The sequence below is a fragment of the Cucumis melo genome, chromosome 1 (genome assembly GCF_025177605.1).
Source record: "Cucumis melo cultivar AY chromosome 1, USDA_Cmelo_AY_1.0, whole genome shotgun sequence".
NCBI lineage: Eukaryota > Viridiplantae > Streptophyta > Magnoliopsida > Cucurbitales > Cucurbitaceae > Cucumis > Cucumis melo.
The window spans coordinates 2,115,690-2,256,581 of NC_066857.1; the positions used below are offsets into that span (position 1 = coordinate 2,115,690).

The 140,892-nt window shown below is 32.7% G+C and overlaps 15 protein-coding genes and 1 non-coding gene across 29 annotated transcripts; 9 read left to right on the plus strand and 7 right to left on the minus strand.

The window, feature by feature from the left end:
• The first annotated feature begins 5,088 nt into the window (after positions 1-5,088).
• LOC107991347 (mediator of RNA polymerase II transcription subunit 15a) lies at positions 5,089-6,912 on the plus strand. Its single transcript, XM_017046238.2, has 4 exons — positions 5,089-5,635; positions 6,140-6,251; positions 6,477-6,594; positions 6,680-6,912. The coding sequence occupies exons 1-4, from the start codon at positions 5,535-5,537 to the stop codon at positions 6,763-6,765; spliced, it is 417 nt and encodes a 138-aa protein (XP_016901727.2). The 5' UTR covers positions 5,089-5,534; the 3' UTR covers positions 6,766-6,912.
• A 1,912-nt stretch (positions 6,913-8,824) lies between these two features.
• LOC103495458 (mediator of RNA polymerase II transcription subunit 15a) lies at positions 8,825-24,490 on the plus strand. Its single transcript, XM_008457025.3, has 11 exons — positions 8,825-9,336; positions 9,807-9,918; positions 10,202-10,322; positions 10,561-11,895; positions 13,110-13,180; positions 18,558-18,632; positions 18,822-20,237; positions 20,336-20,677; positions 22,674-22,874; positions 22,962-23,050; positions 23,938-24,490. Exons 1-11 carry the CDS (start codon positions 9,227-9,229, stop codon positions 24,143-24,145), a joined length of 4,080 nt encoding a protein of 1,359 aa, XP_008455247.2. The 5' UTR covers positions 8,825-9,226; the 3' UTR covers positions 24,146-24,490.
• A 2,005-nt stretch (positions 24,491-26,495) lies between these two features.
• LOC103495459 (pentatricopeptide repeat-containing protein At4g18975, chloroplastic) lies at positions 26,496-41,313 on the plus strand. The gene is made up of 6 exons (XM_008457028.3): positions 26,496-26,612; positions 27,454-27,570; positions 28,097-28,216; positions 30,830-30,973; positions 38,217-38,429; positions 40,773-41,313. The coding sequence occupies exons 1-6, from the start codon at positions 26,550-26,552 to the stop codon at positions 41,022-41,024; spliced, it is 909 nt and encodes a 302-aa protein (XP_008455250.2). The 5' UTR covers positions 26,496-26,549; the 3' UTR covers positions 41,025-41,313.
• A 4,462-nt stretch (positions 41,314-45,775) lies between these two features.
• LOC103495460 (lectin-like) lies at positions 45,776-47,149 on the plus strand. The gene is made up of 3 exons (XM_008457030.3): positions 45,776-46,054; positions 46,299-46,417; positions 46,558-47,149. Exons 1-3 carry the CDS (start codon positions 45,887-45,889, stop codon positions 46,940-46,942), a joined length of 672 nt encoding a protein of 223 aa, XP_008455252.2. The 5' UTR covers positions 45,776-45,886; the 3' UTR covers positions 46,943-47,149.
• A 1,074-nt stretch (positions 47,150-48,223) lies between these two features.
• Positions 48,224-52,373, plus strand: LOC103495461 (uncharacterized). 3 transcript variants are annotated; one of them, XR_538873.3, is made up of 3 exons: positions 48,228-49,699; positions 50,243-50,415; positions 51,882-52,373. XR_538873.3 is itself a non-coding variant. In XM_008457031.3 (2 exons), exon 1 carries the CDS (start codon positions 48,291-48,293, stop codon positions 49,683-49,685), a length of 1,395 nt encoding a protein of 464 aa, XP_008455253.2. In that variant the 5' UTR covers positions 48,224-48,290; the 3' UTR covers positions 49,686-49,699; positions 51,882-52,373. The 3 variants fall into 3 exon arrangements, 1 of the variants encoding a protein (XP_008455253.2); XR_538874.3 differs by having other exon boundaries at positions 50,263-50,415; XM_008457031.3 differs by lacking the exon at positions 50,243-50,415 and having other exon boundaries at positions 48,224-49,699.
• An 852-nt stretch (positions 52,374-53,225) lies between these two features.
• On the minus strand, positions 53,226-57,175 carry LOC103495462 (actin-7). Its single transcript, XM_008457032.3, has 5 exons — positions 56,763-57,175; positions 56,165-56,244; positions 54,883-55,276; positions 53,928-54,541; positions 53,226-53,747 (listed from the first exon to the last, which is right to left on the minus strand). Exons 2-5 carry the CDS (start codon positions 56,222-56,224, stop codon positions 53,682-53,684), a joined length of 1,134 nt encoding a protein of 377 aa, XP_008455254.1. The 5' UTR covers positions 56,225-56,244; positions 56,763-57,175; the 3' UTR covers positions 53,226-53,681.
• Positions 57,176-65,477: 8,302 nt separating this feature from the next.
• Positions 65,478-67,434, plus strand: LOC103495463 (B-box zinc finger protein 21-like). 3 transcript variants are annotated; one of them, XM_008457035.2, is made up of 3 exons: positions 65,478-65,685; positions 65,909-66,304; positions 67,136-67,434. In XM_008457035.2, exons 1-3 carry the CDS (start codon positions 65,485-65,487, stop codon positions 67,142-67,144), a joined length of 606 nt encoding a protein of 201 aa, XP_008455257.2. In that variant the 5' UTR covers positions 65,478-65,484; the 3' UTR covers positions 67,145-67,434. The 3 variants fall into 3 exon arrangements, with proteins under 3 accessions (XP_008455257.2, XP_008455255.2, XP_050940274.1); XM_008457033.2 differs by having other exon boundaries at positions 65,481-65,685; positions 67,087-67,434; XM_051084317.1 differs by having other exon boundaries at positions 65,482-65,685; positions 67,145-67,434.
• Positions 67,435-67,709: 275 nt separating this feature from the next.
• On the minus strand, positions 67,710-68,726 carry LOC103495464 (uncharacterized). Its single transcript, XM_008457036.3, has one exon. The coding sequence runs from the start codon at positions 68,724-68,726 to the stop codon at positions 68,139-68,141; it is 588 nt and encodes a 195-aa protein (XP_008455258.2). The 3' UTR covers positions 67,710-68,138.
• Positions 68,727-71,976: 3,250 nt separating this feature from the next.
• Positions 71,977-72,049, plus strand: TRNAE-CUC (transfer RNA glutamic acid (anticodon CUC)). The gene has a single exon. It is a non-coding gene; the product is annotated as a tRNA-Glu (tRNA).
• Positions 72,050-74,250: 2,201 nt separating this feature from the next.
• On the minus strand, positions 74,251-75,930 carry LOC103495466 (protein EXPRESSION OF TERPENOIDS 1). Its single transcript, XM_008457037.3, has 3 exons — positions 75,771-75,930; positions 75,025-75,661; positions 74,251-74,822 (listed from the first exon to the last, which is right to left on the minus strand). Exons 2-3 carry the CDS (start codon positions 75,587-75,589, stop codon positions 74,425-74,427), a joined length of 963 nt encoding a protein of 320 aa, XP_008455259.2. The 5' UTR covers positions 75,590-75,661; positions 75,771-75,930; the 3' UTR covers positions 74,251-74,424.
• Positions 75,931-80,703: 4,773 nt separating this feature from the next.
• On the minus strand, positions 80,704-87,977 carry LOC103495467 (uncharacterized). 6 transcript variants are annotated; one of them, XM_051084348.1, is made up of 10 exons: positions 87,584-87,977; positions 85,154-86,893; positions 84,875-85,045; positions 84,727-84,781; positions 83,436-83,584; positions 82,860-82,946; positions 82,616-82,744; positions 82,098-82,279; positions 81,699-81,805; positions 80,704-81,623 (listed from the first exon to the last, which is right to left on the minus strand). In XM_051084348.1, the coding sequence occupies exons 1-8, from the start codon at positions 87,650-87,652 to the stop codon at positions 82,178-82,180; spliced, it is 2,502 nt and encodes an 833-aa protein (XP_050940305.1). In that variant the 5' UTR covers positions 87,653-87,977; the 3' UTR covers positions 80,704-81,623; positions 81,699-81,805; positions 82,098-82,177. The 6 variants fall into 6 exon arrangements, with proteins under 6 accessions (XP_050940305.1, XP_050940294.1, XP_008455261.2 ...); XM_051084337.1 differs by having other exon boundaries at positions 80,704-81,169; positions 81,543-81,623; positions 81,699-81,785; positions 84,875-86,893; positions 87,584-87,975; XM_008457039.3 differs by having other exon boundaries at positions 80,704-81,169; positions 81,543-81,623; positions 84,875-86,893; positions 87,584-87,975.
• A 4,008-nt stretch (positions 87,978-91,985) lies between these two features.
• LOC103495468 (dynamin-like protein ARC5) lies at positions 91,986-105,339 on the plus strand. 2 transcript variants are annotated; one of them, XM_051084350.1, is made up of 17 exons: positions 91,986-92,491; positions 92,571-92,735; positions 92,832-92,954; positions 93,207-93,428; positions 94,266-94,399; positions 95,616-95,696; positions 96,867-96,930; positions 98,303-98,351; positions 98,603-98,685; positions 98,882-99,039; positions 99,156-99,216; positions 100,398-100,460; positions 100,600-100,700; positions 101,988-102,045; positions 102,288-102,635; positions 104,787-104,951; positions 105,030-105,339. In XM_051084350.1, exons 1-17 carry the CDS (start codon positions 92,162-92,164, stop codon positions 105,126-105,128), a joined length of 2,304 nt encoding a protein of 767 aa, XP_050940307.1. In that variant the 5' UTR covers positions 91,986-92,161; the 3' UTR covers positions 105,129-105,339. The 2 variants fall into 2 exon arrangements, with proteins under 2 accessions (XP_050940307.1, XP_008455264.2); XM_008457042.3 differs by having other exon boundaries at positions 91,987-92,491; positions 95,604-95,696.
• A 3,070-nt stretch (positions 105,340-108,409) lies between these two features.
• LOC103495470 (nuclear transcription factor Y subunit C-2) lies at positions 108,410-110,907 on the minus strand. 3 transcript variants are annotated; one of them, XM_008457045.3, is made up of 2 exons: positions 110,599-110,907; positions 108,410-109,513 (listed from the first exon to the last, which is right to left on the minus strand). In XM_008457045.3, the coding sequence occupies exon 2, from the start codon at positions 109,477-109,479 to the stop codon at positions 108,679-108,681; it is 801 nt and encodes a 266-aa protein (XP_008455267.1). In that variant the 5' UTR covers positions 109,480-109,513; positions 110,599-110,907; the 3' UTR covers positions 108,410-108,678. The 3 variants fall into 3 exon arrangements, with proteins under 3 accessions (XP_008455267.1, XP_008455266.1, XP_016901763.1); XM_008457044.3 differs by having other exon boundaries at positions 108,410-109,510; positions 110,599-110,905; XM_017046274.2 differs by lacking the exon at positions 110,599-110,907 and adding an exon at positions 110,221-110,477 and having other exon boundaries at positions 108,410-109,510.
• A 1,504-nt stretch (positions 110,908-112,411) lies between these two features.
• Positions 112,412-115,606, minus strand: LOC103495469 (UDP-glycosyltransferase 74F2-like). The gene is made up of 2 exons (XM_051084362.1): positions 114,717-115,606; positions 112,412-113,545 (listed from the first exon to the last, which is right to left on the minus strand). Exons 1-2 carry the CDS (start codon positions 115,014-115,016, stop codon positions 112,805-112,807), a joined length of 1,041 nt encoding a protein of 346 aa, XP_050940319.1. The 5' UTR covers positions 115,017-115,606; the 3' UTR covers positions 112,412-112,804.
• Positions 115,607-117,710: 2,104 nt separating this feature from the next.
• LOC103495476 (UDP-glycosyltransferase 74F2-like) lies at positions 117,711-120,544 on the minus strand. The gene is made up of 2 exons (XM_008457051.3): positions 119,776-120,544; positions 117,711-118,665 (listed from the first exon to the last, which is right to left on the minus strand). The coding sequence occupies exons 1-2, from the start codon at positions 120,508-120,510 to the stop codon at positions 117,925-117,927; spliced, it is 1,476 nt and encodes a 491-aa protein (XP_008455273.2). The 5' UTR covers positions 120,511-120,544; the 3' UTR covers positions 117,711-117,924.
• Positions 120,545-133,254: 12,710 nt separating this feature from the next.
• Positions 133,255-138,058, plus strand: LOC103495475 (integrin-linked protein kinase 1-like). 2 transcript variants are annotated; one of them, XM_008457049.3, is made up of 12 exons: positions 133,255-133,907; positions 134,051-134,125; positions 134,219-134,323; positions 134,950-135,035; positions 135,545-135,665; positions 135,808-135,887; positions 136,176-136,238; positions 136,354-136,472; positions 136,643-136,728; positions 136,879-137,003; positions 137,442-137,573; positions 137,710-138,058. In XM_008457049.3, exons 1-12 carry the CDS (start codon positions 133,485-133,487, stop codon positions 137,714-137,716), a joined length of 1,422 nt encoding a protein of 473 aa, XP_008455271.1. In that variant the 5' UTR covers positions 133,255-133,484; the 3' UTR covers positions 137,717-138,058. The 2 variants fall into 2 exon arrangements, with proteins under 2 accessions (XP_008455271.1, XP_008455272.1); XM_008457050.3 differs by lacking the exon at positions 137,710-138,058 and having other exon boundaries at positions 133,264-133,907; positions 137,442-137,577.
• Positions 138,059-140,892: the final 2,834 nt, after the last annotated feature.

A 140,892-nucleotide genomic window follows, 5' to 3' on the forward strand; every position in this document is an offset into this window, starting at 1 on the left:
ATGGGTTCCTAAATCGTCTACGTGAGTTGCAAGCCTTCGATCATTATCTTCTGTTGTAAATCAGATACATCTCTGAATTTTACTCATTGTTTTCCTTTAACCATCTTCCCAAATTAAACAATTTCCGAATCAATTCTTCCCCATTAATTACACATCTCCGCCGCCAATTTCTGGCCTTCATTCAGCTCATCCCATTCCTTGCGAATGGATACAAATAGTTGGAGACTCCTACTCAAAGTGGAATCGAGGCCGGGGATTGGAGCTTCCAATTGCACCCCGATTTTCGACAACAAATTGTCAACGAAATGTATGGTTTTTCCTGCATCTTTTATAGCTTTTATAGCTTTGCCCCATTTTTTAGAACGGAGTCATTGAAGAGGCAACTTCTTGTGAAATGAAAATTTTGATTAAGGGACACCCAAGTTTTGGAAGGGGTGATGAGCAATATCTCCATACAGAGGTGCGAAACGTTAACTTGTTTCTGTTTTGCATTACATGTTTTGACCGGTAGGCAACTTAACCACTACGTGAGCTGACCATATCACTCCTTTCAGGCGATTTGCAACAACACTTGTTTCTGATCAAGAGGGATTGAGTGAGATACGAAAAATTGTTGCAAGGTTTAAGGAAAAGATTTATATCGTCTCTATCAATCAGGTGTTTCTGCTCACTTTGTCCTAGTTTAAGCCAAGGATTTTCATATGCGTTTGTTCCTCACACACACATTTAAAGAAACATATTTCATTGATATGTGAAATTTACAAAAAGAGGCCGAAGCACAAGCCAAAGGCGTTATGATAGCGGTCTCCAATTGGACAAAAGAGACAGATATTAGATAATGATATCAAAACCGCAATCAAAGGAGCTCCCTCCATATCGAATAGGCGATTTTTTTTCTCTCTTTCCAAGTAATCAAACACGAATCAAATGCATCCATATTACCTATCATTCTTTTATTGGTAAAGGGATGGCCAGTGAGAGTCCATCAGAGGATGCTGACAACGTTCTTAGGTAAGGCAATGTACCAACCAAAAGAGGAGAAAATTTCCTTCCAAGACCTTTCAACAAAGTGGCCTGCAGTTGATGAATAGATGGCTACTTAGAATATGTTCTAATAACAATAAGATTTCAATTGTTTGATTTACTACCTAAGATTTAGTTGTGTAATGCGTACTTCTTTTCTTTGTTGGGGTTGATTGTTTTTGTGTCCCCATGTATATTCTTTTCACTTCTTTTACTGTAATCGCAGTTTCTTACTCTCTTTCTCTCACTATGTATATATAGTGAGTTTTACATGTGGACTTACATGTATAAATCTTGTTTTATTATGCTATATCGTCTTGCACTAGCTAAACACAACATCGTTTTAGTGATCTCTTGAGTGAGTACTATATACTATTACCAATTCTATTTTTAACCTTTCATTTCAGTTTGATTACCTAAGGAAAACGTTTCTGAAGATCCTTACCGTGGAAATCATATCCCAGCCCCCTATGGGGACTTTTCATTACCATCCAATTCTATGGTGCCTAGCAATAAGTCTCTGGATTTTGGTAAGGCATCAATAGACACTTTGCCACTATGTTGTACATGATAAAAGTTTCACCAACACTTTTAAAGTCAATTTGTGAATGAATTTCTTATGGTAGAGATTTTTTTAAAAAATATATTTAAATCTGTTTATTTCTCTGTTCTTGGATATTGTAATCAGTTCTCACTTAACATGTGACGTATTTTTATTTGACTTGATGTTGTGTATGTTGTAAACAGCATTACAAAGCATGAAGTTTCAAGTTCTAAAGCCAAGGGCAATCTATTTCTGTCCCTCAGTCACAAAATGTAATGGATCAGCTTCAAGTTGGAAGTCAAGCACCAGGCTCCTTGCTTCAATCACAAAATGTAATGGATCTGCAAAAAGCAGTTGTATCATTCTCATAGAGCTCTTCCAGAGACATCTTCAAGTATGCTTTCTTGCTTTGTTATAATTTTAGAGCCTTATCATTGATTATTGAATGATCAAACCAGTAAGATGTTATTAATGTTAGCTTAATCTGGTGACCTTGTACAAAAATGAGGTGTTTGAAATGAGAAATAGGAAAAACTAGAAGGGAAAGAACAGTAGCATATGTTTGATTTTTGAGATTTGGAACAATGGAGTTTCTTGAAAATTGAATGAAATCAATGAGTTTTTATGAAATTTGTTACTCTGATGACCCTCGATTTTGTTCTTGAAGCAATAAAATTTCTCCCTTCTAAATAAAATTTTAGTCATAAGATCAATGCATGCTTCAATTTTCATAATCATGGCGAAGTTAGGCATGCAGTATTTGCTGTTATTGTGTTTCTCTTTAAGTACTTTAACTTGCGCTTCATTATATGAGTTGAATTTGTGTAGCTTATTGTTTCTTTGGGTTTCTATGCACACAAATATTGCAAACTATAGAGCCTTGCATTTTGAATTTTTTATGCTAACATCATCATTCTTTGGCCCATTCTTTATCGCGAACTGCAGCGTACCTCTTCTGTTATGTTCTTTTGGTCTACCTTCAGCATTTTTGTTATGAACATGGATGCACACACAAATACGATAAGCAATGTGATATTTCTTGAAAAATTAGGATAGACAATACGATGAACGTAGTTTTTCAAAGAATATTATGCAGCTCAGAACTGTGCACATGTTACAGAGGAATTTTCAATTTTCAGGTTTATTGTACTCTTTATTTCCATCTCTTTGCAGCTGAGAACTTACTTGTATATTGAGGAATATTTTACTATGTTTTATCCCCTTCTATTTTTGTTTTTTTCCAAAATAAGAAACTGTAAATTTAAATCACTAAAGAGAAAGCAAACTGTAGGTAAAACCTTCCGGTCTAAGATTTGATGGAAAAAAAACAGTGGTTATTACTATTTTCATTATTGTTGAGCAAGAAACAAAACTTTTCATTGATGGAATGAAAACAGTGACTGACGCTCAAAAGTTATGAACTCTTTTGATAATAAGAAAACAAAAAAGTTGACAGTAAAATTAATAGTATGCCAAACGAGACATCATGAATCTTGAATAGGATGTCCAACAAAGAGGTTGGAGAAAACACACTAGCACACAAAGAAGAGGTCTTTGAAGGAGTCTAAATGGATCAATCGTACCAAGGATATTATTATTATTATTGTATCCATGAATATATGGGCTTGCATGTGCACGCCTTGACTGCCTAGCCCTGATTTTGATTTAGAAAAAGGATATAGGTGTGGTTATTAGATAGAGATTTGTGAAGGGCACAGTAATGTGAGGCCAGACTGTGTAATGAATTATGGATGTAATCAGAAACAATCTGTTATTTTTAGATTTAATCTTATATACATAAGGAAAGACTAGAAAGCTTTTTGCTGCCGTTACTAGGAGAGTCTTTGTAAGTTAAAAGTCAGCTTTATGTGGAGTGGAATAGTTGTAGATGAAGGTAAATTACTACCACTGCTACTCGTCTCCATTGCAAGATTGAGCATCTTTCATTGCTATATCTTGGTTTTCCACTTGGTGAGTACCCGAAAAAGGTCTCTTTTTGACAGCCGGTTATGCATAGAGTACAAAAAAAGTTGGATAGGTGGAAAAGATTCAATTTTTCACATGGTGGAAGGGCTACTTTGTGCAAGTTGGTGTTGTCCAATTTACCTATTTATTATGTTTTTGTTTCTTATGCCATCAAAGGTCATCTCCATTGAGTGTTGAAGGACTTCTTTTGAGAAGGAAACAAAGGCAGTAGGATAAACCATTTGGCAAAATGGGATTTAGTTTCTAGATCTCTTATGGATGGAGGACTTGGTTTTGATGATATAAAAGTTTGAAATGTGGCACTTCTTGCTAAATGGGGTTGGAGATACTTTTACGAAGCTAATTCTCTGTGGCATATGGTGATTAATAGTATTCATGGAAAGGGAGGATTCAGTTGGCATACGTCAGGGTGTTTGGACTTGGCCTCAGAAGTCCTTAGATTAGAATTTCCAAATCTTGGTTGCAAGTTGAATCATTGGTCAGTTTTTAAACTTTGGTATTGGGACCGGAACTGATTTTTGGTGTGATGTTTGGTTTGATGTTTTGCCTTTAAAAGTGAAGTTCTTTGATTCATATAGAATTGCATTCTTACCCACAGGCACAATCTCTCTGTCATACATACTAAAAGATGATGAAATTAAATCATCGAATAACCCAAAAACTTAAGCCCGTGAGTGAAGCTAAATTTAATTATATATCTTTTTCATCGTGGGTTTGTGGATTTAAAATACTTGAAAGACTCACGAGTAGAAATGAATATTAATTACTTTGATACCATCTTAAATTACCTATCGATCCAAAAGCTTGAATTGATGGATGAAGATAAACTTAATTTTATATCATCCAACGAGATTAAGAGAATTTACTCAACCCGATGTTCGCATTTGGTCTTTGGGGAAATTTTGAGTTAAATCCCTTTCCAAACATTTGGAAGTTTCGTCTCCATGGGAAACAGTGGTTTATAAAGCTTTATAGAAGACAAAGAGCCCTCCGCGAGTTGACAATGATTCTTGGAATGTTGAATTGCTCCTCTACTCTCCAAAGGAAACTACTTCAAATTGCTTGCTGCCTCCATCTTTGCAGTTTGCAAGATGGATGGTGAAGATCTTCAACACACATTCTTTGAACGTCAATTTTCCAGATCTTACTGGAACCGTTTGCTAACCACTTTTCAATATCCAATGGGTTTCTTTGTGAGACATTCAAAGACAACGTTCTTCAGATTTTGTTTGGACTTTCTTCAAAGCCAAAGTTTGGACTGTTATGGTTAATGGCGGTCAAGGCCATCATTGCATAATCTTCCATTCTTGACGTATGGATCAACTTTTTCTAGGTAATCTTCCTAAATTTTATATAAAAATGTTGTGTAAATTTATATAATTATAAAATTGATTTAGAATCTCAAGAAAATTAGTTATGTTTTGGTATAAGATCATAGATAATAACAAGAAAAAAAAGTAGTTAAAGATAATCGAAATTGAAAAAGTGATATAAATGTCGGTTTTCAAATTCTTCATGTAATATCTACAGAGATGAACCGAGAAAAGCAGCTGTTTATAAGAGTTTCAATGACGCTGTTTGTTGCCGACAATTTCCTAAAAATTTCTGATGTTTTCCATAATCTATTTTACGAAGGAGAAATGAAAATATGGAACTTGGGGGGGGGGGGGGGACATTTTCGATAAATTGCCCGGCGGCTGGCGTTAAAGTTGGGTAGGGAAGAAAAGTAGAAAAGTTGGTTTGCATGTCATTGGCTGGTTGGGTATTGACGAATAGGGACTCTGTGTGTGGGCTTGTGTTCGACGCAAGGAGATTCTTCTCCATCCATATAAAACACACACAATTTCCAGATAGTTTTCGAGCTAAATCGTCTACAAGCCTTCGATCATCATTTTCTCTCTGAAATCTCCTTGGTTTCTCCAATTTCTCTGAATTCGACTCCTTTCCTGATCCATTGCCCAATCGCCCTCTTACCTTTTGAATGGATACAAATAATTGTAGACCTACTCAAGGTGGAATTGAGGATGGGGATTGGAGGCTTCAATTGCACCCCGATTGTCGATCATGGATTGTCGAAAAAATGTATGATTTCTTACATTTTTCTTCTACCATTATATCTTATTTCACATTTGCGTTTGACCCTTTATAGCTTTTTGTTTCATACTTCATTAATTAGGTTTGGTGAAATAAACTGTACTCATCACAGCTTTGTAAATACACGACTGTCTTCCATCTTTATCATATTTTTTCAAAACATTTTCTTAAATTTTGTGCCTCACTCACACATAGAGGCGAAACTGTTTCCAGAACATAATTTGTTCAAACTAGATTGAAGATATACTATGTAAGGTTTTTTGGGGGAGCTTTCTTTTTGTTTCTTCAGGTACTATCCATAAAATATATATTTGTGGCCGTGTGGATCTTTCTGTCTTTATCTGGATCATTCCTTCAAAGTCCATAGAGTATCTAATATTTTGAATCATGGACATACATTGCTATTGTAGCTTTCCTTTCAAGAACGACTTCTCATGCTTTTGCATTTAATGTACTAATTAGCCATTATGCTTTTATCTTTACCTTTTTTAGAATGGAGACGTTGAAGAGGCACCTTCCTGTCTCTGGTCAAGAGGGACTGAATGAATTACGAAAAATTGCTGTAAGGTTTGAGGAAAAGATTTTTACTGCTGCTACCGATCAGGTATGCTTGCTGTATTGTAGTTTAAATCAAGGATTGTCATTTATGTTTATCCCATATTCTAATAACAATAAGATAACAGTTTGATTTGCCATCTAATTTTTAGTTGTGTAATGAACTGAAATCCTGGTTTATTATGTTATGTTTTCTTGCACCAAACACAACTTTGTTTTAGCAATCTCTTGACTGAGTACTCTCAATAATTTTATTTTTAATCTCTGATTTCAGTCAGATTACCTAAGGAAAATATCTCTGAAGATGCTTACCATGGAAATGAAAACTCAGCACCCTATGGGGAATTCATTACCATCAAATCCGATCAATGATATTGAAGATCCTGAATTAGGTAATTTTTTTTCCAACGTAAGCTTTAATATATCATTGTGTATATATATTTTATAAATTATTTTGTTGTTTTTTTTTTCTTATAGAATATTTGAGTGAACTATCCACAAAGATGATCGAAGAAGAATGGAGTTGGGAAAAAGTTATGGATTTTATTGCTAATATAAAATAATTAGAACTTTGTAATGTGCAATTTAGATGAGAGATTGCGAATCCATTCATCCAATTGTATGGCTTTAAATTGGTTATAAACTATGTATGAAGTAAGAGATAAATTCAATCGAAAACTCAAAGCTTAAATGGTTTTAACTTCGAATTATTTTCCTTTTCTTTATATTTTAACCCTTATTTTTTCGGGGCATGTATGGAATAGTTCATGTTTGGTGTTTGAACATGCAGAATAATTAATATTGAAATTTAATTATACAGTAAATGGACTAGTCAAACTTTGAAACTATCTAGAAAAATTATTTATACAATTATTACATGTAATACTTCATTTTAACTAACTATGTATTTTCTGTCTAATTTTTTTTCTTTTATTTCTACCGTTGGCTTTGGTTACTGAGCATAAAAATTACATCTTCAATCAAAATTTTAATGACACCTACATTTTAAATAAAAATATATTTCATTCCCTTTGTTGTAAACAAAATAAGAGAATTTCCTATTTCCTTGACACCAAGATGTTGTAGGGTGTGTGCTATTTCGTAAGTTGAACCGGCCCGAACAATCACGGATATCAAAAGAAAACAAAATTGTAAGCTGAACCGGTCCAAACAATTACAGATATCAAAAAACAAAAGCAAAAAAAAAAGAGAATTTTTACATGAATATAAAATATCAAGCACATGTCATTTATACAAAACTTTGAATGAAAATTATACTTTTAATTCACAAAAGTCACACTCATCATTAACAACACTCATCACTAACAACTATACAAAGTGATTGAATTTTACTCTCTTCGTAATTTCCTAATACAAAAAGACTAACAAAATTAGATCAACTAAATAACTACACCCATGTAAGTGAAGCTATTAATTAAACAATATAGTCACGTTCAACCTGGCTTTGATAACTTAAATATTTGCATCACTTCCCGACAAATCTCATAAACTCGTGTCTAAAGGTAGAATCTCCAATGATAAAAATAATCAGCAAGTGTTGGTCCTTCACTATAATCCTCCAGGCTTGAACATGCTCCAGCTTCGACAAGCTATTCATAAGCCATCAATTGACATTTTCTCATCGTACAACTTTGTTTCTTTTAGCACCATTGGTTGAAGCAAATTTAGTATTTGGTGAGCTGATTCATAATATATAGATTTTATGATGTAATAGTTATAACAGTTCGCCTGTTGTTATAATAATTAGTCCGTTAGTCTATTGTTAATTCAATCTAATCAATTATAAATTGGTTAGTTATTCAAACCCCAACTCGCATCATTTTAACTCACATTGAGCCAAGTTTACAAGATGTTGCACCAAAATTTATATTTTTTTTATACGATTGAAGTGAGATAGCAATCTTTTTCCATTCATTATCACAACCATACTACAAATTTGTATGAATATGAATGGTAAATTTTCAATGTATGAAAACGAAGGCCTTTTGGCCATTAGACAACTCTACAACACACGAAAATATCAACAAAAGAAAATAACATATATTTGAAACAATTATAGTTTTAAAGATAACAACAAATGATTCATATGTACCTTAACAATGCTTTTTTCAAATTCGTGTTCCAAAATTTGTTATTTGTTCAAAATTAAAAATTATATATATTTTTCAAAAATTGGTCCATGTTACCCATCTAAAATATTTTAAAGTATATCATTCTTTATTATTAAAATTTAAGCATGAATATATCAAAAATTATTTATATATAAGAAAAACTAAACACAAATATTAATTTTATATTAATTTTTGTATTTCTTATATATCAATCTATTTTTCTATAATTTTTAAAAAATAGATCATTTGAAAAAATATACCTTTCAATATATTTTATCTTCTAGGGATTTTTATTATTATATGGACATCCAAATAAAATTAAGAAAATATTTACAATAAATAAAGGATAATTTATTCCCTCTGATTTTGGTCAAAGAAGTCAAACTCTCACATTAAAGGAAGTTTTGGTTCCAAATTTGGAACTTGAAAGGACATTTTCGTAAAATTGCTGGGTCGTGTAAGTCTTTTAGGCAGGGAACATAGCAAAGAGAGGCATAAAATAACTTTGTTTATCAATGGCTGTTGCTGCTCGCGAAGAAGACTAGAACAAACAGGTTTCTTTCTTGGTTTGTCTTCCACGCATGGAGATGCTTCTCGATCCACACAATACCCACACGCTCTCCTCTTCCATGGCTCGCTAAATCGCGCTACCTGATTAACAATCCTTCGATCATTTATATTCTCTCGTAAATTTTCTAGGTTCCCCCTATTTCCAGATAATCTCTGAATTTGACTCATCATTTCCTGTAATCAGCTCCAAACAATTGCAGAATCCATTCTGCCCGGTTACCATCTCCACCGCCAATTTCTGACCTTCATTGAGCCCACCCCACTCCTTGTTATTGGGGTTTTGGACACACCCTTTTCCTTTGGGTTGTTTGGGAATTTTTGAATGGATGCAAACAATTGGAGACCTACTCAAGGTGGAGAACCTGGAATGGAGGCCGGGGATTGGAGGTCTCAATTGCAGCCAGATTCTCGACATCGAATTGTCAACAAAATGTATGATTTCTTAAAATTTTCTTGCATCCTGCTCTACTATTATATCTTATTTAACATATGCGTTTGAGATTTTATAGCCTTTTCTTTCGTAGTTCGTTGGTTAGATTTAGTTACTCGGGAATGGTTTTTTGAATTCTGTTTATAAAACGTAATTTGTTAAAACTACACGTTATTGGCTTTCCCATCCTTGGATTGAAGATATAGTAGGTTGGGTTTTTGTGGGGAGGTTCTTTTTTGTTTCTTCAGGTATTAGCCTCTTCTTTAGAAAGAAGAAACGTAAGCTATTTGTAGAAGTGGGGATCTTGCTGAATTTGTCTGCGCCATTTTAAAGTATACTCCTCCAAAGTATCTAATATTTTGAATCATGGACATAGATTGCTATTGTAGCTTTCCTTTCAAGAACAACTTCTCATGCTTTTGCTTTTGATATACTAATTAGCCATTATGCTTTTATCTTTATCTTTTTCTAGAATGGAGACATTGAAGAGGCACCTTCCTGTCTCTGGTCAAGAGGGACTGAGTGAACTACGAAAAATTGCTGTAAGGTTTGAGGAAAAGATTTTTACTGCCGCTACCAGTCAGGTATGCTTGCTCACTGTATTGTAGTTTAAATCAAGGATTGTCATTTATGTTTATCCCATATTCTAATAACAATAAGATACCAGTTTGATTTGCTATCTAAGTTTTAGTTGTGTAATGAACGTACTCCTTTTTTTTTTTTTTGTGTGCCCATGTATATTCTTTCATTTCTCTCATTGAAATCCTGTTTTATTATGTTATGTGTTATTGCACCAAACACAACTTTGTTTTAGCAATCTCTTGAGTGAGTACTCTCACCAATTTTATTTTTAACCTATGATTTCAGTCAGATTACCTAAGGAAAATATCTCTGAAGATGCTTACCATGGAAACGAAAACTCAGCCCCCTATGGGGAATCCATTACCATCCAATCCTATGGTGCCTAGCAATAAGCCTTTGGATGCTGGTAAGTTATCAACAAACAATTTGCCACTATTTTGTACATGATGAAAATTTCACCAATAATTTATGAGTCAATTTGTGAATGAATTGCTTGTTGTAGAGTTTTATTTTATTTTTTAAAAATTATTTAATTAACTAATTTTTTATTTTAATTTTAAAATTTTTCTGTTCTTGGATATTGTAATCATTTCTCACTTGGTATTGCATTTTGTTTGACTTGATTTTGTGTATGTTGTAAACAGCATCACAAAGCATGCAGCCTCCATCAATTTCTGTTCCTCAGTCATCCAATCAGTCTCAGCAGCGCCAGCAAATAATCCCTCAGAACATCCCAAATAATATTGTTCCCCAGAGTTCATCCAGCTTATCTTCTGCAGTACCTCCTGTTGCTGGATTAGCTCCATCTTCAATGTCAAACATGGTTGGTCAGAATCCGAACATTCAAAATGTGTCTGGAGTTCCACAGAATTCTGGTGGAAATGCTATGGGTCAAGGGGTTCCTTCCAATGTATTTACCAACTCTCAGAGACCACTACAAGGAAGACAAGTAGTTCCCCAGCAACAACAGCAGCAGCCGCAAACCCAGCAGCAGCAGTATCTTTATCAGCAACAGCAGCAACAGATGCACCAGATCATGAAGCATAAGTTTCAGCAGGGAAATATGTCACACCCACTTATGCAACCTCCTCACATCCCACAACAGCAACAAAATGTAATGCAATCAAATCAAATGCAATCGTCTCAGCAATCTGTCATGCAACCTTCTATGATGCAATCTTCGCTTTCTAATCTTCAGCAAAACCAGCAATCTCCCATTCAACAGTCCACTCAATCCATGCTTCAGCAGCCTCCACAACCAGTTCTTAGGCAGCAACCACAGTCCCAACAACATGCTGTCATACATCAGCAGCCTACAATGTCACAGCAGACGAACTTGTCCTCCCAGCAGCAACAACAGCTAATCAATCAACAAACAAATTCTTCAAACATGCAGCAGAGTCCATTAATCGGGCAGCAGACCAGTGTTGGGGACATGCAGCAACAGCTGCCTCAACAATCAAGGTCGCATGGGCAGCAGAGTAATCTGTCGAACATGCAGTCTCCGCCATCACAGCAGCACATGGCTCAGCAAAGCAACCTATCAAGTTTGCAGCAGCAGCAGTTAGGACCTCAAAGTAATGTTTCTGGACTACAACAAATGCATGGAACTCAGTCAGGTAACTCAAACATGCAATCAAACCAGCACTCCATGCATTTGCTGCAACAGAACAAGGTTCAAATGCAGCAGCAACCTCCACAAAATACATCGAATTTATTGTCAACCCAAGGTCAGCAAGGTCAACTTCAGTCATCCCAACAGTTGATGTCACAGATTCCGTTGCAATCCACACAAGTCCAACAACAGGTTCCTCTACAGCAGCAGCAGCAGCAGCAGGCAACTGCCATGTCGCATGAGCTCCAACAAAGGATTCCAGTTGGAGGTCAAGCACCTGGCTCCTTGCTTCAATCACAAAACGTAATGGATCAGCAAAAGCAGTTGTATCATTCACAAAGAGCTCTTCCAGAGACATCATCGAGTATGTTTTCTTGCTTTGTTATAATTTGGGAGTCTTATCATTAACCATTGAATGATCAAACCAGTAGATATTTTGAATGATAGCTTAATCCAGTGATCTTGTTGAAAACGTGAGATGTTAAAATGAGAAATGGAAAAAACATAGAGGGAAAGAACAATTGCATATGCCCGATTTTGGGATTTGGTGCTATAGAGTTTCTTGAGAATCGAATGGAAATAATGAGTTTTCACATAATTTGTTATTTTAATGATCCTCGATTATGTTCTTACATCACCTTTTATAATTTCATATTTATAAAATTTGTCTCTTCTAAAGAAAAATTTATTCTTGGGATATAGCATGGTTCGATTTTCTTAAATTTCATGGCGAAGTTATTCATGTAGTATTTAAAGTCATTGTGTAATTTGGTTTTTTCTTAAGTTATACAGCTTCTATCTTAGTGAAATGGAATTGTATAGTTTGTTGTTTCTTCGGGTTTTTATGCAAAAAATTTGCTAATTATGGAGCCTTACCCAGCTATAAGTCTTCAATGTAACTAGGAAGGCATAAGGTTAAGTTGAATAATCCAAATGTATAAGACTAAGCTCCTTTCCAAAAAAAAAAAAAAAGTAAAAGATTAACTCTCAGCAATAAACCTACAGTAACGGAAGAGGTGGTTGATGCTTCCTTTGTCGAGAGATTAAAAATATCCCAATGAAGAAAGAGCCCCCAGCTTGAATTCTTTTTCCATAGAAGAAAAGATTGAAAAGCTTAGCTTCTTTTGCAAAAGTAATCATAAGAAAAACTTGGCTTCTTTTAGCACTTTACCTTTTGTTTCCATGTCCTTTTGTTCTTGTGGCTTTCTTTTATGAAGAGCTGGTTTCGGGGTCCCTTCATTGAGACAATCAAATTAGACTCTCTTTTCATCAGCCTTGAGTTGAGGATTCTGACCTAGCTCGATGACCCCTCTGTGAAGCTCTAGTCCTTTCTGCGTACAGTGCTGATTGGTAGTGATGGTTTTGGTGATGGTGTGTTATTCATCACCCCCTGTTTTCTGTTTAACATTTAAACTTTCTACTTGGGCCCCGATTCTCATTTTTCTTTTACTGTTCTCAATGAAGGCTGAATTTATTATTAGGGAGCATGTTATTCATCCCTATTTCTGTGCTGCAGTATAGCTATATCCCTCTGGCACACATTTTCCTGATCTGCTGACATTTGTTTAATTTATGTAGCATCTTTAGATTCCACGGCTCAGACAGGACAAGCCAATGGTGGTGATTGGCAAGAGGAGATTTATCAAAAGGTACTAAGCTAAACTCAATTTGCAATATTTTTAGAGGAGGTACAAATTGTAAATGTTGGCTTTACTATTCTTTGTTGTGGCACAATTTTACTACCAAGCAGGCTGTTTAACTTGATTTTTTTTTTGATAATATAAAAGATTCCTAATTTCCCAATGTAAGCAAAAGGTTTGACAATCAAGTAGATTAGGGGTCAATTTTGAGCATAAGCTTTGGGAAAAATCCTTTATAACTAAAACTCCAGTGATTTGAGTCTTGTTTCCATTCTAGAGGTGGTTTACATCGGTAAAGACCAGGGTCTTTAGGTTGTGTATGGAATTGACCTGGGAAAAGATGGATTTGATAAACAGATCTTTTCATATTTTAAGAGCTTCCTTATAAAAGTGGAATTCATCCTTTCCCTTTTCTGTTCTCTCTTTAATTCTTCCTGGATCATCTTAATTGGGTTCAAACGTTTACTTATTGTTTCAAGATGTTAAAGGATGCCATCATTCTTTGTATTACTCCGGTAGGAATACAAAGAATGATGACCCCTCTGTTGTGGAGGCAAAGAATTGGGCCATAAGTGGTGATCGGTTTATTGGATCACTTGGACAATGGCATAACTTGATAAGAATGTTCAAGATATATACTTTGGGATTCAAAGAGGTCGTGGCCATTTTTCAATTAGATGTGATTAAAATGTGAGTTTATGACTACCGCAGAAATTGATACTATACATGCCTCTGTCAATTGAAGTTGGTTTTTCCTGCGAAAACAGAATCTCAGACTTTTCATACACGTAAATCACTTTTCAAATGTGTTTAGGAAAAATCATTTTTGCTCTATGAAATGGAGTAGAAAAACTTTTCAAATCCCAAAATTTGTTTTAAATTCTCCAAGATATCTTTAAATTTTATAAATGAATGTCTCTTTTTATTTTATTTTTGAAAGGAAACACAACTTTTCATTTGATATAACAAAAAGAGTCCAATGCTCAACTTATAACGAAACATATAGTAAAAACAATAAACTTAACCAAATCAAATTTTGGACAATCTGAACTCAAGACCAAAACTAAACAGAGAAAGTGAAGATTTTAGTGGGGCCTCAATTGAAAGTTGTTCCTCATCTTATTTGGGTAGATGGAGTCGAAGCGGTTCTATCAATAATTTTGTTTGAAAGGAGTCAAATTTTCAGAACAAGGCCCTTCCTTGGATGGAGCGTTATGAGATTGTGCAAGTCAAAGCTTCCTCTTCCTGTTCTCTATCAAAATTATTTGTAGACTTCTCAATTCAAGATATTAACTTAAATTGGGATTTTCTTCTTTTTTTATTTGGAAACAGAAACTGAACTTCTCATTAATATAATGAAAAGAGGGTAATGCTCAAAATACAAAGAAACCAAATTACAATTAAAACTCCGTAACATAACATAAGGATAAAAGAGTGAGTAGGTGCACCATGACATTTTAACTAGGTTGACACACTGTTAGCATCTCATCATATCCAAATACAAGAATTCCAATAAGTCTTAGTACAAAAGTACATAGAGGATACAAATGCGTTCCGACTAAGACATTTATTCTAAATTGAGTAATCCAAAAAATAACCTGTGGATTGAGCACACCAAGAAGAAGCTAGGTGATGAGCGGGCCAAAACGATCTAACCGATCAGAGAGTTTATCATCAAATACTCTTTGGTTGCATTCAAACCAAATTTTCGAGATCAAAGTTTTAACAACTTTGGACAAAAGAAGGGCTTTGGAGGATAATAACGAGCCAACCAACAATTGGGAGACATTTTCCCTAATTGATTGCATGAAAACTCAAAGTAAGTTGAAAGAAGAGAATAACTTAACCAACAATTGTTGGAAAACGAACAAGTAATCATAGGTGCCACAAATCTTCTCCACTTGCTTAACAAAAGGGACAAATTGAAGGGGACAAATATTGATCTCGAAGCTTGTGTTGCAGAGTTGCCGAGCCATTGGATGGGGGATAGACCCCTCTTTTCTATGTTTCCTTGGTTGTATCATTTATCGTCCTTTAAAAATTATCTTGTGTCAGATATTTGGTTTAATGGGGGAACTCTGTTTCTTTCTTGTTTGGTTTCCGTCATTTGTTGTCCAATAGGAGGGAAACGATGAAGGTAGATTCTCTCCTTTCTTTGATTGAGGGTTTTAACTTCAGTTGTGGGGTGAAGCACTTTTGATGGCTTTTTTGAACTTATTGTCTTTCATGCTATGACTTGGTGTGAATGTACATCTTTCTGTAGTTCATACAATCTCTCCTCTTTTGACCAATTGAATGAATCTTTTGTAACTCTGTTGGATTGGGCTTTGACCACTTTTTGTAAATTTCATATATCAATGAAATTTGTTTCCTATAAAAAAACTTCAGCCTTGGGAGAGGGGATGTCTGTGTTAGCAGTCCTAGTCCTTTAGAGGGCCTCTCTTATAAGTCTTTTTTTAGGATTTTATTGGACTTGTCTCCTGTTGTTGTTGAGTTCTTTGATGTTTTATGGAGGATTTAGATTTCAAAGAAAGTCAAGTTCTTTTCTTGGCAAGTTTTGCTCGGTTGTGAGAACACAATGAATAGGCTCTCGAGAAAAATGCCTTCGTTAATAGGTCCTGTTTGTCCAAAGGTGAAGGAAAACATGGATCACCTTCTGTGGGAGTGTCAGAGTTTGCGAGATTGGTGGAAATTGTTTCTTCCTAGAGTTTGATTTTGTGCTTGCTCACAAGAGGGGCATTCACCGTTCAAAGATAAAGGTCGTCTTTTCTTGTGTTAGAGGGTGTGTGCTTTGTTGTGGGAACTTTGGGGGAATATGTGTTGAGATGAATTTTGAGTCTTTGACCATCTGCGGATGAGAACAAAATATTCCCAAGGATTTTCTTCAAAAGCACAAGTATAAACTTCTGGAAAAATAATTTACTTGGTAATGATCAAGGTCGAAGTCAGGTATTCTCAAGTCAAATAATCCTATTAGGGGGTGTTTGGTTAGCGATAAAAATAAAGAGTTGAGTTGGTAATAATTATAGGGAAGTAGTTGGGGGGCGTTGACACGAATAACGAAGTGAGAAATGTGGTTGATGCGAATAACGAGGTAAAAAACCTCTTTAATTATTGGTGAACCAAAACAGTGGGTTGACACGAATAACAAAGTGAGAAATGTGAGTTGATGCGAATAACGAGGTAAAAAACCTCTTTAATTATTGGTGAACCAAACGGTGGGTTGGTTTTTTTAACCCACCCAACCCAACTCTCCCAAATTACTCAAGTTGTCGAACACCCCCTTAATGATTTCTTTTTTATTCAAACATATTTAGGACTATCATTCCTGCAATAGAAGATTGTGACAAGCAACTGGATTATTAGTGGCATGATTTGTAATTTTAAGATTCGAGAAAGGGAAACATTGTCCAAAAATGATTATTTACTTCCACTTTTTAAGATAGTAAGATAAGATACCAATTCAACTATTTTCATAGGGTGGCCAGTGGTGGAATTAACAAAAATGTTATTTTTGATACCCTTGTTAGTATTAATGGGAGTATGTAGAGGTAAGTAGAGGAGGTACACCAATTTTTCTTATCTCTTTATAGCTCGACTATTTCTCCCAAAACTTTCCTTGAAGGGCTTGATTGGTCCCCATCTTGACTGAAGACAGGGTGGTTTCGGATTCTCTTTCTCTCTTGAGTATATTAGGTTTTTTCTTTCATGATGACGGGTTTGTATTAAATATGATCTCTTGAAAGTGTTATTTTAGCTCTATTAGAAAGAAGGGTTGAAAAGGGTCAAGGATTTTAGAGGATTTTGATTAGCTCGTTGTTATTGTTGAGTTTTATTTAGTTATTGTTTGTATATGTTTTAGTCCTTTTGCTCTCTGTATAATTCTCTTGTATTTTGAGCATTAGTCTCTCTTGTTATTGTTATTAATAAAGAAGCTTGTCTCCTTTTAAAAAAAAGGGTCAAGGGTTTTAGACCCATTCATTTGATTACTAATGTTATAAAATTGTGGCCAATGGCTTGGCAGATATACTTAAGAAAGTCCATCCTAGAACCATCTTTGACACACAAGGGGCCTCCCATTGTTGGGTGGCAAATCGCAGACCAGTCTTTTATTGCTAAATGAGGCAACAGAAGAGAATTGTGAAGGGATTATTTTAAAATTGAATTCGAAAAAGCTTAGGATCACGTGCGCTGGGATTTCGTGGATAGAGTTCTTGTGTAAAGAAAAAAAAAAGGAAAAAGAGAAGGGTGTTGAGTATTGTTGGAGTTGCATTGAGATGGTTAAGTTCTAATCCGTGGGAAAACTTGGGGCAGGAATATCGAATACAAGCCACTCGTGTCTGAGACTAGATTGTAGTTTCTTTATTGATAGCAATATACATTTCTATCTTTAGTGTTCTTTATGTTCTTGAGTACTCTTGTTAGGTGGCCTAACATCATTACTCTTTAACTTTCCTAATTTTTATGAAAAGGAAATCAGCCTCTTTATTGATAATAATAAAGTTTAAAGTACAAAAGATTTATACGAAGAGTGAAACAAAAAGGCCCATAGGATCAGTAAACGCACTTGGACATCTCAACTAGGTTGATACTTCCTTAGTGTCTTCATCATCCAACAAAAAATACATGATAAAAACTTACAAGAATACAACAATCAGGGGCTGTAAAGCAAGTAAACCAAGCAACAAGAAAAAAACAGAAGAAATGAGGCGTGAAAGGCCTGAAGAAGTGAAGACAAAAGTCTTTCAGTGATAGCTGCAAAAAACCTGAGTCATGAAGAAGGTACTAATGGTTTGGAAAAATGAGGGCCTGCTAATTAAGACTTGTTCTCTTGGATGGAGAATGCTTCAACATCTCTGTGAAGTACACCAAGCTGCAGCGTTCCTATTAGCTATCTCAAAGCGGTCTAACCAATACATCACCTTATCATGAAAGATTCTTTGGTTTCTTTCTAACCAAATTTCTGCCAACACAACCTTTGATAAGTTTGCCCAAATTAGTCTCGGTCTTTTCTTTGAAATGGGCCTCAACAAAACTTACTTTCCTAATTACTTGTTTATGTATTTGAAGCATCCGAGGGTTAAGAGGATTGGGTTTCTTAGGTACCTTTTGTCAAAAGGTATGATTTAGAATGGTGGGTCCTCTTTGATTAATTGGAAGGTTGTGTCTTATAAGGCGCTTTAGTTTTTAGTTTAATTTTGTTTGTTTGTTTCGTTTTGTTTTTCGTTTTTCTTTTTTTTTTGTGATTTGGTTTGTTTTTGTGTGGGTGGGGTGGGGGGATTCTATTTTCTTCGGGAAATGTACTTTCTTTGTAGAATTTAGCATCCTAAAAAATATTGTTTAACTGCTTTCTTCTCCTTCTCCTCCTCCTTCCTCTTTTTTGTAGATTAAAGCTATGAGGGAGTTGTACTTTAATGAATTGAAAGAGATGTACCAGAAAATTCTTCCAAAAGTGCATCAGGTATGTGATTCTACATCTATATCCTAGAGCATTTGACTTTTGATATTATTAACTGTCGTGGTAGCTGAATCTTCGTTGAGTGCGTTCATTGATCTATCACCTTTCCATATGTTTGCATGCATTGTAGTTTCTTTCATTCCCTCTGTGAGTATGCACTGATATTGTGTAATTTGGTATTTTATTGTGCAGTATGACAGTCTTCCACAACAACCAAAGTTAGAGCAGCTAAATAAGCTGAAGACATTTAAGGGCATTTTGGAACGCCTTCTGACGTTTTTACAGCTTTCAAAAAATAGTATTGCAATTGAATTGAAAGATAAGATAGGCCAGTATGAGAAGCAGATTGTTAGTTTTTTACATTCCAACAGGCCTTCAAGGAATCGAGCCCCTACACTGCAGCCAGGACAGCATCCTACCATACAACCTATACAACAGTCACAATCACAGATGACCCCGTTGCAATCTCCTGAAAATCAAATCAATCCCCAACTGCATTCTGCGAACATGCAAGGTTCTGTTGCTCCTGTGCAGCAGAATAATATGAGCAGTCTGCAGCATAATTCTCTTCCAACTTTTTCAGGATCAGCAGCACAACAAAACATGACGATCCCGATGCAGCCTGGTTCCAGTTTGGAATCAGGACAAGGTAATTCACTGAGCTCGTTGCAGCAGGTTGCTGCTGGGTCTTTGCAACAGAACCCTTCAAACAGTTCCCAACGGTCAAATAATGGTTCTTTGCCATCACAAAATGTGGTGAACACTCTGCAGCAAAACATCAATTCTCTTCAATCAAACCCTAATATGCTTCAACATCCACATCTGAAACAACAGGATCCACAACAGTTGCTGCAGTCACAACAACTGAAACAAATGCAGCAAAGACAGCTGAAGCAGCAGGTGTTGCAACACCAGCAACACCAGCAACACCAGCAACACCAGCAGCAACAGCAACAGCAACAGCAACAGCAGCCACAATTACATCAGCAACAGTCACAGCTTCATCAACAAGGAAAGCAACAGTTACCCACACAAATGCAGACACACCCAATGTCACACCTTAATCAAATGGAGATCAGTGATCTGAAAATAAGACAGGGGCTTGCTGCAAAGCCAGGGATGTTTCAACATCTCCCAGCAACTCAGCGTGCGGCTTATACCCATCAGCAGATGAAACCAGGGACTTCATTTCCTATTTCTCCCCCAATCTTTCAGGCTGCATCCCCTCAAGTTGCCCAAAATTCTTCTCCACAGGTCGATCAACAAAGCCTTCTTTCATCCATTACTAAAACTGGAACTCCTTTGCAATCTGCAAGCTCCCCTTTTGTTGTACCATCTCCTTCAACACCCATGGCTCCATCTCCAATGCCTGGTGAATCTGAAAAGCCCACTTCTGGTGTCTCAGCACATACAAATGCTGGGAATGCTGGACAACAAACTGGTGTGTCTGGGACACAAGCCCAATCTCTTGCCATTGGCACCCCTGGGATATCTGCCTCACCATTGCTAGCTGAGTGTGGTACAGATGGCGCTTATGCCAATGTGTTACCAACTGTTTCTGGCAAATCAAGTTTTACAGAGCAGCCTCTTGAACGCTTAATTAAAGCGGTTAGCAGAAACCTTGAGTGCTTCTATTTATTTGTGGATTAAATTGTTAGTATTCTTCTTGATTGTTTCTTCATTTGTAACCTTGTTATGGTTTTCAGGTTAAATCTATGTCACCTAAAGCTTTGAGTGCCTCTGTCAATGGCATTGGATCAGTTGTCAGTATGATTGATAGGATAGCAGGCTCGGCCCCTGGAAATGGGTCGAGAGCTGCAGTTGGGGAGGATCTGGTTGCCATGACAAAATGTCGGTTACAAGCAAGAAATTTTTCACACGATGGACCAAATGGAACCAAAAAGATGAGACGCCACACAAGTGCAATGCCCTTAAATGTCGTATCATCAGCTGGAAGTGTAAATGATGTTTTTAAACCACTGACTGGTGCTGAGACATCTGATCTTGAGTCAACTGCAACATCTAGTGCCAAAAGGCCCAGGGTTGAGGTATTAGCAACTTTACATATTGTATGTCGTATGAGGGTGAAATAAAATATTATTTTTTTTATAAAATAAAAGATATATATTGTTTTTTGTTTGTTTTGTTTTGTCTTTTTTCATAAAAAACAATTTCATTGATTGAATGAAATATCCCTAGAGACAAAAGAGGCCCAACCACAGGGAACAAAAAAGATGCTTCCAGTTAGCATCAACGAAATTCAAACTATGACTTTGTAGAGGTGGTAGATGTTTATCCCCCCAAAAAAACGAAACATTGAAAATAGCAAACACGAGTATCTCTCCAGCATCTTTTCCTTTGCCATGGAAAATTATGTTATTTCTTTCTTCATCCCCATATCTGATATCTTTTACAAAACAACCCTAATTAAGCAAGATGTAATATGAGCTTTAGTAGCCTTGAATCACTGATCAATAAAAAGCATCCTGATCCAATGAGTGTTTCAAGGTAGGGGACAGTAATCCAACCAGCAGATGACAGGTCAGTCCATATTTTAGCTGAAACTTGGCAATGGAAAAAGATATGGTTCTGTGATTCAATGTCTTTTTTGCAAATGTAGCACCAACATTGAGAGAGGTAGAACCAAGGGCATACCTTTTGAAGCATATCTATTACCAATTTAAGGCAACAAAAGGGCTTTCACGGGGCAGCATTATCAGAGCCACTCTTTGGAAGATTTGGAAAGAGAGGAATTTTAGGATTTTTAAAGGAAAAGAAAGATCCTCGGGATGTTCACGAGTCATCTATTTTCAATGCCTTTTTTGGTGTAGAAATATACAGCCCCTCGGTAGTTACAATTTAAATTTCCTTGTATCCAAGTGGAGGAATCTTTTGTAATCCCATTTTCTACTCTTTGGAGATTTCATTTATCGATGAAATAGTTCCTTTTGTAAAGGGAAAATAAAACAAAAAACAAAAAATGAAAAAACAAACTTGTTTTGGGCAAGTGAACTTCCAAATAGGCTTGTAAAGAACTTGTGATGATGTGATGAGTGGGGGCTAGTTTAGATAGATAGTATTAGGAGACCCAATTTAAAGAGCAGATAAGCTTCATCATTAGTTATCTAATTACGTTTAGAGGTCATACATATGCTTCCCTTTTTTTCTGTGGGCTTGGTTTTTTGTATGCCTGTGTATTCCTTCAGTTTTTTTCAATGAAGGTTGTTCATATATATGCCTCACATTTTTCTCCTTTTTCCTTGGGACATTCTTCTGTTTTATTAGATATTTTTCAATATTCAACTAATTTTTGTAACCATTTTGAACTTGATATACATATTTTACTTTGACTTTTGCTCCTTTTTATTTCTTTTCTTTAGGTGGCTGGGGGTAAGTATTAGTAACCTACATTGTTGTTAAACATCAATATGCTTACAAGAGTGTTAATGATGTAATAGTTATAACAGTTAGCCTGTTGTTATAACAATTAATTAGTTAGTCTGTTATTAATTCAAACTAATCAGTTATAAACTGATTGGTTATCCCAGCCCCAACTGTCTATCTAATTAATTGTTATAACAACAGGCTAACTGTTATAACTATTACATCAGTTAACTTTAGCCCCTCCTCAATTTGTCCCTTTTTTACTTTTTATTTGATGGTCCAATGTCTTGTAGTTGGAGAAATATAATTTCAAGACATAGTATACTTGTTTGATGTAGGAGTAGTTGTGTAGGAATAAACTGTTTAAGTCGCCGTTTTTAACAGCTTGTTTTATTCTACGACTATTAGCAAGTGGCTGTTCAGGTTGTTATCTCTGTTAGTTATCAATCAGGTTGTTTTTTCTTTTAGTTACAGTTAGTTTGTTATTTCCAGCCCTACTGTTTATAAATAGGCTTAAGGGCTTCTTGCAATTTGCTCGTCATTCTTTATGTCAGAATATCAACACAATATTATCTGTTTTGAACTTGTATTGGCTCACTTTAGTTTTATCGATGATTTCCTTTACGATTTTAGTTATACATGTATATTTACATATTGCAGGCCAATCATGTTCTTCTGGAAGAAATAAGGGAAATAAACCAGCGTCTTATCGACACTGTGGTTGTTATCAGTGACGAAGTAGTTGATCCAAGTGCTTTAGCGGCTGCTGCTGATGGGAGTGAAGGAACAGTTGTCAAGTGTTCTTTTAGTGCTGTGGCTCTCAGTCCCAGCTTAAAATCCCAGTACACTTCTGCACAAATGGTGGGGATATTTCTTATGTATCGGGTTTGGGTTCTTCATTGTCTGCATAATTATCTGTTTTCTTATATTTGCATTTTTATTTTGCAGTCTCCAATTCAGCCTCTACGGTTACTTGTTCCTACAAATTATCCAAATTGTTCTCCAATACTCTTAGACAAGTTTTCTGTTGAAGTCAGGTTTGTACATGGGTTCTGGGTTTTGTTTGTCTTTCTTAACAAATTCAGTTCTATCGTCACAAGTGCTTTATCAATCGTAACGTATAGTTTGATCAAGTCAAATTGGATTTTAGTTAATGGAAGTTTGCGACTAAAAAGAAACGGCACACTTTTGTATTTTTTATTAGAAGAGTATGTATTATTTCCTTTAAAAAAAAGAAAAAAATTGTGGAGGATATGATTAAGGTTGTAATTACAAAAGTTAAAGAAAGAAGTGACTTATCTTCGAAGACCCTTCTATTCTGTTCTCTCCAAAGAGGGCACGAGCAGTACAGCCCCATAGAATTTTAGCTTTACCTTTGAGGCCCCAACTTCTGAGAGCTTCCACCAGCCACTCATTCATCTTATTAGGAATACAGATGTTGATGCCAAAAGCCTTAAAGAGTTGCTCCCAACCTCTTCAGCAGAATTACAATTTAGGAAAAGGTGATTGTTGCAGTCCTCATCTTTGAGGCACAAAGGGCACATTGATGGAAACATACAACGACTCCTAAACTTCTTTTGCATTTTCTCATGAGTATTTAGGGTATTCTGGTCAAGACTTCAAAGATTTTAACCGGATACTAAACTTCCCCTTCCTTTTAATAAAAAGACTGTTAGGAGAGATAGAGTACTAAAGATTTTATCTACCGTTGATAATAGTTCTCCCAATTATCTACCCTTGTTTCTCTTTACTACTTGAGTCTGCTTCTTACCCTTGTTTCTCTTTTCTACTTGAGTCTGCTTCTTGCTTAAAATCCTGAAATTTTCCGTTTAATTCCATTACTATATTTTGATAATTTCGTTTCAGCTTTATTGGTCCCAAACCACCGTCCTATTATCTTAATTATCATCACTTTTTCTTGCAGCAAGGAATATGAAGACCTTTCAATAAAGGCCAAGTCAAGATTTAGCATATCCTTACGAAACCTTTCACAACCGATGTTGCTGAGGGACATAGCAAGAACATGGGATATCTGCGCACGGGCTGTTGTTTCTGAGTACGCTCAGCAGAGCGGTGGTGGCAGCTTTTGCTCAAAGTATGGTGCTTGGGAGAACTGTCTGAGCGCTGCATGATTCGAACAATCCATCTACATCACAAATTTCCGTGAACCATCCCAAATGATTTCCAGCAAGCTGACTGACCAGCCCCGCATGCTTGGGGAAGACAGGCAGTTTATTTAAATAATGTTAACATATCCCAAAGTAGGTCCCTCTTTAAGCTTAAAATCTTGTTTATTAAATGTCATATCATGGGCAGTAGGCTAATTGAGTCTTCGTACTTTGCCACGATGGATCTGTTTCGCTTGTCAAAACCGATGCCTCTTTTGGCTACCTATCTGTAAATCATAATATGGGGGACTGTAAAAGGGAAACCCCTGATGTTTAATGAATGCATAAATATATCTGTTTGATAGGAAATTTTTTCCTTCTACATTGTCTCGATTGAAAATTTCATGTGGAATAAAATGTCTCTACTGTATCATTGCCCTTCTTTTTTATGTAATATGTAGAAGTTCAAATTCTTATTTTGACAATATTTTAAGTTTTCAATTCTTGCTAGGAAGTTCTTACCTTTCTCTGGCATTTATTGCTATTGTAGACATGTTTTGAAGTATAGAATAACATATTTAGCGTAGGTTCTCTCTCTTTATTACCTATTTCAACCCCAAGAAAATAATAATTTCTTCATCGTTTCCATTTTGTGTTGATCTTCCATTTTCTTGCTGTTGTACTTTTTATTCACATTTTCTGTTTTATATGTTGGGATGCAAATTTCATTCTCTTTTTCCCCCTTTCTTTTCCCCTTCCCATCACTACTTCCCTATTGTGTTCATTTTCCTCATTCAATTTCACATATATGTTTTAATATTACGAACCTATTAATTCCTTTTCAGACCAAATTGATTATTTAATGTATAAGTTGAATAAATTATATGTAGCTTCTCTCTACACTTATTTTGACAAAGGTTGAGAAGGTTATGGTATGTTCATGAATAATGAGAGTTTACATATTTGTATATTTGTGAGAAGGGACTGGAATAGAACAACCCAAAATTTGACTCGTGGTCAATTGTCTATTTTATTTTTATGGCTTTTTTAATTTTCTAACGTAAGTTATTTCGAATTGTAATGATATTTATAACTTTCTTATCGTGGCATAATCTACCGAGAAAAGTGTTTTTGTTTAATGAAGGTTATTTATTAAGAAAAATGAGAGTTGTAATCTTTGAAATATGGTTGGTCTTTGTATTGTTTATGCAATTGTGCGAAGATAGTACAAAGATCATTATTTTTAGTGCAAATCAAGTTTCTAAAGTTTTTCTTTTGAAATTATGGTCTTTGTGTTAAAGCTTGAGCCTATAAAAAAACAAGAAAAATACAAAATTGGTTATTTTCCAAGTTTCTTGACTTCCCAAAGTAAATTATAACAGTTAGTCTAGTTAGTTTAGAAGATGCATGAAAAAATTTGGACAAAGACTATGACGAATAAACGAGTGACAAGACTTTGAACCAAGATTGACAAGAAGCTTTGCATAATCATAGATAAAAAAAAAAAAAAAGCCATTGATCATTATTCATCAAAGCCATCGATAATGCAAAATTTTTTAAGATTTTCAAAGCAACTATTGCAAGACAAATATTGTTAATTTTTTAGGATAGTTAAAAAGACATAGATTGAGTTAAGAAGGTTCACCTTCTAAAGTCGTGAGGTGATGAAGAATCATTACATATCGAGTATAATTTGGTTTCATATTATTCCTTAGCAATAGTTGATGAAATGGAGATATATGACCATAAAATAAATAATAAGCAAATAAATGAATAAATATTAGCTCATTTGATGAAACATTCAACTTTATTATCGTAACTATGGGGAATCGAAAGGCTCCCAACCCTTTTTATATTTTTAGATTCATTTATGTTGTTTAAAATTTGGATTTCTAACCCTTGTATATACATCTCTAAATTAGGTTCACGCTGATTTGGAATACATTTTTGAGTTAGTATTGTTATTTGATTAAAATACAAATATTATATTTCAAGTATGTTGATGCCAAATTTTGACCAAGCAAGATGTACCTGATCACCATAGCGTAACAACACTAAATTTGTATTTTAGGGGGAGAGCTCGCCTACAAGCTAAAAATATATCATCAATATTAGATAAAAAAACGACAAAATTCACTATACTTGAACAAATATCATCCATCACGATCCGATTAAAATTATGGTAGGTAAAGTTATGATATTTTATATTTCATATAGTTAAATGATTGAAATACCAAAAAAAAAAAAAGAAAAAGAAAAAAAGAAGCTAGAAATCAGATTTAAAATCTTGGTTATATTTACAAATTTAGAAAACATGGGTAGTTTTACAAATCTATATACATATATATATATTTAACATCTATTGCCGGTTTCGTTAAGAGCGTATTACCCAAATACTACTCGGGACTGTGGCGCCCCTCACTCCACCATGCTCATCCGGAGGTTTCATAGAGCCGCGGCATGGGCGACGCCTCTGTTGCGACACCCAACCGTAAGTCTTCGAATTCGTTTTTCTCTTCATTTGTCTCCTCGAACCTTTGAATGCTTGGATTTCCGTTAGTTCTTTTTGGTTTCAATGTTTGTTAGTTGTCTTCCTATGTTTTTCCGTTTTGCTAATTGGATTGGCAACAGGAAATGCTTAGTTTCTATTTTTTTTTCTGCCTAAATCCCTTGCATTATTGTTTATTTTTATGTTTTCAACAAATGGCTAATGAAAGGACCAAGGGGAAGAACTGGATACCTCTTCTTACAACCCTGAACTTACATTTGTTATGTATTTATTTATTTTTATTTTTTATTCGGGAATTTCTGGGCTGATTTACTTGCACTTCGATTAATCTCATGGGAGAATCTGCTTGACCTTACAATATTGAAGTGTCAACTCGTAGGATATTATCATAAGTAGATGACCACAATGTTTGAAACTGAACTTATTTGGTTGTTGTGATCTTTCCCTAATAACGTGAATCTTGCATTAGGATTTTTTGGATTGCAATCATCTATTGTTGATAAATCCTCTGTTTTGCATTACTTGGGGTATAATTAACTGTGGCTAAAGGCTCTCCCCGTCATTGATTTCTTATTGTCTATATTAGGAAATCCTTGGTTTACCCAGAACTAAGCCTTTGTTGGCCTAGTCTTATTTTGGAACCTCAAGACCTTGGTTGGATATACTTAGAGCAGAATTGCGTATTAATTTCCTGTTAATATATTAACCTATGATACCTTTCTCGACCTTTTGGCTAAGATCAAGTGTATAATATATTAACCTATGCTAACTAGTTTCAGACTGCTTTTAAGGAATCTAAATTTTTCAATAAATGAGCACACAGGTAGGGAAAACCATGGAGCTTGGAGTCAGCAGGCTGCAAGTTGGGTGCTCTTGGTACTGCACAATGATACAAGATCAAATGTATAAACAGCTTGCTGATAAAGATAGAAAAAATAAGGTATCTGAGATAAATTATATAGTCCATGCTTCGAAAGTATGACATACTTCTGAAGTCCTTCGATGCCTCGGCAGATTAAAATTAGTTTGGTTGATATTTTAAAGATTTGGCCTCTTTTTCCCTTTTGGTATAACTGTTGTAGCTCTCACTGTTAATATTGCATTATTTGGCAGCAGAAATGATATTAAGGTTGATGAAATATTGTTTATCGAAGGGTTTGAAGAAAAAAGAGAGTCCTGTCATCTTTGTATTTGGACTTAGGAGGATAAAATAGCTCATCTGGACTTGTCAAGTTTCATGTGCTTTCAAATCTTTCCTGTAGTTGTTAGTCTCTTCTCTTATTGTGCATTAATATCGGGACTTATAAAATGTACTTTATTTATTACTTTTGTTTGTTTCTGTTTTTCCGGACAAAGATTACACAAATTGATATTCCTTCACAGAGTAACAGTGAATATTGAAATTATTGTAAATTTATTTGTTGGTAAATTAGTTGACTGTTGAATTCTTTTTACCAATGATCCAGGATGTTGACAATAGTAAAGCTTTGGGGCACATTTCAGAGCAAAATATTGGAGACATTAGAAAGCACAAAATTGGGGAAAATGTTTCACGGAAAGACAAAATTAGTTTTCTTGTAAATACGGCAAGTATAAATGGGAAATATCTCCCATCTCTCTCTCTCTCATCACATATGGGTGTATTTTGATTTCATAGAAAGCTTTAGGAATAACTAATAGTCTAATTCTGAAAGGGGAAAAAAAAAGCAGAGAACGGCACTTTGAGTATTCAAATGCTAAAACTGTTTGCATCAATAAGAGTTGCATACGTCAAACAGTAATTGGCAAGACTTCTTGTTTCCTGCTAAAAGTAATAGCGATAAGCCTTTCAGATCTTCTATTTCCTTCTGTAACAAACCTAACACTTGATTGTACAGATCGGTTGGGTTCAACACAGCTTCTTGCCTCATCATGGTGTTTTTAATCAAAAGTTTTTCCTAGTTATTCCGTTCAGAACATTTGTCTGAAGTTTGAACTTGAATGCTTTCATTAATTCAGTTTAATTTATGCTTTCATTAATTCGGTTTAATTTATTTCTTTGTCTTTTTAGTCTTGGTATCTAGTATTTTGGAGCACTAGACTCTTTCATTATGTCGATGAAAAGTATTGTAAGTTGTTTCTGTTAAAAAAAATCCCTATTTTCTTCTGTCGTTACTATACATTAGTGATATATAATTAAATTTGTCTTCAATCACTAACTTAAGCATTTGGTTGAATTGGTGATTTAAGATGGTATCAAAGAAGGTGGTCTAGGGAGGTCCTGTGTTCAATCCCTTGTATTGTTGTTTTCTCCCAATTAACATTGATTTCCATTTGTTGGGTCTTTCAAATATTTTAAACCCACAAGTGAGGAGGAGTGTTAGTGATATAATTAAATTTGCCTTTAACCACCAACTTAAACTTTTGGTTGAATTGGTGATTTAAGACTATTATTTACTTCATTACATCTTTTCGCTTCTTCTTTTTCACACTGGGTAAGAATGGATCAAGAGATGGTCAACAAGCTATGGTTGTGTCTAGATTGTTTGCTCCTAATAACTGCAAGTAGATTAAAGGTGCTCAGGTAGATCATTTTACCATCTCTATTTCGCTTAATCTTTCCATGGCAGATATGGCTCTACTCAAACTTGATGATAGTAAGATTAGTGGGTTGGAAGCAGACCCCTCTGGTCGATGTTCCCTCGTCTCTTTCATCTTTTTTCCTTTAAAAAAATCATGTGGTGTTTTGGTTGAGAAGATCCTTTTCCTTTTCATTGCTCTTCATTCGATGGGGAAGCGATGGATGTCCCTTTGTCCTTTCTTTATGGGGCTGTTTTTAGACAGGGGAGAAAGGATCTTAGGGTGTGGAGTCCTAATCTTTCAAAGGAATTTCCGTGTAACTCCTTTTTTTTGTATGCTTATTAGTGCCCTCCCTTAGGCGATTTGGATTTTCTAGTTTTTTTGGAGGATTAAGATTCCTAGGAAAACTAAGTCCAATTGGTGAGTTCTACTTGGAACACTTTCCTTCTTTTTTTTCATTTTTTTAAGAAACAGAGGAATATATACATATATAAACAAGAAGAGAACAGCCAAAGACCGAGGGATTGAGGGACCCCCTAATCATGAGAAGGTTGTAATTACAAAATAACTGTGTAGTTTGTACGCCACCAAGAGGCTGCATGCTGCATAAGAGCCCCAAAAAGAACCAAAAGAACTAAACTTATCCTGAAACACCTAATATTTCTTCCGAAGATGTCACAAAAGCATGCAGGTTCCACAACTCCATAACATTCTTCCTTTTCCACTAAAGCTGCGTCCGTTCAAACCCTCCATCATTCTATCATCAATCCACAAGGGGAGACATCCATCCATCCACTCCTGTCCCTATGACGAACATAAAAGATACCAAACGTCCAGAAGAAGAACTCGCAAACTCATATCGCCAAAGCAAATGATCCAAATTTTCTTCCGCCTTTCAACCAAGAATACAACATAAAGGACCAATATCCGGACGCAGCAGGACATCTTAGTTAGGTTGGCAATTCCTCAAGGGGGGCGAGTAAAGGCATTGAATGTGTCAGCCTTCAAAGAATATACTTTTAGATAGACAAATAGAGCTGAGTACATCCCTTAATTGCTCAAAGTAATGCACCTGTTTTGGATGTAGCATAATTCAACCAAATAACTATTAGACCAAGAGGGGAATCACCTGACTGTTCTTCGCTTCTTTTACCCAAAAAAAAAGAAAAAAAGAACATTGTATTTTCAGACCAAATACAAAAATACCTTTTACAGATGCAACTCCTTGTCTTCATAATGCAAATTTACAAAATAATCTTTTCTGAATATGTTAGCAATAGAATATAGATGAAGAAGTAAACGAAATCACTGAAATCTGACACGAAAACCAAATAACTCTTCAAGGCTAAGAATGAAGGGATGGATATGGGATGGGAGGAGAGAGAAGAGAGAAGAGAGCATTTCCTTTGCTCTCATTCCAGTTGCCTTGATGCAGTCTTATGCTAAATTGCATTTTACAGGGAAGATGATTCGTGAATGATACAAGTTCAATATTTTCTTTACGAAAAGTATATTGTATATTTTGCCCATACCAGATGCTCTTGTTTCTTATGTATATTTTTATGGTCAATATCAAACTTTTATTTATTTTTAAGTAATTATACAAACTTGGAGGTTTATGAGTTCTCTAAATGTTGCAGCTGCTCGATCTGAGAGATAGTAAGGAGGCTGTTTATGGTGCTCTTGATGCCTGGGTTGCATGGGAGCAAGACTTTCCAATTGCATCCCTTAAGCATGTATTGGCTGCCCTTGAGAAGGAACAACAGTGGCATAGAATTGTACAGGTACGAGTTGTACCAGCTATTCTTTATCTACTCTCTTTGCCCTTTACCCACTCTTCCCATTTTTCTTCTGAAACTGAAAAAAAATCTCTTCATTGAAATAGATATGAAATGAAATGTAAGGAATCATCAAATGATGATGCAATGGCATAAATAGACCAATGGTATTTGTAAAACAAACAAACATAGTTAAGAGGAGATACATGCCTACCAATTTAAACTAATATTTTAAATATAGTATTCAGCAAATAATTTGGAGAAAGAGCACCAGGAAGAAGGTTTGACCCAAACAATCTCATAACGATCAAACCAAGGGAGAGACTTATTTTGAAAAGTATGCTGGTTCCTTTCAAACAGAATTTTTAAGAGAATCATTTTGACTCTGTTCACCTATAAAAGGCGAGGGATAGCTTTTAACGAAGGCCCCACTAGAAGCTGAATTATATTCTCCTTGAAAACAGTGCTTTACACCACACCTGATGCAGATTAAACATAGCAAATTTTTTTGGAGAAGCTACAATAAAAAAAATATGTGCCGGTAGTCTTCCAGATTTTCCATACCCAGTGGGCAGATTGAAAGCATTAACGAATGGCTTGGGTGCTATCTTTGAAATTAAGAGCTCCATAAATCGTTACACAAGTTATGATGTTAACTCTTCAAGGACAGTTTGATTTCCACACAGCTTTGTACAGCTTTGAATCCATGGGAGAAGAGGCCGTCAAATGCCTGGATAAAGATTTAACCAAAAACTGATTTGAAACTTCCAATTTCTATCTTTCGACCACTTTTTGACCCTCTAATACAACCAATCAATTCTTGAAATCCAGCAGCTCTTAATTCTTCAGAAACCTACAAAAGTAATAGACCGTGAAACAACATTCAAGTTCCAGTGGTCGGAAACTGATCCGTTAGGAACTGAGGCCATACGACCATGCATCCAATGTCAGGCCCTAAATGGGCTCTATTTGACCCTGCATACAATTTCAGATGCACCTTATCAAACAACTTACTAAGTAGACGTAAATTTTCAGAACTGTTTGATCCAAACCAAAATTTGGTCATTTTTTGTAGGCTAACATTGCCATTTTTCGAACGATTTGGGTTCCACCTAAGTTCACCACTAAGGAGCACCTATCATGGCCCTTAGCTCACTTTTCTGTGCTAGACCTTGCTAGAGATATGATTCCACACTTATCATCCCATAATCATTCAAATAGAGAGGTGCAGGACAAAAAAAAAAAAAAAACTATTGGAAGACTAGTTTGGACCAAAAAATAAAAACCGAGTTTGGGGCTTCATTGATCAATTTTTTCTCAAAAAAAACTTCAACATTCCTCAAAACGAGACCACTTACTAAGTAGATGTAAACTTTTAGGACTTTTTGACCCCGACCAAAATTTGATCATTTTTTTGTAGGCTAATCTTTTGATCATTTTGGGTTCCATCATAGTCCACCACTAAGGAGCACCAATTGCGACCCTTAGATTATAAGGTATTAAATTATCCACAATGTGTACTTTTTTAATTCCAAGTTATAATTAATAATTGTGAAGATTAATCATTGTTCCCCAGGTAAGTTCTCTCTCCTTTCTCCTTTATCCTTTCTCCTCTCCTTTTGTCCTCTACCTGCTTCAACATTTTCAAATATCAGTTTTCCAGCAAGTAAGTTAGAAATGGAGGTGGAAAGATGCAGAGTTCTAGACTCTCCCTATTGTATTTGGTAAGAGAAGGAGTTATTCCAAGTTGAAGATGTGGAAGCAAAAAAACTCTGCCTTTATCAGGTTCCCAACTCTGCTGGTTCCAAGAGGCTGTTGAAGTACTATGTTAACAATCAGAAAAGAAGTACATCTACTAGAAAGAAATAATAAAAATGACGTAACAGAAGTCTGAAAATTCAGAGTTGGGAAAAGTTGGGTTTTAAGATGCAACTTTTGATTTAGAACAGGAGGAAGATCTTTCATACATATCCTATCGGGCAAGGGAAACAGAGATGGCAAGCGTTTCCGGAAATGATGAAAAGCTTCAAATCCAAGCACTATTATATGACATGGTTTTCAGTCCAGAACAAGTTGAAAAGCAGTCACTCTAAAGGTTTTGGCCGATCACAAGAGAGAAGGATAGTTATGCGGACAAAATTAAGCAGAATAAGACCTTGTTTTGGCCCCGGAAAAATAGAGGAATCGCCAACATTGGATTATCAAGAATCCAAAGGTCTTTCGAGCATATTTCAACAATCTTTGGGTTGTCACATGTCTATTTGAGTTCAATAGCTGGGTCGAGATTGAAGAAACTTTACAAACTGCCTTCAAACCACTGTTATCATCAACTCGTTGTTTGCAGAGAATGTTGTTAGATACCTAGATTAGTATAGAGCAGGGGTATAAAGGTAAATTAGATATGTGGCAGTTAGATGGTTATAAATAGGAAGTTGGGGAGTGATGAGAGAGCATGGAGATTTTAGTAAAGTCAAGGGACTGCTATACTCCTTGAGAGAGAGGGGAAGCAGAAGGCCATGTGCTTTTGTTCTAGTCAATTCATATTGTAATTTCATATTAGATATCAATAAAGAGAAATATTATATTAATGTTCTATCAAATTGGTATCAGAGCAGTGAATCTTGGGAAGGAAATCAACAATGGAGCAAACACAGATCGAAGAAAAACTGGAAGCCTTTGAACAAAAAGTGATTGGGATGAAGAAATAATTAAGCAAAATTTCGGTAATCGAAGAAAATCTGAGATCCTTAACAAAGAGCCTCCGGTGGTTAAGAATTCAAGCCGAGGAAAATCAACAGTTGTTTTTACAATGCGTTGAAACCATGGTGAAGGATAAATCGACAATGAGTGAAAGAATCGCAACGAATCTACCAGTGATGAAGAGTATAGTTGAAGGAGGAAGTACATCTATGAAAAGGATCGAGAACGAAGGACAAAGGAAGGAAATAGAAACTGAAGAGAAGGTGAGCGAAGAACAAACGGAGAAAATAGAAACTGAAGAGAAGGTGAGCGAAGAACGAATGGAGAAAATAGAAATTGAAGAGAAGGCGAGCGATCGAAATAAGTTCGAATGGTCAGTGTTTAGCGTAGCTTCAGGTTGTTATCGGTCACTGGAGGAACACGATCCATTCAAGAATTGGTTGGAATTAAAACAGAGGCTGATATTTAGTTTTCGATCACTAAGGGAAGAACTTAGCCGCGAAAATTTTTTAGCAAACAAGCCGTAAATCATGGAAGATCGACAAGAATTACCGGCGAGACCCGAAACGAAAATCTGAGTGAAGAAAAAGTTGCCGTTCGGAGAAGCTGAAATTGATTGGCTGCGGTGGAGAAGGAAGACACCGGAAGTCGCCTTCTCGGACAACCACCATTTGCCGGCGTTTTCTTCCTCCTTCTCATCCACACGACTGCTGCCGTCTTCTTTTTCCGTCGAAACCAGTCAACTTCCGGCGTCTTCCTTCTCCACCGCAGCCAGTCAATTTCAGCTTCTCCGAACAACAACTTTTTCTTCACTCGGATTTTCGTTTCGGGTCTCACCGGTAGTTCTCGCCGATATTCCATGATTTCCTGCTTGTTTGCTAAAATCATCCGCTGCTAAGTTCTTCCCTTAGTGATCGGAAACTAAATATCAACCTCTGTTTTAATTCCAACCAGTTCTTGAATGAATCGTGTTCCTCCGGTGATCGATAACAACCTGAAGTTACGCTAAACACTGACCATTCAAACTTATATCGATCGCTCACCTTCTCTTCAATTTCTATTTTCTCCGTTCGTTCTTTGCTCACCTTCTCTTCAGTTTCTATTTCCTTTCTTTGTTCTTCGTTCTCGATCCTTTTCGTAGATGTACTTCCTCCTTCAACTATACTCTTCATCACTGGTAGATTCGTTGTGATTCTTTCACTCATTGTCGATTTAACCTTCCCCATGGTTTCAACGCATTGTAAAAACAATTGTTGATTTTCCTTGGCTTGAATTCTCAACCGCTAGAAGAGGCTCTTTGTTAGGGATCTCAGATTTTCTTCAATTGCCGCAATTTTGCTTAATTATTTCTTCATCCCAATCACTTCTTGTTCAAAGGCTTCCAGTTTTTCTTCAATCTGTGTTTGCTCCATTGTTGATTTCCTTCCTAAGATTCACTACTCTGGTACCAATTTGATAGAACATTGATATAATATTTCTCTTTATTGATATCTAATATGAAATTACAATATGAATTGACTAGAACAAAAGCACCTGACCTTCTGCTTCCCCTCTCTCTTAAGGAGTATAGCAGTCCCTTGACTTTACTAAAATCTTCATGCCCTCTTTGCACTCCCTAACTTCCTATTTATAACCATCTAACCGCCACATATTTAATTTACCTTTATACCCTTGTTCTATACTAATCTAGATATCTAACAAATGCTTTAATTGATATTGAGCAAAGATCATTGGATGAAGTGATAGAGCAACTCGGGAGATTGCAGGATTTTGGTGCTTTCCACTTAAAATTTGAAAAATGGGATAAGATATTACATAGTATACCACTTTATGCAAGAGGATATGGTGGATTGATTTCGATTAAGAACTTACCTCTAGACTACTGGATTAATCAAACTTTTGAAACTATTAGGGCTTACTTCGGGGGCTTATTAGATATATCCATGGAAACGTTGAAATTTGTAAATGTTTCAAAAGCTAAAATTAAAGTTAAAGAGAATCTTTGTGGGTTCATTCCGGCAACACTTGGAATCAATGTTGAGAAAATAGGTAATATTTTCTTGAACTTTGGTGATATTTCATCAGTCAATCCACCTAGTAAGGTCAGACATTTGTCTATAATTTTTCAAATCCGGTTGATGCTGTTAGATTAAATCAAGTTTTGAAGGCTGAAGGGGTTGATTTGTTAATGATCAATTTGAGTTTCTTCTACCAGCAAGGATGCTTGAACAATACACTAGAAATCCATTTATCCAGTCATAAAAATTCAACTAGTTGAAACGTTAGAAGTCGAAATCTGTTTCACTGGAGCCAGAGAAGGTGGTTGTGCGTGAGGTAAATCCAAAGGTCACTGAACTCTCTATTGGAATTTGTAAAGGTGCAATCAAATAAGAGAGAAAGTTCTTATGGGCTCTTTAGTTTTCTTGAATGGGGAAAGCCAATCAACGACTTGCAATCCAAAGGTAGTACTGGATTCTTTGGTGCAGCCACCTGAAATTACTAAGGAAGTCAATCAGTCGTTGTTTAATCAACAATCTCTTCATTTTTGGAGGGAATATTGAAGCAGAAGTCGAAGAGGTGCTTTTAAAGAAGAAAGAGAGTTTTTCAGCTGCTACTTCTTTATTGCCCACTGAGAACCCAAGAGACACTCGACCTATCTCCTTTGATTTAGTCCAATCGACTAAATTTCAGAAATTTTCCGCTTCTTGTTCTGTCGTTAGAAGGTCTCTCTCTCCTACTTCTTCAGCATCAGGTGCCTCTTCTGCGAAGGTCAGGTTAGTGCCAATAGTGCTCCTTCTAAGAAAGCCTCAAGCTTCTTCTCTTCATTTGTGCATTTATCTTCTTCATCCCATGCATCTTCGGCCATGTCTAGTCTAAGAGGTTTTTTTTGATAAGCATACAAAATCAAAGAAACCCTCGCTTCCCTTTAAGACGTTACCCAAGCATTTTGTTAGAAGGAGGCCGAAGGATCTCTTAAGAAAGGCTTTCGTAAAGACAAAGATGTCAGACCAAAATCCTGAATTTTTAAAGGTAAAAGACATCGAAGGCCAAGCTACTTCATCTTCAATAAGGTTAGACATCCAGAGTTCAGAAAAGATTGCTTCAAGGGTAGAATGGAGTTTGGATCAAAACCCTGATTCTTTGGAGGTTAGTTGCACATGGATTCAAGTTCCTTCTCTTTCAACCAGATCAAACCCTCAGAGATCCTGCCAACCACATTTTAAATACTTTGTTTTTTCCTTACCTTCTTGAAAAGTAAAAGTTTTGAGAGGCTCTCCTTGTCAAACTCTAGGCCTTCCATCCAAAAAGAATTGTGATTCAAATTGTGACTCAAATATTAGTGTGAGTTGTGTCGAAGATGATCATTTGGGGAAGCTAAATGAGTTAGAGGATCATTCTTCGAAGGACCCCTTAGAAACCAATCTCAATGATTTGTTTCAGAAGGAAGAGGAATTGAATGACGTAAAACAGGCCTCTGGAAACCCCTCTTAGTCTAGGCATTGTGAAATTCCAACCCATTTAAAGTCGATAGTAGAAAAATGCAAACTAGTTTTTGTTTGAAATTTAATTTTAGTTGCTTTTTGTTTCAATAATCGGTTTCTTTGTGAGGTTTGAAGGCTGCAGATAAAATGTTTGGGATTCAAGTCTCTTGAACATTTAATTCAGAACTAGTTCTCCCCTTAGAATCATTGAAGAAGTTGGGCTGAAGAATTGTTTCCAATCGATTGAACAGTTAGTATTTTTAGTAGTTCCTGGTTTTCATCCTAGGAAGATTCAGCAAGGATGGTTGTTATTCTCTTGGCATTCCTTTTCACTCATCTCGAAGCTTATTGTGAGCATCATAATTTAGTTTTCGACATTTCGGTTGAGTTGGTTTGTTCGTTTCATCTTTTCTCATTGGGTGCAAGAATGGCTTCTTCTTTTCAAAGAAATTAATGTTACTTTGCTGTTTGTTGGTTTGAAGATTGTTGGCAAGTCTTCTCGGGCTCAAGATCGTTTTTGTCTCCCATTGGTGTTCCATCTACATTCTTTTCGAAGCTATTAGTGTGCAATTCTTCCACAAGAATTGGCTTCTTTTTGAAAGAGCATTATTTTGCTTGGTTATTCTTTCTCCTTTTTGGCTTGGTTAACTTTATAGAGGATTTTGGCTTGTTTGTATCGTTATTTTGATTGTCCTTTTAGTCATTTTTCTCCTGATTGCTCATAGTATATTGCTCTCGTACTTTGAGCGTTAGTCTCATTTACTATCATTAATAGAGAGGTTCGTCTCTGTTTCAAAAAGAAAAAATAATAATTGTAATTGTGAAATGTAGATTAGTTAAAAACTTGTACTTGTTTAGATTACTTACCATAAACTGAAGAGTACTATGTGTCTCGGGGAATACTTTGGCCAAATAATATTATAAATATTTTGAGTTAAGCTGTGGAAACATCAAGTTCTAAAATATTTCCTCAAAGCTTGTTGCTATCGAATTTAGACAAAGTCATGTGTAATTCTATAGGTCATGATAGAGATAGATGCTGTTAGATTCATGCGAATGTCTTCCAGGTAATCAAATGGATGCTAAGCAAGGGCCAGGGAACCACAATGAATGTCTATGGGCAGTTAATTCGGGCTTTAGACATGGACCATCGAGCGGAAGAAGCACACAAATTTTGGGTTATGAAGATTGGTTCGGATCTTCATTCAGTTCCTTGGCAATTGTGCAGAAGCATGATAGCAATATACTACCGAAATAAAATGCTAGAAGACCTTGTAAAGGTATAATTTTTTTTTAGATTTATTTAGTCTATTGCGGTTCTAGTGCCTTCTGGAAATGACTTTATGTTTGGGATGTTTGTTTTTATTATTTATTTATTTTTTAACTTTCCCACTAAACTATTTGGAATAGGAAATAAATTTTTCCTCCCATTTTCAAAACAAAAATAATTTAAATGTTTCCATTAATAGAGGAAAACATTTTTTTATGAAGGAAACAAGCCTTTTCATTGATAAAATGGTAAGAGAATTGAAGCGAAATAAAACAAACTATCAAATATTTCAGCTAAAGACAACCAACATTATCTTCCTAATACTTAAAAACTTCCTTGTAATGGACCAAGTTCTAGTACAGTGGCGAACTCTCACTCTTTCCAAGCGTGTACTTATTCTACCATTCAAATTTGGTCCCCATCCTTTTGAGTGGTTGTCTAGAGAGTGTAAAGGCAATGCACCGGAACCTTTGGAAAGAAATTTCGAAAGAGCTTCCTAAATTTACTCCTTGGGTCCTTTTTGTGGTGGGGGAAGGGAAAACTACTTATTTTTGGGAGGATTTCTGGGTTGGGGATAAACCTTTTTGTGCCTCCTTTCCCACTTTGTATCTTTTCTCTTACCTGAAATATCACTTCATCGCCGACTTCTTAGTATGGTTGGGGAATTCATAATCTTTTCACTTTGGTTTTAGTTGACACCTTACTGATGGGGGAAACGATGGAGGTGGTTACCACTTTACCCTCCTTTCCTTATTGGAGGATCACCACTTTCGTCAAGGTAGAAGGGATGTTAGAATATGGAGCCCCAATCCCATGAATGTCTATTCTTGCAAATCTTTCTTTCAAACCTTGGAGGATTAAGATTTCTAGAAAGGTGAGATTCTTTTCTTGGCTGGTGCAATATGTATGACAGACTCGCTAGGGGTTATGTCCCTGTTAGTTTGGCTGGCTCTTTTTGCTCTGTTCTCTTTTACAAGTCAGCGGAAGACTTAGACCATATCCTTAGGAGCTGTGATTATGTGAGTACTGTATGGGATTACTTTGCTCGATGTTTGGTAGGGATACTGCTCGCCCAGTGCAGTAGGTATGATTGAGGAATACCTCCTCAATTCGCTTGTTGAGGAGAAAGGAAAGTTTCTTTGGAGTGCTACTGTATGCAATCTTGTGATTTGTTTGTCTGCAATCTTTTAATTGTTTGTCTGCAATCTTAGAGTTTGTTTGTCTGCAATCTTGTTTGTTTGTTATCTTCGTTTGGATCTTACTAACCTTAGCTGGGGTCCTTTTTTGTAATGTGACTTTCTTGGGGCTTGGCTATTGCCGCCCTTGTAGTTTATAAACCAATAGATTTCACAACTCTTTTTCTTCTGAATTCTTGACTAAAATACACTCCTAGACTTGATTTTGATCTGTACTGATCCGACGTGGTTCATAGTGCGTCAAGTTAATGGTTCTTTTTACTAGGCTCATGTTTTGTGGGTCTTCGCAAACATTTCAAACCTTAGTTTTGTTCTTAAGATCTGAACTAGAGTTCAATTTCTCAAGTGACAGAATGGTAAATGATTATCATATATTCCTATGGCCAGCAGGATAAAAAATCAAGAACGGGGCTATGTAGATAAAATATGGAAATAAACAAAGGAGCACTAGGATTTCAATAAACAAGAAAGAGCACCAAAAATCTTTTTAGGAATGATCCATTTGATATGGACCAGGGGTTCAGTTATCTATTGACCTTATCTTCGTTGCCAAAATAAAGCTTGAGGTTATCCATTGAAACTCTATGTTCTTATGCCCCTTTGATAGTTCCCACTTGAAGAAAGGATAAACAATGGACATTTGGAACCCAGTTGTTTTGTAATGTTAAGGGAGGACTATCACTCCAACAGCGCATCAAACAAAGGAAGAAAAACAGGAAAAAAGGTCTCCTGTTTCCTATGAATTAGAGCTCCACATGCAATTTACTTCACAACTTCGTATAAAATCTAATTCCCTTGCAGGCCATATTTCAAACTTTGATATTAATTTATAGGTAGGTATATTGTTATTGAACTCCATATTGGTAGAACCTTCACTTGGTCCGGCGGTCATCCCTCCTAGACTGAAATAAATGCCCCAAACAAGAAGAGAAATTTCCGTTTGTCTTAGAGGTAGGAATGGTCAATGAGAAAAGAGTGTGTTTGATAACCACTACACTTCAGAATGATTGATTTACACTTCACAATGATTGATTTACAGAAAGATGGTTGATGTATTGGTGCAAAATGGTTGTATTGATGAGTTTTAGATTGTTGTGGATCTGATTGCATTACCCTCAATTCTGTGTTAATCTAAACTTGTCTTCTATAATCAAAAGCTTTTTAAGGATCTCGAAGCCTTTGGACGTAAACCCCCAGACAAATCAATAGTTCAGAGGGTAGCAGATGCTTGTGAGATGCTAGGCTTGCTTGAAGAGAAAGAGAGGGTACTCGTAAAGTACAAATACCTTTTTGATGAGAAGCAAGAGTCCATGAAGAAATATAAGAGGGTTTCGTTTGAAAAATCAAAGAGAAAACGAAAATCAACAAAGGGCAGTGAAGACAATAGCAACCTTGTGAAGTCTGAATGAATGAAAGAAACAGGTAAAAATATGAAAGAAATTATGTGTTAATTAACTTATTCATTTATCTCAGCAACCCTGATTATAATGGTGACGTCTTACGGGTATCAATATTTTGCTTCGGCTTTTGTAAATAATTGTTTTTTATTGTTAGAATTTTAGTTCTCGAACTTGTAGCACTGACATGTATTTAGCCCATAAGCAATTACCCTCTTGAAATCCATATTAATTCGAGAGTATTTGTAGTGAACGATAAAATTAGCTAATTCTGGGCATAGCAAGTTGGTTTTCTTTTTCATCTAGATTTTCTTCAATAGCTTAAGCCGATATTAATGCCAACATTGCCTCCTTATCGTATGTAAGGATATGTTCCAACATTGATAAACTTTTATCTACATACTATAGACTGTTTAGGCTATTCAAGATTACATCTAACAAGCTCTTGGATTACATCTAACAATTCTCCCTACTGTTACTGTCTAGTAGTAAAAGTTCTAAAAGTTCTTGATGGGTATGTTATAAATGTATTTGATTGTGAAGACCCTCAACAAGTTTTGCTAACGAGATTCAACTATTGAATTGCATTAGGGTTGCCACTTGCTTCTAGACTAAATTATTCAATTTAGAGTACATTTTACTCCCTCTTCATTTCACGCACTTTATTTTTCTGCCCTTTAGTTTCACTATCTACACAACTCCATCTATTGCTTTAATTAGGGAATCATCTTTGCAAAACATATCTCGAGCTTCCCTATGGTTCGATTTGATTTTATTGCTAATACTACCTCATTTTAATAGTTCCAAGATCGGTAGTTCATAAATTTCATTTGGTTGGTAAGGTAAGACCTTCAACGAGTTTTCTTTGGCATGTTGCCCATTCTCACAACCTTTTTGAGGTTGTGATCCTCACCATTACCATCTTCTTCAAGTTATGAGTTCCTAGTAGCCCGCTAATTTATTTTGAATTCTCATTTGAAGGTTTTATTTAAAAATTTCTTCTCGATTCTCATTTGAAGGTTTTGTTTAAAGATTTCTTCACAAATGATGCTCGCAATTGTCGTCAAAATTCACATATGAGAAATCTTACTTAGGTCACCAGTATTCTATTAGCCACAATGCCTTAGGTCTTAGGTCACAGTATTGTCCTACCCACAATGCCTTAGGTCAATACCAGACTTTAGTTATAGCAAGAGTTACATGGATGATAGTGAACTTATTTCTTTTGTAGTCGTAATAGACTTAACCTCGAGCTAACATGGTTGGAAAATGCATTTTGCATGTCCCACACGGGAAGGCAAATTAAGTTGCCTTTGGTTTTTCTCCCCTCTCCTAGGCCCAAATGTTTTAGAGAATGCTACATTGAGTATAGTCTATTCATTAGAGGAATAATCTCGACTAGATCGAGGTGGACCAAGTCAACTGCAAACTTTTGTTCTAACCCCTTTTGCTTTTAGGCCCAAAGTCTATTGACTTCGTCAAGTTCTCTTATTCTTTAGGCAAAGTTGATTATGCTCTCTGGTCCAAATCTACTCATAACAATTACTATTGCTATTTAAATTTTATATTATTATTTTTAAATCATTAAAATGATAGATTTTAAATATTCTTTTCGGATATACAACGAGAATGGAATAGAATGTCTGACGTTTATTAAATTTATTCTCTCCCTTGATCATTCTCACATAGATTAGATTTTTATTTTAATATATATGTACATATACATGCATATATGTTTTAAAAAATAATAAAGTTTAATTGTCACATTATCTAAGATAAAACCTTCATTTATATATATGTCCCTTTTTTGCAAATTTAGCAACTAATTTTAATTAGAAAGAAAGAAAAAACAAATGTAGGTAATTAACATTTTCCGAAATGAACAATAAATTTTCAAAATAACTTTATTTAATTCACAATATCAATTAATGAATAATTTTACAAAAATTTGGAATCTTCAATAGTGTTGTGGACATATATTTTATAAATAAAAAATTTAATTCCACAAAGACTTTTGTTACTATTATACCTCTAGACTTAATAATCACTTTTTCTAAATGTTTTACTTTTTTTTTTTAAGATATCATTAAATCTTTAACTTTGTTTTTTTTTTTTTCTAAATATCCGTGAGTGTCCGGACCAATTACGCACACATCTACTAATCTAGGTGGGTAATTCATTAATTAGTTATTGAAACCATGTCTCTCTTTTTGCCACTAAATTAATGTATGATGATTTATGAAAATTTTAAATCCATACCACTATTATTGATTTAGGGTCCGTTTGGATTGCCTATGTAAAAAAATGTTTTTGTAAGAATACATTTTTGAAAAAATATTTTTTGTAAAATGAGTTTAAAATTTAAATACTCACATGTTTGGTTTGACCTCTTTATAAATGTTTATATACAAAATTGTGTTTGTTTTGGTTTATATTTATGAACAAATTTCATAAAAAATACACACATTTTGAATCTTTTTTCATAAATATATTTTAAAATTAATTGTACGGTATCTTGAAATTATTAAATTTTTAGTTACTTGAAACTAAACATTAATTTAATTTTTTGTATTAAATTTTTTTTTTGAAAAATTCAATTTTAAAAGTACAAATATCTGGAAATGCAAAAATATAATCATAAAAAAATTTGATTTCCATCAACAAAATATAAATAAGATAAATAATTTTTTTCGAGACAATATAATATCAATTAGACAAAAAAGATGTGGAATTTGATTACGTTCTTCATTCATCTTTATTTTACAAACCGAACGATCATATTTTTCATTAACGTCCTCATGATTTGTGTAAAAAATAGATAGTAAAAGGGAATAGAAAAATAAAGGAAGAAAAATAGATATTTGGAAGGGATTTCTTATTAATCATAAAGAAAAAGTTTATTATAAAATTTGGTTGCATATGTTTTCTCTAAAATGATTTATTTCATAATCTCATTTTTCAAAAAATTATTTCAAATGAATGTCAAACACCTTAGTTTATCTTAAAATAAATTATTTTAAAAATTAAACACTTCAAAAATCAATCCAAACACACCCTTAGAGTTTTAACCGATTACAATTTTCAAATTTTAAGGTTTGTGCTAAATTCCTACTTTTTTAATTATATTACAAATAAAAAAAATGAGGTAAAATCACACTAAGCATTATTGAAAATGTGGTGCATTCTTGTACTCAATTAATTGTTTCTTTCTTTATATGAATAATTGTTAATTATTCTTGAGAATGGATAGATATACTAAAATCAATTAAAAAAATTATAAAATATAACATATTTTCAAATTTTATCAATGATAGATAATATATATGAATTTCTATTGATATCTATCGATCACATTAATAGAAGTTACTGATAGAATTTGAAATTTTGTGTTTTTGTAATATTTTTAGTAATTTTTCTCGATAAGATACTTTGATAAAGTCTATTGAGTTGTAAATTAAGAATATATGTAAGATATATCTTTTAGAGAATATAAATTTGTTCTCAAAATGAAAAAAAAAAAAAGAATATAAACTTCAAATCAATAAAATTTAGGTACATGGAGGGTTCTTATTGAAGATTTTTGCCCCATTCATTCTTTTAGATTTACTTTTATCCATTTGTTCTAAATTTCAAACGAAGAAAACAAATAGACATATTTCCGTAAAATTTCTAAAAATGATATAAATTTAAAAATTTCGAGATTTCAAAAGGCTCAAAAAGTAAAAAAGAGAATATTCCGAGAATATATTTTTATTGTATTTTATTCTTTTTCATTTTGATAAAATTTTGACATTTAGAGAAATTTCGATAAAATTATAAAAATTTTATTTAGTTTCATAAGCTTAATTTAAAATTTTCAATTTATAGTCTTTATTATATACAATTATATAGTTTTGCACATTATAACGTTTTTTTATGGATAATGAAACTTTTACCACCTATTATTTTTCTAATGTTCATATTTATTTTGAACACTCAAAACTTTTATTTCTAAAGAAATTGAATTCGAAACATAAAAGAACTCCTAATTTTTTAAGTTCGCTAAAACGTTTTTTTATTAAGTTTTTAACTCACTTCACCTCAAAAATCGAATTGATAGAGTTATTTTCTTTTACCATTTAAGACTTTCATAATTTTCGCATAATTTCACTTGAAGATACATTTCTAGATTTTATATTAATTATGATATAATTATTTTTTTCATTTCTTTTTAAAACTTTTGCTCTCGCGTCAATATTTACACATACAATTATAATAATAGACATTTAAATATTACCTTACTTCATAAAAATGATTAAAAATGGTCAATTAGTTAGGATCTATTCGATGATATTTTTGTTTTTTGTTTTTCTTGTTTATGTTTCTCATTTTTTAAGAAACCGACATATATGATAACTATTCTCGTTTCTCGTTTCTAAAATTTGAGAAATATTTATAAAAACAAGGCTAAATTTGAGGAAAAGAAAAAGAAAAGAACAAAAGATTTTTAATTTTTTTTTTGAAAAAAACTTTTAAGCATGAGGTTAATATTGTTACAAACACAAATATCAATTGAACAATGCTATTTTTGAGTAGATTAATATATTTAGGATAGTCTAAAAGAGAATAATAATGTATTAATTGTAGAAATGATATAAGAGAAAAAATGAATATAGAAAAGAAAGCATACTTTTAAAAGGGTATCAAATTCCCTTAGACACGACAGGACACACAAACAAAAAAGTATATGGTAATGACTCTCATTCTCATGCATATGATACATTTTTAAGCTTCGTACTACTAAACAGAAGGACTTATAAATATTTCCTTCTCGATTCCCACATTAATTCACATCTCCACTTCTCACTAAACAGAAAAAAACAGAACTTGACAAAATGTGTGATAAAGGGTCAGTAGCAAAAGAAAAATTAGGAGCAGAAGTGAAGTATGGTCATTGCTTAGAAGTTATATGTAAAGATGCAGACGTGCAACTTCATTGGCCTTCCTTTGATGAACTTTATGCTCAAGTCTCTCATGGAATCATATTGCACGATGGATGTAAGGCAAGTGAATATATAGATATATGTATATATATATATATAGCCACATATATACACTACACATTTTGTTTATGTCTGTAAATATATATACTTTTAAGTACAATTTTAATTACCATCAATGTTGATTATGAAGGATTAAAAAGGGTTTTTAATCATTTTAAAATTACTTCCAAAGAGTTGCATATTGTAGTAAATTGAAATTTATATAAGTTAATATGGTCTCTCTTTGCATTTGCTTTGAATGCAGAAGTATAAGCTTGATAAGAATACAAACTGTAACTGGTGGCTTGTGGGTCCAAAATGCTTATCAATAGCATGGATTGACGATACTCGGTACTGGAGATGGATAACCATCAATGAATCTGGGTATTATTTTTATAACCATATACTTATAATTTCTTCTTTACAAACCATCTCTTATTTTCATTTCCAATATTATAACAACATCCCAGAAGTACGCACCTTATGGAGGTGAAAAGATAGATAATGAAATTGTTGTTATGCAGGGAAACATGGTTTGTGGCGGAGCTTCTACAAGTATCTTGGTTTGATATGCGTGCGAAAATAAGTGCAACTGCGCTGTCATCAAGAGTTGTGTATGATGCAATATTTATAATAATGTTAGCCGATAGAGCTTCAGGATGGGAAGTTCCTGTGAGCATAGAACTGAAGAGGCCAAATGGGTGCAAGATAGAAAGCAAAGTAAGTCTGCAAGGTGTGAAACGAGGAGAATGGGTGGAGATTGTGGTTGGTGATTTCATCGTCGATAATTGTAGCTGTGAGAGTGGTGGTGAGATAGAGGTTAGCATGTATCAACATGGTGGGCATTGGAAGAGGGGACTTCATTGCAAAGGTGTTGAGTTTCGACCTCGTGGATCCTGTGTTGCATGAAAATCATGATCATCTATCAAATATATGAAGATATATATAATCATATATTATGTCATAAATAATATCCCTTTTTGCTTATAAGCAACAAAGGCTGAGTTTTAAACATCCTTTTGTTTTTAGATACCATATAAATGATGAATGCATAGAACGAATTTGCTAAGTAATATTATGAAAAGAAGATAGAATTTTATATATATGTTATTATCACCCTTAAGGCCTTAACTACTGTCAAGATCAGTTTATTCTTGCAACACATGACAATCTTTAATTTGTTTAGTAAAAGTTGTCTCTACGTGATATATTCTTAATCTCAAAATAAACTAAAAACGTGTCTAAAATAATAATCCTAAAAGGTTGCTTAAGTTAAGGTTTGTTTTCTAAAATGTATTTAAATGACATTTTCCCTCGAAAAGAAACTAAGAAATGTCCCCAAGTCTCACTTTCACTCTCATATATATGCTCTTAAAAGACAGTCACCTAGCCATTGCATGCCCTCACTCTCTCAACAAAACTGAAATGTCTCACACTTTGACATCTAACAAGTTCCATAATGAAAAGGGCCTAAGTTTTCCTTTTTCAACTCTCAAAACCACTCAAAGTATTCTCTCCCTATATATTGGAAGTTTAATTTAAAGGAACATAAAAGGTAATAAGACCATGCTACAACCTAGAGAAACTTGATTGCAAACAACAACTCTTCTAATTAACCAATCAAATGGGTAAACTAACTGTCAAAGTTTAGTTGTAACCATCATTTAGAGTTTCAAAAAGCATTTAGAATGAGTAAACTACATATAAAGTATATTCATTAGTTATAAACTAGCGTACAACTGATAGAACTTGAAATGTGTTATTTTCTTCCTTCTAGTTTAACGTGCTTAATTGACTATCTTACGTATATTTAGTGTTTAAGAAGTAAACCGAAACATTTAGAACAAAAAAGTGTTAAATTGATCCAATTAATTCAAGGTGGAATCGCATGAAGTGGATTAAAAATACTATATTGTCCATGTGTTCAACGAGTTTGTCGTCTTTGCATGATTAGCTAATTTAGATAATAAAGACGATTGATTAGAGTTCTAATCAATTTGACTAAACTTAAACAAGTAATTAATTTATTAGTTTCACGATCAATCAACTATTCGGAAAACTATGAATTAACCTAAACTAGCTAGATCATCTCATCGTAGATAAAAAGATTTAGTGAATTACATTTAGTATCGTTATATGCAAACTATTGAATTAGCGTTTAGAAATTTATAAGTTAATATGTATGTGTGTGTGTGGTTCATACTTCATAGGGTCCCTAAATTTTGGAATTCGCTCATCAGTTTTTCTCATACCAAAAATGGAGTCGGAGGTCCAAAAGCCTTCATCAGAGCTCGCCGTTCTCTCGCAAAGCACCGAGGAAGACAGACCACCGCCAAGATCCAGGCCGCCCCCGAAGCGGTTTGTGAAGAATCAAATTCCCGATTCCATCCTTAACGATCCTGCCTTGAACGCCGCCATTTCTCTCCTTCCTTCCAACTACAACTTCGAGGTTCACAAGTGCGTATGGCGAATTCTCTCCTCCTCCGCCTCCCGTGTTGCGCTTCAGCTCCCCGAAGGTCTTCTCATGTACTCTCTCATCCTCTCCGATATCCTCACCACTTTCGGCAAAGCCTCCCACTGCTTCGTTCTTGGCGATGTCACTTTTGGCGCTTGTTGTGTTGATGACCTTTCAGCCTCCGCTCTCCATGCCGATCTCCTCATTCATTACGGCCATAGCTGCCTCGTCCCTATCGACTCCACTACCATTCCCTGCCTCTATGTTTTCGTAGACATTGCTATTGATGTGCCTCGTCTTGTTAATACTGTTCGTCTCAATGTTGATTGCCTTGATTCCACAAACTTGGTACTTGCTGGAACAATTCAATTCGCCTCTGCTATTAGAGCTTCGAAGATGGAGCTAGAGAGACATGGCATCAGGGTTTTAATTCCTCAGTCCAGGCCATTGTCTGCTGGGGAAGTTCTGGGCTGTACGGCTCCTAAAGTTTCTACTGCTGCGTTCGGTAATAATGGGGAGACTGTTGCGATTTTTGTGGCCGATGGGAGGTTTCATTTGGAAGCTTTCATGATTGCGAATCCTGGAATTAGGGTTTTCCGGTATGATCCATATGTTGGTAAGTTATTGCTTGAGGAGTATGATCATGAAGGAATGAAGGCGTCGAGAAAAGGCGCGATTTTGAAGGCGAAGGAAGCTACAAATTGGGGTATTGTGTTGGGAACTTTAGGAAGGCAAGGGAACCCTAAAATTTTGGAGAGATTGGAGGAGAAGATGAAGTCTAAAGGATTTGATTATACTGTTGTATTAATGTCTGAAATCAATCCTTATAGAGTGGCTTTGTTTGAGGATTCGGTGGATGCATGGATTCAGATAGCTTGTCCCCGTCTTTCAATTGACTGGGGAGATGCTTTTGCTAAGCCTCTTCTTACTCCATTTGAGGCTGAGGTAGCTCTTGGACTAATTCCTGGTTGGTGGGAGAGGTCGACCGCAGCTAAATTGAGTTGTAATGATTGTCGGGAATGTGGATGTAATAGCGATCAAACAGATAAGGCGGAAGCTGAAGGAGAATATCCTATGGATTATTATGCTCAGGATGGTGGTGAATGGAACTCTTCCTATGTAAAGAAGAAAGTTTCTCGCCCAGTTCGGAGAGATGTTGTTTCCTGTATCAGGGACAAAGCCATTTCTTTACATTAGCCTCTTCAAATAAGGTATACAAGATTGTTTAACGTTTTATAGGTTAGAACTAGAAGTTCTGCTTTCTCTGAGATTTTTTATTGTACATATAAGCATCCAACTTTATTATCTACAGCCTTATTTAAATATTGGTCTGACACTGCATTTTAATTTGAAGATTTATTGGTGGCAATGTTGCTTTCTGAAATCATTCTTATATCAATCATGCGTATGAATTTACTTTAGTATGGTTGACTGTTGGGTTGTACAATTTTATTTTGTTTGGATTTCTTTGGAAATGTAGTTTAATATTTTGGATTATTAGTTATTCCAAGTTTATTGGGCAGTTAGGTGAATTTTGGCCCATCTATAGACATGTGTTCTGTAATTCAACGTTGAGTGCAATGTAATACATGAATTGCTCTGTTCTATATGTTATTGTAGCATTTTTTGGCCTAGTACTTCATTAGAGCTACCTTTTCTCGTATTATCCTTCAACTTTTCTAAATTTGAATGTCATTTTCTTTTATGGCATCAAAAGCGTTTGGACAATATAATTCAAATGATTTGTCTGACAGAAAATCAAATTCTTCGGTAGATGAAGCTACTCCCCCTTATAGTTCGAGACATGGTTAGGCTTTACAAGTCTCGTGGAGAAAATTACTTGTCTTGGAGCTGTGGCTACTTATTATCTCTTCAATAGAAAACGAAATAGATTTCATTGATGATGATGGATACAGACATCATTCTGGTGAGTCTGATACTTTTATGCATTCATGGCTTCGGAGTGATGATATGGTGATTTCTTGGAATCTAAAATTGAATTTTTTGGCAAATTTTTCTCTTTTTTATGAATAACTAAAAGATGAAAGGGCAAAAAGTGAGTGCAGAAGAGGCAACCGACAAGTTGATCAAGAAAAATATGACCTAATGGGCAATTACAAAAATACTTTGTCATCGAAGCCCATAGAAAACACATAACCTAACAAAAGACCTTACATTGCCCGAAGATCTTGCTAGCCCTTCAAAAAATCTTTTGTTCCTTCCTCTCAGAAGTCCCCACAAGGTAGCTCACATTCCCAAGGCTAGCCTTTTTTGCAAAAGATTGGATGGAGAAACTCTTTTGCAACCCCTATGCCTAGCCAAACCAAGACCAAAGGATGCAACAGCACGACCCCCCATTATGGACACCTTCCTCATCACCCTACTCAAGTTGTTAACTCTTCCGTCGAGCTCCAACCAAACGAAGAACTTGATGTTAAATTACAAATTCGGTCTCTATGGTTGGATGAAGTTCTAATTTACTCCTTAACTAGAAAACTACTAACCTCGACACACCATAGAGGAGATTAGGAAGCATTCAAAATAAACTTACAAGTTTACAACTCAAATACTAAGACTAAAAAGATAGAAGAAGAAAATAGGTTGTGCCTGCTGAAATCCTCCCCATCTCCTCCATTCTTTTCTTGTTTTTCAAGCCCAAAGATTTGATGTGTATATATATGAAATTGGAGTGGCGTTGAGGCATCTTTTCGCAGGGATGCAAGCACCAAAAGGTGATGGCACAGTGACACTATCACAGAATAATACCTTCTATTTCTAGTGTTGCACGACAATGTGGCGCTGCACTGTGGGGCATTTTTGTCATTTGGCTCCTTTTGTTGCTATTTGTTCTAATTGAGCCCAACTTGTACCAGAACGTCCCGAGAGTCTCCTTTGCTCTATTTCCTTTCAAAGAACACATTTAAGCATTAAATTCATATGAACAAACTTGATTTAGGCAGCTCCGTTTTTTATTTATAAAACAGCTCTCTTAGGGAGCTGTCATCCACAGATGATTCCTTATCGAAGATAAATGGTATGGACAAAGAAATGCAGAGTAGAGGGGTCTTAATAATTCAAACTTATTCGACTAGCTCTCATTTAGGTAGTTTTTACAAAGTTAAAGATTGTTAGGGAAGGGATATGGACAACTAGATTGCTATTCTTGAACTGCGTATTTCGTGTAATGTGATCTTTATCTCATTTCTATCAGGCTGAATACATGATATTTTTCCCGATAGAACTAGTGTGCATATCCTTCTCTTGTGTATCCAACACTTCTCATTATCCTAGTATTTTCTGATGTTGTAAAAAACATCAGCACAATATTATAGTCGTCTACCATTGTGATTAGTCAAATTAGTGCATGAACTAATACTAGTTTCCTTGATACAGACGGAGAAGTCTTGCACATATTGTGGTGCATCTGCGCACGTGGTTGATAAGTGTTATAAAGTTTGCATGGATATCCTTCTGGTCAAAGAGTGAAACAATTCCTGAGGCATCCTTTCTCTCGCTTTAGAGTAGTCGAGATTTTCATTTCACAGTAGTTAAAATGCTTTGGAAATTCTAGCTTCTGCTGCCATGGCTGATTGGAAGAGTGTCTTCCACCGAGAGTTTTGTTCCATCTCTCTGCCAAAAGCAGTGTCAGAACTCGATCTTGATGTAATGTGGCCGTCAATCACTGCAAAATTTTACAAAACACCACAGTTCACCTAGGCAAGTTACATATCTTTTGACCTCTTCTCGATTCCTGTATTACTTTTTTTCCCCTCTTTGCCGCTTGTTCTGGATGCTTTTACTATACTGTCAAATGATGAGAACATTTTTGTTGAACAAGTTTGTGAAGCTCGAATATCATACTGAAGAGTATTCTTCTTTTGCCAAGTTTCAGCCTCCATATGTTGCTGTTTTTCAACCAAATCTTCTTTATTTGTGCACTTTTTTTACTGGCTCATGTTCTAAATCAGTTGAGTTTGGAGATGGAAAGTGGTTGGCAAGGGTAGGGAGGACGGTGCATTTAATGTTTAGAAGACTGCTTGAAATTCTATTAGGACATAATTAACTTTGGTCTTACAATTGCTTACTCGTTTGCCAAGGATTTCTGTTATGGCTCAGTTTATTTTATTTTTCTGTGTTTTCTTGTCCATAAACAATTCAAGTTAAAATTATGACATGGGACATTGCAAAACAAAGTGATAAATTGTGAACAAACATGAAAACGAGTAAATAAATATAGTTCTAAATATAACAATTTTTGAATATTGGTTTAGTTTTTACTATATTTGCAACTACCTTCAATAAACCATTATTAAATATTGGTTTAGCTTTTACTATATTTGCAATATTTTTAAATATTATTATTCTTAAATCTGTTGGCAATTGATTTTTTTGTGTTTACCCTACCAATATTTATAGTCGTAACTAAAATCATAATTCTATTTTTGCTATGTTTTTATTCCAACTTCTTCCAAGTGATTTAAACAATAACAATATTGGATGAAATAAAAGATATAGCAGTAATTATGTTTCTAAAAATTTATAGTGAAAAATATTATAGATATCAAAAGAAAAAAAAGAATAAGAGATTACTTGACATAAATAACTAACCAAAATAAAACATTTAAAAAAAATTGGTAAAATTGAATAAGACTTTAAATATACAGATAAAAATGGTATTAACTTTTATTTATTTATTTAAAAGTTAAATAATGAAACAAAATAAGCAAACATCATTCATTCCCAAAACATTAACATTTATATAACTCATAACAATTAAATTCAAAGATTCAAAAACACTCTTTAACAAAAAAATGATACAACTCACAGCTAATACCATCACAAGAAGTCCTATTACAATGTGTGTAAATGCATACAACTCATGACCTCAAAACCAACAAAATATCACTCACAAACAAAAGTCTTGTTCTTGTCCATACTTAGCCCAACTATTCCAAATACTAGTTTGGCATACAAAAAAAAAACCTACCTCTAGAAAACTCTATATATATTATTTTTGTTTTCTTTTGGAAAAATAAAACGCATTTCAAACTTACAACTTCAAGAATCCAGCTTACCGATCTTCCTTTTGAAAATATAAACAATTCTTCAAAATAAAAAACTAACCAAACTTTACTTGACATATGACACAAGATGGGAGTAGAAGAAGCTTGTTGATTTTAGCATCAACTCTTCTTAGAAGCATTTCCTGTGAACTATAGCTGGACCCGACTCGTCGTATTCAGCCTTTGTTATCCACATCTGCATCATTCAGTTATAATTGTAAGCAAGTGCAAGTTATCATTCATTCAGTTATGATTGTAAGCATGTGCAATTTATCATTCTACTAATTGTTTTTTATTTGTAAGATTTGGACAAGAGAATCTTAAAAATGCTAGAAAACTATGGAGTGATGATGAAAGTAGTGAACATTAAAGTTACCTGTTGGAAGGTACTGAGGGATGCTAGGATGGATCCTCCAATCCAAACACTGTACTTCCTTTCGGGAGGAGCAACAACCTTGATCTTCATGCTGCTGGGGGCGAGAGCTGTGATTTCTTTGCTCATTCGATCAGCAATGCCTGGGAACATTGTTGTACCGCCACTGAGGACAATGTTACCATATAAGTCCTTCCTGATATCAACATCACACTTCATGATGGAGTTATATGTGGTTTCATGAATTCCAGCAGATTCCATCCCAATCAGAGATGGTTGGAACAACACTTCTGGGCAACGGAATCTCTCAGCTCCAATCGTAATCACCTGCCCATCGGGTAGTTCATAGTTTTTCTCAATGGCCGAACTAGTCCTGGCAGTTTCCAGTTCTTGCTCATAATCAAGGGCCACATATGCAAGTTTCTCCTTCACATCACGGACAATTTCCCGTTCTGCTGTTGTTGTGAACATGTAACCTCTTTCGGTAAGGATTTTCATCAAAGCATCAGTCAAGTCACGACCAGCAAGGTCGAGACGTAGGATAGCATGAGGGAGTGAAAACCCCTCGTATATGGGCACTGTGTGACTCACTCCATCACCGGAATCCAACACAATACCTGGCGAAGTTTTAAAAGTATGGTAAGAAAATAAAACAATATTAAAAGTTCACGCAACTGCGTTTCACTCTCAATCAAAGAACTACCGTAATATATTTCCCATCGATAGCCTATTTGCAGAGAACAAAACTTTCATAATACAAAGTATGTTCTTTTCAAAAGGAAGTAAGAAACATTGCTAGATAAAATAGTTGAATCCCCATCTCATCTTCTTAAAACCACAGATGACTCCAATCATAAAAGAATACGTTGGATTAAAATTTCAATCTCATAAAAGAATACGCTGGAACCAATATACCACGTATTATCATTATGTGATAGTAAAGTTCATCCAAACGAACCTGTTGTCCGACCACTGGCATAGAGAGATAAAACGGCCTGGATTGCAACATACATGGCAGGTACATCAAAGGTTTCAAACATGATCTGAGTCATCTTCTCCCTGTTTGCCTTCGGGTTGAGTGGTGCTTCAGTAAGAAGTACCGGATGCTCTTCAGGTGCAACACGAAGCTCATTGTAGAAGGTGTGATGCCAAATCTTTTCCATGTCATCCCAGTTGCTAACAATTCCATGTTCAATTGGGTATTTCAATGTAAGAATACCTCTTTTCGACTGAGCTTCATCACCAACATAGGCATCCTTCTGGCCCATTCCAACCATCACACCAGTATGACGTGGTCTGCCAACAATACTAGGAAACACAGCCCTTGGAGCATCGTCACCAGCAAATCCAGCCTGTAATGTTTCATGAAAGGTAGTAGCGATAATCATTATCACAACAGCTCTAAATACATATAACTGTAGGGTACTAGAAATAGGCATCACAACAAAAGCTTTACAAACATATCAGTTTATCACTTACTATAGAATTAGTTGACAGTTCTAAAGCAATTTTGAAATCAAAGAGCTCAAATACTTTGATTTTTTTTTTATAGAAATATCCAGCTTATTTGAATTATGATTCTTACAAGCTAATAATTTAGTCCATTAATGTTTATGTCACTAGTTTTATTTCATCCCAATTTTTCTTTCTAAAACTTTTTTAACTTCATATAATGTTTTTCAATTAAAACTAAATGCTTGAAAAAAATATCAACATGAGAATTTAAAATGGCAATGATTTATGATGCTGTAAATTGTTTCTATGTAAACACTTGAATAGGTTAAATATCTATAGAAGTATGTAGTTACAGGTCAGATATTTAACTACATGTTTGTTCATATAAAGTGAGTAAGTTTTTCCATTTCATGGCTCCTTATGTCTATTCTACAATAGTAAATTAAAGACTCAATGAATAAAGTGCAATTTGATGCTAACATCATCATTTTGTGAATCCATTCGATTGAAAAAAGAAACAATAATTGAAAAAAGGTTCAAATATTAAAGATTAGATTATATATTTAGCCCATCTATTGCCATAAATTTGGAATAAAATTTTCAAGTTGATATTTGCCATTGCAAGGCATGATCTATGTGAACTTATGTATTGAGCAGCACATGTATCAAATTGAATACCAAATTATAAAATTATATTCCCATCTAATTCATCACGAAAAACAATAATAATAATAATAAAACAAACAGAACAAATTCTAAAGAACAAACATGTATTTGACACAAACCTTGACCATTCCAGTTCCATTATCACAGACAAGAGGTTGAATATCTTCACCATCTGCCATCTTTCAAACTCCACCAAAAACTGATACGACAGAAACCAAATATCATCATAAAAAAAAAAAAAAAAGAATGATCTTTTGAGTTTTGACTAAAGAAACAGATTATGAATAATAACCAAAAAAGGTAATTTGTTCATTCTATCATTCATATCAAGCCCAATTCCACGGCTGCATATAATTTCCCCAAAGAACATACAATATTCCAAATATCATATTCAACAGAAAATTCTCAAAATAAAACAGACCCGACTATTGATTCAGATAAAGACACAAAAGGAACGATCAAGGAAAGAAATGGAAAAAAAGAGTTAACAAATCAATAGAAAGATGATCAGATAATCAGACTCGATTAGGAAACAAGAACCCAATAAGAAGAAAAATGCAACCTGATCATAAAATCCAACGATCAAAAACAGAATACAACAAAGAGAAACTGAATTCCACATGCAAAAGTAAAAGGGAACGATGAAGTAATGAAAAGAAAAACAGAAACCCAGATGGAAAAACTGCAAAAAAAAAAAAAGTCAGCAGAGACACGAACCTTGATTGAAAGAAGAAGCAGAGAGAGAAGAAAGGGGTTGTTTGAAAATGGAAAATAGAGAAAGGGATAGAAGACAAAGGCTTATAAAGGATGAAAAGGGGAAATGCAAATGCAAATGAGACCGAAATACAACAAACCCCATTTGAAGAGAAAGAAAGAGAGAGAGAAAGGGAAAGAAAATTCCAAATTCCAACTTCCAAATTCCAAATTGGAGTGAATGGAAGAGCCGACCATGGTTTGAGTTGAAAAATATTCAAAGGCTGAGTGTTTATGGTCAGAAGAATGGAAAAAAAGGTGAAAAGAATGAAAGAAAAAAGTTTGATATTACCACATCAGCATGCCATGGGCGGCTCTAAAGCCAAAGCAAGGACGGTGCCATTTTTGGATGCCAGCTGCCGCCCCTCATGTCCCCTACCCATTTCTTAGTTGGCCCTGCCCTACTTTCTCCAACCAAAATCTTCTACATCATTTTGTTTTGTTGATATTCATATCTATTTATCAACTTTACTATTTACTTATATATATATATATATATATATATATATATATATAAGTTGAATTATCATATTTGATCTGGACAAGTATTGGACCTGACTTGTGCCGGAGAATTGCATGAATGTCAGCAAAGCTAAAGTACACTATAGGACTTAAAAGTCACTGCTATACCATATCCCCATGTAACTAAACGTTCAAAGAATTACTTAGTTCCTAAGATTGTATGTGTGGTTAGCTTATGCTTTCGGATTAATTTATAACTTAAAAATAAGGTCATTTTGTAAAAATCGCTTTTGGAATATATATATAATAAAGTTAAAATGAGTGCAACATTTGAGATTTCAACTATAAACTCATTTATGTGATTTCTTCTTTGGTGAAACTATTATTAGTTCGATTTTGGTCGATTTGATACTCAAAGTTTTGATTTTTCCTTTTGGATATCTTACATCTCTATATAAAGATCATATATAAGTAAACAAAAAAAGTTAGAATCAAACGTTCATAAACTAAACTTTGTAATTCGATATTTAAAATATATGATTATTTTTCTACGATTTTGTTTTATAGAAAGGTAAATTAACATTAAAATCTCTCCTCATTGATCTTCTTTTATTTTGCATTTTATAGTAAGAAAGTATAGTGATAGTCGATGAAGATAACATTGTTGTTTATTATATAAAATTAAGGAAACAATTAAGCCTTTACATCATGGATTGAATTACTATAATGTGTTTTGCTTGAATGTGTGAAATAATAGGGTCAAGAAGATCAAAAAAAAAAATGTGTGGCTTGTTTTCCCAATCTATTTTTTTTTTGTTTTGTTTTTTTATCTTTTTTTTTAATTAATATTTTAAAAATAGGTATATTTGGTAAGTGATTAATCAATAAAAAAAAATTTGTTTTTTTAAATTACGAAAGAAAATAAAAGGCGAAAAAAATAGAGTTTTTGTAATGTACTTTTAATTTTAATTTTGTATCTTATAAATCCATAAAAAAATTAAAATTTTTAAAATTAATTGGATCTAAACATATAAACATTTATTTTTAGGTTTATCGGTAGATCTTTAATTTTTTGAAAAAAAAAAACAAAGGACTTGAACAACTATTTTGGTTTTTAAAATTGAATAAAAGTATGAGAAAATTAATAAACAATCTTCATATTTAGAAATAGAAATTTGACGCACACATGCATTTTATTGTAACATCCTATATTCTAATGAAAGTGATTCTAAGGATATAAAAGTATGGTTAAAGGGTACACTTTTTTCAGTGTCTCAACTATAATTAAGAACTCCAAAATAAAATATGCTTATAGCTTTCTGGACGGATCAAGGGAAAAAATTTAGATTTTGAATTTTGGCCTGAATCCTTGGCATGTATAGAACGTTATAAATATTGTATCAAAGTGGAATCTCTTTGAATAAGACGACGTTATGTAATGCTTCGAGTAAGAACTTCTATCATCAGTTTGTGGAGACAAATTTCAGTATAAAAAAAAATCTACGAAACAACAAAAATTACATAACAGGATCATAGGAAAAAAGACAGAACAATTAAGAGGGTAGATTCTAAAACTTGGGAGACTTATAAGTTTTGAATTCGTTTTCGAGATCGTAGGTATATAAATAAAATAGAGGAAGATACGATTAAGAATTAGAAAATGAAGTTGACATTACTATTTGTTTTTTTTTTTTTTTTTTGTATGTATGAATACAAGTTGCAATTTGTCTACATCAATAATTGCCATAGTCCAATATCAATAAATAATAATTAAAACCAAGAAATTTTATGAATTGAAAATTTGAACATTATTATTTATGAAGAAAACCATTATTATAGAATAATTATTGGACTCCACCAACCGTTGATAATTCTTCTTACTGATTCTCTTATTATTTTCTCTCTGAGACAAAAAAGTTCACACGGTTTAGATATAAAAACACCAACAAATAAAACTTTAAATAACTATAAACTACTTTGTTAAGTTTTTGTTTTGATTTTAGATGAAAATTAAATTAACAAAATAGATATATAGATAATGATATTTTAAAATATAATTTGGTTAAAGATGAGTTCGAAAAGAATAAGTAGTTTTCATATCAAACTTTGAAACATATAATTAATTAGCTAGCTTTGAAGAGAGTCTTCTCTCCATACTTGAAGTTAAGTTGCAGTTACTTCTTTATAATTTTTATATAGTGAATTTTTGGATCATTACCTTCTTCACTTTCTTCTCCTAGCTTTTCACTATTAAGATTATTGTCTTAGATTGATCCTTCTTATTAGTGAACGAATAGATACCTGCATGCATGCATACTCAACCAAGGAACGAAATAGAAAATGAAAGAGAGAAAAAAGCATAAATTACGCTTAACACAGATATTGACAATCAATTAATGGCCATAATTGCCAACCTCTCTCCATGGTCTTCATTGATCTTAGCTTATTGGTAAAGTCATATGGGATCCTCCAATTCTGTTGAAGCTTTCTAAGAACTTAACGTGTCTTGAATTCTTTGACCACAAACCAAAATGCTACCATTGTCATTAAACTTTATGTACTTTCTATTTTGCGACGTACTGTCATTATTGCAAGATATACCCAATTTTGGTAAACTGGAATGATGACTTTACTTGTAAAAACTAAAAAATATTGTATTACATCATTAATTGCAAGATACACGAATATTGTTTTACAGTTCCTTCATTTGAAAACATGCAAACAAAGACTCGAGTTTAAGTGTGGTTCATGATCATCAAGAATGGAGGAACATTAATTCAGAGTCGTATGATAACTCAACACCCACAAACCGTTGTATTTTCTTATGCTTATAGTCTCTGAGGTAATCAAAACATGGTGTTAGCAAGAATTAAACAGAAGCAAGAAAATAAATTATGTAAGAGGTAAAATTGTAAGGAAAAAGAAAGCAAGAGAGAGAGTTGTGAAATCATTATTAAAAAGGTCCAGTTTGGGTTCATTTCAAAGTTTTTCCTAATTAACTTAATTCATTATCCAACTCTAGATTGCAATTATTTTCTATGCTCAACCAAATTGATTAGTAATACTAGCCAACTATCTTAATTAACTAATACATTTAGCCAACATGAGTAGATGAGCAAATGGTAATCACTGTATAACACAAATTGCATACATAAAGTTTTATAGGATCAAATTCTAATCGATAATGCTCGAGTATAGAAGCTTGATGTGATTTTCTTCTAGGCTTGAGTAAAACAATGTTCGTTAGTGGTCAACTCAAAATTAACAAGTTATAAATCTAACCTCTTGCTACTTAGTAATTTAGGGATTAATAAACGAAGTTTAAATCATTAGCAACTACTCATTCAATTTAGGATTGTTATTCAGACAATTCATAGATAAATTGATCGGTAATCGATTCATTCAAGAGATAAAATTTAGAAACAAGAATGGTAAAGAGTTTTCAATGAAGAGCAAATCTCACAAAATTAATCTAAAAGGGGAAAAACTTGATCCAAACAGCCATGCTGAAACTACTTACCTTAGCCAAGAAATCAACCTTCAAGTTGATGAAGAAAGATTAATACAAGTCCTGATTGAGCAACAATAGCAAGGTACAGAAGAAGGATGACAATAACATCAGGAAAAATTGGAAATTTTGGATGATATATCAATAGTGTCGTGGTTAAGATTTATTAATTCTTAATAAACGTTTGATCAAAGCCCTGCATCGCTCTTACACGAGCAACCCTATACTTCAAATTTCAGAGTGTCACGACACTCAATGCATCATAGCCTTTTCGAATTTACATCATGCCAAAGCATGTCTACTGACTTAGATAGGGTGCGCGTAACATTTGCAATGAATGTTGCACAATGCAATGTCATTCCCGCAGTGGGCCATTTTGCTAATTTTGTTTCTTCTTTGATGCACTTGAGTCCCGTTTGGCTCGCTTTAGCTTCATTATGCTTCTAACGTTTGGTTCTTCCTCTACGATGACACAAGACTTGTAAAATAACTGAATATAAACAGAAAAAAAAAAACATTTTTGGTGCTATCATCATATGATTTTTCATTGGACAATGAATATCTCTTTGGTTTTTATTTTATAAAATCATGCAAGTTAAAAATTTTCATTGTGGTATCATAGAAACGATTTTTCACTGGATGATTAATAATATAGCTTTTATGTTTCCCGTTGCAAACAAATATCTTTATCATGACACATCAAGTCTTTTATACTAAGCTTAGAACATTTAGTCAATGATATACAATTTTACATAACTTTTATTAGAAAAATAAAAAAGATATAATCGATTACCACTGTCATGTTCTCAAGAGTTTTATATGTAATTTTTAGTTTCATGAGTTTTTCATTGCTATTAAATGCTTATTTTTAATTCATATATTTCCTTAGGGTTTAGATTTAATTAATTATGTGTTATTTGCTCTATTAACGTTTCTCTCTCTGTCTCTCTCTCTCTATACAATATTTCTTCAAATAATGAAAAAAGTTAGAAACTAAACCAATACCAAAATATAAAATACAGACTAACACTAGCATATATAATTTAATATGTATAAGTTTATACCATGAGCTTCAACCTTAAAGATTGAATTCTGCTCCACCTCATGCATTACCCAAAAAAAAAACGAATAATTGAAAATATTATAATTTATTGGTATGCTGTGATTAAGAGTAATGTCAAATTCATTTCTTTTTGAAAAGTAGTTAAATTTTAAATTAATTATTCAAAGAGAATACTTTTCTTTTCAATTTTTATAATTTGTTAATTAAAAGGTTCAATCTTTATATTATAGAGAAAACGATGTCATCCTAATCAAACTTAATTATAGTTTTCATAAACACATATTCAAATGATCAACCAATCATTCCAACCACATACAACCAACTTGTCAAACAAACACCAAAGCCACCAAATTGGACCTAGTTAATTTATCGATTAGATTGTCAAGTTGATAGTTTATAATCTAATTAAAAAAATGGTAGATGATAGATTGAAATATATACACTTTATTTTAATGTTTGATCATGTTTAATATATAAATAATGTCACATTGGATGTTTACGTCTGCACCAGATGTTTCAAAAAAAATTGTTATCATTTCTAGAAAAATAAATAGCCAAAAACTCACCCAAAATCATGCCAATAAACAAATATGCATGCATACATATGTCTATATAGTATATTCAAAACATCATAAAAAACAAATATATATATATATATATACACATATATATATATAAGAAAACTCAATTTATAAAAAAAATGATAAAAGTGGTCACTGCTATGGGTAAATCCGAACTCATATATCGTATTTTGTCTTTTACTTCTTCTAAGCTCTAATTCATGTGTTAGAAAAAAGGTATTCAGACATTTAACCAATGTTTGAAGTATAATTAGCAGTTTGATTGTTAAGTGAATTATCTATAGATGGATTAATAATTTTAATCATACAACACCCCCCACATTATGTCGTCTTTCATTTGTTTTTTCTACAATCCCACTTATTCCCAAAATCCTAATCCTATTCTGCGTAGTCAGTCAATGAACAAATTTTTTAGCAAAATTTTCTAAAACAATCTTTTCCTTATTTAAATGTATAAGCTTTTTTTTTTTCCATTTAAAGTTGGTTTGTCTTAACCATGCATGCATTATAGCCATTGAAACGTTGAGATCGTTGAGGTCATATTAGACCATTGATGTGTTACGCGTTGAGGTTAGCCTATGAATTCAATCTTTAACACAGATCACATGAATACATTAGTCAAAAAAAGTTTTTTCCTATTTTAATTTTGTCTGTTTTCGAACTAAAATCAAAGTGTATTTTGATCGGTTTTGGTGCATCTCTAATTGAGTTATTGGTTGCGTTTTATCTCAAGAATATTGTGCCATTCTCAAAATTGTTTTTACTCCGAAAAAAGCCGTTTTACAACGAACTTTTATTCTACAGACTTTTAGTCCCATTTCTTAGGCGTTCAAATTCAGGCAACTAAACCGGAATGCATCTTCCTCTAGGCGTTGAGTTCTCGGCTGCTTCCTAATTACCAAGCGCTCTCGTTACCGAGCTGTTAGGCGTGTCAAAATCACAAGAAGTTCAAAATTTCAAGTTTAGGTATCCTGCCTGACATCCAGCTTTCGAAGCCTAACTCCCTTTCAAACATATATATCGTACGCTGTACTCAGTTCCAACACAAATCTACTCCAAAATCTCTAATAAAAACGTATGTGAAAATACTAACCAAACGCATGAAACATTATTGATCAAGTCCAAAGTCAAAAATGGACGAAATGCAGTCGAAAGAACTGGAGAAGAAGACGAGGATCGAATGTTTGATGGAGAGAAGAGGAAGAAAAGAAAATCTTGAATCTTTAATGCAAAGGAAAATAAAGGATATAATAGTTGGGTCCAAAAATACATTATTTTTTAGAACTGTCATTTTTTCCGATTAAAACTCAAATGAAGCAAAATATATATATATATATATATATATATATATATATATATATATATAGTAAAATCTAAAAAGTATTATATTGAGATGGACACAGAAACTAAATTTATCATCTAAATATTTTTTTTTTTTTTGGAAATATTTGATAATTTAAAAATTATTTTACCAATTTTAGCCTTTATATACATACAATAAAATAATATTAAATAAAGTTATATCTAGTAGTTTCATAGAAAACAATAAATATATAAAAGTGGAATGATTATGAAATAGACTTTATTATTATATTGGAAAAAGAAAAGTATTAATAAAGAGGGTAAGGTGACATAACTTGGTTCACAAGGTAATCAGAGATATGGATCTAAAATTTTGATATTGTTTGATAAGAATGAAAGCAGGGTTCAGATCAGAAATGATGGTGACGACTATGTGTTGTTGGATACTGGAGATGTACTCATCACTGTCCTATCCAAAGTACTGATCGATATAAGAAAAGAAGGCTTATCCATATCATTCTCAATAAACTCAAATCTTTCAGTCAGTCAATTTGATACTTTGTTATTGTCGAGAAAGAAAGGGGATGAATCTTCTTTATTTAATTTCTACGCTACGCTCCATTTTCTGACTCTTCTTTATTATTCCATTCCTGTCTTGGATTGGAAACTACTGCATGCAAACATTCATTCTCCAACTATGTTACCATATACATAATTAATAATTTACCTAATACAAACAAATGATATACAATTAGAAAAATATGAGAGGGATTTGAGTGTATATTTGTTTTTGCATGGTTGGAGAGAGATGTAATGTTAAAGTGGTCCTAGAAATTGTAATAAAAGTGATATGATGGTGTGGATATGGACGACCTAAGACTTGTGTAGATGGTAATGTAATGTGAGCTGATATGTAGCAGCAGCCTAGAATTATGGGTTTCCATACCACACTCTCTCCCCTTTCTATCTAGTTTACTTCCACCTTTTCACTTCTCCCTTCTCTCTCTCTCCATCCACCATCTTCAGCATAGTCTACTATTTTGTGTGGGGGTACAAAACCAATATACAAAAACAGAAAAAATCAATTGTATATAAATTATTCAAACATATATGATTCAAACTAATTTTAAAATTACATTTTACGTGATTAGCAAGTGAATTTTTAGATGAATGGAGGATCTAACCAAAGGACATACATTCGCACGGTTTAGAAATAAAATCTAGCTCTAAATCATTGCTGACTAAAGTTGGATAAACATCTCATTATAAGTTCATGATGCTGGTGTTAATTAGTATCACATAAGTTATACAATAAATTCAAACTATGTTTCTTAGTTGGATGTGAGAAATAGAGACATCAAAGCCTCCTAAACCCTAGCACGCACACACAACCAAAATGCAAGAGAGTGGATGGAATTAGCATAACAATAATTACAAATTAAACACAACTGCTGGTGTTTTAAATCAACGTCTGCAACAGTGAAAGAAAACAAAATTGTCTCTAAAATTAGAACCTCAAGTACAATAATTTAATGAGAGAAAATTGTTAGAATATTATTTCACAAACAAGTTGCATATAGGTTTAAATTTTCAAACTAAGCTTTTTTTATTGAAAAGGAAAATTTAAGACTAAGTTGCTGCGTTTAATTAATTATTATTTAGGACTATTTATTTTACAGTCTTTTACATTTATTGGACTTTACGTAGTAACAATGTCTCTATAACCATACACCTTCCCCTATTGGTTAGTGAGTTAGAATAATAATAATAATGAAGATTCAGTGCGACGTATGCAGCAAAGACGAGGCGATGCTTTTTTGCACCGCCGACGACGCCGCCCTCTGCTCCTCTTGCGACCACCGCCTCCACCACCAACAACAACCCGATCTCCTCTCCTCTAATCACCATCGTTTCCCTCTACTCTACCCTAACAACAACAACAGCCATTTTCCTCTTTGCGATATCTGTCAGGTCTCTTCACCTTCTCCCTTTTCTCCCATAATAATAAGTTTTGAGATGAGATAGCTCTATTTAAATCTAATGTTAGATATTATATTAAATTTGTGTTTACATATTTTGGATTGAGTTAGTGATTTATGATTAGGATGAATGGTATCAGATGATCGAGGGAAGTCTATGCTTTTGGGTACACTTTGTGTTTGTGTTCACTATCGTTCAAATATTTTGGTTGTAGGAGAGAAGAGCGTTCTTGTTCTGTCAGGAAGACAGGGCGATTCTGTGCAAGGACTGCGATGTTGCAATCCATTGGGCGAATCAAGTTACTCGGAATCACCAACGCTTTCTTCTTACTGGTGTTAAGCTTTCATCAGCTGCTTTTTCATTATCTTCTTTACCTAATTCCAATTCGCACCATGTAGGGGCTAATGTTTCTTCTACTCCTGTCTCCGATTCACCTTCCGTTGCTGAGAGTTCTACGGCCACTGCCTCCGCCGCCCACGGTTACGGGTCAATGAATGGTATGGCGGAGTATTTGATTGAACCGCTTCCCGAATGGCATTTTGAAGAATTTATTGACTCTTCCTCTACTCCTACTACTGCTCCTCCTCATCATCATCTTGCTTTCTCTAAGGTCTGCCCACTCTGCATTTACCTAACTATTCTCTTTTTCTCGACAAAGACATACAATCATCTCAACGTATCATTGTTCAACTTAATCTCGTACTCCCCATTTTTAACACAAACCAGAAATTAGAAAAAGAAAACTTTTTTTTTTTTTAAATCACAAAAGATTGTAATTTATTATTAGGTTTACAATGATCTGTGTTTGAGTGTTTATTATTTTAGTTTTGTTTAGATTAAAATATGGTAGAGTTTGAGAAGTAAATATTTCGCATTTGAACAAATTATAGAAAATATTGAATGTTATAATCTTGAATGTTATTTGCCTCAAACATTCACTAAGTTTAATTTACACTTTTAAATTTGTCTATTTTTTCATTAATTTTACTTTCAATGAATTTTAATTTTAGTCTTTGAAATACTTTTTTACCACATCTGGTTAGATAATAATAGTAATAATTTTCATTCCATGTTTTTAAAATTTATAACAAAAATGTCAATAAATAATAAATTGTTTTTTTTTCTAAAAAATTGAGAATAAATAGTAGTGTTCGATTAAGATTTATTGAAAGTATAAAAATTAAAATTGAAAAATTTTGAAATGATATTTGTTGGTTAAATCAAATTTAATTCGTATAAATATCTTTTTCAAGCCTGTCGTTGTTTTTCAACCAATTTTGCTAAAAAAAATTAAAAATAAATTGGGCTTCTAAAGTTGTTTTTGTTTGTAATGGGAGTGTGTTGAAGATAGGTGTAAAAATGTTTATTAATTGTATAAATATATAAACCCAGCTGCAGAGCGATGAGGGTGATTGGATTTTTCCATTTGTTGATACTGTAGTGGAATTAGAAAAAACCATGACAGATTCTCTATCGCCGGAACACTGGAGGATTTCAACTTCTGTCGATATCCTTCCTCTGCATGTTTTGTTTACTATTAAGTTGTGAGATCATCGTGACGGAGAAGAGAAATGGATGTAGCGGCGGCGGCAGCAGCGGCGGAGATTGTACTTTGGTTGACACACCATTAAGATGTTCTTGAAATCTCCTGCATTTCATTGCAATGGGCAGGCCTTTTGCGCCTGCTCTTATGTTTGTATGTCTACTTAACATTTTGAATAAGAAAGAAGTTTGCTATTCTATTTGCTTCTTCCTATGTTTTAACTTTTGTGTGGAATTTCTTTTCCTTTGTTATTACATATTATTAAATATTGTTTGTGTTTATTGGTGTCTTCAAATTTTTTGGCGACGTTAACAGTTAAATTTGTGCATTTGTAAAAAAAGATTCTGATAAAACAAAGAAAAAAATTGGATGCGAGATGTATGTATTGAATATAAAACATGGCACTGTGAAAATATAAAACTATCGAAACCAATCAATGAAAAAAGAAAAGCGACTTTCTCAAGGCTGATTTTGCACATTCAACTTGAGCTTAAGAAAGGAGAGAAAATCATTTCTCTGGCCAAACCAAGCAAAATGATCATTGCACTTCCACACAAACTTTGAAATCAAATTCATCACCCACACACTAAGGTTAAACAGCAAGACAAATTAAAGAGTTTCAACAATTGAAATCAAATCAAAGAGTAATTCTTAATTTTGCTGAACCCAACAATTTTAGTCAAGATCAATTAGCACTTTAGCAGTCAAATTAAAACGAGTTCTGAGTCTAAAGAATGGTTATTATAGAAGTTGTGGTAGACAATGCAAACTAAGGACGTCGATGGTGCAATCATGCTAGTATTAATGCACCGGATCTCAATAGAATTTTGTTAGTTAAGCATGCTTAAACTATAGTAGTACCAAATTAGGTAACTATTTAGAACTTTACGTGTTGTTGCACTTACGGATGTCGAGTACAGTGAGCTTTACACATGTATCGACAATCATAGAAGCAAGGTCCGCCGCAGTGGAGTGGACAATCTAATCTCATTCCTCTGCACCTTCCTTTCACCATGCATTGTGCAAATTCTCCCATTCTATAATCTTTCTCGTTGTACATTTTCTTTCTCTTCACATTTTTTCTTCGTCCGTTATCGTCGCGTCGTCCTACTCTCTCGAATTTTGGCCGTCCTCCACAACCCCATTTCCACCACCCACCTCCACCTCCTCCCCATCCCCATCCTCCACCACCACCACCACCTCCACCTCCTCCTCCTCCTCCTCCTCCTCCACCACCGCTGCCCCATCCCCATCCATAGCCACCGCCACCGCCACCTCCCCCGTTCTGCTTGCTGACCTCAACTGTACTAGTATTGCTAGAACTGTTTCTCCTCTCCCCCGCATTCCTCTGTGGCAGCTCTGAGAATGTTAAGAAAGTTACATTTATGGGCATACTTCCATTTCCTAAACCTTCAGCAGCTCTTGACCCATAAATCACTGTTGCTAAAATCACCAAAGCACTTAATTTGATTGGATTTTCCCACCCCATTTCTTGCAATTGGATCTACTGTTTGAAAGCCCATATATAAATGTAATGTAAACTCCATTGGGTGTTTGTTATTTCTTCTTTTTCTACCCCACAATCCCAACCAAATGTGGTGTACAGATAGGATGCCTTAAAGCATACTTCTTTCTTCTACCCCACTTAACCAAAAGGTACTGTTTTTTCTTTTTTCTTTTTTCCTCTCTCTCTCTTTCTTTCTTTCTTTTATTCCAATGAGATCCTAACCAAAATTGGAAGAAATAGTTGGGCCAAATGATGCAAATGTAAAAGGAATTTTGACAAGTTAGTTTGAGAAGTTGGAGGGAATTGATGAGTTTTATAGAAAGGCAGTGAAAGAAATTAAAGAATTATGCACTCAAACATCAAATTAGACAATGTTTCATTTAGAAATTTAACTTTTGTATGTCAAATAAATAGTTTCTTTTATTTGATGAATTTGTAAAGTAATTATACAGCTTAGATGCATTGACATATGGCTCCATTGTTGTTGTTATTATTATTATATATTTGGAGAGTTTTAAATTGTTAGATCTATAAAAATGATATTGAGTTGAGTTGGAAAGAAAATAACCAAGACAAGTAGTTTGATTGTATTGTTATCTCATAATAACTAGTCGATCGTTATATTCTACTTAAGATGATACTATACTCTCTTTACGTTTCATGTTGAGCTAATAACTGTTTTCAGGACAATACTTTCTAAACATGTACAGGACGATCTATTATACAATTTCTACAAAATCTTGAAGATTTTGGTTATCCAATTTATGACCCTTATTATTTCATCTAATTGACTAATTATCACCTGCAATGCCTTACATGAATATCATTTTTTTTTTTTTAATATTCAATTAAGGAGTAATCAGTTTCTTATAAGCTGTCTGGCCTACTTAGTGAGATTAACACATTAAACTTATAAGATAACAACACATATGATTCTAGTAAAGACTCTGTATTATTATATTTATATTTAAATTTTGTAAATTTATTTATCGGTAATTGTAAAAAGTAGATTGAGATGAAAAGATAAAGTGAATGTGAAAAGTAAATTATGTAAAAAAGTAAAAGGGGTTTTAAGAAATAAGTTTGGGATATAGAAGGGAATTAGTTGGAAGGGTATGGAAGTGAGGGGAGGATGATTGCAAGTGGTGGGGTTGTTTGGTTATTTTAGAAGCCAATACCAAACAAAAAGTGGCCTACACACACTTCAACTAAATATACCCTTACAAGTTTTTAACTCCAAACACATCCAACTAAAGTTTGCCTATTAATTGTCCAATATCCAAGGAACCGCCAAACCTCATATAATATATTATATATATGAAATGTTGTTTTGGTGTTTAAATACTTTGGTTTAAATTTAAAAGGTTTATATTATATGGTGTTACCTAGATGCCAAATTTTTAATAAAACATAATGTAACTTATCTCTACATGACAACAACGATAAATTTGTATTTTTAGGAGAAGAGATTGTACTACAAAATGAAAACGAAACTGCATACTGGCTTTAGTAGTTTTTAAGTTGGCTTTCAAGAAAATCAAATGTTTCTTGCAACTAAATTAAAATAGGGTTACCTTGTTCAAAATTTCTTTTCCCTCTTATTATAGAGTCTCTTTCTCTTCTTTTTTTTGTTAGGTTTTTGAGTAACTCCTTATTTCTTAAGTTTTGGATCCTTTGAAAATCAATACCCACTTTGTTTTTTGGGCTATTCATCGGGATCACCCATGACTTGGGTTGAGGTCGAACTTCAATGCTCGGGTTATGGCCCACGTGCGATATTTACTTAGCTTCCCTCTATCTTTGGCAGTTGAGGCGGTCACATACTTACCTAATTTTGTTTTTATCCGATTCTACCCTTGGTTGTAAACCTATCCACAACAAATGGTATCAGCTACTTTTTGAAAATTTTGAAGTTTATGAGATATCGATATTTAAAATTTTCAAAGATATCGATAGAAAAAAGCAACATTTATAGCATTTTTTTTACTCACAAATTAAGTTATAGATTTTATTGTCACCATTTATATGTATATTGAGGCTATTATATGCTATTTTAATGTTTTATGTTTTTTTTCGAGATTCGAAAGTTATGGGTTTTATCAACGGCATTTATAAATTTGATACTTACAAGTAACTATTTTGTATTTTGGTTTTTGGTTTTTGAAAATTAAGTTTATAAACACTTCTTCCATCTCTAAATAGCTTGCTTTGATATCTATTTTTCACTCGGGTTTTCAAAAACCAAGTCAAAATTTGAAAAAAAAAAGTAGTTTTAAAAGACCTATTTTTGTTTTTTCAATTTTACTAATAATGTAACTCTTCCACTTAAGATTGATAAAAACCATCCAATGAAAGCGAAAGAAAATATACTTAATTTTCAAAAACCAAATTAAAACCAAAATCGAGAGGAGTTACCAAACAAGACCTAAGTAAATAGACTTATGTATGACAACACTTAGTCAATTTAGGATCGAAATTTGCATTTGTTTTCGTCTGTCTAGCATTACTAGACAATTGATTAGGCTATATAATTAAATAGCATTTGTAACATTTCATATGATAAACCAATGAATTAATTCATTGATAATAGTTCCACGATCTATTAGTCATAAAAGATATTCTCACATATTGCTTTCTTCCCATCCCTCAATCTATCTTGTCTTCTACACCGTAAATCCTTGAATTTAGTTTTCCTATCAACCAAAAACCAAAACCCTCAATTTCTATTTCTTTCAGGGTGAGAATTAAACACAAGCAATCATCTGTCCATCGATCGCTTTTCATATCTCTACTGAGAAGGAGAGAAGAGGGATAGTTATTATTATTCCACCAGTGGATTCTTTCATCGTCGTTAATGAGCTCACTATGCTTGCTTTTATTAACATTAACACATATACAGAGAAATTCTATAAGAAGAAGACACAACTCCTTCAAGACTTATTTGGCTCAGAGAGATTTTATCTTAGATTTTCTATCGGTGCAACTCGATTTTACTACTGAGACTACTAATCACTTAAAAAAAATTGATCGATATTCTATAAATATCATTTGATTGGTCAAATACCCACGAAAACATTCGGCTAAACAACAATAACCACATTGGAGCTCAAGTAGAGAAACTCAATTAAAAGCAAGAGTATATCATAATAGATCCATTTACATTTCAATCAATTATGTTTATTTCGGAAAGTTTCTAAAGTTTTCAAATTTTTAAGGACTCCGAAATAATAAATCCGTTGTAGTCTAGTTGGTCAGGATACTCGGCTCTCACCCGAGAGACCCGGGTTCAAGTCCCGGCAACGGAAACCCTTTTTTTTCATAATTGTCGAATTTTAAGGTTTTTTCCTTTTTTTTTTTTAATTAATATGTTCTTTTTCCATTTTTTAATTAGTAATATTCCATAACTTTCAAATTTCTTACTTTGGTTACATTCAAAATATTAATCATTATGATAATTTTTTTGTTAAAATGTTTTTTAAATGTCTAGAAATAGGAAAAATTTATAGCAAATTATACTTTTTAGTAAATAAACTAAAAATATAGCACAATGACAAAATATATGTACAAGTGTACCGATGTATATATCATTGATACATTTAGAATATGTGGCATGTCATCATTTAATTAATTAGTGATAACACTTCTCATAATCTGTGATATATACTATATAATTGCATATTTTAATATAATTCAAGTGTGTATATATATATATACTTAGATGAAAAGCCTCTCAAAAGGCTTTGATTAGGGCCTTTATTTGCTGGGTATATATGTCTATATCAGAAAGCTTGATCGAAACCCACAAATCTATGTGGATTTTGATTTGTTTGAGGAAAACAAAAGGACTCCAGGAATAAAATTTATAGCCATTATTGGGGTTTTGATGTTATTGTAGGGTTTATTATGACACATAGTGCAGTGTGGTTAAGTTGGAAATTGGAAAAAAAAAAATATAACCTCTAATCTCTCTTTTTGTTCCTATTTCTCTACTGTCTAAAATTCCATCCAAAATGTAAGAAGACAATGAAAAAGAAGCATTTTATAGTTGTCTCATAATTAAGTCTTCATCGCCGATGTGCTTTCTCTATAAGTCACATACGTACGTTTAGTTGTGAAAATCTGTGCATCACATACCGTAAGGGTTTACATTCGTATGAGTGACTTACCGACACTTAATGTAGTACTCTTTCTTTCTTTTTTTTCTTGGTTATGGTAGAAATATGTCAAAGGTAAAAACACTTGGAAAGTGTTTTATTTACCTTTAATTTATTTAGATTTTTTATTCATTATTATTGAATTTGATGTCGTTTGCCTAGTGGGTAAGTGTTTGAACAAGAGCGTACCAGTATTGGAAGTGAATAGAGTAAGAACATATCAATTTTGCCCATTAATGACAAAAATACGCTAATTCTTCAAAATAAGGAAGAAAATAAAACAAAAATATTCAAAAGTGAAGCATCATATAGCTCTCCACGACGTTACATGTTACACCCTAACCTAATGGCACAACTCCGGACAGCGCCACAACAATGATGTGCCATTGGAGATGGCATCAACTATGCAGCCTTGCCATACTTATATATATGTGTGTGTGTGTGTGTTGGACAATAATCTCCGTACCATAGGGAGATGTGAAGGAACTAATAACTTGGTACAAAAATTCATCCAATAAATTAGAGTAATATATTGATTCAAATTCAAGCCATGTGATTGTTATTTGCACTAGTATCAACAAAAATTGCTAGTTAAACAAAATACCAAAATTCAATTAGAAAAAGAAAAAAAAAAGTGCAAACTCATGAAGTATAAACCCTAGTACGTCATAAATCAAAAAAGAAGAGAGAAGAAAATCAAAGGCATTAAATATATGGATTTATACTTAATTTAGAAGTTAACACATATAATTGAATTAAAGAAAACAAAGACCTTAATAAATAAGAATACTTCCATGGTCTTCAATTAGCATAGAAGCCAGTCCACGTGACAAGGTACGGACAATAAAAAGCAATGAAAAAGAGATATATTACTTAAATTCCACAAAATGATCTACTTAATCACCTATTAAAAAAAAGTTATTTAATCCATACACATTCGACCATAGATATAGATATAAATGAGAGGGTTGAATATTTGATCACCCAATATTTCTTTTATATAGATATATATATATATATATAAATGAAACCATGGATATATCGATATAGTTGAAATACATGTATGGATATTGTAAATTAATCTTCTAATATGCAAACTACCCTCTAAACAAATTATTTATCCAAAACCAATAACCTAATTATTATGGGAAACCCAACACATGCATAATCTATTATTTGCCCTGTTTTATGTTCCTAAGTCTAGCCTTTTGTAATTATTAATTTTTTTTTTTTAACTATAGAAGATATCAATATTCAAACTTTTAATTAGTTGGTTAAATAAGTAATTTCATGTTAATTTAGCTATACCAACATGGTAACAATTTATGATATGAGAATGCAAAAATAAATGTGGGGATGGATAGAAATTCAATCTAGTTATCATCATCATCATCGTATACTCATACATTAACTTAATTAAAATAACATCATGATCTTATTTTATTGTCTTCATGCATCCAACACACATCATTAAAATGGAGGAGTTTTTTTTTTTTTTTTTTCTAGTTTATGAATCCCCATTTTTCTTAGGCTCTTGTGGATGGAAAAAATTGCGTACCGGTGTTGTTGTTGTATGTGTTGTTGATTGGGATAGGATATAGTGAAGACTCCACAAATGGGGCAGATGATGATGATTGACTAACTCTCCCGCTGCCGTTGGATGCTCCAATCACGAGATCGAGCGGTTGACTGTCGTCTTCTCCCCCGTGGCAGTATGATGAGCTCTCGCCACCAATATCGATACTCATATTTTGACTGGTTTCGGGACCGTGGTCGTAAAGAATGCCTTTGAACATATGGCCACCAATGTTCACAGATGTTTGATAAGCTAATTTTTCTTCAACGTTGTCAATGGCACTGACTTTTACACACCGGAAATTAGCTGGGGAATTGAATTCAGCTGGAAAATGTGCAACTTCTAACCCTAATTTCAGAACCACATTGATTAGAACAAACACTCAAAGCAATCATCTCCACCAATCTAAGCCATTAATTACAACACAGAGTTCGAGGTCCAAATCATCCCCGCCCCCATCCCAACCAATGTTTGTTTAAACTTAAGAAAAATAATAATGATAAATTTTACCGTAAACCATCGGCTTAAGCTCATCGTGAGTTTAATTTACCTGAAGTAACAGTAGGAGTTGCAAGAAGTGGCTGATTTTCTCCATATCTTTTGAGAGTGGTCTGATCTGATTGATTTGCTTGAGATTGTTGTCGACGATGATTCTGAAAAATCTGATGACGTTGTTGTTGTCGTTCCCGTCGCTTAGCAGCCGGAACCCAAGTACTCTTAACATGGGTTTGGCATTGAAACCCTCGACTCTTACAACAAGTCCTACACCTCAAATGAGAACAATCTTTCTTTGCTTGATTCCCACAATCTTGACAATTCATCCCACCACCACTACCTCCTCCTCCTCCTCTCATCATCGAAAACCCTAATCTCGAAACCAACTCATGATCGGAGGCGTTGATGATCAAGTTCTTCCTAGTAGGACCCACAACTCCAAAGGAAATGTAGTTCTCCACATTTTGTTGAGGCCAAATCTCCAATCCCTTGGAGTAGATCTCTTCATTATTATGATTGTTTGTACTACTATACAAAAACAATTGTTGTTCTCTTCCTGATCTTAGAATTTCTTCTTCATCTTCCTCTTGTTTCCCACCTAAATACAACAACCCTCTCATACTTTCTTCAACTTAATTTTTCTTTATACCATTCTTAATTTGGCTAATAACTTTATATATACTTCAAAGGCCCTGCAAAAAAAAATATCTGTAGGTTAAATATTATAAATTTTTATTAATTTTGTAGGGAAAAGTGAAAGTGAAAGAAGAAATTAAGAAAGAGGGTTAGGTCATGGGTTACCAGTGGAATTTGGAAGAATATGGCCTGAACACGTCGTCGTCTTTACTACGGCCGGGATTTGCTCTGATCATTTAACGCAACTAAACCAACACACACTCACTCATACTAACTCTATAAAATACAGAGGGATTTGTGATTTGTTCTTTTTTCTTTTGCAAAGGAAAAAGAAAAAGTTTTGAGGGCTTTAGAGAGAAGAGAGAGAGGTGAGAGGGATTTAATTCACCATTATTACTTTACTAAAACAGTAGATCTAGTTTTTTACTTCAATGAATCCAATTGATCACTGTGTAAATGACCAAAGATATATCTCCTCTGCATGGGAAATGGATTTGTAAGAACGACGACACAACTGTCATTTCAATTTTGCTTTTAACAAAAGAAAATGTAGCTCGTAAATATGGGAGGAAGGTATATTTGAAGAAGGAAATTATGTATTAACACAAAAGGAATTTTGAGTTAAAGAAAAGATAAAAAAGGAAAGTTATTCGTGAATTGATAAATTATTGATAAATTATGGTTGGACAATTAAACATATATACATGATGGTCTTAAATATTCAAAATTTTACTTAACTCTAAATTTGAACATTTTAACAAGTGTATGTTGTATATTGATGAGTGAGGTCAAATCAGAAAAGAATATTTATTGTTTTGTTTGGAGTGATGAAAGTTGGAGAGTGTGTGTGTGTATTAGTGTTATATTTGTTTTTGTAATGAAAAGTTTGGAAAATATATATATTGTGAAATAGGACAGATGTGTTGAAGTGGAAAGAGAGAAGGAAGCATAGCATTAGTATATATTAATTGAGGGAAGAGGAATTAATATAATTATTAATGGTTTAAAAGAAAAGAGAATAAAGCAACATTTAATTGGGAATAATGAGAGGGGGAAAATAGTACATTATAATTTGTTACATTGTAGTTGTAGGGGAAGAAGATATAATTATTGGATTTAGATTAAAAAAGAAGAGCACTAAATTATGATCATTAACGTTGATTTTGATGTGATTAAAGATCAACAAAACCTACTTAACTGTAAATAATAATAATAATAATGAAGCTCATAATCTATTAGAAAAAATCCATATATTTCAACTTACGATGTCGCTTTAAAATATACTAACCTAATTGCGATATCTTGATGCATTCTTAAAATTCATCTCTCTCGTTTCTTAATATTTCTAATAAAAAAAATATTCGAAGAAACTAAAATGATAAGATTCAAAAATTTTCCACAATTCCTATACTTTTGATTTCACTAAATTTAATTCATAATAAGCGTAATAATTTATTTTTGCAACACTTATATTTAGAAATACTTTCAAAATATGATAAAATTTTTAGATTCATTAATAATACAAATAAACTTTATTGTATTTTGTAAATATTTTCGTTATATATTTTAAAAATTCACGAGATAATCGTGATTTTTTTAAATTATATAAAAGTGATAATAATTAAAGGAAGAGATTTGAAACTAAAAATTTATGGTTTAAAATAATTTTTATTTCTTTTTCAAAGAAAACATTATTATTTATTAGCATTTCTATAAATTCACATATTAGATAGATAGATTTCTTAAAGTAATTATTATTATTATTTTTTAAGTCAATTAAAGAAAATAACAAAAAATATACTATTAAAGAAGTAATCAAAATAGTATTTGGAGACTTTAATTTTGTCTTTTTAGTTCAACATTATGTATAAAAAAAAATTAAAAAAGTTGAATATTTATCAAGTATTGTATATATATTGGTTTAAAAGAATGAATGGAATCCTAAAAAAAGAAAAAAAAAATGGTGTATAAATTAATAGAATAAAAATGGGGAAAAGAGAAGAAAAGACAAATATTTCTTAAATGTTTTGGGGATTAATTAAATGATGAAGCGGCGGTAGTTGGACATGTGACCTCCAAACAAAGGAAAACCCATATCACATCATATCATACCATATAATATAATATAATATAATATAATATAATATATGTAACAAAATATGAATATGAATTAATTAATTAATTAATTAGTTAATTAATGGAGTTAATTAAATTAAATTAAAATAGTTTAGTTGGTCAAATAAGATGAGAAGTGTTTGCAGAATTTGCGGGTAATATTATTCATTAATTGCCTTTTTCTTTCATCTAATCATTTTCCCTTTCCTTCCTTTCGGCTTCGCTTCCCTTTCCAAAATTTCTCCATTTTTGTCTTTGACCAAATAATAATAATAATATCAAACATCATCTCATCAGAATTCTACCCTATCTATACCTTAAATCGTATTAAGTTTTCGACTTTTTCATTGCACGATCAAAAAGTTTAACAATCTATTAATATTTTAATTGATGTTATAAGAACACGACTATGTTAGAATTTTTTAAATTTGAAATGTTGTTAGTTTTTGTTTTCAATGTATATTAATCAAATTGAGCATAGTCGAACTAGTTAACGAGATGTGTTGCATTTAATTTCATTAAGAAGTTATTTGATTTTTTTTTTTCTTTCTTTCTTTCTTTCTTTCACGAGTGGTTACACAAAATATGTTTAATTTAAAATTGCTTTTGGGAAAAGTGAGTCAAAGTCTTGGTGTTGTGGTATAGCTAAAGTATTGATCATATTAGTGGATAGGTGGCTGATTAATTAGACAAAGTTTGTAGATCATCACTTCATTAATTTACAATGAAAGATATATTAAAAGAGAATTTAAAAAAAAAAAAAAGTGATATTTTTCTTTTGGCTAAAAATAAAAAGTGATAAATAAAAAATATAAAATCAAATTTGAACTGTCGGGAAACTAAAGACAAAGATGAATAATAATAATAATAATAATAATAATAATAATAATAATAATATGATCATATCACTAATAATCTCCTTTTCTAAATGAAATAAATAATAGATTAAACTTTTTTTTTCTTTTTGCTATATTGTAGAGAGATTATTTGACCAATAATTCACAAAAAAATAGTATTATAGAAGATCAAAGTAAAATTAAACTGGTTTAAAGATTAAATTAAAATTAAGATTAACCAACAATACAATTAATTAAACTTTAAATTAAAATATATGCAGAAGTAGTAAATATTTTTGAAAGCTTTTCTTTAGTTTAGTATCTATTTGTGGTTAAGTTACTTTGTAGGGTTTTTATTTTAGGGCTACTTTAGGGATATTTTTATTTAGAGAAAAAGAAAAAGATGCTTTGGTTTGTTCTCTTTCCGTTCCATGGAAAAGTTTTGATGTTTGAGTGGGGATGATTTTAAATCAAAAAGAGTTAAATGATGTAATGTCAAAAATAAGAAGAAAAAAAAGATGGAGAAGATGGTATAAATTGGACGACCAAAAGTAGTAACTTAGGACCAAGATGAGTCAAGGAGAAGCGGTTAACTTGGCCCTCGGCTCTACCCAGTGTCTGGGAGCCTCACCAATTGTTAAATAGGTGATGCCCCATGCACTGCATGGCCTAGAAAATCATTCTAGGCCCAAAATATAGCAAAGTTAAAGATGTTTGGTCTCGACGAGTCCTAGAAAGAGACTAAATGGGTCATGTCTCTCCCACGCTTCCGCCTAATAAATCAAAGGCTAAACCAAAGCAACTTGAAAAGTAACCTAAAGATTGGATTCCTAGGTCAATTACTCCTTTAAATACATATAACCCTATATTCATTTGGACTAGTACCTATTGTATATGGAGTGTGGATGTATATATACATCACGTTTATTTCTACATTTTGTTTTCAATTTTTTATGCATGGTTTTATTTCAACTTTTTAAGGGGTTTATTTTTCAAATAACATGAGGATGTCATCTATCTTAGTTTATACACATGTATAATATAACAAAGTATGTGGAATATATCTTTCAATTTCAAATATATATATGTATATACACTTGATAAAATATGTGAATTATATATCTCTATTGAAACAAAACTAAAATTAAATCCTTGTCTACACATAAAAAAAAAAAAAAAAAAAAAAAAAAAAAAAAAAAGTAAGCAAAAACAAATATTCGTAATTATAATTCTACATTGTGTGGAGACCATCCAAAATCAGAGATTTTGAATTTTGAGTATTGAAATCTATAAGAAAAATACATGAAAGGGAAAAGTTTGTGATTGAAAAAAAAAAATATATCTTTCGAAAACAAAACTTCTAAAATTAGTAATTTAGGAGAATATTACAATAACAAATCTTGCATTAAATAAATATAAACCAAATTTAATAAACGGTCATCTTGAAAAATCAAAATTCGTATGGGTGAGAATGAACCAAAAAAAAAAAAATTGTCCAAAATTATAAGTAAAATCTCTCGATAAAATAATTTAAAATTTCAAGACATTATTTAATAAGATGTGTAGAGAGAATTTTTAGTATTAAAAATCTTAACTAAAAATTGTGAAATCTATTAGACAAAAGTGACCATGTGTTTGGAATTATCATATTCAATCTCATTTCTTACGTTCAAATCCCCTCGTAGAAATTTTGATCCCTAGTGTCCCACTTTGAGAAAGGAGCTAAGTTTTGATTTTGAGACGGTCACTAATGTACTTAAAAGGCATTAGGATAGCCTCCTTTACAGAGCATTAAAACAAGCCAAATGGTCAAAACTTAGAACCTCATAGAGTACATGACATTGATTATGTTCCAAAACATTTTGTCAACCACTCATCTAATCCACTGAGTTTGAATTTGTAATAAATCTTGAAAAAGAAATAGAATGCTGTCGTATTTAAATAAGTAAATTTCATTTAAACGGTAACTTGTATCCTGTCTTTGCAACCTTCATGTCTGCATTCTCTCAATTTATTGCATCTTTTTGGAAGGGGGAGTGGGTGTGTTTTTTTTATATTCCCAGAATCCCAGTTTTGGTGTGTACATATCCTGATTCAGATCCTTGTATGAACATTTATGATACTTGTTTGTATTTCAAAAATAGATGTTTAGAAATATTCTCACTATATTCTGTTGATATTGATTGGAGAAAATTTTGTTCATAATCTCAAGGGAAGCAGACCTTTCATCAGCCAAGGTTTTGGTCAATTCTTGATACATTGAAAGCCCTATCTGCAGTAGTTTGACCTTTTCATCATGTGTTACACAATCAAAGAAACTCTCCATGTTTTTCAACCAATGTAAAAACTTCCCAACGTTCATCCTCCCGGTATGCCAATCTTCATCCAAATTCAGATTTTGGTTGACAAATCAAACCGTCTTTTGTTTCTTCTTGGGAATCTTACGTTTTTAGTTGTCTTGAACAGTTTCTTGCAGCATTTTCCATCATTTCTACATCGCCAGGCACTTGTTGATTTGTTGTGAGTTGCTCTACTTGGCAAGATAATTGAGCAAACACACGATCTTATATCAATCATTCCTTTCTTGATTTCCTTAAACGAATTCCCACCCGACTGCAAGCATCGGACCAAAACTGGGTGAGTGCCTTTTGCTTCCGTTGTAATCCAAATTAGAAAAATTCTAGTATTTAGGTCGTAGGTCGCTCCACTTTAACGCCAAACTAACAATGGCTGTAAAACATCCAAGACTCTACTACGATGATTACCAATGAGCTAAAATAGCTTGTGAATACACATTTATAAGCTGAACAGCAGCCCTTACAAAGCAATAGCAAGCCACATAATCAAATCCTAAGATCTAAATCTTAACTGTGGTTAAATAGCATTAACCAGGCCTGCAGAAGTTAAACATAGACTAGCCAAGAAACCACTGCAAAAGCCCGAGAAATACAAGAAAGTCTAAAAGAAGACTTCCAACATCAATTACCTTCAATTTGACCTCAAGCTGGCTATATCAAAAAGGATAGCAACTTCAGCTGGTGCTCATGTTTGGATCCAACTTGGATTTCTAAAGGAGTAACCAGAATGCAGGTTTGAGTCAGGTATCGTAGCCAGGTTGGGTAGAGAACGAGAATAGATTTACCTATATCTTCACAATTTGGTTGGACAGCTCCTCGCTGATGTTACCGGCCAAAATAATCTCCAGAAAAGCGTTGCTATTGCTTCCCATCTTTAGCAATCCAATGAAACCTCATTGAGAAAAAGACGTCCAATCACCAAAAGTCAAACAAAATTCCTACTGAATTAGTGAAACAAATAGAATCCGCATTTCAACTCATATACCGGATAACAGCTTAACACACTACCTTTCTTACTCCTTAGGTTATATTTTGTTAGATTAGAAGACCCTTGCTCTAGGGTGCTCCGAGTTCATTTTTGCATGTTCTTGTATTCTTTCATTTTTTTTTCCAATGAAACACAGACTTTTTACTTATATTCATAATAATTTTTTATTTATTAAAAAAAACTTAACCAGGTATACCTAAAGAACCCATGAAGTGCAGAAAAACGAGCACCTCCCAAGTGTACAACTGTTAATGCCAGCTAGGTTGTCATCTGTCATCATGATTGAAACTCCTGTTTGTGAGACATCTTGCCTATGTTATCCAAATACTGCTTCATACAAGTTTGGTTCGACTCAAATATAAATCGCATTGCCCTTATCTGCAAATGCACACAGATGAAAAGGGTAAAACATTCAGTTCTCAAGCATAGATGTACAGCCCAACACGATCAAGGTGAAAATTCGGAATTCCAACCATTCCCAGGCTCCAGGCCCACAAAGAATAGTAATTTAACAGGTAAAATCCGGAACTGCTGTATCATCTAAACATGTTTTAAGCAGTGTCTACCTTACGTATATTATTTCATCCATGGGAAGAGTGTGTTTTCTTTACATACCTTGGGTCATTTTTCTCCCATATAATGAAAATCTTGAAACAACAGTACTTCATCCCACCAGTAAATTAAGCAGTTTTCCTTACAGTAACTAGAACATACCTCAATAATGCAGCCAGAATTAAGTCGCAGGCAGTGACCAGGGGCCACATCCTTGCTATTTATGGAGATCGAGCATTTGCCAAGATTCTTCAGGGAGAAAAAACCATCTTGATCAATTTTTATAATAGCCTGGAAAGAGTATGATCCATCCATTTCCATTAGGAAACCATTTGAAAAGGAGGTAAATAAACAAGCAAAAAACTGTTTAATAATTTAATTTGAGTAAATATTGAATCAACTCTACCTGCCGTCGAGATATTTTGTTACCACTTCCCTCCCTTCCTAAGTCAATGTCCACAATGACGTCCTCCGTTGCTCTACCTAATAGAACCTACATACAAATGACACTTGATAAGCCAAGTCAGACAATATTCCTTTAACTTTCCTTTAGGAACAAACCCACTCTCATTACATTCTTTGGTTGCTTCAGGGCATTTTAACGAGTGGCTCAACATCATCCCGAAGTTTTTATATTGAACTCAACTACATCATTCTCAACCAATAGGAGGTCTGTCCAATGTCCAAGACGCTAAGGAAATCATTGAGTAGGGAATCAAAAAAGGACAGCAGGAAAATGAAGCATACGGTAGGGAATTCAAATAGCAGAAAAAACCGCCAAAGGAAAGTGACCTAATACTCAGATGTTCATTGGACAAAAGTTGTCACAAAACTGCCATATCAACATCCTCGGCAGTGGCAAACATTTTACATTCTATCCAATTCAAATCATCCAATGGCCTCGTAAACTACCCCTCAAACAAGAGCTCAGTGATTAACCATTGATAATTGGCTTACTTGAAAATATAAATCATTTAAGTACCTCTGACTTCTTAATGAAATGCCTCGAACGCCGGCCATGCAGAACTGCCAATGCCCCATGAGACGCAATAGATCTTTGCGTGCAAGCATTAGCCCCTTGCTCCAGTCTTATGATGCTCTTCCTTGTCTCCACATGTTGGTATTTTAAGACTAAATTGAACAAGAATATAAGCATGTGAGGATAAAATAAATAGAATGTTACTCAAGGTAAATAGAACTGATAGTGTACAAATAAAGAAAAGCTAAACTTGGATCGCAACCACGTGGATCTGCAATAGAGTGGTCACGTAATGTGAGATTAATGTGCAGCCACTTGTAGGCACACAATGGCTGACAGTGGAATCATCAGCAGGCTAGTTCTGGATTCAATGTATTAGGAGTATTTATAAGCTAGCTATCAAAAGCCAACTAATATTTGAAATTAAATACTGATACAAAATATGGAAACTTGACTTCTTTCAAAAACGAAGCTTGGAATATATAGGAGGTTCTGTACAGGAGGTATCAATTTGCCATACAATATTTTCAATATAGTTACAAAAACAATTATAACAAATTTGCACATTACACTAGAGCATGTGCATATTATACATGTCTAAATAGATTTCTTACGAAGCATTTAAAAGATGAGAATAAAAGCATCTTAATAATGCAATCCATTGATGGAGAGCACCGACCAAAATAGAACCAAGAAAGTACCATAAATTAATTTAATTGACAATAAACTTTCTGACATTCATTATTTTATTCCAGAGGAGATAAAATAGGAATAATGAAACTAAAAAAAATTGTTTCGAATGTTCACTAGAAGTGCTAAGAATTTGCATAGTTCATCATTATACCCTTTTAACTATCTAAAACCTGACTCCCTGAGAATGAAAATTCAAAATATGATGAATCCAATGAATAATTTGCACTCGAACTATGCAAAATCTTTTGTGATGAATCAAATTCTAACAATTTCAATATGGATAACTTCAAACCAAAAACAGAATTTAGAAACACCATTGATTTTAATCTATTTATATTATATGATTACCCAAAGAAACAAAACAAAGAGGGCACTTCGATCCTGTATTATGATATCAGCTCCAAAATTCCATGAAAGCAAATGGAACATCACATGCAAACACACAAAGATAAATAATAGTTCACGGCTATTTCATCCTCACATGACAAGGACAATAGGATTTGCAGTTAGCAAGACAGCAACATATTTAAGAACTGACTTAACCAGAAATAACATGAATAAAAATTAATAATTTAATAACTATTAGTCATCTATATGTTACCTTCTTCACTAGAATACAGATCCTGATCTTCTGGATCCAAGTCCATATCAAGTATCTGAAAGAGAGATTTAAAAACCCTTAAGGGACAAATCAAGCAAGAGTTACAGATAACCATCTGTCACTCAACTAATTATCACAAAAATTTTACCATTGCTTCAATATCTGAAAAATGTGGTATGTCGTCTTCACTGTCAATAGATAATAACTCGTCTTGATCAGATGTCGAAGATATTCCATCCTGTTCTGCACAAAAAACACCTCGGGTACCCTCTTCCTGTGATAAACGATGATCTTTCAATGTAGCCAATATATCTGGTTCCTGTTTAATGCCACAAGCAGCACTTGGTGTGTATCTTCTAACATTGTCAGAATCAAAGCCTGGCTTCTCTACATGAGCATTTAAAAAATTTTGGCCAAGATGATTTACCCGGGAAATTTCATTGTTTTCTTCCTTGAACACAACAGGTTGGATGGCATCACTATTTACATTTATTGAGCTAATATTATTCACAGGGGACAAGTGTCTGGAGTTGCCATGGGATAATTTATTCAAATTAACTGAAGCTCCACCAACCAGATGCTTTTCAACTCTTTCAGGGAAACCATGCAATGCACGGGGTTGTCCATGATTTTTCCTCTCCCTCACAAGGTATTGAGTCTCACCGGATTTCTCATTAAAAGTGAAATCCTTGGTAGATGAAAAAGTAGAATCTTGAAACTGGCTCCCCATAGGTGTTAACGGAGGTAGAAAAACATCGTCATTGCTCGGGATTTCTGGGTCTTCTGTGTTCAAGGCGCAAAAAAGAGGTTCGTTACCTTTTCCAGGGCATTGACTGCCTAAAGAAGCGGATGGTGACGGATGGGCTTCTGAACTACAATCCAAATGTCCAACACCACAGTGGGATTCTTTTTCATATAACTTTCCAGAACATGTAGTGGGGGGATCTACCAATGCATCCGTTGGCAACCCTGTTTCTGCATTGATTGCAGTAGTTGTTTGGTCATGGTTGACTTCATTTGGTGAATTCAACAAAAGTGAGCTTAAACCATCATAATATGACTTATCAATCACATCCTTTCCATCAACATCCATGAAAAGTAGCTCATCTTCATTGCTTAAGTTCAAAAGAGAATTAGACAATTCTGCAAAATCAACTTCAGCAGTGGCATTTGGACTTTTCAAATGATCGTGCTGGACTTCAATCTTCAACTTCAAGTCAGAGTGAGTGTCATAGCCTGCTAGTCTTGCATTTTGAATGTTTTTGTTCCCATCATCATCAGGTAGTTCAAAAGAGTCACCTATAGGCATATCCTTATCTGCAAAGCCATTAATAGGCAAGTCTGGTGCTGAGATATTTCTCCATATTGGCATACCAGGAAGAGGAGATGAGCACTCAACATTGTGAAATGATGCACCAGAATCAGAAACAGGAGAATTAAAGACATCATTATCCTCTAGTTCGGAGCCCATCGCTCTCTGATCATTGCTCAGTTGACCAAAAATAGAATGTCTCACCTCCAAATCATTATCAAAGAGACTATGGACTGGAAAGCCAGCTGATGGAGCCATTTCTTCTACATGAGATTCATTTCCCGAGAGAGGCAGACTCTCTCCCATAATGTGAGAAATTCCCTCCTGTCCATTCTCAAGGCTCCTAGAAAAATGCTTTTCAACTGTATGTTGGCATTCAGAATGAAAAGTGTGTTCTGCATCCTCAGTATTCATCCCATTTTGGGCAAAATTACATCGCAAGATCCCCAGCTCTGAGCCCTGAAGTCCGAAATCATCTGATGTTGGAGGGATACAATTTCCTGATATAGGTTCTTCAACACCGTAGTTACTATCACTGGGTCCAACAAGAAAACTCAGATCCATAGGGTTAAATGGTTCATTGCAAATTCTTCTACGCAAAGTATAATACCGACGACGTACAGTCCCATATTTCCTCTTCCCACCAATACCTTTAGTTTCTTTAGGATTCCCAAATTTGTTAAACTTAGACGGAATGGGAGAAGAGCGCTCAAAGTCAATCATGGACATAGATGCATCTTCAGATACAATTGGATCATAAAGTAAAGAATGCCATCGTTCTTGTAATTCTCTTACTGTGTATCTTCGAGAAAACTGCACAGCACCTTTGGCAAGGGATTCCAAGGAAGCACCTGCCTGGAAGTTTATAAAAAAATGTGTATCAAAAAAACACCAATCCACTAGTTCTCTTGACAGCAAAAAAGTGTTGAAATGCATTCCAAAACAACTAGAACATATACGAAGAACCTTAAGCATAGTAACCAAATAAGAGTTTAAAAAAAAAAAAAAAACTATGTTTTTAGTTTCCAGAACTTGGCTTGGTTTTAAAAATTGTTAGAAAGGGCAATAAAGTAAGAATGAATTTAGAGGTGGAATGGGTATTTATAGCTTTAATTTTTAAAAACTAAAAACCAAAAACAAATTGTTTATCAAGATTGGTATTTAATTTTCAAATTATAACTTCCAGATAGATAGGGCAGTTAAATGCTTTCCAGTTATAAAGAAAAAGTTCCTATCTGAATAATCCTCCCACGGATTTTCTAGCACAAACATCCCCCGCAGCATAACTTGAACTTCGTGTGAGAGTGAACATACGTCATAAACATAATCACTATGTGGGAAGAAGAAATGAAGGCATTCAACAGAAAGAAACCAAACAGCGACCAAATTTAAATCAGTTGAGCGGTAAGAAATTGAATTCCCCCCGATTGACAAAATCTAAAACAACCACAGTTGAGAGACAAACAAAACCGAGTAATCAAAAATAAAAAGCCTACGCATGAATCTCCAAAGGAGTTCAGTTCAAAAGAGAGGAAATAGTTTTACCTCAACGGCATTCTTGAGCAGAATATCGTCTTCAGGAGTCCAAGGCGCGACAGGGGCAAGAGCTCCCATCTCCCTAGAGCAACAATTCCAAAACCAGTCTCTCCTTGTAGAGTGTGTAATGTAATCACTAACCGTAGCAGCGAGAGAAGTAAAACGAAGAAGAGTATGGCTCCAAGTCCAAGATCAGAATCGCCGGTGGTTCGAGGGTCGGTGAACTGCCACAATAGCGTCGGAGAGAAGACACAGTCGGCGGAGGTGAAGAGGACGGGTGGTGCGTGTATGGCGGCTTGAGCACACGTGAGAGGGAGAAGGAAGAGGAAGTGGATGGGGCTCATGGGGCTTAGGGTTTTCTTTCTTTCCCACCCTTTCTCTTTTCTTTTTTCTTTTTCTTTTTTTCCTTTTTTTTCTTTTTTTAGAATTTATTTTTAATAAAATCGAAAGAAAAAAAAAACTTTCCATCTTATATACTAAAATTAAAATAAATTGGTCATCTGGCACAACGATTATCACTCGGTTCGGTTATTTATAACCCAACCTCTATTTCGAGAAATGTTATCATAACTCTTCTTCTTAAACCGTCACTCGGATCATACATCAACTCCCCTAATTTTATTATTTCATTTGTTTTTCAAATTTGACTCTTTTATTAAAAAATATCAATTTTTAATTAATTCAATTATCTTAAAAATTTTAATTTATTTTTTATGCAAGATTAGTTTTAATTAAATATTAATCGTAATTAGTTTTACACTGGGTCCTCATATTTAACTTTTTTTTTATTTCATGTATTTTATTTGTTTTTTACCTTCGTTTCGCCAACTTTTAAAAATATTTTATTTAAAACGTCTATCTATATCAAAACTATTTTCGATAATTTTAAGTTAAATGAATTTATAAAAAACTGAATTTTATTTAATTTATAAAAAATCAAAGCAATCAAATCAGATAATTTAATATTAAATTAAATAGTTTTGACTCCTTAAATAACCTAATAATATATAACAAATATTTTAAAAAGTATTTAAACTTTAAATGTATAAAAAATTTCTTTAAAGAAAATCCGATATTGTAGTTATATCCTTTCTTGCAGTGAATTTAATGGTGAGATTTGATTTAAGATTTATTTCAATTAAATGTTGAATCTAAAATTTTTATCCATATTTTTCCAAAACGTAGTCTTTTCTCTTTCTTCTTTCTTATTTTTATATCTATTCATTATAATATTTATTTTAAAAGGAAAAACAGTATTTTATTCAACCGATTACTTAAAAAAAATTAAAAATTCCACGTCGTATTTAAATAAATTAAGGCAATTTTTTAAAAAAAAAAACTATGACGGTTTGTTAAATTAAATATACGAAATTCGTATATTAGATTTAAAATACGAATTTAAAAAAAAAAAATTATTCTCGCGTAACAATTACTTAAAAAAAATTTGGCAAATTGTTTTTTATGAAAACTAAGACGATTTTGCAAATTAAATATACAAAATTTGTGTATTAGAGGTAGAATATGAATTAAAAAAATTAATAATTTATTCGCACATAATAATTACGTAAAAAATGTTGAAAATAGACGTTGTATTTAAAGAAATTAGTGAAAAATTGTGTTACGAAAATATGACATTTTGAAAAATTAAATATACAAAATTTGTGTAGTGGATTTAGAATACAAATTTTTTTAAAAAAAATAATAATTTATTCGCACGTAACGATCTCGTAAAAAACATTGAAAATTGACGTCGTATTTAAAGAAATTACTAAAAATTATTTTACAGAAATAAAACAATTTGGTAAACTAAATATACAAAACTTGTGAATTGGATTTAGAATACGATTTTTTAAAAAATGTATAAAAAAATAAATTTCATAACACTACCTACATAACCGTTTCACCAAACACATCTTTGTTATAACAATATATCATAACCCTACTTATATAACATTTTTCCCAAACACATCTTATCATAAAACTACCTTTTTAAACTCTTTCTCAAACACATGTTATCATAAAACTAGTTTTATCATAACACTAACCCTTCGTAATCCAATCCTTCTCCCAAATTGCCCCAAATATTTGCCTGTATGTTCGAACTTTTAATGTAGGAATGGACGCAGATTTATAAATTTCAAAAATATATATTAAATTATTTTCATGAATGATTAGATTTTAAATTTCTATCCAAATTTTATGTAAATACAAGGGATAAGTTATTGTAAATGGCAAAACAATCGTCAAAGTTAGTTGTAGAGTTAGCGGTGGAGTTTCAACGAGATATTTAGTAGAAGTGGTTTTCATCAAGTCTATTATCAAAATTGATCTTGCGAAGGTTGTTTTGTCTGAGTTCATATATTCTCGTTTGAGGTACAAAGTTTTGTTTATATGTTACGAGTATTTAGTGTAATTTTTTTAATTTTAAATAATATGTTTTTAAGCTTATTTTTTTTATCTATTTTTGTTTGAATAAAATATGAATTGCTTTTTTTTTTCTTTTAATTTTTCTTTGTAATAAACAATAATTAACTCACTACATTTATCGACATAAATAAAAAAAAATGTAAAACAAAAGAAAGAAATCAAAATTATTTATTCCTACATTTTCTTCATGAATTTCATCTACTTCTTTTTCTTTTTATTCATATTGTTGCTTTTGTATTTTTCCCCTCAAGTAATCTCTTTTAATCGAGTCTCATCCATCATCTCAATAGTCAATACAATGCCACCATTCCTCCAAATTTGTTGTAGAATTGTCAATGAAACATATCTTCATTTTCACTAATCCTTGCTATAAAATGATTTAGAAAAACAAATCTCCATTTTATGGGTTCTTTTTTTGTTATTTGATACTTTTGTTTGTTTTTTCTTCGTGTTTTTATTCCACCATTTAATTGCATACATACTTTTCCCAATTCTTAACACTTATTCGACATATAAATTTAATTAAATAAAAATATAATAATATGTACATATATAGTCAACAAAAAAAAAAACCAATTGTAAAAGAGTTGAATTGGTTGGTATGTATAATACATTTTCATTGATTTTAGTGATATTGTTCAGAAGCAATCGATCTTCTAAATGCATGTGATAAATAAGTCTTCAAGGCTATCGTGACCATCCTTAGACAACATCTCGATATCAAGTTTATTACAGAAGACAACTATAAACATTATAAACTAATAACTTCCAATTTTGTACTTCAAAGCACTTTTGTTAGTCAAATTCTTTATATACACACATATATGTCGTATATTATTTGGTCATGTTAGTCGTTGAAAATGAACAACAAAGTTGTTGGTTCGAGTTAGTTGCTCAAGACGATTATTGGAGTTGGCTGCCATATGTGATTGTTATTAAAGTACATCGTTAGAGGTGGTCTTTGACGTTCTTTGGTTGTCTAAGGTGAACATTGCATTAATTGTTAGAGGTGGTTGTCACTTGTCATTGAATTTGATTATCAAATGTGATTTTCGTTAAAGTTTATTGTAGTGGTAGTTGTTGGACCTTGAAGTTGAAGATGGTTGTCAAAGTTGATTTATCAAATGTGATTTTCACCAAAGTTTGTAGTTGTAGGTGTTGTCGGAGGCAAAAGTTGGTAGCACAAAAATGATATTGGAGTTGGTTGTACAAGAGTTTGTTGTTGGAGCCCAAAATTGATCAGGCGAAGATGATCATCAAAGTTGGTTTTTCTTGAAGTTTGCTATCGAAGGCGGTTATTATCAAAACCCCAAAATTGGTCACGGGAGGTGGTTGCCAGAGTTTGTCGTTAGAGGTGGTTTCTGAAATTCGGAATCTATTATTGTTGGAGTTGGACGTATGAAAGTGGTAGTCGAAGTTGGCTATCAAAGTTTGACAATGGTAGTTGATGGATGAACCCATTGGAAGTATATAAGGAGAAGAAGAGTTTGGGTGAGTTGGTATATCGATAGGTCAAACCATGAGTTGGTATACAACACAAGCTCAACTCAACTTCGTTAAAAGCTCTTTTCTTCCATTAAAATTAAAAAAAAAACAAGCTTCATTTATTGTCTATTTGCTCTATTCCTACAATGTCAATAAATGAAAATATCAAAGCATAAAATTAAACAGACAAAAACTAGCTAAAGATGTCATAGAGAAGCATGTTTCGAGCGATTTTCAACATGCAACCAATATGCATTTGCATCTTTCCTTTTCAACCGAGAGATGTTAAATGGCGATAATAATTTGTTGAAGATCAAGAAATCATTCTTCTCCTTCATTCAACAATCTATGAGAGGTCGTTTTAGGCAAAATAATTCAGCAACAATGGTGGCGAGTGCTAAAAATTCTGCTATAGCGAAGCTTCGTTATGCCAAGTTTGCTCATGTGGTACCCAATATATAGGGTTAGCTCCCAAGTAAATAACAAAACCAATCGTAGAATATGTAGTTCGCATTTACATAATTACCCCTTCCTCCAACTCACGTGGAACGTTCGGTTGACGATGGAAGCAATAATTTTTCTTCCTTTCCGTTTGTCAGCGGCGGAGTGGCTATTATCTCTCCTTCCCCATTGTTGGATAACTCGCGTCGCAACTTAGTTAAAAGGATAACGGAAATGGAGAGTGGAGCAGAGCCACTGGCGGTGGACCATGACAAATGGCGACTCTACGAAGCTTACAATGAGCTTCACGGACTCGCTCAGGAGTTCCACACTCCTTTCGACGCTCCGGCAGTACTCGTGGTCGGCCACCAAACCGATGGCAAAAGCGCCTTGGTTGAAGCTCTCATGGGCTTCCAATTCAACCACGTCGGTGGCGGAACCAAGACTCGCAGACCCATTACTCTTCACATGAAGTACGACCCCGACTGTGAAACTCCCGTCTGTCATCTTGTCTCCGATGACGACCCCACTGTCGCCATCCAAAAATCTCTCCACGAAATTCAGGTATTGTTGGTTGCGCTGACCAAGCTTTTGGCTGTTAAACTCCCGATTTGTAATCGTCTTCTCTCCTGGTGTTCTACAGGCATTCATTGAAGCTGAAAATATGAGGTTGGAGAGTGAAACAAGTCAATTCTCGGCCAAGGAAATAATTATTAAAGTGGAGTATAAGTATTGCCCTAATCTTACGATTATTGACACTCCTGGGCTCATTGCTCCAGCCCCAGGTCGAAAGAATCGGGTGTTGCAGGTGAATTCGATTGCTACTGATACGTTTTATTTGTTTTGGGTAATGTTTCATTCCTGAATTTGATGCTAATGAGTCAATGAGGTGCCTCTGTTCAAGGCTCAAGCTCGTGCAGTCGAGTCACTAGTACGAGCTAAAATGCAGCACAGAGAGTTCATCATATTGTGTCTTGAAGATTGTAGTGACTGGAGTAATGCGACTACCCGAAGGGTCGTAATGCAGGTACGCATACATACTTTAAACTTTTGTTCCAGTTTTTTTATTGTTTTTGCGAAGAATGTAACATTAGTTTTGCTTTTAGATTATTGGAAAAGGATGTGTTTTTGTTGGAGAGTGTTCAGCGTGTCATGTGAAACGTAACTTTAGTGACTTTGTCATCAGTTCTTTATCTTCAAGAAAACAGACCTGCTTTTGTTAGCTGAATGCTTTACTAAATAGTGGGGATGGTATGAAACAACTCAAATTTCATTGTAGATTGATCCTGAACTCTCAAGGACTGTGATTGTATCAACCAAACTTGATACCAAGATACCCCAATTTGCTCGTTCTTCAGACGTGGAAGTCTTTCTTTTGCCACCCTCTTGTGCACTTGATGGCATCATATTGGGGGACTCTCCATTTTTCACATCTGTTCCTTCAGGCAGAGTTGGTTCTGCACATGATTCAGTTTATAAATCAAATGACGAGTTCAAAGAGGTATTTCGATGCAAGTTATATTATCTTTAGACACACACACACACACACACATTTTCTCTCTCTCTAATAATCCTTGTTTATGTTAACATGTTTATATATTCCATTTTTGTAGTAGAGTTGCTATTCGTGGATGGTAGGTAGATAAATTTATTAATAACATTTGAGATTGAATGAAAATTTCAGTTGGTAATTACCGTTGGTTATATTGTTTATGAAAATGTATGTATCTCTAAACACAATTTGAACAACTTCTAGAATCACAATACATAGTCTAAAACACTGAAAACATGGAACACAATCTTTCTGTTTTTAAATAACTTTTTTACTGAATTCTTTTTGGACGGTTGCGCAACACATAACATCTTGGTGGTGTGCGAATAGCACCAAAGTCTTTTGTTATTATGGTCTTTCCATGATTTTTTTAAAAATGGAAGGTTCTTATTCAATAGTTTTTTTCAGGGGTCGTCTCAACCCCTCGCCTTTAGTTTGTTCTCTTTTGTTTTTTTGGCTGAATATACAAATTTGTTTCCTATAAAAATATAATTTTTTTTATAGACCGTCTTATTTTTAAATATATGTTTCTAGATCTCCAACCAAATGCACCTCTAGTTTCCTATCGCAAAGAAAGAAAAGGAAAAGAAATGAGATTCTATGATTAAAAATGCTTCTGGGACTGAAATCTGCTTAAGGGTATTTTATGCTTATACATTTATTGAGTGTGATGATAAACTTGATAATTTTGTGGAATTTAATCGTCTGTATATTTGTTGGTTTCAGGATTGATGAATTTTTTATGTACTTTGGGACGTTTTAGGTATAACTGTATTTATGGTGCAGGCTATAGCTTTGAGAGAGAAGGAAGACATTATCCTTTTGGAGGAAAAGTTGTGCCGACCTTTGGCTGAGAAAGAAAAAGTGAGAATTGGTGTAAGCAAATTGAGAACGTTCTTAGAAGAACTGCTACAGAAAAGGTTGTTTGTTTTTCTTAGGTTTAGTTTTCAAGAAAAGTCAGTTAAATAATCGTTGGCTGACTGTACTTCTAGAAAAATCAGCTATGAAGTCTGAAATTAGTGTTTAGTAAATTTTAGCTTGAAACCTTAAAAAGTAGGTTATGGTGTTTGATAAATAAATACAAAAAATTATTTTAGATATAATAACTAAAATAGACCTATTATTAACTTTTTTTTTTTTGTCTATTTTCAAATATAACAAAATGAACTAAAATATTTACAAAATATAACAAATTTCACTGTCTACTACTGTCTGTGTCATGATAAACATAGATAGTAGTCTATCTTTGTCTATAGTGGTCTATCAAAATAAATTGTGATATTTTGCTATATTTGAAAATATTTGAAGAAGTTTTGACATTTATAATAGTTTTTTTAATAGATTCTAATTTTAAATAATTTTTTAGAATGATATATTTTGTTTGCTCTTGATTACTTTTTCAAATATCAAGGGAAAAGGTTTTTTTTTTTTTTTTTTCATCAATAAGGTATAATTCTTTTAAAGTTGATGCATTCGACTTATGAAACTTAGAAGATAGATTTGATTACGCGAAGAATGGATAGATGTATAAAATAAATCTTAATTTTAAAGGAAATTGTTTTAAATGACAAAACTGATGAAAATATTTAAAAATATAGCAAAACATCAGTCTATCAATTATAGATTGATAGACTACTATATGAATCTACCACGAAGTAGGTAATCGTTTATCACTATCCATCATGGTTTTTCGTTAATAAAAAGTAAAATTTTGCTATATTTGTAAATATTTTGGTTGTTTTAAATGATAAAGTTGAAAATTAAATATTAATTACAAAATAAAAGCATATGATTTTAGGAGAATCTAAATGCTGATAGGATACTGCTTTTAAAGTAGGTGTGAAATGAGTGTGCTCTTAAAAGTGATTTTAACGATTTAATCCCAATCTGTTTTACCAAACACACACACACGCATACACACAAAAAAACTGTTAAGTTTTGTTTTGTTTTTATTTATTTATTTTTTGTAAACACTCTATCTCTTCCAAAGCAACCCCATACACACCCTTAATCTTGCCCTCAACTACGGTCTGGTAGCAGATGTGCATTCTTTTTGTTTGCTAATTTATCGACTAAGCTTTTAAATTATATTGCATTTATCAGAAGATCTGAATATCTTATTAGGTATATGGACAGTGTGCCCTTGATCATTTCACTTCTTGATAAGGAGTACAGGAGCACAACTCGAAAACTGAATGATATTGATCAAGAACTCAGGTCAGTGTTTTCTTTTAGATAAAGCATTTTCATGAGGAACTGCCGGTAATAGTAGCATACATGCATTTATGTTTAATTGCTGGGTCTTAATGCCTCTTCTTGGTGTTGTCTTTCTAAGGTCTGCGGACTTTTCCATCCAAGACTTTTGCCTAAATTGGAGAGAGCTTTTATTTTTACTTGTGTTGTCGGCCTCTACCTTATTTTGTTTAGTATTGTTGTTTGCCGTTAGTATCAAGATTGGTCTCTTTTATGATTGTATTTGTACTGGGCATGATATTGATGCTAAGGATCTGTCAATCTAGTTGAGATATCCGGCACATCAATGAGGTCTGGTTTCTGTTTTTCTAAAAAAGCTAAGTGGAGGTGTGATATAGTGAACTTGGCTTTGTTGACTTGAATTCCCTGTAGGAAATTCCATTTAGACTGTCCACAACAAGGCAAAGCAAGGAAGGAGAAAGAGGATTGGTACCGATTATATATCGCCACAAACGAAGTAAAAAGGTCATGACAGGAGAAGCAATTAATTAGTTACGTGGGAGTGAGGGAGTGCAATGAGAATATTGGGTGTGGGGACCATTGGTAGTGTTTCTGAAGTGTATTAGTAGGTTAACTAGGGTTATCCTTTTCTTTCATCGTTCTCATGTTATGCCTCTATTTCAGTTTGAGTTCTTCTCGAGGGAGAAAGAGGATTGTATTGTCTTAGGGCTAACTATCATCATATCGATTGATTTAATACATGGTGTGGAAGTTTCCTTACATAGACCTCTTGTGGCATACAGCCTATCTCTTGGTTTGCCGTTAAGGGTTAAATATCTCATGTTGTAATGTAGTTAAAACCATGATCTCCACTTGTTTCTGAATCTTTTCTTATTAAAAATTTTATCCAAGAAATGTTAAGCCACATGATCAATCATAAAAATAATTCCCCCTGACTTACGACTTTTAACATTAGCTACAAAAGCTTTGTCCAAGATTTTTCCAGTGGCAATAAAAGCACCCTGAGAATATGAGATTTCTTTGGGAGGACTTTCCTTAATCTGCCTGCTACAACCTCGGCAAGGACTTCTCTTAATTTTTATCACTGCATATAATTATTTAGTACCTTACATCTGTTCTCATTAAATTCTCCTTTATTGTTTTGATTTTTTAATTATTATTTTTTGCATGCAGTAATTTGGACGAAGTAACATTGAAGGAGAAAGGAAGAGCATTTCACGACTTGTTTTTGACCAAGGTCTATCTTACATGTATCTTCATATTGTGGCGATGTAATATGATTAATATAAAAAGGATAATTGACCTACTTAATTATTTAATTGTGGACATATAATTCAAATGTTCAACTTTATGAACCCATGACCAACGCAATAGCTTAAGCCAATGGATGTAGGTAAATTTAATTTTATATCATACAACACTCTCCCTCACTTATGGGCTTGAAACATGTAAAAAGAATATAGAAGACCCAACACGTGGAAGTCAATATTAGTCAAGGAGGTAATAACATTACAAGCGCTAAATATAGGACCTCCTAGACCACCAGCTTTGATATCATCTTAAATTGCCTATTGGCTTAGTTTAAGCTAATGACCATAGGGTTTAGGATTTAGGGTTCCGTCGTCATTTGTCCAATAGGAAAACGACAAAGGTTGCGTCTTTTCTTTCTTTGTTGGACGAGTGCAGTTTTAAGGTTGGAAGGAGGGATGTTCGTGTTTGGAGTCCTAACCCTAGTGAAAGCTTTTCTTGTAAATCCTTTTTTAGATTGTTGTTGGATCCCTCGGGTCGATTTTTGATGTGGTTTAGAGGATTAAGATCCCTAAGAAAATCAGGTTCTTTGTTTTTCAAGTTTTACTTGGATGAATTTTTTTTTTCTTTTTCGAAAGGAAATCAGTCTCTTTATTAATAAAGTTATAAATAATGGGACAATAGCTCATAGTACAAGAGGGTTATATAATGAGCAATATGATTGGATCAACAAGCGCATTTGAGCATCTCAACTAGGTTAACACCCCCATAATGCCATCATCTCCACAATCTACAAAAAGAACAAAATAGGCCAGGCAAAACCTAAACAGCCTTTACCACCGGATACAATTGTGTTGCTCATTACTTTAGATAGGCTCTCTAGGAAGATGACCTTGTTAATGGGGATCTTCGAGGTCTGAAGTTCTTTCCTCCACCCCGTATATTAAAAAAAAAGACTAAGAGGAAAAATAATAGTATTTAACAACTAAGAGAGTAATTTGTTCTTAAAAAAATGAAGAGAGATTGAAGATGTTTGGGAAGTTTTTATTTTTGTTTCATCTTCTTGGTATCTAAAGTTTTGGTCTTATTTTTCTTGATTATTCAATACTCATTAGCTATAATGTGTGCAAAGAGATCCTTTATTGGCTCTTCTCCACTTTGGGTAGTTTTTTTCTTTTCATATTAATCAATGAAATTGTTTCAATTATTTATTTCTTTTCTTTGGTAAATTTGGATTGGAATTCAAATTAGTATTCTTTCTTGGAAAGAATGAAATTATTTTGAATTTTAAAAAGTTCATAGAAATACTTCTATTTAATGGATTAAGATTTCTATATGACTTGGCCTTTTCCTTTATGCAGTTATCTTTGCTTTTAAAAGGAACAGTTGTTGCTCCTCCAGATAAATTTGGTAAATTTTAACGATGCTTGAAATGAAAAGTTTTGAACATGTAAACCTAGCTCTGTTTTTTATTTTTGTTTTAAAAAATATATTTTACTTCAAAATACTTTCTGTTTCTTTGTCTCTAAGTTTTCCTCTCTGACTTTATATGATTCCTCCTTTTAGGCATAGGGTCATCTTGTCCAGATGGCCTCTTCTACGTTGTTTCTTTTTTCAATTAAATTTTCTCAACTTATCAAAAAAGAAAAAATGACATGCAGGTGAAACACTTCAAGATGAAAGAATCAATGGAGGGGCTTTTGTTGGTACCGATGGTCTTCAATTTCCACAGAAACTAATCCCGGTAAATATTCTTCTTTTCAACTCAAATATCATAAAATACTTCCTTCTCAAATTGGTTGTCACATGTGGACTAGTGAACTTTTGGTTCTGCTTTATGCCTTCTTTACACACCAATGCTGAGACCTAAGGCATCAATATAAAAGAGATGTATTATTGTTCTGTTTTGTAATAAGGAATATATTGTTTTTGTGAAAAAGAATGCAGGCATGCGTTTATATGGTGGTGCACAATATCATCGTGCTATGGCTGAGTTCCGTTTTGTGGTTGGGGGAGTAAAGTGTCCTCCAATTACTAGGGAAGAAATTGTAAATGCATGTGGAGTCGAGGATATACATGATGGAGCAAACTACTCTAGGTACTATTGTTTTTGTGTATTCATGATCTCCATAATACGTTTGTTAGGTGTGAATTATTCCTATTTTTCATATTCTTGATTATCCTTTTCCTTTGCAATTTATAATGAATGGTTAGAACGGCTTGTGTGATAGCTGTGGCCAAAGCTCGAGATACCTTTGAACCATATCTTCATCAGGTGATATTTCTGTATATCTCAGTCGTTTCAACTTCCTACATTTGTTTACTTATCTTTTGAGCCATTTTGATGGAAGGTATTTTTTTTCTTTTCTTTTTTCATTTTTTCTTGTCACCTTTTTGTTTCACTCCAATATTCTTTCTCATACTTTAATTCTTGATCTAGAAAGGAGTGAAGGAATTACCTTTTTGTCACCTAATGTTGAATCGCATACTTTTTAGTGCATACCTAAAGTATCTTTTCTTATTGCCTTATTAATTTAGCCTAAAGTAGCCTCAAAGAGAGATCCTCCCAGAATCAAGATTGTAAACTTTTTATTAGAATGGATAATGTGTTTCATACAAAAGGGGAAACTCCTATTTATAGAGTTCTATTAGAAGTGGGGTCAAAATGGAATTAACCTAGAACATTACTTAATTACCCAGTTAATCCCTATTCTCTTTACATCATTCTACTCCACAAAGAAAACTCATTCTCGATATTTAAAAACAAAAAAATGAATTAACCAAGAAAGAAAATAAACTTGTTTAATGGCATATGGCCAAACCAACCTTCTACGATTTAAACAAAATTATTCCAATTAAAGAAGTAAATTGAGACAGAAAATCCAATATTCCCACCAAAAGATGAACTTCTCCATCGGCCAAGTAGATATGTTATGCCAAATCATACATATATTTTCTTATATATATGAATAAGAAAAAAATCATCATTCCTAAAAAAAAAGAAAAAGAAAAAAAGAAAAAAGAAAGAAAAAAGAACAAAAAATCATTAGGTGGAACGAAGAAGAAGAGATTATAAAAAGTTGGCCCGTTCATTCAATAAGGGATACTGTAGTGCCCAGTTATATATTTCTCAGTATGCTATCACGATTCTATATTTTGTTTCTTCGGAAAATAACTGTGCTATGCTTCATTTGGAAATGTATTTTGTCTGCCTCTGATATTTGAGAAGTAAGACTATTGTTGAAATTATACCATTGCACTTTGCAAAAGTGTGCCGAAGCAAGAGCAATAGAGGTTCCATGAAATTTTACCAAATAAATCTCAATGAAACTAGTTGTGATTTAACATTATGTTTGATTCTCGTGGGATTACTTTTTGTAAATTTCACGAATTTGTTAAGTAATTTTTTTACTGCTGCTGATTATGGAAAACTAACACGTTTTATACTTGATGTAGTTGGGTGGTAGACTATTGCACATTTTGAAGAGACTGCTTCCTATTTCTGTCTACCTTCTTCAGGTTTGAGCTTGTTCTGAAGACTTTTTGGATGACACTATCTTTTGTTATTTAATATTCTTTAGAACCCTTCAAAGTTTGAAGCAACAAACGAATTTTGACCTTTGAAAAGTCTTTTCACCTTAACTTGCAATTTTTACAGAAAGATGGGGAGTATTTAAGTGGTCACCAGGTGTTTCTCAACCGTGTTTCTTCTGCCTTCAACAACTTTGCTGAATCTACTGAGAAGGCATGCCGTGAAAAGTAAGCAATTTGGTTCTTCAAGATTACTGCGATTTTAATCTGCCTCTGTTCAAATTTCTATTATTTGTGCTCAGTATACTGAAAAAATAGGATAGTGCTAGTTTACATATTTTGTTGTAAGAAACAATTTCATTTATGAATGAAATTACAAAAAGGGGAGGGGGAATGACACCCCAAACCAAAGGAGTTACAAGTTTACGATTTAACATGTTTGCTAGGTTTTAAAAGTAAGGCTTAAGAGTGAGAAGCGTAAAAAAAATCAAAGTTTTGTGTATTTATTTATTATTTTTATACACGAAAGAAATATAATATTATAAATAATAAGATACAGATAAATATAACAAATTAAAAGGTTAGAGATTGGGAAGTTAAAGTGTGTATTTTAGAGAACTTGGTAGTTTCTTTTTAGAGCATATATTTATTTATCGTTTAAAAAGAAGGATTTTGATGCTGAGGCATGTGCTGTGCACACTTGCATTGAGGCTTGTCCTTGAAGTAAGGTGTCTTCTTGGTAGTTATTTATTTAATTATATTTATTTTGTATTTTGATTCTTTTGAACATTATGATTTTTTCTTATGAAAATCATTTTAAATAAAAACTAAATGGGACACCTTAATATTTTATGTAGGCAAGCAAATGAGCAATTTTATTGTTTTTTTCTCTTCAAGTGAAGGTTAAGCCTTGTCCAAAATAAGTATATTGATAAAAATGATGAAAATGTAAACCAAGTATTACTAAACACAACAATTTTGAATATCATTTTCAACATCGTCAACAGCGTCATGCCAACAATCTCCTCATGTCTATCGATAGTTTATTTAACTCATGTCTATTGATAGTATCTTTCTTAAATAATATTTTACATATCATTTTCAACATCCTCAACAGTGTCATGTTAGTCTTTGAACTTTTTCATCAATTTGTTCTTTAAGTTTTGGTAGCAAAAGTCGTCATGAGCTAAATTACCAATTTTTGTTGCAGTTTATTTACACCTAAATACGTAAGTGAATGTTTATGTTTTTAAAGAATTTTATAAATGGTTTTATTCTTCTAGTCATTTCAGAATGCATCGGGTGTAGACCTTAATTGTGAATATAGATGTTTCTGACAAATGTTTTCCACTATGTTTATTACAGCATTGAATAAGGAGAGAAGTATCTTAGATTTGCAAGCTTTTGAATAAGTAGGCCACATATATGTGTTAATGAATGTTTTACCACATTATGCATGATTTTTATTATGTCATGTGGTTTGTTTCATACCAAATTCTTTATTCCTTGTTGCAGATGCATGGAAGATTTAGTGAGCACTACCCGCTACGTCTCATGGTCGCTTCACAATAAGGTCTATTAATGAAAACTTTGAAATTTGTTTCTCTGAAGAGTCAATAACTTTGCGCCCTACTTTAGTGTTTCTACTCACTACTTATGCTTTTGTTTTGATAATGATTATTTTGCAAGGCATGTTTTCAAGTACAGGCTCTGATATATTTGAGCTCAGTTCTCCATGTAGCTTTAAGAAAATTTGCAGAATTGTCATTTAAGTTGCATTGTGGATCTTATCTCTCTTTCTGTGCAATGCTGTAGAATCGATCAGGGCTACGCCACTTCCTAGACTCATTTTGTGGAAATGATCAGTCCATCATGGGAGGGAATTTGGCTTCTAGTGGCCTTTCTCAAGATTCAACTTTTGGTTCTCTTAGCAATGAGCGGCAAGACAATAAACCTAGGCCAGATGTAAAGCTCAGTCAATTGGCATCAGGAATTGACTCCAGCTCTTGTATTCAGGGAACAGAAACAAGGCTAGTTGATCTCTTAGATTGCACGCTTTGGAACAGAAGACTTGCTCCTTCATCTGAAAGAATTGTTCATGCTCTAGTACAGCAGATATTCCATGGAATTAGAGAATATTTCTTGGCTTCTGCAGAACTAAAGGTTGGTCTCTCGGTCCTTTTTGAATAGATCTTATTTTAATGTGCTTCTGCACTTTACTTTGGAGTTTGGACATTAGCGTCTTTAGATCAGGCGGCCTATTATGACTTATGAAGATAATGTCTTAAATACCTGCTTGTAATTTTTTTCTGTCCAAAGTAACTCGGGATTAAACAATTCCTCTATGCTGGATGTAGTTAGTTTTTTTCTTAAAAAAAAAAATAGTTTTTTTATCATCATTATTATTTTTTAAATGTTGCATGTATTTTTATCTTTTATTTTTTTTTGTTTTTAATTAGAAAACCAAACTTTCGTTGAGATTAAAATGGAAAAAGCACAAGGAAGGCCCGACAATAAAACACACATAAAACAAAAAGTATACAGAAACAATAGTCTAAAAGGACTCATATTTGGAAACCATCATGGGCTGGCCTAGTGATAAAAAAGAGTCTCAATAAATAACTAAAAGGTCATGAGTTCAATCTACGTTGGTCACCTACTTTAGGAAGTAATTTCCTATAAGTTACCTTGTACCTAAATGTTGTAGAGTCAGACGGGTTGTCTTTTGTGAATTGAGATTAGTCGAGGTGCGCGTAAACTGGGTCGGATATTCACGTAAATAAAAAAAATAGAGCCAAATATGGACTAGTCTAATGGACAAGGTTTCATAGTTTAGAAAATCTTTTGACGTAGATGACCAAAGTGAGACATTAAGCTAAAATATCTTAACTATTTCTCCTGATCAAAATACATTATAAAACAACAAAATATTCAGCTCTCTATAAAACCCAGCCTTCTCTTGAAAACGGAACCAAATTTCCTCCGTCATCAGATGACACTCGTCACTCTGTTATAGGTCAAACTGACTCTAAAAGCTTCAAACAAACCCCTCCAAACCGAATGAGTTATCTGGCAACTCTAGAGTAGATGATCCATGTCCTTACCTAGAAGTTCTCATACAGACTACCCAATGGGAGAAAGATTCTCTTCTCTGTCCTTGTAGGTTTCTAAGGTAAGTTCAAGTCATGTAGTTCTAATATAGAGAATAGATGTGAGGCCAAGAAATTTATCTTTATGAGTATTTATTGGAAGGAAAAAAGTGGGATCGTTCCTTTTTTTCTTTTTCTTTTATTATTTTTTGTTATTATTATTATTATTATTGTTTAACTAAGCTTCCATGAATGTCTTGCAATGGTGATGGTTGCTCCTCTTCGGGGAAGTCCTTTCATTGTTTATTTATCCAAACAGAAGCATCTTGAAAATGGTTTCTTTAGGATCTAAAAAATTACAATCTGTACGGCTGGGTTGTTGGCGCAATTAACTCAGCAATTTTAAAAGTTGGTTGAATTGATTGGTGTGGTGAGGATGTTGGAGTACTTAACTCAGCAACTTCATATGCTAATACAACAGCCTCATCTAATCAATTTGTTTCTTGGCTGGTGAAGTTTTCTCCCCAATTTTAAAGGAGCCTTTCTTCTATTTTTTTAATTGTTGGATGACCCTAAATAAATCGTCTATCTCAAAGGATATTTTTGGAGGTGTGTCTTTATCTTTTGGAGTGGCTCACTCTTTGAATGAGTCTTTCCCATTGGAGGCTTTTAGACGTGTCAAATTCTCTGTTGATGGAGAAACCATAAATGAAAGTTCTTTGTGGTTTCTGGATGTCTAGGAGTTCCTTTGTTCATTTTCTGGTTTTCTTTAGCTCATGGATATTATTTGTTTTGCCTTTTTAGCCTATTTTATTTGATTGGTTTTTCCTTTCCTTCTCCTTCTAAGAGGTCATTTTCCTTGGATATCTTGTATCTTTCCATGTATTATTGAAAAATGGTTTCTTGTTAAAGAAAGAAACTCATCTAAGATTTTTCACACACAGTCGTTTATCTTTAGATTCAATCTTAAAATTCATTGTCATGATGAGTATAATAGTGCAATGAGCTTCTCCAGGAGTGAGCTCACTTATTGAAACAAAAGGTGTGAGTTCCTACTTCCTATTATTTTATATCGTATCCAGAGCTTCGATGGTTCTAGTGTTCCCGCATTGACTTGATTGCTTTGTGCTGAAAAACAAAGTGCATTTACTGCTGTCTATTTTTACCTATCCAAGGCTCAAAACCACTTCCAAGTTCTTCACTTAGCTCGCCTTTCTGTTTGCAGTTCAACTGTTTTCTTCTAATGCCAGTAGTGGACAAGTTGCCAGCACTTCTACGCGAGGACTTAGACTCTGCTTTTGAAAATGAACTGGATAATGTTTTCGATATCACGAATTTGGTACACTCCTTGAGCCAGCGAAAGCGCGATGCTGAGGTTGAACTGAGAAGGGTATGCACTCCCCTTCTCTCTTTTCTTCTCACTACTAATATTAAGTCTGTTATCTGACAAAATTGTAACTTCTCCCAGATTAAGAGGCTCAAGGAGAAGTTTAGAGTGGTACATCAGCAGCTCATACTGCAACAATCCAAGCCTGAAATGAAAACTGGAGAAGGTGATACGAAATGAAGCGAAAGGGAAAAAGGACGATCAAGAAATCATCTGTTGAGATTAACTGTGCCACTTCTGATATGTTTCTGATATGAGAGTAGCATGTATAATAGGTAATGTGTTTAAACATACTGATATCTTAGTTTTGTTGTAGCCAAGCATCATTTTATACAATAGAAAGAGTGAATATCAACAAGAGTTTTAGCAGGCTCTCTTTGATCGTTGATAATTCTTTCCTGTTAATATGTGCTGACTAATTTACTCAGTTTAAGTATTTGATTGAATTTTAAATTTTTTGTAACAACCAATTGCGACATAAATCACGAAAATGTTCAACAACTATTTTGATTTTTAGTTTTTCAATGTTTGAAAATTCTACTTCTAAGTTTTTTCATTATCAAATTTTTACCAATGTTTTCAAAACTCAAGTTAAGTTTTGAAAATCAAAGTCCGTTTCATAACCATTTCGTTTTTGTCTTTGGTTTTTAGATTAAATTTATTATTATTATTATTATTTTTATGTTTTACGACGACTTGTATATTTCTTAAATACAACGGATTAATTTTTAGCCAAATTTAAATAACAAAAACAATTTTTTGAAAGCTATTTGTTTATTTATTAATCAATTAAATTTTAATTTTAGAAACTTGGTTTGTTTTTTAAATCATTGGTAAAATGTAGATAACAAAGAAAGAAAGTTGAAGGTAGTATTTATAAGCTTAATTTTAAAAATAGAAAAAAAAACAAAAAGGACTAAAAAATGGGGTCTAAAATATTAGTTTTTTAAAAAATATTTATTTTTTAGAATTTGTTAATAATTCAATCCACGTGCTTAAGTAGAAGGGATAGTTGCGAATGTAGCAATTATATTCAAAATAATTAAGTATATAGCAACATTTTAAAAAAATTGCAAATATAGCAAAATCTGTTAAAATCTATTAATGATAGGAGTCTATCACTGATAGACCATGTAGTAAATGTTGGTCTATCGTTGATAAACCATAAGGGTCTATCAACGATAGAAGTCTATCACCGATAGACTTTGCTATATTTGTAATTTTTTTAAAATATTGCTACATACTTAATAATTATTCTAAAAATTGCTAAATTTTATAATTACCCTAAGTAGAAAGGGAATTGTTATAAATGACCCAAAAAATAAAACTATTTTACAAAATATAACAAAATGTTTAAATAGACTATAGAGAGTTCGATAATTTTACTATATTTTGTAAATAGTTTCAATATTTTGCTATTTAGAAAAATTCAAAATATTGTAAGAATCGAAGAGAAAGACTTAATGTTTAGAAAAAAAAGATAATGATTATCAAACTGGATATCAATAAATTAGTTTTAATCTATCATTCCTTAGAGTCATTTCGCAATGACAACTAGGCTAAAAGTTCATTTTACCCATATAATTACTTCTATATCCTTAAGTACTACTAATCTTATATAAACAATTTAATTTATGGTTCAACCATAAACTAAGTACTCTCGAACCAACTCCCAATTGTTCAAGTCTCGAAGTCAGCATTTCAGATAACTATTTATCTATTTATCCAATACGAGAAGGCATGAAATTCATCTTGTAAAATCATGTTCTCAACTCCCTATGCAATCAAGTCCTCGTAATGGTAGGTTTACTAATTAGTGGACGACTTACGCCACTCTCATCGATCCAAATCAAAGGACAAAATCCAATAAATAGAAGTTTATAGCTTACTAAGGATTATCCCGTAAAATATTAAATAATCTCTTCAATTAATGATGTTATAAAGTCAAATTAATTGTTTCATGATCCAATCTCATATAAACTATTTGTATAGGATATTACCTTCGCATGTCTCCATACGAATGATTTAGATAACATCGTTTGTAACACTTACAAAGTTACTAACCATATTCGTGTACTATAATACTTTTAAGTTATTACTTGAACACGGTCCGCTTATATTCCAACTATAATGAAGAACTCATTATTGCATATTTAGTAATTAAGTTAAATACTATATTAAATAACTAATTAACTTTGAGGTTAGTTTTAGCCCAAAACCGACGGATGATAAAACAAATTTGAAAAGGAAACCAATATATATATATATATATATATATATATATATATATATATATATATATATATATATATATTTCAAATGTACGTTTTAGTATTTTTATTTTATTACTATATTATGTACATTAACAGTTTTAATGGTAAAAATAAAACAATTTCGAAAATAGTTATTTAAAGAATTTTCTTTTTAAAATAGAAAAAATTGACAAACTATTTACACTAAATAGAACAAAACTACTTATAGAGAAAATTCATTACAAAAATTTTGTCAAATGTTCTATTTTTGACAAATTTCCTATTTAAAGTGTGTAAATATGATATGTTTTTCTAAATATGTTTTATCGTATTATTAGTTTATTATCTTTTAAAAAATTTATGAATTTTGTGGAGGGTAACATAGGTGTCTGGGTCATTTTCTTTTTTCTTTTTTCTTTTTTTTTTTGCAATATTTCATCTATGAGGCTATTCATGAAAAAAAAAAAACAGGGAGTGATATATATTTTTGTAATTGTACCTGTTTAATCAAGTTATATGTGTAAGAAATCCTAAAAAATTTTATATTCGATACCAAAACAAACCCGGAATTTATAATTTGGAAAAGAAAAAAAATCTGCAAAACCAAAAAAAGATGACTTAGATATCTAAGTTAGGAAGATGATAATAGAATAGAGAGAAGCCATAAGTCTGGACTTCATATGGAGGTATGTCTCAATTTCATATGGAGGTGTGATTTATCTTAATCCTACAAGGATTACGATTTTGAATTTCCTGAACTTTAGCAAAGAACAAATCTTATATTATCTTTACTTTTTGATTCAACAATCATGATATGAGTATGAAATCAATAGAAAAAGAACGTAAAGAAGTACATCACACATACCTTCACCAAATAACCAAGTCCACAGTTACAATGTCCATCTAAATTCTCTATTTGATAGGTACGTTCACCAACTTTCTTCCACCTCATAGATGTTATTTTTATACCACGAACTTGAAATATCTATGTTATTCCAAGTCATTTTCATTTAAACAATTTGAAAAATACCGAACCAAACTAAACCGTAAATTTATGTGAATTGATCCGTGCTTAATACAAACAAAGAAATAGAAAACATAAGCGAAGGAGAGCGAATGAACGCTGCCAACTTCCTGCAAGATTTTGCTCAAAAATCTTCATCCTTTCACATCTTGAACCTAAAATTACAACTAAAGAAAAACTCGACAAAATTGAAATTATAGTTTCTTTTGGGCAAAGTTGGAACCTATTCCACATACACTGTTGTACATTACAGTAATAGATAATTAAGAGTAATAAGAGATAAAACACACCCTCTCATCATACAAACTCAACTCCAACTTGTCATCATTGACAAGTTCTCTACAAGAGCTATTCTTTTATGAACTAAACTAGACAGTAGACACATTCAAAGTCACTCAGTATCGCCTCTATCAAATCATATCATGACGGTTTTGAAACCACCTACTACTTATAACTATCCATCACTTTGCTGCTGAGTTTGTTGTTGCTGCTGTGGTTGGGTATGCGGCCATGGCATGAAAGGCATCGATGGTCGGGGCTGTTGTGCAGTGGCACCATACATGTTCGCTTGATCTAATTGCTTCCCCATTATCATTCCTGTAGCACCCACCGGATGCTGGGATGGAACATAGTAATAAGGAAGATCAGCTGGGGAACCAACTACGGGAAGGGAGGCTTTTGTGATTCCAAGACCTTCCTCTTTCAGTTCATCTCTTGGAATAATATCAACCAAGAAATCAAAGACATCTGTCCTTGAAATTGCAGCTGCAATATCGTTCTTCTGTAAAGTTCTCCTTTTGTTCTCTTCTGTGTGAATCCATGATCGCAGAGTCAACTCCAAGATGAACATTTCACATGCTTTTGCAAATATAACCGGTGCTTCAGCGGAAATCATTCGGACGTCTTCATCTGCTTTCATTATTTTCTTGATTCGAGCAAGAGGGAGACTATGGTTCTTAAAGTCAGTTGTTTGTTCAATCTCTTGCATTTGGTTTGCCCAAAACATTTGGAGCTGTTGTTGTTGTTGCTGCTGCTGCTGGTGGTGGAAGTGTTGAGCCTGCTGGTAGGCAAGCTGGTGTGGAGAATTGGAGAAACTGGATGGTGGCTGAGTTGGGGGAATTGTAATAGCAGGAGTTCCGGAAGCCACCATCGGAGCTGTTTGGTAAGGATTAGAATATTGTAATTGGCCTGCACCCACACCACCTGCAGGTTGCTGTGATTGTTGCTGATGCTGAGAACGCTCCGATTGATCCATTGCTCACAATACTTGGTGTATTTTTTCCACACTGCTGATTACAACACAAAATTCTATCAACATTATGAAGAGTCTAACTCAGTTGCAAAGAACTTTACCATTCAAGATTCCCATAAGTTTCAGCAGAATCAGTAGCAAACACAGGTTCTTCTACTTGTATACAAATTCAAACAACAAAAGACTTCGCTTTCTTTCTTTCAATTTTCCATTTCTCAGAAACAGAAATAAGAATAAGATGCTTATTGTTGTTTTACTTGCAAAATGAAAAATTAAAATCTTGGAGAACAAGAAAAAAAAAAAAAAAAAAGAGTAAGTTTCTGTTCCTTCGAAAGAAAAAAGAAACACAGAACAAGAAAAGAGAATATTACCAAAAAGCCGCATCAAAAGTAAGCAGTTCAACATTTTTATTATGCTTAAAGAACCTCCAAAGTCTTGATCATCTAAGAGAATAAGGAGGATTCTATTCCCAAAGACTTACATTACACTATTAACAAAGCTATTAAAAAAAGCTGCAGGCAGCATCAATCAATTAAGTAATGAAAAAAGAGCAAAGACCTCGCTTTCAAACAGCCTTCAATAAAGCATTTAAAAAGAATTGAGAAGTGATTCCATGCCAGAAAATATAATCTACACACTGATCAAAGAACTAGTTCGAACTAAGGAAATTCATCAGAAGTGAAAGAGAGAGTAATTATCCACAAATGAAATCTATGGACACCCAATCCCTCCCTCCAACAGAACCTTTAATCGGACACATGAATTATTTTCCAAAGCTTGGATTGAATCAATCGCTTAGCTATGGATTCAAATTTGAAAATCATCCGATGGTGGGAAAAAGCAGAAAACCAAGACAAACCAAATGGTACTGGAATCGTGATCTTCCTAAATCAAAACAAGGCAGAGAGTTAAGTAGAAAGAAAGAAGAAACAACATGCAAAAATTCCATCGCTTTCATCTCATGCACCAAAGAGCAAACCAAAACCCCCATAAAAGCAGAATCAAACCAAAAGGGGAAAAGAGTTTATGAAAATCAATACCCATGTTCCAAAAACAGTTATTAAACAACAAAAATAAGAAGAAAAGGAAAAGAAAAAAAAAAAAAAAAGAGAAAAAGATCACCTCTGATCAACAAAGCAGAAAGAAGAGAGCAGCAAAGCTCATCAGTAAGCAGAGCAGAAACCCTAAGGGAGAGACAGAGAGAGAAAGAGAGAGAGAGAGAGAGAGAGAGAGAGAGAGAAGGATCAAGAGAGAGAAGGTGTTTGAGAGAGAAAGAAGGAGGAATGGTATAAAAGAGAAACGTGTCGAGGTGTGAGAGCTATGGCGGAGTACAAGTGGCGGAGAGAGAGTGGGGGAAGAAGGAGCAATGGTGAAGGGGACGTTTTTCACTAAAAAACGACACCGTACCCTACCCTTTTCTTCTCTTTTCTCTCAAAACTGGGGTTTTCCAATTACAATTACAATTACAATTACAAAAGTGTTGTTTTACAAATGGGCCTTTCCAATTCCCTTTGGTTATGAAAGTTTTCAATTTGTTTGGTCCAAATGGAGGAATTGGGCCTTTTCCTTGTTCATCATACGTCAATAACAAATAAGAGAAATGCTGACATTTACTTCATTATAAAAGGGTGGATAAGAACAATAACCTTTTTTCTTTTTTCTAAAGTTAATAAAGACCTTCATTTATTATAAAAATAATAACAATAAACTCATGGTACGAGCAACCATACGTATCGAGTAATAATGTAGTTAAAACGATCCTAAACCAAGTGTATATCATTTCTAGAGAAATTGGTTTTCGGTTCTTTTAGCTACTTAGAGATCTTTTGAATTTTATTTAGGACCCAAGTGCAATGGAGCCTTAGCTAATCTACTCCTCGAAAGTGAATAAAAGATAACAACTTGGTTTTACCGAGCAAAGACGGGTCCTAGGGTAATGACTTTGTTAGATTAATTATTTTAAACCTTAGTGGATTTTATTCTAACAATAGACCTAGGAGTCTTTTGTCTAGGTACGTACTCTCTTTCAAGCTCAACCCTCTTTAATACCTAAGATTAACTCATTTTCTTGCAATCAATTGGTTAGGTATACCGTTACAATCCTTTATTTCTAGTCTCTATATTAATCTCTCCTATCACCTTCGCATAATCAATTAACAGTTCAATACTTGCTCTCAAGCAACACATAACGTAACAATCATTCAAACGGTGGCTATGTGTTCAAAAACACTAATATCAATACATGCTAAAATAGATTGTGCATAAATCAATTCCAAGAAAGAATCAAGAAGTTTGCAAGAATCCATAACTAAGTCAAAAATCCCTCCTACCAATAGTGGCAAATCCGAATTTTATATGAGGGACACAATTTCATATAAGATTAAAAGTTGTATTTTAAAATTTGTTTAAATCATGGTCAATAGATTTTGAAATGTGTATAATTCGCCCATAAAATTTTTATTATTGACCGTTTGATAGATTTATATGGTTTCAAGTTCGTATCAAATAGGCCTTTTATACATATATTTTTGTAAATGTTAAAAACTAATCGTTATACCATATATATATATATATAACTTTTTGTCCTATATATCTCTTGTATGTTTCTTTTTTTTTTTTAAATTAACCTACTATCAATGACTTAAAAAAATTAAAATTTGAAGGCTCATTTAAATACAAAATTATTTTGTTTGTCCAATAAAAATAATTAACTTTAATATTTTTCAACATGTTGGAAGGGTTCTACAAAATTGGGAACATGTAACACATTTATTACTTAAATTAAAATTTCAGAGATTTATTAAAACACAATTTAGGAATTTTAGAGACCAAATTTATAGTTTGAACATTTATAAAATTTAAAATTTATTGATCCAAGCAACTAAGTTAAGTAATATGGTCGGTAGTTATGGAAAGAGAGGATAAATGCAAGAGATAATTCTAAATTTTCATTATAATTCGATAATGAATACAATATTTCCCAAATATATAGAGAAAAGTAAGGATGAAAAACTCTTTGACCCTAAACACACACTGATTAATTCCTCATATAACAAACACTTTCTAGAAGAGAATACATTGCACTTACTGGTGGAAAATGGAGAATGGACGCTTATACAAGACATCGAAACAACACAAAATAAAAGAAACATTTAGCCTTGGATATATAAAGGATTAACATATCTATATGACTATGACATACATTCCAATTTTCATCTACCCAAGTGTTCAATGACATAAACATAATTGAAAATCAATGCATTAAAATAAAAGTGAAAGATTTTAAAGCAATATATAACAAAAGATATATATATAGTTCTTAATCAAGTCAAATTTTCTCCGTCAAGCTAGAAATGAATTGATCAATGTTCTGCATGGAACTGCCACCTTTTCCAAGTGCTTTCAACCCAAGTTGTTTCCATTTCAAAGCATTTTCTTTGAACTCTGAGGCCCCATCTCCCTCCATCACTCTTCTTATACAACCTTTGATCTCTTCTTTCCTCACAATCCCATCCTCGCCCACCTTCACTCTCACTCCCACCTTCCACACATCCTCCACGTACTTGGCGTTGTTCGGCTGATCGGTCCACTGTGGCATCCCCACCATTGGCACGCCCAAACACAGAGCTTCCAGCGTTGAGTTCCACCTGCAGTGTGCGAAGAAGCATCCAACTGCTTCATGTGAAAGCACTTCTAGTTGGGAGCTCCAATGCAATATTAGCCCCTTTTCTGGCGCAAAGGAGGTAGGGAGTTTTGCCTTCTCTGATTCCCTAATCACCCAGATGAAGTAGTGGTTACTTTCAAGTAATCCACTAGCCAACTCTGCCATTTGTGTTATGTTTAGGTTGGCCATGCTGCCGAATGACACGTAAACAACATAGCCTTTTGGTTTGGTATCAAGCCACATTCTTGTTAAAGATGCCTCCTCTGGATCGATTTTGAAGAGATCTAACTTGTATTTCTTGTCATCTATGACATGGCTGTCTACGTAGAAAGATGGAATCGTTGGTTCTATCGTTAGTGTTGGACCAATTTTTGATAGTTCATCTGCTTCCTGTGATATTTGGATCTGAATACAAAGTAATTAAATATCATTCATTCAAGTTTTCAACCACATAATCATTAAATGGTAAATATTGTTTGTTCTTGAAAAAGAGATGGTCCATATTTTGCTCTTGTTATATATCAAATAACTGTTTGACAGTCTTCAACTTTTCAAAATTTCCTAGAAAAACTCAATATTTTTTTTGACGATTTTTTCTCGATCCATTGGAAAAGCATCCTCTCCTAATGGTTGTTCGGCTGTCGAGAGAAGCTAAATTTCATTTGGTTCCATGGATTAAAAAACGTAACTTTAAGGGTCGTCTTTCCTAACACCAAAGCTTTTAAAAAATTGTTGAGCTATGTATGGTAATGTTTGCTTTAATAAGTCTTCCCCTTAGTTCGACAAAATAATGGTATTGATTGTTTCCCTATATAAGATTATTTTTCACTTTCCGCTAAGTTAAATATTGATATTTTTATGTTTTCAAATATAAGAAGATGAACCTAAATATTTTTAAATATAGTAAAGCAAAGTGTCACTATACTGATAGACGATATCCATTTAATAAGTGTCTATATGTGTTTACTAGTGATAGACGACATCGACCATTTTGTTAGGTTTAAAATTGCTTTCAGCAGCTATTTCTCTTTCCTAATATCTATTACTAGTTTGAGTCTCTGAGAGTTCATTTTCGAAAACACACTAAAATATTTATTTTCTTTCATGGAAATTTTATTGTTTGTTACTTTTCAATTTAACTAATTTTGATATGAAAATTATTTGTGAGGGATTCGAAAGTATAATTTTAACATATTTATATCAGTTTTTTTTTTAAATGGAGAGGTTTTCTAGACTAAAATATTGCAAAATTAGAAAATGTATCCGTTTGCATCATATGAAGTGTTTAATTTGAAAATTAAGTCATTTTGAAAAAAAAAATTAGAATATTAATGTTTGTTTAGAGTGATTTTAAACTGTTTTTGTAAAAAGAATTTAAATAAAAATGATTTTTTTTTTTTTTTTTGTAAACAAGTTAATATTAAGAAACTAAATTGTTATGGGAAAAGTATCTTTTCTATCCTTAGAAAAGGACGTGTGGGCAATGGATGATTTAGTGGGGGTGGAAGAAGAGACCACGATGTCGAGGGAAGAAATGAAAATAGAGGGAGAGAGAGAGAGAAGAAAAACAAAGAACCTTTGGCTCAAATTCGTAGATAGAATTAACAAGAATCCAATCCACTTCCTTTGTGTTGGACCACTGATTCAACACCAACTCGAAGTAATTCGGGTAACACTCCGGCGTCGAGATGAAAGACGGCATCTCCTCCACCCGAAGCGGCGGCAGCCCAGCCACAGAATCCTCCTGATCCAAAATGGGAAGACTCAACAACCCCTCATGAAAACAGTAATAAATCAAGTTGACCGAGCAAGGCTGCGTGAAGAACGACGCTGCCATAATGCCGAAGTCCTTAACGACATCTAGAGCCCAAGGCATGAAGGAGTCGTACACGACTCCGTGTATTGGACGGCTGGAGCCTTGGCGACGGTGGATTAGGTCAGTCAAGGTTCTTGCACCGATTGTCTGGATTCGAACAAGATATTCGTCGATGCTGTTGGCTTCAGCGAACCCGCCTTCGTCGAAGCCATCGGAGATGGTGTCCCAATCGAAGAAGACATTGGTGGAGGGTTTGAAGGTGTTGAAGATGAAGGTGGTGACGGCTACTGTGACGTCAAGTCCTTTTGAGGGATAAGAACTTAGAGAATTGGATTAAAGGGTTTAAATGGCCTTGAGTTGGATATGGAATTACCAATACATGAGGTTTCTTTCCTCTCTCCATCTCTCTTTATCTAAGCTTTTTTTTTCTCTCCTTTTTGCCAGCTTTTTTGAAGTTTCTATTCTTATAACTTAAAACTCTGTCTTTTCATGTTATTGTCTAGTTTGGAAGTGAGTCACATGGAGATGGAGAGAGATCAGTCGAGTTTAAATAGATATTTCTCAGTTTTGATGACCTTATATCAGGAAATTTAATAACAATAATATACGTGAATTTGAAAGAAATATTGGAAAAAAGTAAAGTTAAATTAGACTAATAATATGTGAATTACTCATGTCATTATCGTTTAAGAAATAATTAACTTGATCATTAACTTTATTGCTTTGTCTCGACTTGTTAAACGTATGCATTTGTCCCACCTGTGAATTTGAGAATTGGATTATTATAATTATTCATAATGTTGACACATTTACCTTACTATCTTGTGTCATTGTAGCCTTTGTTTAAGATTTCAAATGTTGAATATTCAAAGAAATTTCACTGTACCACTCAACAATTTTCAACATTTTATTAGAAGGCCAGCAACATTTCACTTATTTAGTCCTTGTTATATTATATGTAATCACACGATGTGAATTAAGGAAATTAATGTCATTGTAAATAATTCTCATCATTCGTATATATACAATGTTAAAATATATTTAATAACGATTTTGATCAATTGCCATCATTAAAGATAATTCGTTATCGTACCTTACAATCACACATATCACACATGAGAGTAGTTTATCCATCATCATACGTATACGATGTTGATTTAAAACAAATTACTGTGTTAAAATTACTAAAATTGTTGTAGTGTGTTTGGTTTAATTCACTAAAAATAGAGAGAATACGTAGGATGAATACATGCCGTAAAGAAATCATAGGGAAAGTTTTGGGGATGTTTATGAATGCAAAGAGATTAACAATCTTGAGTAGCCAAATAATTCATTTGAATTCCCAGTTCTAAACTTTTAATTATCTTCTCCAAAGGTGGGGAACGACTCATTTTTCTTCTCTTACGTGTCATTCCAAGTTTAATATAATTGGATTGAACAAAGCTTCAAAGGATGATTTGGAGACCGATATGGATAGATATCAAGAAATCACAGATTGAAGAGAAGGCCTAGAAAGCAACTATTATTGGCAGGGATTATATTATTAATGGTAATATTTTATTTGAAAGAATACAAAAAAAGAAGAAAAAAAAGAAAAAGAAAAGGACAAAATTTTTTTACTTTCTCTTCCCCCTCCCAACTATTTAAGAAAAAAAGGAAGAAAGAAAGATCGTGTACATGGATTCTATTGATAATGATACTTTCCTACCACTAATAGACTACATGTATACTCATTGAATCTTAGTATTTTTGATAAATGGAACTACTTCAATTACGTTATCCTAGGTGAACCTCACGATAGTAATAAGAATAAATCTAATTAAACAATTAGTTAACAACAAAAAAAAAAAAAAAACTAAACAAATTTGGCTTGGAAAGATTGATCAAAGATCAAGAAGAAATGAGAACTTGTTCTTAACTTCAAAATTTCGAACTCTCCACAATTTAATTGATCAAACTAGATTGAAAGTCCTAAGTATGCATTTTAATACAAGAATACAAAGGAAAGCATAAAGCTTTAGAGAAACACTCTATGAAAAATTTCCATTCAAATTCAAGTTGTTGTTCAAAATCTGGAAACTACAACCCTATTTATATTAATTTCAAATGTTATATGAAATGACACAATATTTTATTTTATACCCTTTCAACTACCATATTAAATGAAAGTCCGTACCATTAATTAAATATATATTAAAGATGTGAATGAATCTAAAAATGCGTTAAATATGTGAACATGAATATGAATTTCTAGATTCATTATGATCCTTGGATATCCAAGTGACTCTTGAAGTTTCAGCTCGTCATTAAAAGCAGAAAATTTAGCTTGAAAGGGTTACTTGTTCTATGCTTTAGCTAATCAATGTCAATTATTTGCTTATCAGTTTTTTTCCCTTTTTTAAGCTCCTAGCTTTCAAGTTGAAAGGTAAGAGAAAGAAGTTTTCTTTCTCAACATATATAGTATGGATTCTTAATACAAGAATTATGGAAATACAATAAAACCTTTTACCTTTAATACTAAAGATTATTCATCACCCGTTGATATATACTACGATCGAACAATTTTATTTTTATACGATGAAAAGATAAAAGAACATGTCAAATAGGTACATCTTAACAAAAAGAAAAAGAAAAGAAAAAAAAAAAACAAAAACAAAAGCAAGTTTCATAATTGGGAGATGGAGTTGTGCAAATAATTTGGCCATAACGTGACCTAGTAAGTAAGTGCTATTCCACATGGAAAGAATATCAAAATGCTTAAAAAATATAAAGCTATTTATTAAATATAAGACAACAGCTTTAAAGTTGAAGCCCCTTAGTAACTTCATTTAAATAACAAAGATTTAGCAAAAAAAAAAAAAAACATTACACAAATATGCATAATAAAGTTTGGTTTACAAAACTAAGCATAAGAAAATAGAAGTAGCAATCCCCAAACATATAATAATAGTTAAGCTAATTAAGGTTTTTAAACACTTGGTATAATCTTGTCCCTCAAACCAGAAATGAATTCATCAATATGCTTTGATGAACTCCCACCTTCCCTAAGTGCTCCCAAACCAAGTTGTTTCCATTTCAAAGCATTTTGTTTGAACTCAATTGCTCTCTCTCCTTCCATTACTGCTTTTACACAAGCTTTGATCTCATCCTTTCCTACAATCCCATCCTCACCTACCTTCACTCTCACTCCCACCTTCCACACATCCGCCACGTACTTCCCGGTTGTCGGTTGGTCCGTCCACTGCGGCATTGCCACCATCGGCACGCCCAAACACAACGACTCTAATGTCGAGTTCCAACCACTATGTGTGAAGAAACTTCCGATCGCTTCGTTTGAAAGTACTTCTAATTGGGAGCTCCATCTCAAAACTAATCCTTTTTCCGGTGCAAACCCTTTTGGAAGTTTCTCCTCTTCCGAAGCCCTAACCACCCAAATGAAGTAGTAGTTGCTTTCAACTAATCCAGCTGCTAGTTCAGCCATTTGAGTTGTGTTTAGTTTGGCCATACTACCGAATGACACGTAAATGACTGAACCTTTTGGTTTGGTCTTGAGCCATTCTCTTGTTGACGATGCCTCCTTTGGCTCGATTTTGAATAGATCGAGCTCGTATTTCTTGTCGTTTTCGTAGGATTTGTCTATGTAGTAAGATGGAATGGTTGGTCCGATTGTCAACAATGTTGGACCAATTTTGGCCATTGCATCTGTTTCCTGTAATAATTTAAGACGAAGGGAATATATATATTGAGCACTGTCCTTTTATTAAATAATAGTATAATATTACTGAATTTTGGAAGTTTGAATTATTTATGTTCAAATTTAAAATAAAAGTATAAAATTATTTGAAATACCTTTAAAAAAATTAGAGATTAAAATAAGTACGTATTTTGGAAATTCAGAAACTAAATAGGTTTATTCTTAATCGTAAACCTAAAACCAATCATATTCATTTTTAAAACTTATGAACTAAACGACCCATGTATTCATCGATACTAAAAGAATAATTTTTCCAAAATATAAATACTATGGTTCCAAATTGCAATGATTAAAAACATATAATAATTTCTTTTTTTAGTTATCATTTTCTTAATACTATACTTTAAAATTTGTTCAATTTTAAATTTTATATTTTTAATTGTCTAATTTTAATCCATTGTCTTTTTAAGGAACCTACAAAAAATCAATCACCAAAACTAGTTATTGATTTTCTAAAAAGAAAAAAACTTTTGTTGTATGGTGACACTTTGGCTATAAATTTTGAAAACATATTTGTAACTATTATCTTCTTTTTCTTTTTTTAAATATATTTATTGAAATGTACTGACATAGAATAAAAAAATCACTGATCATGAAATTATTAATATAAACGTGATGTGAATTGAGCTATACTTAAATCTATATTACATTTTCTTTAAATTACAAAAATCACCCTTTTAAGTAATTTACATTAGAATTTAAAATACCTCAAATTGCAATTTGACCATTACCTTTTCCAAAGGGCTTAAAAAACAACATAAATATATTGGACAAAAATGCACTTATCACAAAGCTGTGTTGCCCTGACTTGAAACAAAAATGGAAATCTTTTCAAATATCAATACACCCATTCCCATGTCCAACCCCCAATGAATCTCTATTTTCATACTCCATTGGAAATATATTAAAGAAAAATTATTAGTTTTTATGAAAATAAATAAATATAATATAGTTAAAAAGTATAAAAGAATTATTTATTTTTCATTCAATCTTGGATTATAGTTCAAAAATGAATGTATAATAAAAAAGATATGATGAGAAAGAGAGAGAGAGAGGATATAGTACCAAAGGTTCAAACTCATGGATAGAGTTGACGAGAATATAATCGGCTCCCTCGATATTTGGCATCTGATTCAACAACAAGTAAAGATACTGAGGGTAAGATTCCGGAACATAAATAAACGAAGGCATATCCGGTGGCATTAGCGGAGGGAGGCTCGGAAGGCAGACGGGATACGAATCCTTTGGGACCGGCAATCTAACCAAACCTCTATCTACGTAGTAGTAAATGAGGTTGACAGAACAAGGCATAGTAAAGAACGTAGCGGCTGTAAGGTTGAAGCTTTTCGCAATATCGAGAGCCCAAGGCATTAAGGCATCATACACGACAGCATCGATCGGGTGGCCAAGATCTTGGTGGCGCTTAATGAGCTCCGTCAAGGTCTTGGAGCCTGCCTTCTTCATTGTCTCGAGGTAGTCTTCAATGCTGGTGGCTGCGGAGAAGCCACCTTCATCGAAGCCATCGGAAATGGTGTCCCATTGAATAGTATTGGAGGCATCGGATTTAGGGTTGAATGTGTTGAAGATGAACTTGGTTACCGCGACTGTGGTGTCTACTCCTTTGGAGGATAAAGACTTGCAAAATTGGAGCATTGGGTTGACATGACCTTGAGTTGGGTATGTCAATACAAGCACATGGAGATTCTTATTACCTTCTAAACCCATTTGTGGGATTTCTTTTCCAAGAGATACTTTCTCAGTTACCTGTTTGAAGTGTGAGTACTCACTTTTGTTGATCATATTGTTAAACTATATATAGAGTTCTTATTATTGAATACCTACCTACCACACATACCAAGTTGTTAATTAGACTAAATATTTTACTTAGTTTCCAACACAAACGTCACGTTTCAGAAGTACTATTTAATTATATGTATGTGTCTAGGTTTGCGTGATTGCTTTTGATTTTATTTTCACTGACAATTTATATTTGTTTTTTTTCCGAATTTTATAAAGCAATTGAAAATCTCGATAGAATTAAAAAGAGAAAGATAAGTTATTGAAAACTATGCTTTTGTTTGTTTGTTTGCTAACTCATTGTTAGACATAATGTGTATTGTGTTTTAGTTTGTTTTTGAAAATTAATTTCTAAAAAATAATAGTATGTTCGGTAATTTTATTATTATTATTATTTTTTGTTTTTAATATTACGAAGAAAAATTGAAAATGAAAAAAAAAAAAAAAAGTTAAAAACACATTTCGTTTTTGAAAAAAAATTAATTATCAAAGATTTGTGATTTTTTTTAATAAATAAAATTTTAGAAAACAAAAGAAAAAGAATTAAAATGGTTATCAAACCAATCATGAATATGAATATTCACTTGGTCTTTTACTTTTAGGTTTTGAAAATTAAATTATTTATTAACATACTTTTTGTTTTTAAATTTATTGTTTTGTCATCTACTTTCGAGAAAAGTATTGAAAAACTAATTTAATTTTTAAAAACTAAAACAAATCATTTTCTAAAATTTGTTTTTTTTTAGTTTTCTAAATTTAGTTAAAATTTAATTTTCCTTTTCCTTTTGTTTCACTTAAAAAAAGTATTTAATTTGATGTAACCATTCGAGAAGTAATAGACTTAATTTTAAGAAATTCACCAAATTAATTGGATTTTAAGTTTCAAAAATTGGATTAATTTTTAAAAATTTTAATGGAAAGAAAATAACAAAACAAACAAACTTGCAAGTAAATTAATATACGTTTAAAAACTCAATATTATTTAACTCAACAACGTTGGTTTCGAGTTTCTAAATTTAAAGGTAAAGATGTTGAATAAATTCTCTAGAGCTAAATATATATATTAAGTTTTTAAACATTAATTTTTCTCTTTGATTTAAAATTTAATTTCATATCTAATTACAAATCTTAGAATCTTCCCAAAATTGTCAAATAGATCTTTTAGATCTAAAAGTTCAAAAACATTTTTACACATATATATAAAACTGAAATCAACGTGATCCTAAATAAAAAAAAAAATGTTTAAATACCAACTTGACCCATATCTTAAATTTTAATTACCAAAATTATATATGACTCAAAAGTTGGCATGACAACTCAGCCCAATTGAAAATTGTGGGATGACCAAAATGTCTTTACAGTTAAAAGTATGAAACTTCATCTGAATACCATCCGATTGTTATTTGATTACAATCTAATTATCAATGATATTGATTGTTATTTGGTTATTGTGTAACTGCTATTTGATGTTCATTGTCATCAGCTGATTGTAAACTTATATCAATTGTTAATGATATTGATTTACTATCTCAATGTTATTTAATTAAATATTGATTGTTATCCAATTGCAAATGATATTGACTGCTATCCGATGATCTTACAATTTTTTAATAATTAAGTAGTTTCTAATAATCATCTTATTACGCCTTTTATCTTTTGTCAATGATTAAGTAGTTACGTTTTTACCGTCAAATTATCATATAATTATCTTTTCGTTTTTTGGTCGATCGCTAAGAGTTTGTATTAGGATTGTCATTTGATTATAACCTCACATTTTTTTTAAATCCAAATCCAAAATGGTAACTATATAGAAAGTGAATAGTAATTATATAGCAAAAATGAATTGTAGTGTAATATATTAGATTACATAATATATAGATTTAGTATACAATGATGAGTTGGAGTTGGGAGTTTTAATTTTGTTTTCAGACCCAAAGTGAACTAGAATTCAATAATATATCCAAATGGAATAATTTATATATATATTAGTGGTTGTTGAGATGTGTGGTGGAGAATTGTCCACGTTGCAAACAAAATGTGATGAATCATGTGGGGTTGTCGTAAGAGTTGGGATCTAATTTTGCAGTCAATCAATTTGAAATATTTTACAATCATAACTCTCCATCTTATTTTAATGGCGATTTTGCTAGGGAAATTGAAGAACAACAGTACACATGCATCCAAATGATGATGAAGAAGAAGTTGAAGAAGATGAAGACACATAGTAACTCCAACACAAAATAAAAAATTTGATCACAATATGGCAGCAGAGAAATATAGTTAGTGCAATAATGCAGTCTAATTTTGACTTCTTAAAATCCAAATTAACCTAAACAGAAGATGGCCGATGACAGTGGCTGAAGAGTTTAGAGGGAGGGAGACAGAGAGAGAAACAAGTGGAAGAAAGCTAAGGAACAAGATGAGATTTTGGGGGTAATTTAGGAATAATTATTAAATTAAATTACCATTTCGACATTTTAATTACAATAAAAGAATCTTTACAATTTATAATAATAATAATGATGATGATGATGATGGTTTAAATCTTAATTACGTCCTCAAATCACGTTCTAGGCAAAGTGGTAGGTAGAGATAATCTTTTTTAATTAAACCAACTAAGGTTTAAATCTTACTTTTCTCATGTTTCTTCCTACTCTCTATTTGTTCATTATATATTCAAATCCTTTTCAAAAAAAATTGTTTAATTATTTATATTAATTAAAATATAATCAAGATGTATAACAAAATTTTACTTTATAGACATTAACTATTTTGAAAACAAATTGAATTTCGGGAGATTAACCGATTTGAAAAATTATCTAACCCAAAGATATAAGAAATAGCCGAAAGTCCCACCACAACTATACACATTGTGTCTCGTCTATTTCTATTATCGGTCTCCTCGTTAAACAAGAAAATTGCATTGAGCGAAAAATTAAAAATTGTTTTCGAACTTTTTTCTTTTTTTTTTTCATTTCATATACATGATCTTTATTTTGTTGAGTGTATATATCAGTAGTGGTTTTTTTTTTTTTTTTTTAATTTTAAAAAGTAATATGTCTATACTATAAACATAATATAAAAAAACTTATTCTACAAACGAGTCATAGATCCAATAAAAAAAAGAGAGAGGTTTTGGTAGGGTTACATAGAAAATCAAACACCCTATAGTTTAAAAATTAAATTAAAGGCATTAATGGGGTAAATAATCAATGTTGAATAGATTAAACTTTACTCAAGAGAAGAAAAATCAAATTTTTTAAAATATATCTACTTCATTGAAAGAATAAAAATAGAAAAAATTCAATTGAAAATGCTTCTTTTAAAAACAATGTTACAAACAGGTTAGTAAACTAATCAAACAAAATTTTAGTGGTAAGTTTGGTAAAAAATCAAAGGGGGAAATTAATTATCATGAATAAAATAAAAAATGAAACTATTTGTAATATATATATATATATATATATAATCAATTGAATTATAAAGAATAGGATGAATTTTACTATATTTTGTAAATAGTTTTCTTCAAAGCTTTTTGTAGTATTTGATAATACAATTGAAAGTAATTTAAAAAAATGGAGTTTTTTGAAATATAACAAAATTAATCAAAATATTTATAAAAATATCACTTATCTATCGGTGTTATATATTGATGAACGTTATTAGACATACGATAGTCTTATGTCATTGGTAAATACTAATAAATTTGATTGGTGTGTATATAGTGACATTATGTTGTATCTAAAAATATTTTAAAACATAAAGTTAATTACGTGGTGTAAATAAGAGAGGCATATTATGTTGAATGAATGTAGTTTGTAGTTTTCATTTAGTTATTTGGGTTACGTTCTTTAATGTAACTTTTTGTAATGGGTAAAGGTTATGTTAGAGAGGCATTTGATACATATAGAAAGATCATTTTATTTTTCTAAAGAATACTATTTTAATTTCTAGGTCATTAACTAGAATATAATTCCTTTCAAACTTCTATTGACATCTATAACTAGATACCTACGAACAAACACTTGCAGTTGATTATAGGTTTTGTCAATAGAATAATGGAGTTACTAGAGAAAATGTCATTTTAATTAGTTGGATCAATTATTAGAAGCATATAAAACTTCAAGAAAAATGACGGTAAGAAACTGGGAAAGTTCATACTTTAGGGTTTGAAGAACAACTCTTCAACATCCAACAACACCGGATTTGTTTAAGAAACATCCAAGAACAAATTGCAAGCGTTCAAGGGACACATTGATAACATCCAAATATCACCAAGACAGAGGACTTTTCAAAGGAAAACAACATCAATAATTGGAATTGTCCGGTGAAGAAGATCTAGAAGATATGGTTCGTTGAAGATCGAAGATGTCAAACAAGATAACAATGATCAAAGCATAGCGACAAAAAGAGTGTCAGAAAAGCTTGCATAGCTTCAAACGTTGCAATATCATCAAAGGAAGTTAAATCGGAGCATTAGGTTTTCTATCTTTAAAAAATCGATAACCGACACCTTATACATATACGTTAAGAACCAAGAGATATAGGTCAAATCCTTGTGATTCCAACGTGGTAAAAAAGAAACTCTTGTGGCATGATGATGGTTAAGTTGGACAAGTGTGGCAATAGGGGCACATGTATAATTGATCTCAAGTAGGATGAAAAGCTATTTTGGGATAAGAAATTATAACAAAACATTTATGGGCCAAGGGGGAGGAAGCTTGGGCCAGCCAACCAAAGTACCCAATAGCCTTCTTGCATGTATTTGTTAAACTTCCATTTCACTTCTAAACCTAATGCATCCAGTGAGATAATTAAGTCCATTCTTTTCAAGTTTAATCCAGTTATATTAATATGCATTTTGTCTTCAGATGTTAGGGATTGTCTCGTTGTCCTAAATAAAAATATTTATCATTTTAAAACTCTAACGAGTCTGTTTGAAATCCAACTTGGAGTGACACGTTGATGACAAACATCATACGGGTATATGATGTCAAATATGGAAAACTAATATTAAAAGAACATGTTATTAAAGGTATTTAGTATTGGTTCTCTTTAAGGTCACGTTGATGACAAACGATGATTGACGTTGAAGAATTCGTTTGACACTAAATATACGTCATTGTTTATTTATTAAAAAAAAATTAAAAAAAAAAGTATATTTTTCCTTGCATGCTCAATAATATTTTTCTAATGCTTAAGGTGACAAATTAAAAACCTCACGGACTTAATAATATTGTTCTGTTACTTAAAGATACATTATTAACTCACGTTAGATGATTCTATAGAGCCTTTTGGGTGTTGTGATGGCACATAACGTCTATAGAATTTATATGTATATAAAGAGTTCATATATTTGTGTTTACATTATTGTTTTATGATTAGAACAATAGACAACATTATGCTTTTCTTGTGGTTATGCTTGCTTTCACATTGATTGTGAAATAAAAGATTATTATGTTTGAGTGTTTGATCGAGAGAGAGAGTATTTTAAAATCTTCTCGTTGATTGTGTTATGTTTGAGTAATTTTCTTGCTTGCAAACATTATTCATAAAAAGCATCAAAGTTAGAGTTATGAAGATAAGAATGCAAGCACTCGATTTAACTAATAGTAACAGTACTAACGATCTTTTCACACAAGAAGCTAACGATTATGAAATTATGAAGTCTCGAATGTGAAAGATTATGGAGATGGTATTAATTATATTTTAGAAGAAGGACTTGGATAATAAATAATATTTAATATAGAACAAACTTTGAATTCCAAAGTAATTGTTAATATATATTATTATGGAGAAAAGAAGAAGAAGAAGAAGAAGAAGAAAGTCGCAACCAACCACATGGTTTGAGCCTTAAATTCTAATGAAAGTTTGCAGTATTTTATGGGTCAATGTCGGGGTTGACCGAATCAGCGTTTACTCTTCAAAAATATCTCATTCAACTGTCTCCAATCATAAATCAAACTTAGATCTCATCCAAAGATATTCATCAAAATCATATATATATATATATATAGTATTGAGTGGGAGTTAAAAAAAAAAAAGAAAGAGAAAATTAATAAATTAGAACATAAGTCTTATTCGGTAATTATTTGATTTTGAATTTTTTTCTAAAAAATTGAAGATTATAAATGCCTCTTTTGTCAACAAGATTTAAAATGTGAATCTCGATGAAAAAGTAAAGTTTTAAAATTTGAAATTTCGATGAAAATAATGATAAAATATTGATTTTGATTAATATCTTTTCGAAAAATTCTATAAACGAAAAAAAATCTTTTGAAATAAACTTGGATTAGTAAATAAATAAAAATATCGTGATTTTTTAAACAAGTTGACATGTTTATTATTTATATTGTATTTACCTTTTGAATATTTAGTTACATGTTTTTTTTATTGATTTTTCTATGATATAATGGAAATATTGATTTAGTTTTTATATTGATGCTAAACTCATATAAATATAAAAAATACCGATAGAAATATAGATATATCGACGAAAATTTAATACTATGGTCGTTATATGTAGGGCAATAAAAAACCAAGAGTAAGAAATCATGAGAAAACTAAACTAGTACAATCTTTTTTTAAAAAAATCTACATTCTATTAATAAGTGTAAAATAGATTTAGTTTCTATTATATTTCAAAATCTAATAGTTTTGTCCTAAGATTTGAATAATGATCGATTTTAATGTTTGAGATAACAAAACAACTAGTGACCTAACAAAAGATTGATTAGGATGATGATTAGACTAATTTTAAACCAAAATATATTGATGACCTCATTATTCGCTCTAACACAAAAAGTAAAAGGAAAATGAATCGTGGTTGGTGGGATAATAGCTAAGGATGGAAAAAAATAGAAGTGAAACTGAAACTCAATCAAATTATTCTTTACCAACGCAATTTTTTTTGTTTATTTCTATATTTATAGAGAGTTTTTTCAAACTAATCAATTTTCTATAAACGGTAAATATTTCGTCGATCTTTTTTATTTTTAATGATTTTCTCTATTTGTTTGTTTGTTTATATATATATATATATATATAAACGGGTTTTTCAACTCAGGTTAGGTTGAGTTGTCGGGTTGTATTATTTTTATTTTCTTTTTTCGTTTGTAAATTTTAATGTTTCTAAATGAAAATCATCAACCATAAATCGAATATGTTTTTGCCTTAAGTTAAGCAAAAAAAAAACTCTCGTAACTCAGAGATTGTTTAACTTTTATTAAATAAATAAATAATAATGAAATATAATTTATATTTATTTATTAATATTAATATTTATTATATTAATTCGAGTCGGGTAAACTTCCATCCCATAATCCAATCCGACTTGAAAAAAATCAAAATTTTCAATCCAACCCAACTCACATTTTAAACTAACCTAACTCAATTCATATAATATATATTTTGATGGGTTAAAAGACTTGGTATCGTTGGTGAAGTGGGAGCACACGCCCATGACGTGGCAGTCGTGTTTCCACCCTGTCACATTTGCCGACATTAATTTATTTATTTCCCTTTTCTCTTCTCTCTCTCTCTCTCTCTGTGTTCTCATTGCAACTAATTAATCAATCAAATCCCCACCACATGACCACACCACTTCCCTCTTCCATCTCTTTTCCCATCTTCTAATCAATTACTTACTTACATATTTCATCCCTATCCTTTTCTTTCAACTTAAATCTGTTTCTGTTTCTGTTTCTTCTTCACAATCTCATATCACCTTTCATCCAATACATTTTAATTTCATTTAGAGTAAAAGATTGAAATTACTCTGTGAAAAACAAAGATGATGAAAATAACCAAGTTTTTCCATAAATTTGAAAAGTAGAAAAATATTTGAAAGAGAAGTACTTAGGTGAGTTTAAAATTTAAATTTAATTTATCTTCCTATTGTTTTGATATAGATAATTAATATAAGAACGAAGTGGGGCGAGTCATGAAATGTGAAATCTATTTGCAATAACTTTGTTCGATTAATTTACTGTATCTTTTGCGAGTTAGGTGAGCAAAGACAAATTTAGAAGGTAAATTAAATATAAAAAAAGTTGGTTAGTTGTGTGTTGCATATTATTGATAGTAGTAACCGAGTATGTTGAGAACCAATCTATTGAAAACATAACCATACTATAAGACAATATAATTTTATGACGGAAATATTGGTAAATCTAATTTGTAACTATAAAAGGTATATGCTCAATGTGAAAGACAACAAGAAAGACTATATGTTAAACTATAATAGAAACGTAAGAACATGGAGATATTGGTAAATCTTAAAGACAGAAGAGCTCAAGGTACTTTTTGGAGTCGAAAATCTCCAAAAAGAAAAAGTAAAAAAGTCGGGATATCTCATCTCTCGACGGTTTGGATGACATTGGTTGTATCATTGAAAAAAGCCCACCAAAATAACATTTTCCAATATCCACATGGCTATAGTCGGGAGAAAATCAATCTCCAAATGCAATACATATATACAACGTTAAGATATAACTTATTTGAGCGTACATATAATGCCCGTGTCAATATAATGATGTTTCACGACGAATTGTGTATGTCGGAAAGGAAACTATTGTTCACCAAGATAATTAATTTTCATGGTGCTCTCTCAACGATAGTATTTGGAGATATGTTTTCTACTAATCAGAAGGTTTGCACTATCAATAGATATTAATTAATTTTTCGACGACTTTTATTTTATCGTCGAGAAATGACAATGATAATTACTATCATTATTATTGTTATTACTAGTCCTAGTCTTTGTAACCTAAAATTTCGACACAAATAATAACCAAGGCAACCCTTTTTATTACAACATTTCATGGTATGGTGTTGTTGGGAGAGTTATAAATCTATCAGCAATGCTATATGCATATTGAGAGACTAATTCTCTAACATCTGTTCTCGTTACACCTTTTTCTTTTTTCTTTTTGGGTCAGGAGAGTCTTTTTTTCATGTAGTAGCGGTTGTTGGAAATTTACAACAAATAAGGAAAAATACACCTTCATAGCGTAAAAAAAAAAAATTTGACGACGACTCCCTTTTTTCGTTCCATAATAACCTTTTTTAGAATGTCGACCGCTCCGCATCGTCTTAGATATGAGAATCAAATCTCCAACTTCAAGAGAAGAAATAATACGTTGTCATAGTTGACGAACTATATTCATTACTTTGAAATCAATATTATCAATTAAACTTATTCAAGCAAGATGTTTTTAAAGAAATAGCGAAAATGGTTGAAGATCTTAAATTAGGTAAAGTAGAAATGTAGCGGTGATCGACAAGTTGAATGTAGCGACTATACAAAAACAAAAAACGACGAGGCATTAAAACTTGGTCAAGGCAAGGGGGATTGGGTCTAGTCGTAGTGTATGATAGTGAGTTGTTGTTTGGTTGGCCTTCATTGGCGTTTTGTGAGGACTAGACTTGGTCATTTAAATGACACTTAACAATATCAAGATGTTGATGTTTAGGTAAAACACATACAAACTTTATTATTATTCATTTCTTCACATTCAATCAAATTATAGAAACATAAAGAACACTACTTATCTAATTATTGCCTTTTAGTTTTCTGTTTTATTTGGTTAAATTTATACGTGTGAAATTTAATAATAATTTCTTTCCCAATAACCTAATTATTATAAACTTGTAAAGTACGGAAACTAATTAAACCGTTACTTGTTAAAGTTCAGCGCCCAACCTATGGGAAAGGATAGGGGAAGGGAATCAAAGAAAGATGTCCTTTTAGGAACATGGCTCCTTCATTCACTAGCTAATTCACTCGCAGCTTCGCCAGAAGCGACTAGTCGCCTCCGCCTCAAGATGCTTAGCCGGAAGCGTTAAATAAAGCTCCAGATGAGTAGTTGTCTTTCTTCTTTGAACCTTGCTTTACATGTTATGAACTGACTAAATTACTCTCTTCTCATCCGCAAATGAAGCAGAGCGGAGTCTGATAATGGAACTTGAATGTTATTAAAAGTATCGAGATGAAACTTTTACTAACTAAATTCAAGAAGTAAATTATTATGTTTTGACGAAAGTTTGAGGACCAAAAAAAAAATTTTAATCGTTCTATCTTTATCTAAAAATAACGTTCCTCTATTATAATAATTAACAAATATCTAACTATTGTACTATTAATTTCGAAGTCAGAGCAATTTCGTTATAAACCTAAACTTAGTCTCAACCGATTTATATATCAAAGTTTTTGAAATACATATATTATATAATTTTAAGTTGAAAAGACATTCTCCACAAAAGGATATGCATCTCAACAGTACTTGGACTATTTTCTTAAGACTTTTTCTTACAAAATACTTGAGTTAGGTTATAATCTCAAGCAATCAAATAATGAAGGTGTGAGATGTGATATGTAACAAAAACATTTTGTCTAAATTATTATTAATTCATTTATTCTTATATATCAAATCTCTCTCTCTCTCTCTCTTGCTTTAAAGTGATTTTCTTTGCTTTTTCTTTTGGCAATTGTTTCAAAGTGATTTGATAAATAATGGAAAAGGAATGAAATGTGTGGCCAATAATGGGATTTATATTTTAGTATAAAGTTTGGCCTAAATTATTAAACAAATGAAAAGTTGTGTTGATCATTGTATATGTGTTTGTGGAGCCCTATCCAAATGGTCGGTTAGTGCACAAAATGTTGATATGCTTCTATTTCTCTCTAACAATGGTAACTTTGTATTTAGTTTTTTGAAATATCACTTTTTGTTCGAGTTATTTACATCTCATAATATATAGTCCCTAATAATAAAAACGTTGCGAAAAAAACTTGTTGTGGTCATCTATAGCCATGTCTCTTTTTTAAGTTGGTTATTTTCTAAAAGACGTGTTTGTCTATGAAACAACGTAACTCTACATAAACGGTCACATGCTATTTATTCCAACATATTATAGATAGATATTTTGACATAGGATCATTCCTCCACATAGAAAAAGGGATTATCCACTGAGGACTCCAACAATAGAAGTTTTCATAATTAACTACCCTTGATTTCATAATTAACAATTAATGCGAGGAAATGATCGACAACACGTAAAGATCATTATATAAAAATGTTAGGATATGAAATGACATCAATAAGTTTAGAGACACTTTGACATTTAAATATTTCATTAAACTTTGTTAGTCTATCTTTTTAGCATCACATCCAATACATTAAAAAAATTAACATTTTATCTATTAACATCATAGATTTTTAAATTTGGTTAAAAAATGTCAAATTTTTGTGAAATGATAAAGGTGGGTTTCAATTTTTTCTAATCTCTTTAATTCTATCATAATTTTTTTTTTCACTTTTAATGCTCTATTATGCTTTTCACCTTTTCCTTTTTTACTTTTTTTTTTTTAGATCTCCTTTCAATGACTAATCATTTTTAATTTTTATTAACAAAGTCTTTCTTTATATTTTCACTTACTAAATAATTCCTATTATCTTTTCTCAATTTAGTAGGGTTTAATTTTCTTTTTATTAAATAAATTAATTTAAGTCAATTCATGTTTACCATTAATCATTAAAGAAATATTTTCATCTTCCTCTTTTTTTTTTTAAGATTTTGAGTTGTACGTATTATTGAACGATTTACGAATTAATCTAATTTAAACTAATTCATGTTAAGTCGTCTTTGTTTGACGCGGATAAAACTCATAACAGTTATTATTTTTACCGTATTTTAGTTAAAAAGAATTACTATTAAAAATAACATATTTTACATGTAGTTAAGAAACTACCAGACATCGATCTTTCTTTATTTAAAAGAGAAATTGGGATAACTTAGAAAAACCGATTTGATGTATGGATGAAGTTAGAGTGTTAGTAGTTTCTTTTTGAATTGTTGCTTTCACAAATACTTTATTCGCTTTTTATTTAATATTTCACATTAAAACTAATAATTTCTCTCGTACAAAAAAAATATAATATTTGTTTTTTTTTTTAAGCTAACATACTTAATTTCTTCGTTATACAATTAACTTTTTTTTTCTCTCTACACTTAATTTGATTCAATAATAACTAATAGGTACTTAGATTTTGAATTCGACTTCAAAGAAATAAGTACTTATTAGTTATCCTCGAACTATGTTTACTTCAACTTATTTTAGGAGGCAATTTTTGTTTACTGCTCTATGTTTGGTTCTTAAGGATTTATTCATCTGTTTTCTTTTGTCTAATGCTCCTATTTCGTAGACTAACCGAGTTGATTAATTTCAAACCAATCAATATTTTAGTCTGAACCGATAATCAATTTCATTCATTTTAAGTTGTTTTTTTCGATTTGTTCTTGCATTTCTCTATTCTGCAGTTAAACTTTAACCAATTAATTATAAGTAACACCTAAAACGTGTATATAAATATATTATAAGAGCTAAAAATTTCGCACGGATTGATATAGGTGAGGATCGTGTGCCCATCTTGAGTGGGTAGATATGCTAATGGAAGAGTTTGATTATACTCTAGATAATGATATCACTAAACTATATATCATAATCATTATTCTTTAAGTCTTATCTATGTGATGATTGATACATTATTGTTTTTAAATTCTAACAATATGCTATGCTAATTAAGAAAAAATTGAACACAAATATTAAAAATAGAAGAAAAAAATTGAAAAAAGAAAAAAGAAAAAAAATAGAAGAAAAGATTTTTAAAAAAAAGAAAAAAAAAATCTAATTTGATATTTTAATTTTCAACAAACAAAACAAAAGAGATAAAAAAAAAAAGGGGGATTTTCTGCTCTGTATTCTTTCCATTTTTTTCTTTGAACAACAAAATTGGTTTCCCTTAATTTTCTGTTCCCCCTCGTCTACGCTTCATTCGGATCTCTCCCTTTTTTCCCTCTCTTCCCTTTCATGTTACCCCTTTCATCCATCCTCCTTCTCGGCATCGAGAGCTTCCCCTCCTTCATTTTCCCTTTCCTTCAAGCTCTCGATCCCCTTCTCACCCACATCGTCATCAATGGACAACATTACTGCTCAATTAAAGCGAGGTATCTCCCGCCAATTCTCCACCGGTTCTTTACGCCGTACCTTAAGTCGTCAGTTCACCCGTCAATCCTCTCTTGATCCTAGAAGGAACAATTTGAGGTTTAGCTTTGGGAGGCAATCTTCTTTGGACCCTATTCGCCGTTGTCCCGATGAAGATAATGAGCTTTCTATACCTGACAATTTGGATTCCACCATGCAGCTTCTCTTTATGGCTTGCCGTGGCGATGTTAGAGGTGTTGAGGATTTGCTTAATGATGGTACTGATGTTAATAGTATTGATTTGGATGGCCGTACTGCTTTGCATATTGCTGCTTGTGAAGGTCATGCTGCTGTTGTTAAGCTCTTGCTTAGTCGTAAGGCTAATATTGATGCTCGTGATCGTTGGGGGAGTACGGTATATTTTTTTTTTCTTTTTACTCCATTTTCTCTATATCTACCTTTTAAATTTCTTCCCCTAATTGAAATTCTTGCATTTTAGTAACAACCCCCACTTTTTTTTTTCTTCTTCTTTTCTCTGTTTTTGGGGAATTCTTACAGGCAGCTGCAGATGCTAAATATTATGGAAATACGGAGATTTACAATATTCTCAAGGCACGAGGAGCGAAAGTTCCGGTATAATATTCCATTCTTTATCCTTTTATGGAACTTAGAATTAATGAATCAATTTAACCAACCCCCTTTTTAATTTCATCTTCTCTGTTTTAGAAATTTAGGAAAACACCAATGACAGTTGCAAATCCTAGGGAAGTTCCAGAGTATGAGCTTAATCCATTGGAGCTTCAGATTCGAAGGAGTGATGGTATATCAAAGGCATGTCCCTTCACCATTTCTTTTCTTTTATTATTTGCTTTCATTCATAAATTATGTGGAAACGGTTGTTGTGGAAACGGTTGTTGTAGAAACTGCTTTAATTATACTCTAATTGGTGAAGGCATTTTGTTTCCATATTTGTATTTATCCCTTGTTAAACTCAATAATAAGTGCTAAATAATAAATCATTGTTCCACAGTTTTAGAAAGTGATTTTACGAATCCTCAGATTAGATTACTAAAATTGACTTTCCATATAATGATTATTTTTCTAAGTGATTGACTGGAATGCATTAAAGTGATTTCAGATTTTTTCCCCCTTCTAAAATTGCATCTACAACATTGTCTTACATTGTACCTTAAAAAGGAAGTGATTTTGGCCGTATGAAAATCTAAAACATGCCTAGTCTACAAAAAATCTGTTATAGTTTCTGTTCCTTCAGTTAAAAAAAGAATAGCTGTCTTAAACTGTTTATTCAATCGCTGATATCTTTAGGTATCAGGTATTACTGAGTAGATCTAGTTTGTTTGGTGGTTTCATTCCATGTTCTTCATGTATTCAATTACATCTCCAAATTCAGGAATTAACTTTTGTCACAATAAGTTTCTACTTGTTTTTCTTTCCAGGGGGCATATCAAGTTGCCAAATGGAATGGTACAAAAGTCGCTGTGAAAATTCTTGATAAAGATTGTTACTGCAACCCAGATTCTATGTACGTAGTCGCCTGAATCCTGTTATGTTTGATTCAATTTGAATGATGCAATTATTTATTTGTGTGCAATAATTCTACTTCTAGCACCTAAATTTAGAAAACCTACTAATTTTGCATCTAATTAATTCGAGGCCCCACTTTTCCTCTTCTCTTCCTACCTACTGTCAACCAATGTTTTTGTCTTTTGTTTTTTGTTTCTTGTTTGCAACAAGTACTCTTTTCTTATATCTTTTTTAAGTTTAGCAAACGTGTGGGTGACAATTTGAGTCTCCAATCTCAAAGAAAGGAAGTAGTGCATTAACCGTTGAGCTATGGAATATTCTACGATCTTTCAGTAGGAGTGGCCTACTTGTCAGTGGCTAGATAGTTGGAGCGAAATAAATCTCTTTCACCATCATGTTTGAAACTATTTGCTACTGTTTCATTTTGCTGAAAATTGAAGACTTTGTTTAAATTTTGTATATCTTTCACATATTGCAAGTTTTCTTATTTTATTGAATTTCGCACAGAAATGCATTCAAACATGAGTTGACATTATTGGAAAAGGTCCGACATCCCAATGTAGTTCAGTTTGTTGGTGCCGTTACCCAGAATTTGCCAATGATGATTGTTTCTGAATACCATCCGAAGGTATGGATAAATTTTCTTACGCTTTATTTTATTCATCATGTTCCATAGCAAGCATTTCATTACATCTTTTGTTCATATATGATGAATGATGATTAGTTTTATATCAACTTATTCCCTCTTCCATGTACATTTCATCTTCCAGGGTGATTTAGGTTGCTATCTTCAAAAGAAAGGTCGTTTATCTCCATCTAAAGCCTTGAGATTTGCCCTCGATGTCGCTAGGCAAGTTCTGTTTTTCTCATATATTATTTTAGCATTTATAAATTTATGATACTAATTTCTTTTATAAAATCTCATATTGAGCTGACACTTTGTAGATCTCTCAACTTTGAGTGACATTTTATGTGAGCCTCAAATGGCTTTCTTATAGTCAAGCATTTTGATATTCTATACGTTTATAATTTATAATACATTTCCTTTCTATTTTTGAACCTTCTAGCAATATTTTGTATCCTAACAGGAGACTTAATCTTCTATATTGTAACTTTATGTAAGTTTTTTTATTATCAGGGGAATGAACTATCTTCACGAATGCAAACCAGATCCAATTATCCACTGTGATTTAAAGCCAAAGTAAGGCAACCATATTCAAAAGTCAGTCTCGGGATGATAGTTGCTTTAATTTGAGATTTAGTTTGCATCATAGACGTATTCTTTTTTAATTATGGAAGTTTTTGTAAGGTGCCAGAAATATTTTGCTGGATAATGGAGGACAACTCAAAGTTGCTGGATTTGGCTTGATAAGATTGTCTAAAATGTCACAGGACAAAGCAAAACTAGCTCAACCAGTTGTTATTGACTATTCAAGTAAGTCGTCATTTAAAGATCTAGATAGACTGCCTTTCTTATTGGATTTTAATATCCAGCAGTTTGAAGTTTGTAACATATTTTAGAAGTGATTTGTACTTTATAAGTGAAAGTGGACCTTTTTATTGCAATCTTGAGTATTTATTTGGTCATATTGTGCCTCCTTGTAGACTTGTACTTAGCACCCGAGATTTACAACGATGAAATATTTGACAGAAGCGTCGATTCGTTTTCATTCGGTCTCATTTTATACGAGGTATCTACAATTCAATTTCTTTTTGCATTTCCTTAATCTTTTTGTATCATTAAGAGTTGATTCACATTTGGAAGCAATTTTTTTATCACTTGATAATGACTTCTTTTTTTCTTCTTTTGTATTTGTATTTAATTTGGTTTTCATGGGCAGATGGTTGAAGGTATTCAACCATTCCATCCCAAGCCTCCAGAAGAGGTTGCCAGAGCTATTTGTGCAGAAGGAAAGAGACCTCCATTTAAGATCAAATCAAAAAGTTATCCACCTGATCTAAAAGAGTAAGTCTCATTGCCCAATGTTATACTATTACCTGAGTAGCTTATAGTACATGAATGTTTGATGACCTTATGCTAGTGCCTACTTGTGAGACAAAACATATCTTGATAATTAAAATCCCTAATAAAAAGCAGCTTCAAGACAAAACGAAAAGGCAGAGAATAAGATCCAAGTAAACAGTCAAGTGTGGTTTGGTTTTTATTTCAAACAAGAGAAACAAGAGAAAGCTTTTCTCTTCTCTTCTTTTCTTTACTTCTTGAAAGACACTGCAGAGCATTGGCTCTTGAAAGACATTGCTGATATTGCATATTAACTTCAAGTTGATTGGCAATCTTTAAAAGCACGTAAACACGACTCTCGAACAACTATGCTTGGACAGAGAATAAGATATTAGATGTGGATTCTGAGTTATGCTCATACATAATTGCCACAAAATGCAGATTGATTGAGGAATGCTGGGATCCAGAACCTGTTATGAGGCCTACTTTCTCCGAAATTATTGTAAGGTTGGATAAAATAGTTGCCAACTGCTCAAAACAAGGGTGGTGGAAAGACACATTCAAACTTCCCTGGTAGGTTCTTTTCACTATAAATTGGGTCTCATACTCACAATTGATAATATTTCCTATGCCTTCTATTGTTGTTTCTTTAAGGGAAAAAGAATTTCTTGTGGCCCCTAAATTATAAAATGATTTGGATTGTGTGCAGGAAATAAGAAGGTAGGGAACTCAACCCACTTGGTCTTCAGAAGGAGGCAAAGTGAATATGAATGAAGGACAATTCTCATAAAATTGAGAGCTTCATTGTTGAGATTGAGAACACCATAAATGATATTCAACCCCTTTTTTCTTTCCATAAACTTATTTGTCTCTCATTCATTTTCAGATTTTATTGTCTCGATGGACTGGAGGGCTTCCTGTGTAAAATGTGTGAAAAAGGCAGTATCGTTTTTTTTTTTCTTTTCCTTTTTCTTTCTTTCTTTCTTTCTTTCTTTCTTTCTTTCTTTCTTTCTTTCTTCTCTCCGATATGAAAGGGAAATTCCATTTGTTCTGATTTAGTCTTGCATTTTACTGCTACTTGGGGAACATTTTTACTTGCAACTGAACCAGTTCAATATGGCGTCAAAACAATTCGTTAATTTTTAACTAACTAGAGTATATGGAACTATAAAACTTAATGGAAATATGAGATAAATCAAGTAGTATTCGAGGCATTTTGGCTCTCCCAATTTTGAGTTCACTTTAAAGCTTTAATTTGTTTGGTCTTTTAAGACTCTTTGAGTTTTAATAGGTACGTAAAAGTATCCTTTTACGCTTCAATTTGAAGTCTTTCTAACACTCTATCCTCATTCTTTTTTTCTTTTCACTCTCTTCTCTATTCTCATGCATATTCCTAACCACTCTTTTATCTTCCTTTCAATCTTCACTTTGACTTGGGATCGATTTCATCAATTTTTTTTCAACAAATTTGTCACCAATTATGTACGAGTAAAATTTTTCACTTTTAGATCACTTTATGTATTTTCACTTCGTTTTCTGCATTATCTGAAGTTATTTTTATTGGATTTCATCAAGTTTCATCCGATTTTGGTTATCTTAGATTTGGTTCAAATTTTATTTTAAATGCTTTAAAGAAAGGCCTAAAAATGTAAGTTTTTTTTCTTTCAATTTTTGTTAAATTTTTTCTCAATAGATTGGATTTATGTAATTTTTATTTTAATGTTTTTTTTTTTTTTGTTCAAAATCTTGTAATTTAGGAATAGATTACATTCCTTTTTTTTCTCTCTCTATTTTCCTAATTGGCAAATACTTTTATAATATGTATTAATTCTAATCATCATCATTGAATTTTTGTTTAGGATTAATTTGGGTTGTATTAATGCTTTAATCATCAAATCTAGCTATATATGATCAATACGTGGATGGACATTTAGAGAAAGTCTTTTAAGTTTAAAATTTTATTATATTTAATAAATATTTTAGATCATTACGCTAATATTTGAAAATATCCTTAATAAATACATAAGACATCCTGTTATTATTTATTACAGACTAAAGATGCATAATAATAAATCCATTGAAGCAAAAAACTTAACAAAAAAAAATACATACCATATAACATAATCGAAACACAGTGTTTAACTATTATATTATTTCTTTTCGGGTTGGATTGAGCTCAGGTTGGAAGGTTGAAAAATTCGGATCAACCCACCCCGAATTAATAATAATAATAATATATATTCTTGACGATTTTCATTTACAAATATTCAAATTTAAAAATGGAAAAAAAAGATTAGTACGATCCGACAACCCAACCCAACTCATATTTGACTTGCTTGGAAACTTAATTCGGATTATTTGGGACCCAACCAACTCGAAAATATGGGTTGGGATGTTCACGTCTCACCCAATCCAATCTAACCCGTTTACACCTCTATGTTTAACAATAAACATTTTTCTAGAAAAACCATAAAACTGAGTATGGATAAAAAAAACAATACGAGCATTACGATTAGCCTAAATAGAAACAAAAGGAAAATATCATACATTATTAGGATTTATAAGTTGTGTCACAGAATCACCCATGTAAAATTATGCCTACTTTCCTTTGGGAATTCCACTGGTAAAGAGCCTCTAAAAGTAAGTTCCAATAAACCTCAATGAGAGTGACAAAACACCCCCACTGATTTGTGAGCCAAAACTCTTGGACTTGGGGGCACCATTTCACCACCATTTTTATCATGATTCTCTTTTTTCAATATTTAACTTCAAACAACAAATTAGCACACCCAATTTGTACACCCTTATGTTAAAACATTTAAGCTTTAAATTCATTTCCATTGTTCTTTTTCTTCTTTGTACAGTCTATATATACATTTGATTGACAATTAAGTAATATAACAAACAACGTTATAAGTCATACCCATAAACTTTGTATATTGCTTTTAAAAGTTTAGAAAAATATGAAAGTCTAAAAGTACCATTGTCGGATTAGATTTTGGATGGAAATCATTGGTATTTTATTTCAAACCATGAATAATATTCTTAAGCTTTTAATAAACAAAATTAAAAAAAAAATACCCTTATTTTTATTAGCATTGACTATCTGTTTAAAAATAAAATCTCACATTGTTCCAAAATAGTAATCTTAACAATAAGTCGTCAAACACAAGAATATATGTATTTGGTGATAGTATCATCACAACACTGTAGCTTAATGCAAATATCTAATGCTCTTCACAAGGGGTGTAAGGCATTAATTAACTAATGTTTGGGAGAGGAAGGATCAATGGAAGAAGCAGAGCGTCACTCGAGAATAATGCATATAACTCGATGGATGCATTATTGTTGCTACACTCATGCAGGACACAATAATTAATGTGTTTCTAAAACTCAATTCTTTTTCGTTTTAGGATTAACTGGAGTCCCATCGGTTGTTAATTCTCTCTCGTTGCATGTTATCGTCTCTCATCATTCCAACCATTAATTTTCTTTCATTTTAGAGCTCATGCATACAAAATACTTAATAGTTACTTCTGCAACATTTAGGTTATTGATGGCCTAACGCAACTATTCCTATTCATGTTGTCGCCTCCTTGACACTTGGTAGCATGAACAAGATGAATCGTGGCGAATTCATTACCCTACTTTTGTCAATAACTTTATCGCAACTCTATTTTTTGTTACTGTTTATTTTGATAAGAAGAAAAAAAAAAAGAAGCAGAGAATATATAAGAATGAACTACTTCGCTTCCTTACCTAAGTTAGAGACCACAGAGAAGGAATGGATGGAATTTTGAGATCAGTTGGGTTAATATAATGCATAGATACCCATATATCATCCAACATCGTGAATCACGTTGGAAATGATTTGGATTTGTATATATAATAT

What these genes read in the sequence shown, in the direction of transcription:
- LOC107991347 (XM_017046238.2), top strand. Translation starts at nt 5,535, where the DNA reads ATGGATACAAATAATTGTAGACCTACTCAAGGTGGAATTGAGGATGGG. An exon ending in TCATGGATTGTCGAAAAAAT is followed by an intron (nt 5,636 to 6,139) that starts GTATGATTTCTT and finishes TACCTTTTTTAG; the next exon opens with AATGGAGACGTTGAAGAGGC. An exon ending in TATTGAAGATCCTGAATTAG is followed by an intron (nt 6,595 to 6,679) that starts GTAATTTTTTTT and finishes TTTTTCTTATAG; the next exon opens with AATATTTGAGTGAACTATCC.
- LOC103495461 (XM_008457031.3), top strand. Translation starts at nt 48,291, where the DNA reads ATGGAGTCGGAGGTCCAAAAGCCTTCATCAGAGCTCGCCGTTCTCTCG.
- LOC103495463 (XM_008457033.2), top strand. Translation starts at nt 65,485, where the DNA reads ATGAAGATTCAGTGCGACGTATGCAGCAAAGACGAGGCGATGCTTTTT. An exon ending in CTCTTTGCGATATCTGTCAG is followed by an intron (nt 65,686 to 65,908) that starts GTCTCTTCACCT and finishes TTTTGGTTGTAG; the next exon opens with GAGAGAAGAGCGTTCTTGTT. An exon ending in ATCATCTTGCTTTCTCTAAG is followed by an intron (nt 66,305 to 67,086) that starts GTCTGCCCACTC and finishes ATATAAACCCAG; the next exon opens with CTGCAGAGCGATGAGGGTGA.
- LOC103495460 (XM_008457030.3), top strand. Translation starts at nt 45,887, where the DNA reads ATGTGTGATAAAGGGTCAGTAGCAAAAGAAAAATTAGGAGCAGAAGTG. An exon ending in TATTGCACGATGGATGTAAG is followed by an intron (nt 46,055 to 46,298) that starts GCAAGTGAATAT and finishes CTTTGAATGCAG; the next exon opens with AAGTATAAGCTTGATAAGAA. An exon ending in ATAACCATCAATGAATCTGG is followed by an intron (nt 46,418 to 46,557) that starts GTATTATTTTTA and finishes GTTGTTATGCAG; the next exon opens with GGAAACATGGTTTGTGGCGG.
- LOC103495464 (XM_008457036.3), bottom strand. Translation starts at nt 68,726, where the DNA reads ATGGGGTGGGAAAATCCAATCAAATTAAGTGCTTTGGTGATTTTAGCA.
- LOC103495475 (XM_008457049.3), top strand. Translation starts at nt 133,485, where the DNA reads ATGGACAACATTACTGCTCAATTAAAGCGAGGTATCTCCCGCCAATTC. An exon ending in TTTGCCCTCGATGTCGCTAG is followed by an intron (nt 135,888 to 136,175) that starts GCAAGTTCTGTT and finishes TTTTATTATCAG; the next exon opens with GGGAATGAACTATCTTCACG. An exon ending in AGTTGTTATTGACTATTCAA is followed by an intron (nt 136,473 to 136,642) that starts GTAAGTCGTCAT and finishes GCCTCCTTGTAG; the next exon opens with ACTTGTACTTAGCACCCGAG.
- LOC103495466 (XM_008457037.3), bottom strand. Translation starts at nt 75,589, where the DNA reads ATGAGAGGGTTGTTGTATTTAGGTGGGAAACAAGAGGAAGATGAAGAA. An exon ending in AACTCCTACTGTTACTTCAG is followed by an intron (nt 74,823 to 75,024) that starts GTAAATTAAACT and finishes TTCTGAAATTAG; the next exon opens with GGTTAGAAGTTGCACATTTT.
- LOC103495467 (XM_051084337.1), bottom strand. Translation starts at nt 87,652, where the DNA reads ATGGGAGCTCTTGCCCCTGTCGCGCCTTGGACTCCTGAAGACGATATT. An exon ending in TCTGTATTCTAGTGAAGAAG is followed by an intron (nt 83,585 to 84,726) that starts GTAACATATAGA and finishes TGTTCAATTTAG; the next exon opens with TCTTAAAATACCAACATGTG. An exon ending in ATTCTGGCTGCATTATTGAG is followed by an intron (nt 82,280 to 82,615) that starts GTATGTTCTAGT and finishes GTGCATTTGCAG; the next exon opens with ATAAGGGCAATGCGATTTAT.
- LOC103495476 (XM_008457051.3), bottom strand. Translation starts at nt 120,510, where the DNA reads ATGATCAACAAAAGTGAGTACTCACACTTCAAACAGGTAACTGAGAAA. An exon ending in TCCATGAGTTTGAACCTTTG is followed by an intron (nt 118,666 to 119,775) that starts GTACTATATCCT and finishes AAATTATTACAG; the next exon opens with GAAACAGATGCAATGGCCAA.
- LOC103495462 (XM_008457032.3), bottom strand. Translation starts at nt 56,224, where the DNA reads ATGGCAGATGGTGAAGATATTCAACCTCTTGTCTGTGATAATGGAACT. An exon ending in ATGGAACTGGAATGGTCAAG is followed by an intron (nt 55,277 to 56,164) that starts GTTTGTGTCAAA and finishes GAAACATTACAG; the next exon opens with GCTGGATTTGCTGGTGACGA. An exon ending in TGCCAGTGGTCGGACAACAG is followed by an intron (nt 54,542 to 54,882) that starts GTTCGTTTGGAT and finishes AAACTTCGCCAG; the next exon opens with GTATTGTGTTGGATTCCGGT.
- LOC103495458 (XM_008457025.3), top strand. Translation starts at nt 9,227, where the DNA reads ATGGATGCAAACAATTGGAGACCTACTCAAGGTGGAGAACCTGGAATG. An exon ending in TTCTTCCAAAAGTGCATCAG is followed by an intron (nt 18,633 to 18,821) that starts GTATGTGATTCT and finishes TTTATTGTGCAG; the next exon opens with TATGACAGTCTTCCACAACA. An exon ending in AAGTTTTCTGTTGAAGTCAG is followed by an intron (nt 23,051 to 23,937) that starts GTTTGTACATGG and finishes TTTTTCTTGCAG; the next exon opens with CAAGGAATATGAAGACCTTT.
- LOC103495469 (XM_051084362.1), bottom strand. Translation starts at nt 115,016, where the DNA reads ATGCCTTGGGCTCTAGATGTCGTTAAGGACTTCGGCATTATGGCAGCG. An exon ending in TCTACGAATTTGAGCCAAAG is followed by an intron (nt 113,546 to 114,716) that starts GTTCTTTGTTTT and finishes CTTTGTATTCAG; the next exon opens with ATCCAAATATCACAGGAAGC.
- LOC103495470 (XM_008457045.3), bottom strand. Translation starts at nt 109,479, where the DNA reads ATGGATCAATCGGAGCGTTCTCAGCATCAGCAACAATCACAGCAACCT.
- LOC103495459 (XM_008457028.3), top strand. Translation starts at nt 26,550, where the DNA reads ATGCTCATCCGGAGGTTTCATAGAGCCGCGGCATGGGCGACGCCTCTG. An exon ending in AGTGGCATAGAATTGTACAG is followed by an intron (nt 30,974 to 38,216) that starts GTACGAGTTGTA and finishes AATGTCTTCCAG; the next exon opens with GTAATCAAATGGATGCTAAG. An exon ending in TGCTAGAAGACCTTGTAAAG is followed by an intron (nt 38,430 to 40,772) that starts GTATAATTTTTT and finishes TATAATCAAAAG; the next exon opens with CTTTTTAAGGATCTCGAAGC.
- LOC103495468 (XM_008457042.3), top strand. Translation starts at nt 92,162, where the DNA reads ATGGAGAGTGGAGCAGAGCCACTGGCGGTGGACCATGACAAATGGCGA. An exon ending in GAAAGAATCGGGTGTTGCAG is followed by an intron (nt 92,736 to 92,831) that starts GTGAATTCGATT and finishes CCTCTGTTCAAG; the next exon opens with GCTCAAGCTCGTGCAGTCGA. An exon ending in CAAATGACGAGTTCAAAGAG is followed by an intron (nt 93,429 to 94,265) that starts GTATTTCGATGC and finishes TTTATGGTGCAG; the next exon opens with GCTATAGCTTTGAGAGAGAA.